Source organism: Meles meles, chromosome 21 (genome assembly GCF_922984935.1).
Source record: "Meles meles chromosome 21, mMelMel3.1 paternal haplotype, whole genome shotgun sequence".
NCBI classification, from domain to species: Eukaryota; Metazoa; Chordata; class Mammalia; order Carnivora; family Mustelidae; genus Meles; species Meles meles.
This window is the reverse complement of record NC_060086.1, coordinates 32,282,745-32,424,622: the sequence shown is the minus strand read 5'-3', so window position 1 is coordinate 32,424,622 and position 141,878 is coordinate 32,282,745. Positions and strand designations below refer to the sequence as shown.

Below are 141,878 nucleotides of genomic sequence, written 5' to 3'. Positions count from 1 at the left end.
GAACTGCTTTTCACCGTCAGGTCAGGAAGGTAAGCATTTCTTTCAAAAAATAATAACTGTTTTTGCGCACTTACTCAATATCTTACGACTAAACAACACTGAAAAATGCAGGTGTAATTTATTCTAAGCCTTTATTTATTCTAAGCCTTTATTCCAGTTCAACTGGAATCATTTTAAAGCTTCTCAAATGCTACTAAACTTTTAGCAGTTCATAAAACTTCTGATGTGGACTTTTTAATTTTTTTAAAAAAAGATGATTTATTTATCAGAGAGAGCACGAGTGTGAGCGGGGGGAGGGGCAGAGGGAGAGGGTGAGCGGGTATCTCAAGCAGGCTCCCCACTGAGTATGGACACCCCCCATCCCCAGGCAGGGCTTGATATCACCACTTTGAGATCATGACCTGAACCAAAATTAAGAGTCATACGCTCATACTAACTAAGCCACCCAGGTGCCCCTGGTCTTCTTTTAAGCCTTTTTTTTAAAAAATTATTTATTTGAGAGAGAAAGAGAGAGATCATGTGTGGGGGAGGGGCATAGGGAGAAGCAGACTCCCCACTGAGCAGGAAGCCAAATGTGGGACTTGATCCCAGGACCCTGGGATCTTGACCTGAGCTAAAGGCAGATGCTTAACCCACTGAGCCACCCAGGCGCCCTCTTCTTTTAAACCTTAAAAAATACTTTCTTGTATCAGAAAAGGTAACTTAAATTTTCTTCTCACGTCTGATGCGAACTTTAATTCTATTAGTCAAAGGACACACTGTTTACTCTTTGATCTGTGACAACTATTTTAAAATCTGTTTTGGGATCTTTCGGTGGGAATACGATGGTGAGCAAGATAGGCTGTTGGTCCCCGACTTCACAGAGGATTCAAGCCTATGATTTAAAGGACACACACGTGTGTGTGCAATCTAACAAAACAAAGAAACAGAACAGACTCTTAAATACAGAGAACAAACTGGTGTTGGCCAAAGGGGCGGTGAGGAGGTGGGCAGGTGTGTGTGTGTGTGTGTGTGTGTGTGTGTGTGTAGTTGCAGAACAGAGGTGATTAAGAGGTAGAAACCTCCAGTTACAAAACAAGTCACAGAAGTGAAAAATACAACATAGGGAATATGGTCAATATTGTCTTAACGTTGCGTGGTAACAGTTGGCAATTATACTTATGGAGGTGAGACCCGAGGAATGTATAGAATCGTTGAATCAAAATATTGTATACCTGAAGCCAGTATAAAATTGTATGTTAATTGTACTTCAATAACACAAAGACATAAAGGACATACTGTATAATACTTCAGACCCTAAAAGCCACTGGGCTGGAGAGGACCATAGGACAGTGTTTTCTAAGTTTCTGGCTGTTATTTCATTAGTGAAATCTCCCACAGACTTTCCTTAGGAAATCTACCTTCTTAACACTTTTTTTTTTTTTTTTTTTGGCCAGGCACTAATTCTATACCCCACTACTGCTGCTGTCTCCATTCTCGTTCTTAACGCTGAAATATTGCATAAATCTTAACTAACTGGTAACTTGATGACCGATGCTGTCTTCAGTCTACCTAATAGGGCACTCTAAAACTGTACATGTTATCATCCCCTTGCTTAGGGCCCTTCTGTGATTTCCTTCCTGCTCACAAAGTGCTACCCTCCATATCATGTCCTAAACTCTTTGACCACTGAAGCCGTCCTAGCCTCCTCTTTCCACTTGTGTGTCTCTGTCCCCAGATACACAGACACCCACATCAGCTACGCTGGTCCACCGGCAGCTTCTTTAATATGCCAGAGAATTTTCATCCTCCTTTGCTCACACAATGGCCTTGCCTAGCTGAAAGACCTGTTACCCATGCTGGCCCCACTTTCCCTAACTATTTAGACCCTAGAACTATGAAAATTAAGAAAGGGATAGCTCACTAAGGTGGGCTTGGGATGCTAGAAGGGGAGGCTGGTAGGGGGAGCCCTACCAGCCAGGGTCAGTTATAGGAAGACTTGTCAATTATAGATCCCTACCAGAAGAATCCTAAGAGGAAAGAGTTGTCAGTTATTGGCCCTACCAGGAAAGATGTAAATTGCATCTCCTACAAGAAATCAACCAGCCCTGCAACCCAGCCAGTGAGAGCCTGTCATGACCCTGAACCCTTGCTTCTCTCTAATGGATTTCGTTTGAAACAATGCCTCCCAATTTCCTTCTTTTCCTCCGTGAAATATATTCCTCTCTTTTGTTAGACTTCCGATGGTTTTGCCATAGCTTGCTTATCCTGGATGCAGTTCTCTGCTCTTCCTAGATAAACCCATCATAACTGTCAGTAACATAACGGACAGCCTCATTTTTAAGGTTAACATTACTTGGTGATCAGAAGTGGGATCCAGAGAAGACCCCCCAACAAATTCAGAAGCTGGTGAGCAAACAGGTACCTCTACCCTCAGACCCTACTGGACTCACTGCTTTCTCTCCAGCCCTGGAGATTGAAGGTAACTTTTCTCCTGGATTTCAAGCTCCATGCCTTTCTCCTGGATTTCAAGATCTATTTTAAGGCTTTGGGTTTTCTTGTTTGTTTGTTCTTACTTTGAGAGTGCCTGTTTGCCCCTTGGTCCAAGTCCTATTTGGAAGCGGACTGTTCCAACAGAACCATGCTGGCCTTTGTTCTGATTTCTTCTTGGAAGCAGGCTGTTCCTGTTGACATGGCTGTGTAGGGGTTTTTCTTTTTGCTTTAGAGAAAAATCTCTAAGAAATGGGATCCCCCCACACCCAACAAAACTCGGGCCTGTCCTTTATGTTTAAAAACTACGGTCCTTCCACAGACACATCTACAACTAAGGAGACTAACTGAACCAGAAGTAATTTAGAACTTCATTATGGAGAACTTTCGATCTCGCCATACTTGTTTTACTCAAAATTAAATTAGAAAGCCATGGCTCCTGAAAATTTCTTTTTTTGTTTTTCTTCTCTTTCCTTTTTTTAGGTTTTATTTATTTGTCAGAGAGACAGAGAGAGCACAAGTAGAGGGAACGGGCAGGGAGAGGGAGAAGCAGGATCCCCACTGAGCAAGGAGCCCAGTGTGGGACTTGTTTCTAGGACATGGGATCATGACCTGAGCCGAAGGCAGACGCTTAACTGACTGAGCCACCCAGGCATCCCCTGAAAAAATGTTTAAAAGGAAGAAAAAAAAAAGGGAAAAGAAAAAACCTGAGTGCAAAGTCTATCATCATTATTATTACTACTCCTATTATAATTTTTTTTCTTTTTTTTAAATTTTTTATTAATTTTTTAATTTTTTAATAAACATATAATGTATTATTAGCCCCAGGGGTACAGGTCTGTGAATCGCCAGGTTTGCACACTTCACAGCACTCACCATAGCACATACCCTCCTTACCCCACTTTCTTATTTCTAGAACCAAAGCAGCCACCTGGGGCTCAGACCCCAATTCCAGCACCATTTTCCTGGCAAAGCTACCTGTTCATCAGACTTTCTCTCTGCTCCCTCCTCATCTGAACCTATTAAAACCTACTTCTAAAGAAGCCTCAGTTTTCTTATGTTCCTTAGATAAGATGTTGGGGTTCAGCGCCGATGGCCAAGAAAGCATTCTTGAGACGTCTTCGTGCAACAAGGTGATTTTATTAAACCAGAGGGACAGGAACCATGGGGAGATAGAGCTGCTCTAGGGTTATGAGGAATGGACAATAGATATACTTTCAAGTTGGCAGGGGGTTAGGGAGAGTGTAAATCTAAGGAATTTTGGGAGAAGCAAGGTTTTCAGGACCTTGAAGGGGCAGCTATTGTTGGGAAAAGGTCATTTACCACTGTTTAGTAAACCCTCAGTCACCAGACCCTTCAGATGTCTATCACTGGGCCATGTGCTTGGAGGGTGATTGCTAACATAGATCTTGGGGGGGTAGAGATAAAGGAAGTTTCCAAAGGAATTTGTATATGTTAAAGTAGATCCACGGGGTCCAGAGGGATTGGGATAATGTTAAGCTAAATTGCCTTTTGTCCTTAGCAAAGGAGTAACATCAAGGCAGCTGACCACCCAGAGAAAGTGCGCTCTGTCTGTTTAAAGGACTTGTCCATGGACTGAAAGAAGGAAGGATATTTATTTTTTTTCCTTTGCCCTCACTTCCCACATCACCTGGACGACAGCCAAATCGCGGGTCTCAGTGAAAGTGTTTCACAAAGTGACTGAGGACCCCCATGAGTTTACAGAAGAATTTTAGCATAGTTACTTGTTCTTACTAACCTGCTTTCTCAAGATTTGTTTCTATTAGTTCACAGGCTGGGTGGTGGGGAGCAGGCCAAACATTGGATGAAACTAGCCCAGTGGGAACATCCTGAAGGGGACTGAGAGAAACAAACCCCTAACTTTTGGCAAGATGCTAGAGCACTTGCTGGAACTCTCCATCAGGCAATAAGACTGTCAGAACTTACTGACTGGTACAAAACTCAGGCTTTCCCACAAAAGCCCGATCAACCTGTTCCTGTCTATTATAATCAACTCCAAGTTGTCTTTTGGGTTTTTTTGTTGCTGTTGTTGTTGTTGTTGTTGTAAAATTTTTTTTAAGATTTTTATTTATTTACTTGACAGACAGAGATCACAAGTAGGCAGGGCGGGGTGAAGCAGACTCCCTACTGAGCGGAGAGCCCCTCGCGGGGCTCGATCCCAGGACCCTGAGACCGTGACCCGAGCCGAAGACAGAGGCTTTAACCCACTGAGCCACCCAGGTGTCCCCCCTTTTTAAGATTTATTTATTTATTTTCAAGAGAGCACAGCCCTGGGGCGCAGACGGCGCTGTGGGGGGGGGTCATGGCAGACTCCCCACAGAGCATAGAGTCTGAAGCAGGGCTCGATCTCACCGCTCTGAGGTCATGACCCGAGCCACAATCAAGAGACAGACACTCAACCGAATGAGCCACCCAGGCACCCCTCCAAACTGGCTTTTAAGAATATTCTGGTCTCCCTTTCGATGTTGAAGTCACCTTGTGAGTGGCTTTCAACTCTGTGTTTTTTAAAAAGCTGGATCTTTTTAGTTAAAAAGACCAGGTTGGGATGGAAAACCAGCCACTCCAGATTTAGGAAATTTGGCAAACCAGCTCGCTTGCATGCAAGATGAGTCATCTGAAAGAAAAACTTCTAAAATTCTCAGTTTTCAGACTCTACTCCCTGGAGGTCAAAGTAATCCACATCAATGATATTTCCACCAAAAATTCTGCTTTTAGGGAGACCAATAGCCAGAACTCTCTCAGAGTCCAAAGATACGTTCTCTCAAAGGATAATTTTGGAAAAACCGATAAGAGATATCTAATGTTTGGCCCCAGAGAGGGAGAAACAATATTGAAAATCTAAAAATGATTGGCTTGATAAAAAGACAGAATTCTGGTTTGGACCAAGTAACAATCTGGCCCTACCAGAAGTTCTAAAATTTCCACTAACATTTGAACATGCACTAAACCATTGGTCTACTAACATAGTAACTGTTCATGAACCAGTATTGGTGGGGAAGGGTGAATAAAGCCACAGAACGTGACTACCTTGCTTGTCTTACCTGTCCAAAGTATAGCCCAGGGAAATCTATTCACACAAATGGATTTCATACAGCTTCCCCATCTCCCAGATATAAATATGTTTGAGTCATGGTTTGCGTGTTTTATCACTGGACCAAACTTTTGTCTTGTAGACAAGCCAATGCTTCTGCTGTTGGAAAACATTTTCCCCACTTAATATCATAGTGATCAGGGAACCCATTTTACTGGTTAGCTGCTTCAACAAGAGTGTCCTCTTTGGCTGGTTTTTACAACACTTTCATTGTGCAAACCACAGGGGCTGTGGGCAGACTGTCCCAAGATGAGCCACTCTGGCATGAAGATTATCTTTTTTTCTTTTGAATAGGCTCCACACCCAATGTGGGGCTTGAACTCACGACCCTGAGATCAAAGGTAGTATGCTCTACCAACTGAGCCAGCCAGGCGCCCCGAGATTATCTTGAGCCGAAGGTACTGGAGACCCTGCGGGCTCAGAAGAAATATTGGCCACTCCCTTAACTACATAGAAAAATACAATTGGGGATCTTTCCCAGAATAAGGGTTATTATGAGAGATGACTTTTATCTGCATGACCCATCTGTAGGGCAGGGCAAACATCTAATTACCAAACATCTGCCCTTCTGATTGCCCTGGGAATTGCATTCCTTTCCCCTGAAGTCCTGGACCCTTATCCCCTTCTCCTTAGTTCAGGATGAACTATATGCCTATTCTGCCTGTTTCTGGAATTTCCATGTCTATGTGGAGTCTCTGTATATAAAACATCCAATTGAATTTTCTCCTGTTAATCTGTCTCATGTCAGTTTGATCCTTAATCCAGCTAGAAGGACCCCAAAAGGGACAGGAACTCTTGCTCTCAGGCAATACCATCCTCAGTCCTGAGGGTTATCACACACACTAACAGCACTAGTAAGACTCAGTAGGCAAGGGGAGCCTGGCTCCAAAGCATCTGCCTTCGGCTCAGGTCATGATCCCAGGGTCCTGGGATGGAGCCCCTCAATGGGCTCCTTGCTCAGCGGGGAGCCTGCTTCTTCCTCTGCCTGCCTCTCCCCCTGCTTGTGCTCTCTCTCTCTCTCTCTTTCTGACAAATAAGTAAAATTTTAAAAAATCAAAAGTAAATTTTTAGTAAAATTTTATAAAATTTTAAAAATTTTATTAAAATTTTTAATAAAATAAATAAAATTTTAAAAATTAAAAAAATAAAGCAGCAAACCCGGATTGGACCTGCACACCATCTGATGAGAACTTGCACACCATCTGAAGCCCTGCTTCATCAAATGAAGATTTCCCGGTGGAAGCTAGACGGCATCCAGATGGACAGCTTTCCTGAGATGCCCAGACCAGCCCAGATCCCTTTTTTTTTTTTAAAGATTTTTATTTATTCATTTGATAGAGACACAGCAGAAAGGGAATACAAGCAGAGGGAGTTGGAGAGGGAGAAGAAGGCTCCCCACTGAGCAGGGAGCTCGAAGCGGGGCTCGATCTCACGACCCCGGGACCACGACCTGAGCCGAAGGCAGACGCCTAACGACTGAGCCACCCAGGTGCCCCAAAGCCTGGATACCTTTTTCTCACTCTTGCCTCTCTTAGCTTTCCCGTGAAAAGACCATTTCCTTGTCCACATTTCCCAAATGCTTGTGCAGGGGGAAAACTTTTCTTTTGATCATGGCCTATTGGGAAGAACCGCATCATGATCCCACAATTTCACGTGTCTTTTCTGAAGGGTTTGAGGATTCAGAATTCATCCAAGTCCTTCCCTCATCGAAACTACTGAGTGCTGCTGGATTCTTATCCAAATTCATGGTCTCTGAATTTACAACTTTGCGGACTATATAATTCAGTAATATTTATTTTCAGGGGCACCTGGGTGGCTCAGTGGGTTAAAGCCTCTGCCTTCGGCTCAGGTCATGATCCCAGGGTCCTGGGATCGAGCCCCGCATCGGACTCCCTGCTCAGCAGGAAACCTGCTTCCTCTTCTCTCTCTCTGCCTGCCTCTCTGTCTACTTGTGATCTCTGTCAAATAAATAAATAAAATCTTAAAAAAAACTATTATAATAATATTTATTTTCAAAACAGTTTTTTTGAGATAACAACAATACTTTTAAAAAGTCTTTCAAGAGGGCGCCTGGGTAGCTCAGTTGGTTGGGTGACTGCCTTCAGCTTGGGTCATGATCCTGGAGTCCTGGGATCAGGTCCCGTATCGGGGGGGGGGGGGGGGCCCTACTCGGTAGGGGGTCTGCTTCTCCCTCTGACCCTCCCCCTTCTTGTGCTCTCTCTCTCTCTCTTATTCTCTCTCTCTCTCTCAAATAAATAAATAAATAAAATCTCAAAAAATATATATATTCCTTTGGGGGGAAAAAAGTCTTTGAAGATGTGCTGTTTTGCAAAAGTTCATCAGCGGTTGCTTCAAGTTCATACCTGCACTGTATCTTCTCAAAAGCACTCGGTTAATTCTTTCTGTGGGCTTTTGTAGTATTTACTATTCCATTTTCATGACTGCTTTAAGCAGGGACATCCAGGAGGCATCCATGAGTCTGGGTTTGCCTTCATAAGGATAAACCCCTCTTCCCTAGGTCAGAATGTGTCAATAAATATTTTTAGTTGGGTACCCTCCAGACATAGGGTCCTGGTTTAGAACCAACACACAGTTTGGAATTGTGTTACTTTTTTCAAGATTTTATTTATTTGTCAGAGAGAGAGCACAAGTGGGAGAGCGGCAGGCAGAAGGAGAAGCAAGGCTCCCCGCTGAGCAAGGAGCCCGATGTGCGACTCTATCCCAGGACCCTGGGCTCATGGCCTGACCCCAAGGCAGATGCTTAACCGACTGAGCCACCCAGGCGTCTGGTGGAATTCTGTAATTTTTGATTCTGTACTTATCTGTCACTCTTTTGTAAAGACAATTGTACCCAATAAGGTGATGCAGGCTCAATATTTCCAGACGATCTCCAGCACATGCAACCTTGAGAAGATACAGACTTGAGAAGGGGAGTGCATAAGACTTTTCCCTCCTCACTCTCCTTATTACTCGAATGTGGCCTTAAGTGGTTTCCAGCTGCTCTGCACTTTCCTTCCAAAGCGGGACATTACAATCAGGAAAGGTCCTTCCTGGCACTGAGGGACGAAAGCACTCTATACCAAAAAAATCCCTAACTCTCGATCAATGACGCTTTCAAGCAAAGACTCACAAGGTGGAATCAGGATCCTAGAAGGGGAGGCTGGTAGGGGGAACCCTACTATTCAGGGTCAGCTATGGAGAGAACTGTTAATTACAGATCCCTACCAGAAGTATCTCAACAGGAATCATTTCCAGCCCCCAAAAGGAGAAAGATGTGCATTGCATCTCCCACAAGAAATCAACCACCCCTGCAACTCAGCCAGTGAGAAACTATCATAACCCTGAACTCTTCTCTCCAGGGGAGGTTGTTTTTTTTTTTTAAGATTTTATTTATCTGAGAAAGAGAGAGCATGAGCAGGGGTTGGGACGGGGAGAAGTGAGCTCTCTGCTGAGCAGGGAGCCCAATACAGGACTCGATCCCAGGACCGCTGGGATCATGACCTGAGCTGAAGGCAGATGCTTAACAGACTGAGCCAACCAGGCACCCAGCAGGGGACTTTTGTTCAGAACAACCCCTCCCAACATGCTCCTTCTTCTCTACAAAATAATATTCCTCTCTTGTTTGTTGGACTCAGCTATGGTTTTGGTGTAGCTTGCTGCTCCTGGTTTGCAATTCTCTGCTCTTCCTGCATAAATCCATCTTTCACTGATAAAATAACTGGAAGTTTTTATTTTGAAGGTGAACAGAACAGAACAGAAGTGGAATTACAGAACAGAGCTGTAATTCCACTTCCTGGTACTGCGTTGACCACCCATTGTCCATTGCATAGCACATAGTATGTGTTCAAATGGTTCATTCTTGAAGCCCTATCTGCTGACTTCCGGTCCCCTACACTTTCACATATTGTGTACTGATTTGCCACCTAGTGGCTGTGTGACTTTGAACAAGTTGGTCCCCATTTCTCCATTTCTTCAACCATAGAACCCAGGTAATAATCAAACCTTCATAGTACTGTTGTGAAAATTAAAGGACTGTGCAAATAAAGAGGTTCGTGTGAACCGCCCTGACACAAAGAAAGCAGTTAGGTAAAGCTGTTAATATTATCATCAACTTTTCAGTAATAGCAGGAAATGTGTCTTAGTGGGTAAAGAGCTTACGTAAACTTCGAAGAACCCTGAAAGACTTTATGAAGTATCAGACTGACATATTTCATTAAAACCAAAGATGGTAGGGTGCCTCGGTGGCTCAGTCGGTTGGGCGACCAACCCTTGTTTCAGCTCAGGTCATGATGTCAGAGTCATGGGATGGAGCCCAGGATTGGGCTCTGAGCTTAGCACAGAAATTGCTTGAGATTCTCTCTCTCTTCCTCTCCCTCTGCCCCTCACCCTGCTCATGCTCTGTCTCTCTCTTTCAAAATAAATAAATAAATAAATACAGTGTGGAGATTCCTCAAGAAATTAAGAATAGAGCTTCCCTATGACCCTGCAATTGCACTGCTGGGTATTTACCCCAAAGATACAGATGTAATGAAAAGAAGAGCCATCTGTACCCCAATGTTTATAGCAGCAATGGCCACGGTCCCCAAACTGTGGAAAGAACCAAGATGCCCTTCAACTGATGGATGGATAAGGAAGATGTGTCCATATACACGATGGAGTATTATGCCTCCATCAGAAAGGATGAATACCCAACTTTTGTAGCAACATGGACGGGACTGGAAGAGATTATGCTGAGCAAAATAAGTCAAGCAGAGAGAGTCAAGTATCATATGGTCTCACTTAGTTGTGGAACATAACAAAGAACACAGAGGACATGGGGATATGGAGAGGAGAAGGGAGTTGAGGGAAACTGGAAGGGGAGATGAACCATGAGAGACTATGGACTCTGAAAAACAACCAGAGGGTTTTGAAGGGGCGGAGGGTGGGGGTGGGAGGTTGAGGAACCAGGTGGTGGGTAATAGGGAGGGCACGTACTGCATGGAGCACTGGGTGTGGTGCAAAAACAATGAACACTGTTGCGCTGAAAATAAATAAATAAAATAAATAAATAAATAAATAAAAATAAAAATGAGAGTTTGAGCTTCACATAGGGTCTTGCATTGAGAATACCTCTCACTAATGAGAACTTTATCCTAACACAAGTGGAAAATATGACTGTACCAAGCCTACACTAAAAATGGACAAACAGAGAAAGAAATTCCCTGGAGAATAGAATGCAGTGTTTTTCTGCTGGACAATTAACTCTTTCTTGAAGAAGCTACAGTAAGTGCAAGAGGATGTGGTTGTTCCAGTACATACAGGATGACCAGCGGTGAGTCCTCCACTTACAGAGTTCTATTGAGCCCCACGGGCTGAAGAATTGTAATTTCCTGGGCCTACATCAGAACGCCATAATTTTTAGATTCTGAAATTGCAAAGTTTTCCTGCCACTATTAACCAGTCCTATTGTTATTTTGTTTAAATAATAGCATATTTGTCCAAGAAAAGTAAATAATATAAACTAATATAGACTTTCTTTAAAACACCTATTTTATACATTCTGGTGTTAAAAATAGGTGTGTATTTATTTATCGTATTATAATTATTTTTTAAAGATTTTATTTATTTATTTGACACAGAGAGATCACAAGTAGGCGGGGGGGGGGGGGAACAGACTCCCTGCTGAGCAGAGAGCCCGATGTGGGGCTCGATTCCAGGACCCTGAGATCATAACCTGAGCCGAAGGCAGAGGCTTAACCCACTGAGCCACCCAGGCACCCTATATCTATTGTACTATGTTATGGGTTTTTTGGTCTGTTATAGCCATGACCTGCAATGGTTCTCTAAAGAAGTTGGTCACTTCAAACCAGGGATTGATTCAGATTTCGGAGAATCTATTTCACATATGGGTGAACATTTCCAAAAGACTGGTTTTGTAAAAAAAAAAAAAAAAAAAAAGGTTCTAGTGGCAAGTTGATTTACTTTTGTTGACTCTCTTCTTCTTCCAAGGAATCTTTGTCCTTATTTCCATGCATATATTTTTAGCAGTAGTTCAACAGAATCAATTATCTGTAAGTCAGAAAAAAAAATACAAAGATTGGAAGAATGTAAACAGAATTTGAGATCAGAAAGATTCAGTGTTTCATCATAATGTTTTCTAAAACAGGAATGTTTTAAGAAATATTCAAAGTGATAGTTTGCTATATGATGCTTAGTAGAGAGTCATACAATCAGAGAAATAAAAAAGGCAGAATATTTTGCCAGGGATTTTAGGTGTTGGGTTTTGTGAAAAAAAAAATATATATATATATATATATATATACCTCTTAGAGGATAACAAGAAAGCATTGGAAGTCTAAACCCTAGAATCTTTCCAGATTTAGATGAGTTTATGGTTTACGATAATGTTGATATAGCCAATGATACAAAAGAATCTGTGCTTTATTTATTTCAGTGAATTTAAAAGGAATTTATAATGCTAGTAGGAAATCTCTTTAGACCTGGGATACCACTGAGAATATAAGAAGGAAAACTCTCTTCCTTTTTTAAAAAATACTTATTTATGTATTATTTATTTATTTGAGATAGAGTAAACATGGTGGGAGGGCCAATGGGAGAGGGAGAAAGAAAATCCCAAGCAGACACCTCTCCACCACCATCAAGTGCAGAGCCTGATGCAGGGCTTGATCCCACCACCCTGAGATCATGACCCAAGCTGAAATTAGGAGTCAGCTGTTCAATGGACTGAGCCACTCAGGTGCCACTCTTCCTTATTTTTGAAACGGTTAAACAGGTGTAACCCATCATAGACAAAACTGTCAGATTGTAAGTTGTATCCACATTAAGAGTACTATCATAACAAGAAAGATATATTGACATGATCGAAGTGAAAGAAAAATTTTGATATGGTTAAGCTTAGCAAATTCTTGGGTTTGGTTTGGTTTTGTTTCATTTTTTTTGTAAGTTTTATTTATTTGAGTAATCTTTAAAAAAAAAGATTAAATTAAGCAAAATTCCTGACTCAATTTTAGAACATCCAAAGACAATGGTGATTTTTTAAAATATAGATTGTTGGTATTGAATGTTGTCTAAAAATCAGTGAAGATGAAATTTCAGCAGGACTTAAACTGGCAGAACATTTGAGAGCCAAATCAGTGGCTGCTTGCTATAAATCAGATCTATTCTTTGAAAATAATTTTTCACCAGTTAAAATCTGAAAACAGTTCAATATGCTAATATTTTAGGTATGCCTATTTCCCATAGTAATTGATAATTTAATCCAGTTCATACATTTCCAGTTTCTTTTTTTAAGATTTTATTTATTTATTTATTTTTAAAAGATTTTATTTATTTATTTGACAGACAGAGATCCCAAGCAGGCAGGGAAGCAGGCTCCCTGCTGAGCAGAGAGCCCGATGCGGGGCTCGATCCGAGGACCCTGGGATCATGACCTGAGCCGAAGGCAGAGGCTTTAACCCACTGAGCCACCCAGGCGCCCCTTATTTATTTATTTTAGAGAGAGAGTGACAGAGGGAGAGAGAGCATGAGAGAGGGGAAGGGCAGAGGGAGAAGCAGACTCCCCGTTGAGCAGGGAGCCCAATGCGGAACTTGGTCCTGGGACTCCAGGATCACGACCGGAGCTGAAGGCAGTCACTTAATCAACTGAGCCACCCAGACATCCTCCAGTTTCTTTTTTTAAAGATTTTATTTATTTATTTGACAGAGAGAGAGAGAGATCACAGGTAGGCAGAGAGGCAGGCAGAGGAGGAGGGAGAAGCAGGCTCCCCACTGAGCAGAGAGCCCAATGTAGAGCTTGATCCCAGGACCCTGAGATCATGACCTGAGCTGAAGGCAGATGCTTTAACCCACTGAGCCACCCAGGCATCCCTGTGTCTAGGTTTTTAGAACAGACATTAGAATAGTCCATCTGCTCACTGAATTTGTTAAATAAAGAAATGACTCCTTTAGAAAATATGTATTTATTTTAAGATTTTATTTATTTATTTGATAGAGAGCTAGAACAGGGAACACCAGCAGGGAGAGTAGGAGAAGGAGAATCAGGCTTCTCGAAGAGCAGGGAGCCTGATGCAGGGCTTGATCCTGGACCCTGGGATCATGACCTGAGCCGAAGGCAGATGCTTAACAACTGAGCCACCCAGGTGACCCTATAAAACATTTAAAAGTAGGGGCGTCGGTCCGCCTGGGTGGCTCAGTGGGTTAAAGCCTCTGCCTTCAGCTCAGGTCATGATCTCAGGGTCCTGGAATTGAGCCCCGCATCGGGCTCTCTGCTCCGCAGGGAGCCTGCTTCCTCCTCTCCCTCTGCCTGCCTCTCTGCCTAGTTGTGATTTCTCTCTGTCAAATAAATAAAATATTAAAAAAAAAAAAAAAGTAGGGGCGTCTGAGTGGCACAGTCGGTTAAGTGTCCGGCTCTTGGTTTCAGCTCAGGTTGTGATCTCAGGGTTGTGAGATCAAGCCCCCCATCAAGCTCTAGGCTCATTGTGGCGTCTGCTTGAAATTCTCTCTCCCTCTGCCCCTCCTGCTTGTGTTCTCATTTTCTCTCTCTCTAAAATAGATACATCAATCTTTTTAAAAAAGAAAAAAAAAGTCTTGCTTGTGAAATTATGGCAGAGCAAGGCACAAATGTGAGATAGTCATTTTGGGGGAAGGAAATGATGGCTTCTACTCATTTATACACCTGCCAAAGTTGCTCCATGATCATTTTTCTGGCCATGATTATCTGTATGTCAATATCATCTTTTTCCAGTTAAAAATTTCCTGAGTTCAAGGTGCTGAAACATCTTTTTCAGGACCTCAGTATTGTGATTGATATTGTAAAAAAAAAAAATACATAAAGCTTCCAAACCTTGATAAGATTGAATTAAGTGGGGTGCCTGGGTGGCTCAGTGGGTTAAAGCCTCTGCCTTCCACTCAGGTCATGATCCCAGGGTCCCCGGATGGAGCCCCGAATTGGGCTCTCTGCTCAGCAGGGGGCCTGCTTCCCTTCCTCTCTCTCTGCCTGCCTCTCTGCCTACTTGTGATCTCTGTCTGTCAAATAAATAAATAAAATCTTTAAAATATATATATATATAAATGTACTGACACAGATTTTCTTCCACCTCTGGAACTAGTATGACTTGGCTGGGCACTGGCTGTATGCCCTAATTATTTCCCTGAAAGGAACGTCCTGATATTTTGTGTCTTTATTTCCTGACTGAATGTGTTTCCCTTCTTTAAATTTGTAGCAGGATTTCTCCACAGAACAGGCCCAGGTCTGTAAAAAATAATATAGCATGCTAAGATTGGGAACTATCAGATCTCTCAATAAATGGGTACTTTGTAAAATAAACCTTGCTAAAATGTCTTACCAGAAAGGAAAAAATAAAGCCCTTCATAAGAAGCATCCAGAATATTAAAAAGGTTCAGTGCTTACTAACTGAAAAATAAGTCTCCAGACGAAGACTTGGCAAAGCTGTCAGGCCACAAGAACAAAGTTTTTTAACTCAGTATTTACAGGCCACCGAGTTGGTTCTGAAGTCAGGAGTCCGACGCATGTCCTAATATGACAAAAGTAACACAAAGATTTTGTGCTACCTTAAATGCATATGTCTATTAATAATTTCTCAACAATTTTTTCTCTCTTTTATATTGGTGTAGGTTTTTTTTAAAAAAAAGATTTTATTTATTTATTTGACAGAGAGAGAAATCACAAGTAGGCAGAGAGGCCGGCAGAGAGAGAGGAAGGGAAGCAGGTTCCCTGCTGAGCAGAGAGCCCAATGCAGGGCTCAGTCCCAGGACCCTGAGATCATGACCTGAGCTGAAGGCAAATGCTTTAACCCACTGATCCACCCAGGCTCTAGAGGGGTCTTTTGTTTGTGGGATTATCTTATTTCCCTCCAAAAATGGAGTTTTTCTTATGTCAGCATCCTATATATAGCAATATTTCTCAACAGATTTTTTTTTAAAAGAGAGGATGGTGGCGTTGGGGGGCAGAGAAAGAATCTTAAGCGTGTTCTGTGCCCAGCACTGAGCCCAACATGGGGCTCTACACACATCCCTAAGGTCATGACCGGAGCCAAAATCAAGAGTCGGATGCTAAACAGATTGAGCCACCCAGGCACCCCTCAACAGAAATTTTCTAATCAAGTATCCCTAATGCCAAAAAAAAAAGCAAACCCTGGGGTGCCTGGCCAGTTCAGTCAGTAAAGCATTTGACTTTTGATCTCAGGGTTGTGAGTTTGAGCCCCACCTTGGGTATAAAGATTACTTAAAAATAAAATCTTAAAAAAAAAATAAAAGAAGAAGATGGGACATCTGGATGGCTTAGTCTGTTAAGCATCTGCCTTCAACTCAGGTTATGATCCCAGAGTCCTGGGATGGAGTCCTGCATCTGGCTCCTTGCTCAGCGGGGAGCTGCTTCTTCCTCAACCTGCCACTCCCCCTGCTGTGTTCTCTCTCTGACAAATACAATCTTAAAAAAATTTTTTTAAGATTTTATTTATTTATTTATTTATTTTTTAAAAGATTTTATTTATTTATTTGACAGAGAGAGATCACAAGTAGGCAGAGAGGCAAGCAGAGAGAGTGAGAGGGAAGCAGGCTCCCTGCCGAGCAGAGAGCCCGATGCGGAACTCGATCCCAGGACCCTGAGATCATGACCTGAGCCGAAGGCAGTGGCCTAAACCACTGAGCCACCCAGGCGCCCCTATTTATTTATTTGATAGAGATTACAAGTAGGCAGAGAGGCAGGCAGAGAGAGAGGAGGAAGCAGGCTCCCTGTGGAGCAGAGAGCCCAATGCAGGGCTTGATTCCAGGACCCCAAGACCATGACCTGAGCCGAAGGCAGAGGCTTCAACCTACTGAGCCACCCAGGCGCCCCTAAAAAAATTTTTAAAAAGAGAAAAAAGCCCTTATCCTGGAGATACAGCACTAAGCTATGTCTCCTATTAAACGTACATGGACATTGTATTCTACCTTATAATATCTTGTGCTTATTTTTATATTCATGAAATTGTTAAAAATATAAATATACAAAAAAATAAATATGAATATTTCATATAAAGATTTCTCAAGTCATAGGGTGCCTGGGTGGCTCAATGGGTTAAGCCTCTGCCTTTGGCTCAGGTCATGATCTCAGGGTCCTGGGATTGAGCCCCACATTGAGTCTAATATTTCTGAATAGCCACAAGGAATGAATTTTTATCTTGGTTATTTAACTTGTTAAATACAATCTGCTTTCTCATTTTATATTCTATTCCATTATACCTGTTTATTTTCATATTTGTATTTTAAACTACTTGCTACCAAGGAAAATTGACTATAGGAAGATGGACCATGTTTTACCTTGTGACATCAGGTATCCTTAGCATATTTCTGGGGTACCTAGGTTCAGAAGTAGCTTTATTGGTTGACCAAGAAGTTCATGAAACATTGCTTCTTAAACTTTTAGAAACACTTACAAAGAAAAAAAAAACAGTTATAAAGAGAAGGTGCTGCTTTGTAATGTATTTTTTAAAGATTTTACTAATTTTATAAATTAATAGGGAGAGAGAGAGGGAGGATGGGAGGGAGAGAGCATGAGCCAGGGGGAGCAGCAGAGGGAGAGGGAGAAGCAGACTCCTTGCTGAGTAGGGATCCTGATTCGGGGCTTGATCCAGGAACCTGTGATCATGACCTGAGCCAAAGGCAGCTACCCAACGACAGCCACCCAGGCTCCCCTGTAATACATTTCAAAAACAAAGTACAGATGATATGAAAATGTTGGGGTTCCGAGTGAATAGTAAAGAAAGAATTCTTGAGACATCTCTGGTGCAAATAGGTGGTTTTATTAAAGCACAGGGTAGGACCAGTAGACAGAACGCTGCACTTGGCTTGTGAGGGGTGGCTGAGTATAGACTTTCAAGTTGGGAGGGGGTCAGGGGTATGTAAGTCTCTAAGGAATTTTGGAAGCAAGGTTTCCAGGACCTTGAAGGGGCAGCTATTGTTAGGAAAAGGTCATTTACTACTGTTTAGTAAACCCTCAGTCACCAGACCCTTCAGATGTCTATCACTGGGCCATGTGCTTGGAGGATGATTGCTAACATAGATCTGGGGGGGGGGGGGGTAGAGATAAAGGAAGTTTCCAAAGGAATTTGTATATGTTAAAGTAGACCCACGGGGTCCAGAGGGATTGGGATAATGTTAAGCTAAGATTGCCTTTTGTCCTTAACAAAGTAGTAACACTTAGGCAGTTGATTTCCTAGAGGAAAATCACTCTGCCTGTTTGAAGGACTGTCAGTGAGCTGTATGTTCTAGGGAAATTTAATTTTTTTCTTTTGTCTTTGCTCCCCACATCACAAATACTGGGTGTATGGAAGTAGAGAGGAACTGTCTATATCGTCTTCACAATTTTTCTGCACATCTAATCTATTCTAAAATTAAAAGGTTATTTTTTAAAATAATTATTTTAGGGAGAGAGAGAGACAGTATGAGAAGGGGGAGGGGCATAGGGAGAAAGTATCCTCAAGCTAACTCCCGGCTGAGCAGGGAGCCCCACTTGGGGCTTGATCTTATAACCCTGAGATCACAATCCAAGCTGAAATTAAGAGTCAGTGGTCCAAGCAACTGAGCCACCCAGGCCCCCCTAAAATTAAAAGGTTATTTAAAAAAAAAAAAAAAGAATTGAGGGCATCTGGTGGCTCAGTGGGTTAAGACTCTGCATTCAGCTTGGGTCAGATAGGGTCCTAGGATTGAGCCTCACATGGGGCTCTCTGCTCAGCAGGGAGCCTGCCTCCCCCCACCCCCAGCCTGCCTCTCTGCCTACTTGTGATCTCCCTCCGTCAAATAAATACATAAAATCTTAAATTAAAGGGGCGCCTGGGTGGCTCAGTGGGTTAAGCTACTGCCTTCGGCTCAGGTCATGGTCTCAGGGTCCTGGGATCGAGTCCCACATTGGGCTCTCTGCTCAGCAGGGAGCCTGCTTCTCTCTCTCTCTCTGCCTCTCTGCCTACTTGTGATCTCTGTCAAAAGTAAATAAAATCTTTTAAAAAAATCTTAAAAAAAAAATCTACCTTGAACAACTGGGGGACTGAAGGTCAGTGCTTGGCTATGACATTTTATTAACAGAACCCGAATGACACTAGGTCTTATACTAGTTTTAATATTCTCACACCCAATTCTCAAGCTTCAAATGAGCTCACTTTTAATCTATCGTAGTTTTCGGGCTCCAGTGGATCCTCCTATTTTTGACACAGTCTTCCTACCTTACTCTGTTGGGATTAGTGGGAAAAGCTGTTATTTAAGTACTCTCAAGGGTCTGGGCAAGCAGGTGATCAAAAGTGGTAACAATGAAGAGGAAGGACATGTAGAGTGGAAAAAGCCTCAAGAATTCACTTCTAGGTCTTTTATTAACTAGCACAAGAATGTCACTACCAGCAAACGGATAAGATGGGAAGGGAGATCTGACACGTGATCCTAATCTGGCCAATTCACCAAAACAAAGAAAACGCCGTGACCTCCTCAGAAGGGGGCAGCACCTGGGATCCACGCTGCTCTCCCACGTGGGGAAAGAGTTTCCAAAAAGAGGGCCCTTGGGGCACCTGGGTGGCTCAGTGGGTTAGGCCTCTGCCTTCAGCTCAGGTCATGATCTCAGGGTCCTCTGATCGAGCCCCGCATTGGGCTCTCTGCTCAGCAGGGAGCCTGCTTCCCCCTCTCTCTCTGCCTGCCTCTCTGCCTACTTGTGATCTCTCTCTCTGTCAAATAAATAAATAAAATATTTTTTTAAAAAAAAGTAAATTCCCACACTCGTGTCCCCACATGCCAGACTCCACGCTGGGGGAACACAAGAGTGACGCAGTGGGCAAAAACACTGCGCATGCGGGGAGAATTGGTGCGCGGGCGACGGGGAGTACTGCGCATGCGCTACTCTCTGGGGCGGGGCCTCGTTTTTCCCGCCCTCTCGCCCCGCCCCCCTGCGCGGCGGCGCACCCCCGGGCGTTGCCATGGCGACCCGGGGGCCACAGCCGGCCTGCAGCTGCACAGCCCGCTAGGTCTCTGAGGATCTGGCGGCGGTGGCGGCAGTGGCAGGTCATGGAGCTTTCAAGAAACAGCGTGGAGACCAGGAAGCCCACGGGTCTCGGGCGCTGCAGGCATTTCTTCTGGTTGGGCGTGGTCTTCGACACGGTGGGCGCGACCCTGCTGTTCACCGGGGTCTTCGCGTCTCTGCTCTTCTACGACCTGCTGCTCTACCTGGGTTCCATCATCATCTTCTTCAGCCTGCTCTGGTGGGTCTTCTGGTACACCGGCAACATCGAGCTGACGGCTGAGGAGTCCCTGAAGGAGCCCGTCCACGTGCCGTCCTCCACCGCGGTGAACGCGCTGAGCCAGCGCCTCTCTCACACCCTCTGCAATGTGTCCCGCAGCTTGACGCGGATCCGGCGGCGCTGCGCTCCCAGGACGTTCCTGCTTAGATCCGCTTCTCCGAGTATGCCCTGCCCGGCCCGGCCCGAAAACCCGCTGGAGCAGGAAGACCAAGGCAAAGACGAAACGGCGGGTGCCCAGGAGAGCGGCGACGCGCAAAACCTGGGCAGCGAGGACCTGGGCCCCAAACCTGAAGCTGTCGTGAGTTCAGAGGGAGTTCGCGCTCCAGGGCCTGATGCTGGGTCTCTGGGCGCCGAGGCTGGGCTGCCAGGGCCTGTGAAAGAATCGTTTTTCACTCATATGGCGACGCCTGAGTTCCCTCCGTCTCCTTCCGACCAGCCTCAGCCCCTAGCCGTCCTCTCCTCCAGGAGCCTGCCTGTCGTTCCCTCGGCCTCTACCCGCCAGCCTCTAGCTCTCTGTGTTTCCAGAAGCCAGCCTGTGGCCACTCTCGCCTCTGCAGGCCAGTCTGCTGCCTCCTTGGCTTCTACCAGCCCTCCTCTGCTGGGTGTTGCCTCTGAGAGTCAGCCTGCTGTCCCCTTGTCCTCGATGACACAGCCTACAGTGGTCCGTGCCTCTCAGAACCAGCCCTTTGTGCCTGTGGCCTCTTGGGACCACTTCTCGGTTTCTCTGGCCTCTCAGGTCCATAACTTGGTGCGAGTGCCCGCACAGAGCAACCTCCAGATCCTTTCGGCCTCTCAAAGTCACCCCCCGGTGTCTGCGGCTGCACAGAGCCACCTCCAAGTCCCACTGGCCTCCCAGAGCCAGCTGGAGAATATTCCCCTGGCCTCTCAAACTCCGTCTTCAGGGGCTCAGGCTCCCCAGTCGGAGGGTCTGGCCCCCCCTGGGTCTCTGATCCAGGTCCCAACGTCCCAATCTTTTCAGGCCCAACCTGTGAACCTTCGGGTCACCCTTGCTGTCCAGGACTTTCAGGCCTTCTATCACAAGCAGCAGACCCTCCAGAGCAACTCTTCGGTCCAAGAGATTTCTCCCAGCCAGTCTGCGCCTGTCCAAGAGTTTCAGAAGAAGCCAGTTGCACAGGCTTTTGAGACTCTGCCACCAGCGGGCCAGGAGCTAAGTCAGGAATTCCCTGCCACCGCGTCCTCAGCCCCTGAGTCCCAAGCTCCAGCTTCTCAGGCCCAGCAATCAGTGTCCCCTGAGAGCACAACTGCCCCTGCCTCAGAGATGAAAAGTAGCCCTCCCTAGTACAGAACCAGACCCCAGCCATAGGCCGCTCTGCCGAGTAAGTGCCGTGGGCAGAATCTTCACCTGTAGTATTCCTTGATTGTTTCTGGGTCTGGGTTCTGATGGTTTCCTCAGTCCCTTCTGCTGGAAAAAAACCAAGTGGTGGCAAATGGCCTGTTTCTTCGGGGATTAGATCTTTTCCACTTTGGTAGGTTTTTTTGCTTTTTTGTTTTTTAATTTTTTTATATCCACTTTGGTAGGTTTTTGAAACCTAGTAAGGTTAAGGTCTTACCTACTCTATCAGAGTGAGATTGCTTTCTTTTTATTTAGGCTTTGTAAGGGCAGGGTCATTAAGACATTCCATCAGGATCTGTGCGTGCAGTGGGGAAAGGGACTCAGCACTGCTTCTGATTTTCGGTGGTACAGGGACACAACACGAAATAGCAGTGAGCCCTTAAGTGGGTAAGTTATTGCCCTCTCAGTTCCTTTTTTTTTTTTTTGAAGATTTTATTTATTTGACAGACAGAGATCACAAGTAGGCAGAGAAGCAGGCAGAGAGAGAGGAGGAACCAGGCTCCCTGCTGAGCAGAGAACCCGATTAGGGGCTCAGTCCCAGGACCTGGGATCATGACCTGAGCTGAAGACAGAGGCTTTAACCCACTGAGCCACCCAGGCACCCCGTCGTCTAGGTTCTAGCAGCCTTCATGATTCTATCAAGGAGAGCATCCTTAGCGTGGACTTAGTGACCTCCAATAGCTCTCCAGCATTTTGGTAGGCAACAGCTGCACCAGCTAGGATGTAATACTACGTGTGTTCAAGTTATTTCAATGGATAACTTCTATTTATGCCGTCATACTGATTTTTCTATTTGCAGTAATGATCATTGCTTTTCAAAATGCATTTATGTAAAAAAAACACTGAAACAATTTAAAGGTAAAAAGTAAGTGTGTAGTGAAACTTGAATGATCCTTAACTTTGGAAACCATTTGGCTGTTTGTAAATCCCGTGAGCTTTCTACTAAATCGAAAGACCCTTGGTGCTAACCTGTTTAATGAACTCTACGGTTAAGGCCACTGGGGACCAGTTCCGCTGAACTCCCCAACTCCTTGTCAGTTAGAAAGGTAGAAAAGGTCATGTGAAGGTCGAAATTGGTGAGCCTGCTTCTCAGTCGGTTAAGTGCAGCCATAATAGTATTCACTGCTGAGTATCCATTTCCTTGTCTTTCTCTCTAATCCTATTCCATAAATTACCTACTCTGGAGGGGGAGTAGAGAGCAGAGCACTATTTGGAGGTTATGTTAATGCTCCTTGTTTAAATGCTACCAACATGTTATCCACAAGGTTATTTCCTATTGGTTGGTTTCATTTCAAGGGTAGGGAACAATTGAATATTCAGTGATGTCAAACTCTTAATTTCCTTATAATTTTCTCCAGCTCTCCTTCGGGAGAGTGTATATAGGTGTACACACACATATATATCCTATAGATAATCTATAGGGACAGAGCACTCTGGCTCTTTTGGTTTTGTACAGTTTGGACACTCAGATTTTAAAATGAAATAAATTCAGTGACTCACGTTTATTTTTATTAAAAAACAAAAAAACAAAAATAAAAAAACACTAACAAACCACAGTCATTCCAGAAGGAAAAGATTTAGTATGACTGAAAGAGATCATTAATTTTTTCCCATTAATCGTATCCTTTCATGTAATTTATATGGTTGAATTAAGTCTCAGGGTAATTCTTGAAGGGGGCTTAAGCACTTACTAGCTGCCAGAAATATTGGTAAACACGTATAGAGATGAAAGGATTAAGGATTCAGACCTTGGCATCCGAAGGCTTTGTTATAGACTTAGTCCTCTAACTCAAAGGAACAACTGTAAAGAGGAGAAAATTTTAGACAAGAAGGGAAAAGGGGTTTACCTAGTAATTCTTAGTGGAAGAATTATTTTTTGATAGGAAGAGCCATGCAGTACCCTTCAATTAATTATTTTACTGACCAGACATTTACTGAATTTCTGTTAAGTGCTAGTCAATCACATTATGCACTAGGGATTCAGAGTTAAGTGAGAGCCCTCTGCTGTCCACATGCTTACTATTTATCAAGGAAGAACAGATACAGAAATAATTAGCGCAGGGGTGCCTGGGTGCCTCACTTGATTGAAGGTCAGACTCTTGATTTCAGCTCAGGTCAAGATCTCAGAGTGGTGAGATCGAGCCCCGCATCAGTATTGGATTCTGAACTGAGTGTGGAGACTGCTTAGGATTCTTTCTCTCCCTCTCCCTCTTCCCCAACCACCACGACCACCAACCCCCCCGGTTTAAAAACAAATAAATAAATAATAAAATTTGGAGGGGGACAAAAAGAAAAGAAATGACTAATGCAATATGCTATAACTGAAGTCTAGTCCAAGCCTTTCAGAATGCAGGTGTGGGCCACATGAGGGATTTTTTGAGTTTGATCCCAAAGTAAGCATTCATTGGGCGAGGGAGATGGGAAGAACATGCCACGCAAAGGGAAAAGCATCAGTGGGAAGGCACAAAGCCATAGAAGTCCATGACTTGCTGGGGACGTACTTGGGAAAGGGTAATCTCGTGCTGTAGTCACGGGTTCTTGGGACTTGGAGGCTGAGGTAAGGGGAGAAGCTTTGAAGGCTTGTGAAGGAGGATGAGGTGTGTTAAAATCAAACCTGTGGTCTCTGTTGTAAGGAGATGGCAATAGGCCAATAATAAGATAATAATTGCCAAGGTCTCTCCCAGTGAGTTCTGAGTGGAAAATGGAACTCATAGAGACTAGCCGCAGTTTCTAACCCAAGTGTGGGCTCTGTGGGCATTCATCTCGGGAAGCACTTTCTGGTGTTTATTTACCTGTCGTAACTTTTTTTTTTCTGCTACTAAGATGACATCAGGTAGAGGGAACACCAAATGTTATGACACATTGCTCTATATTGACCGTAAGATACATATTACCGAAAACAAGTGTTCACACATTTTTTTTTAAAGATTTTATTTATTTGACAGACAGAGATCACAAGGAGGCAGAGAGGCAGGCAGAGAGAGAGAGGGGGAAGCAGGCTCCCTGCCGAGCAGAGATCCCAATGTGGGGCTCGATCCCAGAACCCTGAGATCATGACCTGAGCTAAAGGCAGAGGCTTTAACCCACTGAGCCACCCAGATGCCCCAACACATTTTATTCTATAAAGGCCCAGACAGTAAATATTTCATGCTCTGTGGGCCAAGAAGCACAATCAAGGATATTATGTGACTGTTTGTATAAGAAGAGAGAAGGCTACCCCAGTTTGCCTGGGTAGGCGGAAGAGTTAGTTACTTTGACCCCAGTCACAGCATCTGGAGGCCTTCGCCTAAGAGCAACTGACCTGGGACAGAGGGTGAGGGGCATGGCCTGGCCAGTCAGGCCTACAGCCAACCTGGTGCTTCACTCTGCCCCAGTGACACCCAGGCCTGAGGGTGGAATTCTCTGCTCTCAGAGAACCTGGCCCTGTCCTCTTGGTCTGCTGGCCTGAAGATGGGTGATTTCCAGAGTCTCTGACTCCCAGCTTCAGATTCCCCTGCGTGGTGCCTGGCATTTGCCAATAGTGGAGTCTAGAATGTGTAGGCGGTGGTGTTCAGGCCCTGAGCAGACCTCTAGCCAGACAGGCAGCCATTGGGAGCTCTGAGGTGAGCAGGAATGGAAGCTGACGCTCAGGTTGGTCTTGGAAGCTCTCAGGGCTAGGCCACCGCGACACAAAACCGCAGAGCGAGGAGGAGTTCTGGTATTTGGTGGGTAGAAGCCAGAGGGGCCGCACACAACACACGGTGCATTGGGCAGCCCAGCCCAACACAGAATTTTCCCACCCACAACACTGTTACTGTGAGGTTGAGGAACCCTGATCTAGAATAATTAAAAAAAAACTGCTCTCCAGTTCATGAGGTGCTTAAGGAAAGATCTTCTTGTTCTCAGAGGACTCCTTAGCTCTTCAACAGTCATGGTATCTTCTAGACCATGAAGATTTTATTCACCTTTGTTTTATTTATCTTTATATAAATATTTTTATTCACCTTTGTATTATATATCTTTATATCTTTATATTCTTATTTTGAATCAACACAGATGTGGTGGCATTTATTAATAACATACCATTTATTGGGGGTGTTTATAATAGACTACACACTGTACCAAGTAATTTACAGGCCTCGTCTCGTTTCTCATAACAATCAGGTAGGAACCATTATTGTGTCCACTTCAAGGAAGGTGGACTTGATATTGATTGAAAGGTGAAGGCATTTTCTCAGTGCCACACAGATAGCGGAGCTGGAATTAATGTGCAGTAGATGTATAATTTGTTAAAAGGTGTAGATAAGTTTTCCTTCCACGTTAAAGTTATTAATGAGCCTTTTTTTTTTTTGTAAGCCTGTCATTTGTAACACTCCAGACCAGTCTATGGGTGACTTCTCTATTGAAAACTTTACTCCCAGAGAGAGAATGAAAATCAAGAATTGTTCCACTCTGTTTATAAGTATGATCTCACATAAAAACTGCTTTTTTTTTCTTTCCAGAATCACCAAAGTTTCCACAGACTTAGGTTCCAACTTTATGAAAGCACAAATACATACCTTAACCTCGTTTTGGAAACCTCTGTGTGGGGTCCTGACCTGTCTCAGACCAGCAGGCTTCCGGCGCTGTTCCTGCCAAGTACGTTTGTGTCGGTGTTGGGGAGAGTTTTCCAGATTCACGTCACAAATTTCTTTATTGCCAGAATTTTAAGCCATAATAAACTATGCTATTCCAAATGAACTTTGTTTTAAAATAAGTTGGTTTTTAAAATAGACTCCTTGTGAAAGCATTCCAGCACTCCAAGTGGAAAAGAATGCCTAGCATACTCTGGGTAAAGGAAAAAAAGTACACTTCCCACAGAAACGGACACTGGAAAGTGTAAGTCTGTGTACTGAAGGGTACTTTGTGACCTCACTAACGAAGAGAAATCTTAACACAATCAGTGCATTGTAACATGCCACAATTTATATTTATATGCTTATTTTGATTGAAGGAACGAAAATGTCCCATTTTCTCAAGGATTTTAAAATCTGATTGGATTATATATTTTAATGATAAATAAAAGTCATTTGAGAGTATCCTCCTTTTACATTCTTTCTTTGTATCAGTAGATTATATATGCAAGAATGCTCTAATAGATGGGTAGTTTTCTCTTTTTTTAAAATTTTTAAATTTTTTAAATTCTTTTTTTTAGATGGATAGTTTTCTTTTTTAATTTCTAGTAATCGGCAAAAGCATTCTTTTTAAAGATTTTATTTATTTGACAGAGAGAAAGATCACAAGTAGGCAGAGAGGCAGGCAGAGAGAGAGAGAGGAGGAAGCAGGCTCCCGCTGAGCAGAGAGCCCGATGCAGGGCTCCATCCCAGGACCCTGGGACCATGATCTGAGCCGAAGGCAGAGACTTTAACCCACTGAGCCACCCAGGCGCCCTGGCAAAAGCATTTTTTAGATGGTACAGAACTTTTGATCAAAACTTCCAAAAATTTAAGCTGTTTTTATATTTCTTCCCCTTTTCTGTCCTATACTTCCATAGTCCTATATTTGTGATTTTAAAAAAATTAACTCAGGAAGACAATGCATTGCAGATACTTGGAACAAATAATACTGGAAGGACATTACACTAAGTGAAGTAAGCCAGTCACAGCAAGACAAATACTATATGGTTCCACTTATCTGACACTTCTCATATGACAGAGTTGAACTCACACGATGGGAAGTAGAGGGGCGGCTGCCAGGGGTTGGGCTGGGGGTAGGAACAGAAAGTTGTACAATAGGTAAAGCCTTTCAGATGAAAGGAGTTCTCGAGATTGGTTTCACAACAGTGTGAATGTACTTAACACTAGCAAACTGCACACTTAAAAATGGTTAAGATAATGGGGCACCTGGGTGGCTCAGTCGGTTAAGTGTCTGCCTTAGGCTTAGGTCATGATCCTGGGGTCCTAGGGTTGGGGGATCCCTGCCTTGGGCTCCCTGCTCAGCAGGGAGTCTGCTTCTCTCTCTCCCTCTGCCCCTACCCCCTGCTCGTGCTCTGTCTTGCGTTGTCTCTCTCTCAAATAAATTAATTATTAAATCTTTAAAAAAATGGTGAAGATGGTACATTTTGTGTATATTTTACCACAATAAAAAAAAAAAAAACGGATTAAACCGGCAGTGTATAAACCACCTGACATTTATAAATTTCTTTTTAAGGAATAGATATACACAACAGTTGAGTTTCTGGATATAAAATGTACCAGGTAAGCAGCTATTTAATACCTCAGGAACTAGAGTTAGGAACTTAGAGAAAAATCACTTTTAATGTACTACTGAACAAAGGACTAGATGAGTGTAAAGGGTATGGTAGAGAGGGTGTATGGGCCGGTGCACCCATGCTTACAAAACCCTACAGAAAGCCTTTACTAGGATTGGACTTGATTTTTTTAAATAAGATTTTATTTATTTATTTGACAGACAGAGATCTCAAGTAGGCGGAGAGGCAGGCGGGGGGGTGGGGGGAAGCAGGCTCCCTGCTGAGCAGAGAGCCCAATATGGGGCTCAATCCCAGGACCCTGAGATGATGACCTGAGCCAAAGGCAGAGGCTTTAACCCACTGAACCACCCAGGCGCCCCTGGACTTGATCTTTGATACATAGAGGCGGTCCTTAAGAACTGTGATTAGTGGACCTCAGGTGCTACCACAGTGCCTAGAAGCACCTTGAAAGAAAACTAGAAATGGCTTTTATTTATTTATTTATTTAAATTTTATTTATTTGTTTATATAAAGCTTTTATTTATTTATTTGAGAGAAAGAGAGAGAGCACAAGTTGGGGAGCGTGGCAGGGAGAGAGGGAGAAGCAGACTCTCCACTGAACAGGGAGCATGACCCGGACTGGATCCCAGGACCTGAGCCAAAGGCAGACGCTTAACTAACTTGAGCCACCCAGGCTTTTATTTTAAGCGGCTTTTATTTTAAAAACACTCAGTTTTCCTGGTTTATATTCCCTACACTAAAAGAAAAAGATTGTTTGTATATATGTATGTATGTATGTATATATGTATGTATGTATGTATGTATTTCATTTCTTTTAAAGATTTTATTTATTTATTTGACAGACAGAGATCACAAGTAGGCAGAGAGGCAGGCTCCCTGCTGAGCAGAGAGCCCGATGTGGGACTTGATCCCAGGACCCTGAGATCATGACCTGAGCTGAAGACAGAGGCTTAACCCACTGAGCCACCCAGGTGCCCCTGTATTTAATTTTTTAGAAAGACTTTATTTTTAAGTAACTTCTACACCCTATGTGGGGCTTGAACCCACAACCTGAGATCAAGAGTCACATGCTCCACCGAATTTGTCCATGAGACTTTCCTTTCCGTACATTTTAAAAGAATGTTCCGGGCACCGGGGTAGCTTGGTTGGTTGAGGGCTGGACCCTTGCCGTTGGCTCAGGTTATAAGTCTGCTTGTTTTTTTCTCCCTCTGGCCCTCCCCTTGTTCACACGCTTTCGCTCATGTGCTCTCTCTAAAATAAATGAACAGATCTTTTTAAAAATTTTAAAAATAGAAATGTTCTTATAGAATGAACCAATTTTTAAAATTTAAATCTTTGACTAGGTAAAATATTTCCATATTACAAAATTCAAAAAGCATAAAATGGCATATGAAGTTTCCCTGCATCCCGCAGCACAGTGCTACTGATAGACATTTAAAATGTTACTGGTTTTGAGGACACCTGAGTTGCTCAGTCCCTGAATGAATGACTCTTGATATTGGCCCAGGTCAGATCTCAGGGTCACGAGATCATGCCTGCATAGAACTCCATGCTGGGTGTGTAGCCTGCCTAAGATTTTCTCTCTTCCTATTTTGTTCTCCCCCTGCTTTTAAAAATGTTATTAGTTTTGGGGCACCTGGGTGGCTCAGTGGGTTAAAGCCTCTGCCTTCAGCTCAGGTCATGATCCCAGGGTCCTGGGATCGAGCCCCGCATTGGGCTCTCTGCTTGGCAGGGAGCCTGCTTCCTCCTCTCTCTCTCTCTCTCTGCCTGCCTCTCTCCCTATTTGTGATCTCTGTCAAATAAATAAATAAATAAAATCTTTAAAATAAATAAAAAATGTTATCAGTTTTTTTTTAAGATTTTATTTATTTATTTGACAGAGAGGGATCACAAGTAGGCAGAGAGGCAGGCAGAGCGAGAGAGAGATGGGAAGCAGGCTCCCTGCTGTGCAGAGAGCCTGATGTGGGACTCAATCCCAGAACCTTAAGATCATGACCTGAGCCGAAAGCAGAGACTTTAACCCACTGAGCCACCCAGGCACCCCAAAAATGTTATTAGTTTTTTGTAAATCCTTTCATTGAAAAAAAATATATATATAATATATATATTCACGTATGTATAAAGTGCTTGCATATTCCGGTATTTCTTAGCATACTTTTCAGCACCTTGCTTTTTTTTTACTTAACACACATCTTGAAGATCCTTCCCTTTTTGTGCAGTTAAAGACCTTGTCTTTTTATGAACACAGTATTCCAGTTAGTGGATTTTTCATAATTAATTTGTTTCCTACTCATGGACATTTTGGTTATTTCTAATCTAATGAATGGTTTTAAGTAATACAAAATTTGCACCTAATAAATAGATAGGGACCAATTTATCCTAGGGACTAATGATTTGACCATTAACTTTAAGAATTCCAAAGGCCATTTAGTCTTGTCCCTCGCCCCTCCTCCGTTGAAACAAGCACACAAATAAAAATCATAAAGAAAACAAGGGACCTGCTTCAGATCTCGTAGGTAGTTCATGGCAGAGTCTGGGCTAAATCTGACAGCCCTTGGCTTGAGTCTTCTTTCCAACAAATCTGTATATTAACATTTTACTGCATTGTTAATAGCCTCCTTTAAAAAATATATCATCTTAGTGGTTTGAACTTGAGTTCAGAAAGGATAATGAGGCATTTTACTTCCCTGTTCCCTCACCACCAGAACATTTTAATTTTTTAAGGACATGGTTCAAAAAGAAAAAGTGAAGGGCACCTGGGTGACTCCGTCTGTTAAGCATCCGATTTTTTTATTTCAGATCAGGTCCTGACCTCAGGGTTAGGAGATCAAGCCCCACATCAGGCTCCCTATGCTCTCTCTTCCTCAAATCTTTAAACAAGGCAAAGTGAAATTGTACTAAATAGTGCTAAAGGCTCTTTGTTGAAAAGTAAGTGTTCCTCCAACCCCTGACTCCACAGTCCTCCATGGCCCTTACCCTGAAACGATTGCTGTTACTAGTGTCTGGTGTCTGGAATACCTATTCAGTGACTCTGTGCAAAACCCTGCACACACACGTGTGTGTGTGTGCGTATGTCTGTGTAACAAACAGGACACGCTGGATCTTGTTCTGTGCCTTCCCTCTTTTGCCTTTTAAAGTTTCTCTAAAGTTGTTAATATGCAAGTTAAATCTGATTTTACCTGTTTCTAACTCCTTCAAGGCCGGAATCCTCTTTTATTTCTCCCACAAGACATATAAAATACACTGAAGTATTTTGGACTTGGTTTTATTCTTCTAATAATAATTAAGGTCATACCTGACATCATTCTGAGTAAGAATCAGAATCAATGTGTGTTCTGTTCAACACTACTCCAAGCATTGGATGTAATGTATAAGTCAGAACTCAGTTGTGAAAATCGCTAACTAGAGATAGTGATAGTGAAAACCAAAATAACAGAGTTCAAAGAGTCTCATTTTTACCTTTGGTCTTACCCAAGATTTCTAAAACTGGAGTTACTAAAAAGTGATTAAATCGATGTATTTTCTATTTAGTACCTACTAAGTGCTAGGTACCCCATGGGACACAAAGATGACTCTGTCTCTACAGAAGTCATTTCCTTTCTCTCTATTTGTGCTATTGTACAGCAAGAAATTAAGGGGCTAACTAACTAGTCTAGAACTAGATAAGCTCAAAGTAATTAGGCTTTGGCTGCAGTTTTAAAGTTTAAAGTTTTAAACTTTAAAGTTTTATAGTTCTAAACTTTTAAAGTTTAAAGTTTAAAAAACCATGGGAAACAGACTGTATTCTTTTTTTTTTTTAAAGATTTTATTTATTTATTTGACAGACAGAGATCAGAAGTAGGCAGAGAGGCAGGCAGAGAGAGAGAAGGAAGCAGGGTCCCCGCTGAGCAGAGAGCCCGATGCGGGGCTCGATCCCAGGACTCTGGGATCATGACCTGAGCCAAAGGCAGAGGCTTAACCCACTGAGCCACCCAGGCACCCCAACAGACTGTATTCTAAGTCACAAGATGCAAAATACACAAGATATTATTGCCGGACAATTTATGAATTATTTTCTTCTCTCCAACAATCATCTATCTCATAAGTAAGTCAGTTTTCACCTGGTTGTGACTCTATCAAGTATCTCAAAATATCTCATATTTACAGGAAACTAAGTGGGCAAATACTACTGTCATTTACTAAGAACCTATCCTCTTCTGCTCACTGTATCATACTTTGTGGTCTGTGCTTTATGTACTCCAATCTAATCCTTACACTAGCTCTGAAATAGCTTTAACAAAATACCTATCCCCTGGGTGCCTGCGTGGCTCAGTCCGTTATGTGCCTTTGACTCAGGTCATGGTCCCAGGAGGCTGGGACCGAGCGCTGCTTCAGGCTTTCTGTTCAGTGGGGAGCCTGCTTCTCCCTCTGCCTGCGGCTCCCCCTCCTTGTGCTCTCTCATTCTTCCTCTCAAATTAGTAAACAAAATCTTAAAAAAATAGTTATCTCCATTTTATAGATAAGGCAACTAGAGTTCTAAGAACATAAACCAGTTGCCCAGAGTAACAGAGTAATCAACAAAGTTGAAATTTTTATCCTGCTCTATTTGACTGTGGGTTCTACTAACAGGTAAAATTTAGCAAAACCGGGGTGCCTGGGGGCTCAGTGGGTTAAAGCCTCTGCCTTTGGCTCAGGTCATGATCCCAGGGTCCTGGGATCAAGCCCTGTATCGGGCTCTCTGCTCAGCAGGGACCCTGCTTCCTTCTCTCTCTCTGCCTGCCTCTCTGCCTGCTTGTGATCTCTGTCTGTTAAATAAATTTAAAAAATTTTTTAAAAATTTAGCAAAACCAATGCGACAATTTTAAATATAAAAACATTTAAAAATTAACCTTGTTACTGTGATAATTTACCCTTCCCCCATTTTGTATGAGATAATATAGTTCATTGCACTAAATAAACATGGAAGACTATATGCTTTTCATTTTTTTAAATTTTTAAAATTTTCAAACATTTTTAAAAAGAGGCTCCATGGGGCACCTGGGTGGCTCAGTGGGTTAAAGCCTCTGCCTTCCGCTCAGGTCATGATCCCAGGGTCCTGGGATCGAGCCCCACATCGGGCTCTCTGCTCAGCAGGAAGCCTGCTTTCTATCCTCTCTCTCTCTGCCTGCCTCTCTGCCTACTTGTGATCTCTGTCAAATAAATAAATAAAATCTTTAAAAAAATAAAAATAAAAAATAAAAATGGGCTCCATGCCCATTGTGGGGCTTGAAATCATGCCCCGGAGATCAAGAGTCACATGCTTTACTGACTGAGCTCTGCTACCCCAGACTATATATACTTTTTAGTCATCTGCACAAAAAAAAAAAAAAAAGAGAGAGAAAGAAAACTGCATTTTGACAAGTGCCAAAATTCATAAATTATATTAGAGTGTGCTTACAGACTGTATGTGGCATAACCACGGCTTCCCATACCATTGTCCACAAATCCAATGTGAATTGCCCAGCATCTCCCAGCATCAAGTGATCTCCCATCACTTGACTCTGCTGGGCAAAATGGCATGGGCAACATTTCTTAACAATGAACAAAGTGATGCCCTACTTTTGGGAAAGTAGAAGAGGGCGGTGATTAAGAGCTTCACTCATTATTTCAGCAGTAGTTTGGTGAAATAGAAGTCTGGTCAATCTACGAAAGAATACTTTTCTTGTTTTGTTTCTGAGTTGGGCTGAAAGGTGAGCTGCAAGTTTCACCCTGTGAGCTCGGTCAAGGCAATTGCTCTAGAGCCTAATGCCTTTTCTAGGCTGCCTTTCTTCTCCTTAATGTGTTTTTATATCATACAGTATATCTTTATCATGCTATTTTAATCAGTAGGGAAATGGATCATATAGCTAAATACAGTTCTAAAGGCTTTCTTTATCCTCTATTACAGAGGTAGATTTTTAGTTTATACACACACACACACACTAAAGATACACAGTTGAGATCTTGCATTAGTGAATGGAGTTTTTAGAAAGATAATTGATTCATGAACTAATTGTTGACTCTTTTGGAAAGGGGACGGGAGCACATGGGATACCTCCCATTGGTTTTGCTGTTTAGAAATTGTTGATATTTTCAACCATTCAGCCATTTGGAAACAAATTTTTTTTTTGGGTAAACATTTCTTGAGCATTAATAGCGACCCTCTCATCCACAGCAAGTATTCATTGGAAACCATTTGGTACAATATGACCTCACCTGTCTGGATTCAGTTAGAGAAGGGCATTTGACTCAAATTTAGTCAATGAGAAATTCTTTGTTGCCTTAATATATCCTTGTATCCTTAGAAACAAATTCTCCTGTTTGCTTAAGCTAGCTCGAGATAGTTTCTGTTACTTTCAAGCCAAGAAGCTTTAACCAACAGAATTACTCTAGGGATGGTTGTAAAATTCATCTCTCAGGGAAGACTGCTCTTTTGAAAAACAGTTTAATGGGTCTTCTGGGTATATGAAAGTAAAGCAAAGGTTCATTCTGGAATGAAGAAGCTCAGAACAATTATTAACAAGTGCAATGCACAGTGATAAAAAGGAATGACTACATTGTGAGCAAGGCTGTCTTTGCAGGCTGCTGTGTTAATGCTTGTTTGCCTTTCTGTGTTTTTGTTGTTGTTGTTGTTTTTGTTTTTGTTTTTTTGTCAGAGAGGTCTTTCCTTTCCTTTGTTTTTTTTAGTACATGTGCTGCCAAAGCAAGAACTCCCTTTTATTTTATTTTATTTTTATTAAATAATCTCTATACCTAATGTGGGCTTGAACTCAAGACCCTGAGATCAACCTACAGCCTGAGCCAGCCAGGTGTCCCCAGTCTTCACTTTCTTTGATTAGAGCTGGAGATAAAAAAGAGATGGGACTCCAGGGAAGGAAAGACTGGATAAAGAAAGCTTTTGTCCTGGCAAGATGAGTTGGCCCATGGAATAGGGTGACTGAGTAGAGGAGCTCCAATGAAGGGACATGACTAAAGATCTTCAACAGTGAATTATGCTATTTAGCTTTAAGATTTTCCTTGTATTATGTTGAAGCTTCCATTGAAAATTTTTTTAACATGGAATCTAGTCTTAACTGTGCTTTGGGAAAATAAGGAGCTGTGCTCAAGCTTAAGGGAAAGATATTGCTTGGAGTGTATATTGGCACAATCACTTTGGAAAACTCTTTCAACTGTGTCTTGAATCCCCTCCAAGCCAAAAAGTCTACCCTAGAAACATTTCTACACACATTATTCAGGAGACTATACAAGCATATTCATAGCAATATGTAGGGGTTAGGGGAGGAAAAAATAATCTAAATGTTGGTGATAAGAAAATGGATATAGGGGCACCTGGGTGGCTCAGTGGGTTAAAGCCTCTGCCTTCGGCTCAGGTCATGATCCCAGGGTCCTGGGATCGAGCCCCACATTGGGCTCTCTGCTCCGTGGGGAGCCTGCTTCCTCCTCTCTCTCTGCCTGCCTCTCTGCCTACTTGTGATTTCTCTCTGTCAAATAAATAAAATATAAAAAAAAAAAAAGAAAGAAAAGAAAATGGATATATAAATCATGGTATATTCATATAATGGAATGCTACATGGCAGAGAAACACAACAGGGATGGACTGAAATCAGAAGTATAATGCAGCAAGGAAATAATATTATCATGGAAAGATAAGCAAAAGTATATATATATAATAGTTTAAAATATATATGGTAATCACATACAGAAAAGTTGAAATGGTTTAAAAAGTTGAAATGGTTCAACAATACAGGTTAAAGTTCTGTTTCATAAATTGGGCCATACATTCACCGGTATTCATTTTATTATAATGTATAGCCTGCATTAACATATTTTTTGTGCATGCCAGACTTTTAAAATGATAGAATAAAATAATTGTCAAATTGTTTGACAGTGCAGAGCTAGATTTCTACTGGCAGTGTTTGAGAGTGCCGTTGAATGTGATTTAATTTTTTTTTTCCTTCTGCTTTGGGGATGGTGGGGATGAGATTCCAACTTCCAAGTCTGTCTTGGAGTATCTGTGAGTTAGGGTGCAATTTCTTCTACTCTCAGGACATTGATGATATCTCCCCAACATTCCGAAGGAACTCTAAACCAATGGCATAAGAAATGGTGGGACCGGATCGCCTGGGTGGCTCAGTGGGTTAAGCCTCTGCCTCCCGCTAAGGTCATGATCTCAGGGTCCTGGGATGGAGCCCCATATCAGGCTCTCTGCTCAGCGGGGAGTCTGCTTCTCCCTCCCTCTCTGCCTACTTGTGATCTCTCTCTGTCAAATTAATAAACAAAATCTTTAAAAACAGAAAGAAAGAAAGAAAAAAGAAATGCTGGGACTGTATGGAGGTGGCAGATAGTTACCGATTTTACACTGTTGCAAAGTAGAACAGTGCTTTATATCTAACAAGTTGGGGCGCCTGGGTGGCTCAGTGGGTTAAAGCCTCTGCCTTCAGCTCAGGTCATGATCTCAGGGTTCTGGGATGGAGCCCCGTATCCGGCTCTCTGCTCAGCAGGGAGCCTGCTTTCCTTCCTCTCTCTCTGCCTGCCTCTAGGCCTGCCTGTGATCTCTGTCTCTGTCAAATAAATAAATAAAATCTTTTTAAAAACGCCAAAACCAAGTTGCTGTCGTTAGTTTAATATTCTTTTGATGGTTCTATACAGTTTCCAAAGGTTGCAACATTTCCCATTTCTAGAAACCGAGGGGAGGGGCAATCCCTCTTTCCCTCTGCTTCCTTCCCACCCACCATGCCTTGGCACCTGCTGTTCCCCATGCTGGAAAACCTTTCGCTGCTTTGTTGATCTGGCCGGCCCCTGGACCTCCCTTAAAAATTTAAGTTCAAAGGCTAACGCCTCTTGCAAACTGTCTCCTCTCACTCATTGATTTCTCACGCCAGACCACCACAGCGCGGGGATTTCTGGGCAAATCGCTCCGTCAAACCTCATCCCCAAGATGAGTTTGGGTGTCTGCGAGAGTAGCGCCAAGGGTACAGAGCTCAGGATGCTCGGTGGAGCAGCCTAATTCGAATCCCTCGGCCGCCCCATCGCTGTGCGGGTTTGGGTTAATTAGAGCCTCAGTTTCTTTACTTTGACTAAGGGATGCTTTGACTCCGACAAGGTAATACTCGTGGAACCCGGCCACCGCTTAGCACCTCCCGGGGGGGTTCTCGCGCTTCCTTCACGACGCCTGGTGCCGCTCGGATACGCCAAAGATCCCTCCTCCGCCAGCGCGGTGGACGCTCCAAACGCCGCAACCCGCGGAAAGTCCTCCAGCTGCGAGGAGGGGCCCTGACGCAAAGCGGGGAGGGGCGCGAGCTTTGGCGGCGCTCTAGCCCGCCCGGATCGCCGCGCTCTCACTCGGGAATCCTGATTGGCTGAAGGCCGCCGCTTGCGCGTGCGTCTTCCGGGCCACAGGGCATGCCCTAGGAGCACGACTTCCGGTGCGAAGCGCAGTCGTCGCGCTTGTCCGGCCCAATGGCGGCCCCGCTGCTTCACACGCGGTTTCCCGGGAATGCGGCCGCCGCAGCCTCTGCAGTCAAGACGCTGGGCGCGTCGAGGACCGGGTGAGAGTCCGGGATGCTTCCTTCTGTGCCTCTGGGACCGAAGCCCAGGGACCGGGGTTAGGGCAGCGGATGTGAAAGGGCCTGGGGCAGAGCTGAGGGAATCGTGGGAGCAGCGGGTAGAGGGTCATCTCAGGTTCTCGGGAGTAAGACCAGGCCCATTAAGCGGGTAGTAAAGGTGGGAGAGGGGCTGGGAAAATGAATCCGTTCTCCGTTCCAGAGTCCCCATTTCTCCCCACGGGGCTGCCTCGTAGCGCCCCGGGCCGGGGGACTACCTTCTCCTTTACTCATCCCTCCCGCTTCTTCGTCCAGACGTGGACAGAGTTCGTTGAGCTCTTTGATTTATCAGGCGAACGTTGTCATTGATGGCAAATGAACTCGTAATTTTCTGTTGATGTTTGAAATTTGTCTCCACATACGCGTTTTTTAACAGTCTTCCTCAACTCTTTCTTTAAAAAAAAATATTTATTATCTGAGAGTTGGAGAGCGAGCTGGGGGAGGGCCCCGGGGAGAGAGAATCTCAAGCTGACTCCCCGCTGAGCTCTGCGCTGGAGGTGGGGCTCAATCTCTGGACCCTGAGATCAGGACCTCAGCCGAAATCAAGAGCCCCACGCTTAACCGACTGAGCCACCCAGGCGTCCCTGTCTTTCTTAACTTTGAAAGCACCTAATCCCCATAAAACATTTTGGGGTTTAACTTTTGGAGTCATTAGTAGGATGCTCTTTTCCCTCCCACTACTCCGCTCTGAGTAAAGGAAAAAACAAAACAAAACTTTGTGAAACACTTAGGAATTATATCCTTCATAGTATTTATTAAGTGCCTATATTTTCGTGGTTATACACTCAAAACAGTAGTCTATCAAAAGAGACATCTGCTCTCAACAGAGCTTAAAGAGGGAAAGACAGTGATCAGGGAAATAAATAAAAGAATAGCATGGTTTCAGGTAGAGGTAACCTGAAGAAATAAAAACAGGGTAATGGGGGAGTGAGGCGATGGATCCTTTCAATTTTGGCCCCTCTGACATTTGACCTTTAGCTTGAAGGAAGACAGGAACTCAGTGTGTCTAGATCTGGAGCATGAGTATTTCAGATAAAGGGCACAGTAATAGAAACGGGAATCAGCTTGGCAAGTTTGAAGAATAGCAAGGACAGTATGGTTGCAGCGTGTTAACTGGAGATGAGGTCGGAGAGGTAGGCAGGGGCCAGTTTAATGTAGGACCTTGAAGACAGTGACAAAGAGTTTGAAATTGTTTTTTTTTTTTAAAGATTTTATTTATTTATTTGACAGATCACAAGTAGGCAGAGAGGCAGGCAGAGAGAGAGGTGGGAAGCAGGCTTTCCACCGAGCAGAGAGCCCTATGTAGGGCTCAATCCCAGGACCTGAGATCATGACCTGAGCTGAAGGCAAAGGCTTAACCCACTGAGCCACCTAGGCGCCCCTTGAAATTATATTCTAAGTGAGGTGGAAACCTTCGGAGAATTTAACAGGAGAGTAGAGTAGCAGGATCTGTTTTAAGTTTTGGAAAGATCATTAGATCACTGAATGAAGACTTTGGGAGGTTAGAGTGGAAGCAAGGAGGCCAGCTAGGACTTTAGCAATAGTCCCATGGAATGATGTTGGCTCCATAAATATTGACTATTACAATGTTTATTATTCTCTGTCCTGCACTTAATAGTGTGATAATCTTGGTTCTACAGGCTTTCAGATATGCTTACATTAGAGAATGATTTCTTTAATTCTCCTCCAAGAAAAACTGTTCGGTTTGGTGGGACTGTGACAGAAGTCTTGCTGAAGTACAAAAAGGTAAGAGGCGATAATGTGAGGTTTGGTGTCCTGTCCCCTGCCCATTCCTGCTTGCTTGCTTGCTTGCTTTAAAAGATTATATTTATTTGACAGAGAGAGACACAGGAAGAGAGGGAACACAAGCAGGGGTAGTGGGAGAGGGAGAAGCAGGCCTCCTGCAGAGCAGGGAGCCTGATGCGGGGCTCCATTGCAGGACCCTGGGATCATGACCTGAGCTGAAGGCAGACATTTAATGACAGAGCCTCCCAGGTGCCCCTTCCCCCTACTTTATTGAGATGTAATTGATATGTTGAGGTTTGGTTCTTCTTCTTCTTCTTTTTTTTTTTTTTTAATTTTATTTATTTGACACAGAGAGAGAGATCACAAGTAGACAGAGCAGCAGGCAGAGAGACAGAGGGAAGCAGGCTCCCCGCTGAGCAGAGAGCCTGATGTGGGGCTCAATCCCAGGACCCTGGGACCATGACCTGAGCTGAAGGCAGAGGCTTAACCCACTGAGCCCCCCAGGCACCCCAGAGGTTTGGTTAATTTGTTACTGGTTAGGATACACTCAAGTCTTTATAAAACTAAAGACCAGTAGACGTAATAAAGTGAATTTGAGATGTCAGTCTTGAAGTCAGTTATTTAATAACAGCATTATTTTATCAGCTTAGAATTAGAGTAATAACCTCTTTGCTGAGGTTGTATATCTTCACATGCTTTACTTACAGAGTATCTTTTAAAAACTTGAGCAAGTGCTAGAATAAAAGTCATTAGATCAGAGCATTTTTCTTTCTTTACAAAAAAAAATTTTTTTTTTGAAGATTTTATTTATTTATTTGAGAGAGACAGAGTGAGTGAGAACACCAGAGCAGAGAGGGTCAGAGGGAGAAGCAGACTCCCCACTGAACTGGGAACCTATTGCTGTCTTGATCCTGGGACCCCGGAATCATGACCTGAGCTAAAGGCAGACTCTTACCTGACTGAGCCACCCAGGTGCCTAAGAGCATTTTATTTCTTAAGGAATTACCGACGCATTGTTTGGGACAATAAACCAGCTCTATCAGTAGTGGTTGGTTTTGTTTTTTGTTTTGATTTTGTTTTAGTTTAGAAGTGCTTCTACTGAATCTCAGTAATGGAGGGAAATTATGAATGTTCGCTTTTATACGTATAAGCATTTTATTTTATTTTTTTAAACATTTATTTTATTTTTAAGATTTTATTTATTTATTTGACAGAGATCACAAGTAGGCAGAGAGGCAGGCAGAGAGAGAGAGGAGGAAGCAGGCTCCCCGTTGAGCAGAGAGCCCGAAGTGGGGCTCGATACCAGGACCCTGGGATCATGACCTGAGCTGAAGGCAGAGGCTTTAAACCACTGAGCCACCCAGGTGCCCCGCGTATAAGCATTTTAGATCCGCATATGTGAATGGATGGTATCTTGCGTCATCAGTTGTTGTATTTATGTGTCAGTACACAAGTATACCTAATTGTGAACAACCTTTCAGTATTCATTTTTATTTTTTTCCAAGCCGCCTAGCTGTACTAACATGAGTTTTTAAATGTTTGGAGTTAACAATTTTACAGTCCACTGATGTGTGAAAGTTATGATGTTCCTTTTGTAATAGTTAAAAGTCCTGCCGTTCGTCTTTAACAGGAACTGAAGCAAGCAGAACTACTTTTTTTTTTTTTTTTACCCTGTTCTTGTTTAGGGTGAAACCAATGACTTCGAGTTGTTGAAGAACCAGCTGTCAGATCCAGACATAAAGGTAATTAATTTACATTTGATCGTTAGCAAAGTGGTTGCCACTTCGTACAGATTCAGTTTGCACTTTTGGTCCTGTTCCATCCTCTAGAACTTGCTCTCTCTGTATGATCCCTCACTGTAATGCAGCCCCTCTCACCCAGGGGCACTTTTGCCCCCAGGGCACATTCGGTGTTGAACTGGAGACGTTTTTGGTTGCCCGGTCTTGGGGAGGGGGGGCTGGCTACTAGCATCCAGTGAGGTGGGTGACGGGGGTGTGGCTGAAAGTCCAGCAGTGCACAGGGTGGCCCTCCACAACAGAGAATTCTCGAGTCCAGGGTGTCAGGAGTGCTCAGATTGAGAATCTGTGCTTTATCTTTCCTTTCTGGAACCTCTTTCCTCTATGCTCCATGCTGCTCTCCTGTCTCTTAACTGCGGAAACAAAAACACAAGTTGACTTGTCTTTCAGGCTAGTTCCCTTTTCAGTGTTTTTGGAAATGTTTCAAGAGATGTACCTTTTAAGATATGTACCTGTCATGTAGGCACAAGTCAGCGAATTTTGTTTCCCTTTTCTTCCCTTTATTTTCCAGTTTTGGAAAGAGTTGTCTCTTACCATGGCCCTAGTAGTCAGACTGCCTGGGATCAAATCCTTACATGGTTTTTTCCTAGTGTGTGATCTTGAGCAACTTGTTTAACCTCTCTCTCTGTTTTTGTCTTTGTAAAACCAGGAAAACAGTAGAGAGGGGTCTTTTAAATATAGAGGTTTTAGAGGATCCAGTGCATTAATATATGAGAAGCACTTAGAACAGCCCCTGACACAAAGGGCTTTGTAGTTGTTAGCTCTTGTTCCTGCTGACAGCCGGCACTTTCTCATTTCCCTGCATGTTGAAGTCGACTGTGAAGTCCTCTGCTGTGATTACTGGGACAGAGAATACCAGTCCTTTCTTACGTGCTGATTTCAGCGGACTCCCCCCCACCCCCCCAAAGCCTCATAGGAACTTGTAGCAATTGACACTGTTGGCTGCCCACTTCTTAAAACCTTTCCTTCAGTTTCTGGCATCTTCCTGTCTTCTTACCACTTACATTTACTCATTCCTGTGACTGGTTCTTACATTTGGTGTTGGCGAGGTTTCCAGACCTGACCCTTTCCTTCTTCCAAAGATTCTTCTTTCGTGATCTCCTTAGGCCCTCGTGGCTTTGGAATTCACTCATGTCCTGATAACTTCCAGGTTTGTATCTGTAGCTCAGAGTGCTCATGTGGGCTCCAGACTTGTTTGTTTTAAAGGTTTATTTGTTTATTTGAGAGAGAGAGAGAGAAAGAGTGAGCGGGCCCACAAGCAGGTTGGGATGGAGGGAGGGAATCTCCAGCAGACTCCTGCTGAGCACGGAGCCTGACATGAGGCTTGATCTCAGGACCCCGAGGTCATGACCTCAGCCAAAATCAAAAGTAGGATGCTTAACCGCCTGAGCCACCCATCCCCCCCTTCCCAGTTTGTTTCTTAACTGCCAGCCCACAAGTAATACAAGTGCCCCAAATTTACTGTTTTCTCTCTCCCAAATGCACTCCTCTACAGTCTTTATGGGCCTGATGGATTGCTGACCTAGTTCTTGAGCTAGGAAACTTGAGGTCTTTCTTGACTTTGTCTCCTCTCATTTCCATTGATTCACCAAGGCTTTTGGAGGAAGAAAAAATCTTTCAAGACTTCTTGCATTGTTGGTACTCCTTGATCTGGATTCTTCCCTTAACTCCTTTAGGTTATCTACGTTCCAGTTCTCCTCTAGCTCCCCTTACTGACCCTCCCCTCCCCCGCCAAATATTACCCTCCACAGTGCAGCCTAAATCTTCTCTAAAGCACATACGAAACATGTTACTTTCCTGAGGGAAACCTTCATGGCTTTTGCAGGAAGGCCTGCCTTAGCATGATCTGCTGCATTTCTTTCTGTGTTCAGTCTCACTACTGTATTCCATGAGTTTGCCACTTTCTTCATCTTTTTTCCTTTTTTTTTTAATTTTTAAAAAAGTGGTCTCTACACCCAGCATTGGGTGCCACTTCTTTTCACCTTTATCTCTTTGCCTGTGCCTTTTGTGGCTGCCAGACGGCCTCTGTATCCACTTTAGTTACTCCCTGTTGGAGCATGGGCTCTGGCATCATGGCCTCCTCTACTGGCTTTGTGACTGAGAGTAAATATACAGCACTTCGTGCCTCGTTGCCCCCAGCTCTAAAGTGGGAAGCAGTGGTAGCACCTACCTCATGGGATGGTTGTAAGGGTATGTTCAAATCTTAGAACAGTGGCTGGCATGGAAATTACTATATTAGTGTTTACTGTTATTATTACTTTATCTACAAAACTCCTGTTTGAGATCCAGCTGAAGTATCCTTTTTGGTTTTTTAAAAGATTGGTCCTCCTCTCTCTCTGCCTGCCTCTGCCTACTTGTGATCTCTCTGTCAAATAAATAAATAAAATCTTTAAAAAAAAAAATTAAAAAAAAAAAGGGGGGGGCGCCTGGGTGGCTCAGTGGATTAATCCGCTGCCTTCGGCTCAGGTCATGATCTCAGGGTCCTGGGATCGAGCCCCACATCAGGCTCTCTGCTCCGCGGGGAGCCTGCTTCCTCCTCTCTCTCTGCCTGCCTCTCTGCCTACTTGTGATCTCTCTCTCTGTCAAATAAATAAATAAAATCTTTAAAAAAAAAATTTAAAGATTGGATTTATTAGAGAGAGAGAACGAGCAGAGAGAGGGGCGAAAGGAGAGAGAGAAACAGACTTCCTGATGAGAAGGGAGCCTGATGCAAGGCTTGAGCTCAGGACCCTGGAATCATGACCCAAGCTGAAAGTAGACTCTTAACCGAGGTGCCCCTGAAGTGCCCACTTTAATGGAACTTTCCTTGGTTCGCTCTAAGCACATGGGTGTTCATTCACTCCATTCCTTACCCGTCCAGCACATCTTCCTAATTACAAATCTGGCTTTCAGGGACTTTGGTAACCGTTTATCTCTGCCCCTTTTTGATTCCCAGATTTGTCTGTTGACTTGCTTGCCATATACTCCAGCCGTAACGAACTACTTTCGGTTTTCTGAAGACATGCTTGTTGCTGTGTGAGGAATGTCGCCCCCAGAGAACACGCAGTCTCTTCGGAGACAGCCGAAGTGTCACTTCCTGTTTGAAGCCCTCCCTGACCCTTGCGTTCTTCCACTGGAACAAAGGACCATTTTCTTTGTGTTCTGTTGTTGTTTTTAGGATTTTATTTGTGTTTTTTTTTAAGTAATCTCTTCGCGCTCCAGTGTGGAGCTCAAACAACCCCAAGATCAGGAGTTGCATGCTTTGCCAACTTAGCCAGCCTGCTGCCCGCTGTAGTTTCTATCAGCCATTTTCATGGTATCTTGATGTACCAATAGTTGCATCATTTGTATCTCTTCTTAGTTCAGGGAGTGTTGCAAGTGATTTTTAGTACTAAAGCACCAGTCTGCAACTAGTTTACTTTAAAAGAAGGAGCAGTTCAAATACTAGCTTTATCATTTTGTTGCACCTTTTTTTTATAGTGCAAAAGGGATAGGATAGTGTTAACTCAATTTTTATTTGCACGTACCTTAGCTTGTCTTCTCTGCTTCAAGCCTCGGTGAGCTACCAGTAAAGTTACCTTTGCTGGTTGTGGACATGATGAAATTACTGTAATGCACATGAATTGTGATTTACTTGGTTTTACTGCCCGCTTACTTGGGGTTTCAGCAGGAGAGGGTCGGTCCTGTTGAAGTTTGTCGCTGCACATCGCAGACGGTCAGCAGTTGAATGAATGGGGGAGAAGGGGGTGGGCTCCTTCTCTTTGTGGAGCAGGGCATTGTGGGAAAGTGGACAGCGTAGGTTTTGACCGAGTCACACAGGTTTGAACCCGGTTCTTTATTAGCTTCTCAAACGGGCAGGTTGCTTATTAATTTCTCTTGGCCTCAGTTTCCTCATCTGTAAAGTGGGAACACCAGCAGTCCATTTTCAGCATTGTTAGGGTGGGTAAGAGATGCATTTGTGTGCTCTTGGCACCATGCCTGGCGCCTGCTGTGATCTCACCAAGTGGCGCCCCCATCAGTGGTTTGTAACCGCAGGCACAGCCCTGGCTGGTAGTCACTCACGTAGGTACGATATGGTCTGCAATAATCTCCCTAGAAGCACAGCACTGTCTATTAATTGTCTCTTGTGATCCTCTTTTGTTTGTTTACACGGTCCTTTCCCTCCTGAGCCTGAATCAGCATTAACCATTTCTTTCAAAATTGGGGGTTTATAGTTTGTCTTATGTATGTTGTGCATATGAATTCATACAAACAATATATTTTATATTTACCTAACCAATAACATACTTTATACATGGCTTGTTTTCTTTTAGCGGTTTTTCCCATGTTACTAGAAGTTATTAATGATGAACAGTTATCTTCTTGCCTAAAAAATGCAGGCTCCCATGCTGAGCAGGGAGCCCGATGCAGGGCTTGACCCCAGGACCCTGGGATTATGACCTGAGCGGAAGGCAGACGCTTAACCAACTGAGCCACCCAGGCGCCCTGACACTTTTTTTGAGAGAGAGTGAGTTGGGGGAGAGAACATGCACGAGCCAGGAGAGGGGGCAGGGAGAGAGAAATTCTTAAGCAAGCTCTATGCTCAGTGCAGAGCCTGACGTGGGACTTGATCTTAACAATACTGAAATCATGACCTGAGCCGAAATCAAGGGTCAGACGCTTAACCACCTGAACCACCCAGGTGCCCTATATGTAACAGATCTGAATATATACATACATATATATATATATATATATATATATATATATATTTTTTTTTTTTTTTAAACACTTATTTATTTGACAGAGAGAGAGGGGAAGCAGGCTCCCTGCTGAACAGAGAGCCGGATGTGGGGCTCGATCCCAGGACCCTGAGATCATGACCTGAGCCTAAGGCAGAAGCTTAACCCACTGAGCCACCCAGGCACCCCTGGATCTGAATATATTTAAGGCTAGTTATAGGTTGGCTTGAGAAAAAGTTACATGTATTGACATCTCTAATTATTAGCTTAGACTGAATGTTAACATGTTCACACATCAGCATGAATATAGAGAAAATTGAGGTAACTGTTGGTCCTTGTGGTGTGATAGCAAATTTGAATTTGCTATCATCATTCTGCAGTTTGAAAAATTCTCATGTGTCAACATTTGAGGTGTTTCCTCTTAGGGCAGACAGAAGCAGTCAGAATGAAATATTGCCTTTAATCTCTTTCCTGTGTGTCAGAGTTCCTGTGTTACTTTTTTTAAAACAGGGGAAGGTTTTGTATCGTCCTTCTGTTTCAATACAAACTAAGAAATTTTCGGTTCAATTTTGGCTTCAGTGCAAGTTTGTGACTTTTTTCTCCTAACTTAAATATTATTGGCAGGTGCTTGGTGCAAGATAGGTATCATCTTTTCAGTTATTTTAGAGGATTTTGTGATTTTGACAGGACTTTTCTTTGTTTGCCTTCAGGATGACCAGATCATTAACTGGCTGTTAGAATTCCGTTCTTCCGTCATGTCCTTGACTAAAGAATTTGAGCAGCTGATCAGTATTCTGTTGGTAAGTTGGCCACTTATGTCATTGACTAGTTTGTGATTTAGTACTTTGAAAACAGAACACATTGTATCAGTAAAATGTTTCTTTTCTGTTTCTCTCCCTCCCACTCCCTAGAGACTGCCGTGGTTGAATAGAAGTCAGACGGTGGTGGAGGAGTATTTGGCTTTTCTTGGTAATCTTGTATCCGCGCAGACTGTCTTCCTTAGACCGTGTCTCAGCATGATTGTTTCTCATTTTGTACCTCGTAAGTGGTGCTTTGCTTTCTTTGCTTTTTCATTTTTTAAAATACCTCTTTATTAAGATACTACCCTCTTAGAACCCTGTGGGGATTGTACCAACATGGAAAGTTCTGAGATGCATATTGGCAGCAGTTTTGGTACATGTCTGTTCCCTGTAAGGATTTCTGTGGATGCATCTAGATTTGTTCCTGTGATTTCTTTTTTTTTTTTAATGTTGTAATTTGCTTTAGTGAGATTCTCAGTAAGTGTTAAAAGTCAGAAATTTTTAGCTTTAACTGTAAAGTTACTTGACTTTTTTTTTCTTCTTTCGACTGCAAATTCAATCATTGTGCTAAGTTTGGACAATGGAAAAATCACTTTTTTGCATAGCTGTTGATTGTTTAGGTTGGTGACACAAAGAATGACATATTTTGTTTTTCCCCTCAAAAGCCCGAGTGGTCATTAAGGAAGGTGACGTCGATGTTTCAGATTCTGATGATGAAGATGATAGTAAGTATAAAAAGGACTAAAGCGAGGGATTCCTCCTGTGTCTGGGAGAATCATGCTGAAGGATAAAGTATAGAGCGACTCCAGGATTTATTCTAATGCTTCGACTGTAACAGAGGACCACCTTTGATAGACTCTTTTTTGTTCCATTCAGCATCACATTAATCAGTTGCCCTTAGCGCATTACTTACATCAGCAATCCACTTGGTCTTCATTGATGGTTGGTTCTGGAGAAATATCTTAAATTTAATATTTTGCTAATAAATGATTCAGTTTTGGTTAGCAGGTGTTTTTAGCTAAAAAAAAAAAAAGTAATTTTTTGGTTTTCAATTTTATCTTAACGCTCATACTCTCACTTTTCTCCTTATAGATCTTCCTGCCAATTTTGACACATGTCACAGAGCCTTGCAAATAATAGCGAGATATGTCCCCTCGTGAGTATACTTTTGCTACTTATTTTGATCATGGTCTTTAAGTCTCAAGAAAATGGTAATCAGTTAGTAGGGACTTACTGTGTTCATAACATCAAAACTCAAGTTGTATGGTACATGTTTTTTATCTTGTTGATAGAACATTCCACAAAATGGCATTTTAGGTCTCTCTTCATTGTCTGTATTTCAATTATTTAAAAATTAATTTAAGAATTAAGGACTTAATTTAAAATTAAATTCTTAAAGCTTGTGTGCATATTTTCCTCCAAATTTTGTATAGTGGTTGAAATTTTGTTTTTATCTTCAACAAGATGTGATATCCAAAAATTTTCAGTGAACAACCCATGTGTGTTGTGTCATTCCATATAAATAAAAATTGCAGTTCTAATTTTGTATGTTGATTATATTTTAAAAAAAATTTTTTTTCTAAGGATTTATTTTATTTCAGAGAGGGAGAGCCTCAGCAGGGGGAGGACAGAGGGCGAGGGAAAGAATCTCATACAGACGGTCCTCTGAGTGCAGAGCCTTACGTCAGGCTCCATCCTACAACCCTGAGATTGTGACCTGAGGTGAAATCAAGAGTCGGTTGCTTAACCAGCTGAGCCACCCAGGCACCCCATATTTGCATTTTTAAAAAGTTACAGTTCTAAAAAAAAGCTTGGGTTTCTTTTGGAAGGGTGGACTTCAAGTTCCCCCTGTAAGTTTATTATTTGCTAACTTAAAAAAAAATACTGAAGATGATACTTCTTTCTCCTTTTTAAAGTAAGATATGTGGGAAAGCACTACAGAGGGAAACATTTAGATTTTAAACTGAAGCTCTGTTGCTTTTGTAGGAAAAAGAATCCCCCTTTGATTTGCCATTGATATCAAAGTCAATAGGAGGCTGTTTCCCGCTAAGTTAATGTAGATCTTCACTGAAGCTATGTGTTTGTTTCAAATTCCGATTATTTGAAGTAGTTAGTGACCATTTGCCTCCTGCATCCATATTTGCTCTTAGAATGGAAATGTCACCTTCCAAAAAGTCCAGTTAACATGGATTGATCTTTAAATTTTTTAATTTTTTAATTTTTAATTTTTATTTTTTAAATAGGACACCGTGGTTTCTTATGCCAATACTGGTGGAAAAATTTCCATTTGTTCGAAAATCAGAAAGAACACTGGTAAGAAATCTTTTCATGGGGAAAATAATGGAAAAGTTATAATTTAGTTTTAGGTGATGTTACTTTTTTTTCTCAGCAGTTGTCTTCCAGATTAAACTCAAGACTAAGAATTTGACTCCGATTCCTTTCTTAGGAACTCACTGAGGATCCCCAGTCCCTTTTTCCCTTATGCAAGTCAGGGGAAGAGTCCATTTCAGAAATATCTGAATAGGCTTAGTGATAATATAGATAAAAATTACTAGAAGGTAATAGTTTATACATTACCAATTGTAAACAAGCCTTATTTGAACATGAAGGCAGAACTGTCTATGGATGAATTTTTCTTAAGTTTTGTGTAATATTTAGATGACCTGTGGTTTTTAATAATGACTAATGTATAGTGGTTTCCTACTAAGCATGCTTATTTTTCCTAAATAAGGTATTATATGTATTAAATACGGAGTTAATAAGTTTTGCTAATGTTTGTGATAGTCTATTTCAAGTGGCATATTATAATTGTATCTCTTATGACTATTGATGTAAAAGTCCTCAACAACCCACTAGAAAATGGCGTTTAGCAATATAAAGAGTTAATGTACTATGACCAAGTGAAATTTATGCTGGGAATGCATGGTTCATTTAATACCTGTTAAAATCTGTTAATAAAACACACCATGTCAGTAGAATAGATGATAGGAACCACATGATCATTTTCGTAGATTCACAAAAGCATTTGAGGAACACCAGAACCCTTTCATGACAAAAATAGAAGGCAGCTTTTTCAACAGGTCACATCCCACTCAATGGTGAATGAGTGAGAACTTTCCCCTAAGATAAGGAACAGAACAAGGATGTCTGCTTTTGCCTCTTCTGTTCAGTATTGTACTAGAGGTTCTGGCAAGGGCACGTAGGAAAAGGAAAAGACATCCAGATTGGAAAGGAAGAAGTAAAAAATGCCTGTATTTACAGATGACGTGATCCTACATTTAGAAAAATCCTGAGGAATTCTCAAAGCACTATTAGAACTCAGATGAGTTCAACCTGGTTATAGAATATAAGATCGGGGCACCTGGGTGGCTCAGTCAGTTAAAGCCTCTGCCTTCAGCTTGGGTCATGGTCCCAGGGTCTTGGGATTGAGCCTCGCATCAGGCTCTCTGCTCAGCGGGGAGCCTGCTTCCTTTCCTCTCTCTCTGCCTGCCTCTCTGCCTACTTGTGATCTCTGTCAAATAAATAAATAAAAATCTTAAAAAAAAAAAAAGAATACAAGATCAATATACAAAAGCCAGTAGTACAAGATAATTTAATGGGGCAAACAAGTCTTTTCCACAGATGGTTGTGGGACAAGCCGAAGTCTACGTGAAAGAATGAAGCAGGGCCCCCCTCACATGATAAACAAAAATGATCTCAGAGTGGATGAAAGACCTAACTGTAAGCTAAAAAAAGGGCTCTTGGTAAGAACACATAGATGAGCTTTTTTGTGAGCTGGGATTAGGCAGCAGTTTCCAGATAGGATGCCCAAAACACGAGAGCCACAGAAAACCAGACCAATTCGACTTCCTTACAGCTAGCCCACTCTGCTTCATGGACCCCTTCCAGAGAGTGAAAGCCCAAAACTAGGAGAACATACTTGCAAGTCGTATAGTGGAGAAGGAGTAATCTAGAATATATGAAGCACTCTTCAATATCTTGATAATAAAAAGGCAGATAACTCAAAAAATGGGCACACGATATGAGCAGGTATTTGTCCAGAATTGATAACGCTGATGGTCAATGCACAAAAGGAAAAAAGCTCAACATCGCTAGCCATCAGGGAAAGGCAAGACGAAACCATAACAAGGTCCCACTTCACACCCCCTGGGATGGCTGTACTTAGAGGGACAGACAGTAACAAGTGGTGGTGAGGATGTGGAGAAGCCAGAACCCTCCCTTGTTCCCTTGCTGGTGAGAGTGGGGAATGGTTGGTGCCCGAAGTGCTTCGGGAAGGCGTCTAGACTGTCCCTCAGAAAGGTTGAACAGAGAATTGCCGTAGGACTTAGCATTGCCACTGCTAGGTGTCTAACCAGCAGAAAATGTACGTCTACACAGCACTTTACAAGAATATTCAGAAGCAGGATTATCTCTGATAGCCAGAATATGGGAACAACCAAATATTCACGGGCCAGTACATCAACAAAATGTGTTGTATGTATGCGGTGAGTATTACTTGGCAATAAAGCAGAGTGGTTTACTTGCTACGAAGTGAGTGAATCTTGAAAACATGCTAACACCTCACATAGCAGAAGATCGTGCTTCTAGCATGTCTAGAATAGGCAGATCCTTGGAAAGTCGATCAGTGGTTCCTTAGGGCTTGGGAGGACGTACACTACCGAAAATGCCCTGTCCTTTTCAGGTGATAGAAGTGTTATAAATCAGTTGTAGGGACAGTTGCACAAACTCTGAATATACCGGATGCTGTTGAGTTGTACGCTGTAGATGAGTGATGCATATCTCAACAAACCTGTTTTTAAAAATGCTGTAGAGGTATACAGATTACAGATTTAATTAACGGTGTGCTGGGGGGCGCCTGGCTGGCTCATCGGTGGAGCGTGCAGCTCTTGAGCTCAGGGTTGTGAGTTTGAGCTCCACGTTGGGTGTAGAGATTACTGAAAAATAAATTTTTAATAAAATCACCCTCCTCAAACAAATTTAATTTACTGAGGGGTAATTAGATTAATTAGACTGAACATTGTGTTGATGGAGAAACCGTATAGTTTCTGTGTTGCTGAATAGTTTGTTTTTTTTTCTGTTTAATTGAAACTAAAGATTGTGTGATTAATGTTTTCTTAAGTCATTATGAAATATCCTCTGTTGAAACGTTTTGTCTTTTTATGTTTTAGGAATGTTATGTTCATAACTTACTAAGGATTAGTGTATATTTCCCAACCTTGAGGCATGAAATTCTGGAGCTTGTGATTGAGAAGCTACTCAAGTTGGATGTAAGTATTTGATAATCGGTTTTTCTCATTGATTTTCATTTATTAAATACGTAGTCATAGTACGTGAAACAGTAGTAGCAATGATGGAGAAGGATCCACATTTCTACCTTTGATTTCTTTGAATATTTCTGGAGCTTGGTGGATGTGCTGGGTTTTAGAGATGGTCCCATCTCTCCTGGTCAGGAAACAAGGCATTAGATGGCCACAGCCATGTGAAAGTACAGTCGTAGTAAATGCTGTGACTGGAACACACAGTCGTTCCGTGCTGGAAAACCCAATACCTTGCGAAGGGGTGAGGAAGGCATTCCTAAGGAAGCGATGTTGAATTCTTAGACCCTTTTTTAAAGAGGCCTACTGTGGGGTGCAGTGAGAATGAAGGAAAGTCATGGATGCTAGTGACGGGGGAGAAAGGGCAAACTGGTCCTTGAGACTGGGCTGGAAGTGGGGAAGTAGAGGGTAAGAGAGCGCTTGCTCCCTGGGGAGTAGAGTCGGTGTGAGCAGTAAGGAGACGTCAGGAGGAGGTTGGGAGAAGAAGAGTTCCTCTGTGGATGGATTGAGGGGCAGCCAGGCGCCAGATGGAAGATGGCTAGCAAGCAGTGGTAGCGGTGAGGAGGGGCCAGGGCGCACTGTGCTGTGGTGCTGGTGACGTGGGAGACAGGAAGTGTGGTGCCGAGGGGGAGGGAAGGCCAGGGCAGACACCTGCGGGGATCTGGAAGGAGGAAGGGTTTGGTCAGAGGTGTGAGCTACTACTGATGATTTTAAGGAGGCTGAACAGAGCCAAAGTCCTTGGAGTTGGTGACTAGGGAGTCTGTTGCCGTGTCCCTGGAGGGGGAAGCTGCGTTTCGGGGGGGGGCGGTGTGTGTGGTGGTCGAGTGGGGCTGTTGGAGGCCTTGGTGAGGGTGTCGGAGGGGATGGAGCTGGGCTGTTGGGAGGGCGTGAGGTCTGGGGACTGCGGGGCTGTGAGTGCTGGAGGAGAGCCCCGGTACCATGGCGAGGACCAGGCAGCAGTGCAGCAGGCCCGGGAAGAGCTGGAGGAAGGTGGGCAGGCTGGTGCGCGGCTCACTGGGCGGAAAGCTGTCTGGCCCACTGCGTGTGTCACCTGTAGAGTCTTCCCAGGGGTCGTACTGGGCAACGGTGGAGAGCACATTTAGAAAGAAGGTCGGTTGGAGAGAAAAAAAGCAAGATTTGAATGTTGTGTGAAACAAGGTGTCTGAACGACTGTATCCCAAAGTGACTATTGAGTTATTAAAATTGACTTGCATTTTGTCATTTTTCTGCTCAGCTGATGGATGATATGCTTCTTGTACAACATGTAAGAGTTGGGATGCATGTTGGGTTTGTGGAAGCTGATTTAGACCAGCACACTGCATTTCGTAATGATTTTATGGAAGTATGTAGTGAAGGGGGTTTGATTTGTAGTCTCAAATTCCTTGGTGACCCAGGCCAGTTTGTAGGTTTGCACCATAATCGTATATTGAGTCACGGTATCAGAAGGGGTGCTCATGTGGACTCCTTTAAAGTGTGTATGTCACGGGCGCCTGGGCGGCTCAGTCGGTGAAGCGTCTGCCTTCCCGGGGTCCTGGGATCGAGCCTCATGTCTTCTCCCTTTTCCTCTGCCTGCTGCTCTGCCTACTTGTGCGGTCTCTCTGTCAAATAAAGAAATAAAGTCTTTCTTTTTTTTTTTTTTTGTATGTATAGCAGATGAATTTCCAGTACCCAAATAAAGTACTTGTATTTTTTTTTTAAAGGAAGAGAAGGAGCAAGTTGCGGGGGGGCAGGGTGCAGAGGGAGGGAGAGAGACTCTCATGCAGGCTCCACATTGAGTAGAGACCAATGTGGGGCTCGATCTCACAACCCTGAGATCACACCCTGAGCCGAAACCAAGAGTTAGATGCTTAACCAACCGACTGAACCACGCAGGCACCCCAAAGTAATTGTATTTTTTATTTTAATTTATTTTATTTTTTAAGATACTGTTTGAGAGCATGAGAGAGAGCAAGCATGGGAACAGGGTAGGGGGATAAGGGGAGAGGGAGAGGGAGAAGCAGGTTCCCTGCTGAGTAGGGAGCCCTGTCCCAAGACCTGAGATCAGGACGTAAGCTGAAAGCAGACGCCCAACTGACTGAGCCGCCCGGGCACCCCTGAAGTAGTTGTATTTTCACTGCCATCATTTTTTCCTCTTTGTCATAATGCAGGTGAATGCATCCCGGCAGGATATTGAGGATGCTGAAGAAGCGGCCGTTCAGACTAGCAGTGGGCCAGACGCCACCGAAGGACTCTTCAGTATGGTCAGTGTCCCACAGGGTGGGTGGGGGTGGCTAACGGCCTCATCTTCTCCAAGGCTTTAGGTTAAAACAGTTGTTCAGCGAACTTGAAAGTGAGGTTGGAGTGAGTGGCTGCCGTCAGGTTGCTTACTGTCCAGTAGACTTCGTTTATTTCCAAGGCTTTGAATGTGGGAGTGGTGAAATAGGTTTCATTTTTGTTCTCAGTTTGTGTTTTCTGTTGTTTCTGTTTTTTTGTTTTTTGTTTTGTAAACCACATATTGTTTGTGAAGGAGTGATATGTAGGAAAGCATACAGGTGTGATTTCCCTATTTTATAAGTCTCAGGCCTTAACGCAGTACTTCTCTGCCTGGGGCCAGGCTTACTGGAGGAGGAGGGCTTGAGAGGGGCATTTAGGTCACTAGGGACAAAGGGCGTGAAGAAGCAGGAAAGGGCAGGGGAGGGAACTAAGCGAGAGTTCGCTCCCAGTGGGAGAACAGCTGCAGCATGATGACCCCAGCTCCCGTGTGGATCCCAGCTCGAAGCCGGGGAGACAGCCTCCTGTGACCCCTTGTCAGCTGGGCATTTCAGCTGGGGAGGGGAGGAAGGCGTGCAAGGGCTGTTCTCCAGAGAACCGGCGCTCCCAGCAGCTGGGGCACGGGTGCCCTGTCTTGGGAGAGGAGACCTGGCACCAGCAGGGCCCAGCACAGTGGGTCCCAGGAGCTCGGGGAAAGCTGCGGTGCTCACATGGCCTTGCTCCAGGCGGGCCTTGCCGGTGACTCTTCGGCTGGGCTCGGAATCTTTAGAATGCCACCAAGGGTCCCGGTCACACCTTTGGTGAGGAGCCTCTGCCCGGAGGGGGGAGCTGTGTCTTCTCTTCGTTTTATCTTTTAAAGGAAATAATCAGGGCTGAGAATTTTCCCTCTTACCTCTTTTACTCCAGTTTTTAATGTCAGTTTGTCCTTTATCTTCAAAGGATGAGGATGAAGACACTGAACATGATGCCAAGGCTGACCTGCAAGGGCTCGATCACATGGTGCATCCGGTAGCCGAGCGCCTGGACATCCTGCTGTCTTTGCTGCTGTCCTATCTCAAGGACGTCTGCTTTGTAGATGGTAATGACCCACCCTCGTCACAGTAGCCACATGTGACCGCGGCAGCGCCCCTAGCTGCATGCTGTGTGTTTCTCCTACGTGACCCAGTCCTCCTAGAGGTCCTGTACAAATCACCGTTTCAAGTATGAGGAAAGGAAGGCTTAGGGAGATCCCGTGACTGCCGGTGTGACACAGCTTGAGAATGGTGGGACCGGATTCGGGCTCAGCTGTATTTGTCTTCAAAGCCCGATGGTTTCACTGACCGTCGTAGTTGGGGATGATTCCTGGAGTTTGGTCAGTTTTAGGTGGAGATCAAAGCACACTCGAGTTGTTCAGGACGTGTGGGAGTAGCGCACGTCGATACAGGGTTGGTGTTAGGGATTGAGTTTGGGGGTGTAGTGCTGTGTTGTGTTGGAACGATCGGGGCACTTCTTGCCATTCTGGAACTTTGTGCATCTGGAGGCTTTGCCATGGAAACAGGTTTCTTCATTTGCATTGTGAAGATGAGAGAATGATAGTTGGCCACGCAGAATAATTTCTAGGACTGGAATCTGAGTTGACTGTATTATTATTTTAATTTTTTTGTTGTTATAGAGTTGAGAGAAAATTTGGAAACTAGGAAAGGATTTAAAAAGACAATTTAAATGTCTGCATTTGTACTATTCAGAGAACCATCATTAGTATTTTGATCTATGTTTTTCATGTTAGCATGTGGATATTTAGGAGTGTGCTTTTCAGTGGGTTTGGGGCTCGTGCTACACACAGTGATCATAATCTGCCCTTTTCCCCTGCTGTGAACATTTTCTCTGATCATTTGCTATCCTTCTAGGTTGCTGTTGATTGTGTGGATTTAACTGGTCTCTTATTTTTTTCTCCCTCCTCCCTCTTTTTTTTTTTTTTTAAGATTTTATTTATTTATTGGAAAGAGAGAGTGAGCAAGAGAGGTGAGGGGATAGAACAGAGGGAGGAGGAGAAGCAGCCTCCCCTCTGAGCAGGGAGCCTGATGGAGGGCTCGATCCCAGGATTCTAGGATCATGACCTAAACCGAAGGCAGACACTGCACTGACTGAGCCAGCCAGGTGCCGTCCCCCATTGTTTTTTTGCCATTATAAATGTGTAGTGAATATCCTGTGTGTGTCTGGTAGTGCACCTGTGATCAATTTCTAGCAGCGGAATTAGTGGATCAAAGGGTTCTGCTACATAAATAGTAAAATTGCCCTTTAGAAGGGCTTCCTATTTATGGCATCAGAGCGGTGTGTGAGGGGAGGGCCTGCTTCATTGTCGGTGCCGGATTAGTATAGTCATGAAGGAAAATCTGTGCAAAATAAAAATGGCATTTTGTTAAAATCATAGCTTAGTGGATGATGTTTCTTAATGGTATTTTATTTTTAGAAATTTGGTAAACGAAAGTGGCAGCTTAAAAATGATGTGTAAGGCTGAAATGCGAAATTGTCTCTTTAGGCAAGGTAGAAACCAACAGAACAAAGGATCTGTACCGAGATCTCATAACCATCTTCGACAAACTCCTGTTGCCCACCCACGCCTCCTGCCATGTACAGTTTTTCATGTTTTACCTCTGCAGTTTTAAACTGGTGAGTACTGTCAGCATGGTCTTACGTATTTTATTCTTGCCCGTGATTTTCCCTTAAAAACTGGGGGTGGCGGTGGGGGGAGTTGGGAGGGGACACAGGAGGTGAACTTTTCTTTTTCTTGAGCTCAGTTTTCTGGTCCTAGGCTAGGTGCTCCGAAAGTGGCATTCTGTGTTTGCTCCACTAGGCGGCGCCCTTCCCTCATTCCAGCCCTGGCTAAAATCCCCGCGGATCTTTAACTGTTTCTGTCCTCATTCTCAGTTGATCCTAACTAGCCCCAGACAACGCCTAAATCCAGAGTTTTAAAACTTTAGGCATTGGCTTTCTGTTTTGGGGGAAAAAAAAAAAGGAAATATGGATGACTGTTCCTTTGCCACTGTTTTGTAGCTTTCTAGAAGGGTCAGGAGAGTACTGGGCGTGCATAAGAAGGTTAAATTCTTTGCCCTAAAGTATGTATTAGTAGCTTTTGAAGAGAGCTATTTGGGAGAAGTTGGAGTTTGTGCCTTTTGTTTAAAAAAAAAAGCTTTAGTCTTTTTCCTGTGATGAGCATAATTAGTCGAACACTGTCCTTGAATCTGTGTCTGTGTTTCTGGGTAAGGTCAGTACGTGTGGCCAGAGACTGGGAGAGGACTTGGCACTGTGACGGGCCTGCTGCACGGTTCCCCCGCCAGTGTGGCTTGTCCCTGCTTTCCATTTCTGGCCAAATGGCGGGATCAGTTGCAGATTCCAGGGCCCTGTCACTGAGCCTATGAAATCTGTAGGGTTGCATCTAAATTTCAGCTCATTTGGGAAACTTTTTTAAGGCTGGGGAACGTCTTTAGTTTTTAATACTATTATCTCAGAATGCTGTAAGATTAAGAACCTTGAGAGCTGCGTATAGTCTTCATCTAGCGGTATGGTAGAGAGACTAGCACTGCCCCTATGGCTGAGTTACAGTCTTAGGGTTCCGACAGCCAGAGATTTCTTCAGTGTTAAAAAAGATTAGAGCAATACCTTCTCTTTTTATAGGGATTCGCAGAAGCATTTTTGGAACATCTCTGGAAAAAATTGCAGGATCCAAATAATCCTGCCATCATCAGGCAAGCTGCTGGAAATTATATTGGAAGCTTTTTGGCAAGAGCTAAATTTATTCCTCTTATGTAAGTAACCTAATTTTCCAAGTGCTTTTTCATGTCATGCTTTAAAAAGATTATAGCATTGTCTTAAGTCAGAGAAATACCTGCTCTAATTTTTGTCTGCCTTTAAAGTGAAAAAAAATCTATTCCCCCATTCTGTGTAAGATGTTTACATTTCCAAAAGGCAATTTAAGAATAAAATGTCTCCTTTACATATAAAGCCTCATATGGAAAGCTTCTGTCCTCTGTTTTGCATGGTTACACTTGAACATGAAGCCCCATTTGTCTTCATAGATACCGTACAGTGTTTGTATACTGTTTTGATTCTTTTTATAGGTTTGTCATTTTTCATTTGCATTCCGAATCAGTTGTATCTTAAAGCTGAAGAAAAAACTCTTTTAAAGGTAATAGAAAGATCTGTTTAGGAGGCCACTTCTGGGCATAATTCTTCCAGTGATGTATTTGGGCCAGTCCCTGACAACTGAAAGCCATCTGTCCACTCTACCCTACACCGTAGGCCACAGGACTCCATCAGAACCCCATAGGGAAGGGCGGAGTCAGTCACACAGTCTCTTCCTTGTAAGACATTGCTAAGCGTGCCCTTTTGTGTGGCCGTATTGCTCTGAGAGGGCAGGGAGGCCATCGGAGGAGTCCTTCAGAGTCCATAAGGAGACACAGTCCATCCCTCGGGGCCACGGGCAGCTTTAGGGGCCTGTTCTTGCTAGAAAGTTGCAAGTTCTACCTTAGAATTGAAAAGCTGTCTTCCTGCCCGCCTATCCTCTTCCTTCCTTTGTTTGCTGCTTCTCTGTTCCCACGGGTAATAGACGAAGAAGCCTGCAGACTGACTGTTCTTTGCATGTAGTGAGGCAGTTGTATGTTTTTACGTCACTCTTGGTTTTGTGTGAAGCAAGTGAAGTTGACTTGGGTTTTTCTTGTCCCTAGTACCGTAAAATCGTGCCTGGATCTTTTGCTTAACTGGCTGCACGGATACCTTAATAACCAGGACTCAGGAGCAAAGGCATTTTGTGATGTTGCTCTTCATGGACCATTTTATTCGGCCTGCCAAGCTGTGTTCTACACTTTTGTTTTTAGACACAAGCAGCTTTTAAGTGGAAACCTGAAAGAAGGTCAGTGATGTGGGATTGATGGGAGTGAGCTGGATTGTTCTGGAATACTGGCAGTCTTGAGAAGGGGGTTCGTTTCTTTTCTGAGAACTTGATGAAAACTGTGGGGTCAGAATACTGCCCGTGCACTTCAGCTTTGGCACAGAATTTCAAGCAGCCCTTAGACCCCTAATGCCGTAAAGGCCCCTGTTGAACAGAAAACGGATTGGCGGTGGGGTACCTCTGTTTTAGAGGGTGACATCTAGGCCGATTGTGAGCTGTGAGGGGGCTCTTCCTCAGGGGCGAGGCCCAGCTCAGTGCTTCCTGCTGGTCCTCGGGCCGGCCGGGGAGGGCGGGCGTCGTTACCCCCCTCCCAGGGGGACTCTAAGCAGACGCAGGATATTTATTGGCAGGATTAGATGAATATGATTCTGAAGCTTGGGGTCATAACAGTCAGGTTGCTTTGTCTAGGGACTTAACCGGTAACCTACCAGTTTGCAGTTTTGCTAATTTCTAAGAGTTGCATATAATTAAAATCTACCAGATGAAGTTTATCAGGTTAGTGTGATAAGAACAGTACCAGTTAAGTCTGTTTAAATGGTTTTTTTATTGGCATGAGTAACTCAAATGGTTTAATAGGCTGTTTCCTCTAAACCTCAAAATCTGGCATCCGGGGCTGGGTCTCCGGTTGTTGTGGGGCTGTCGTGGGCATGTTAGAGTGGTTAACACCCTCTGGCCACTACATGCTAGTAGCACCCCCGGGCCCTGCCCAGACTGTCTGTTGTGACAGCTGAAACTCTCCAGACACTGCCACAAGTCCTCTTGGGGGCACAGCGGTCTTGAGGGTTGAGAACCACAGCTCGGAACTGAAACTTGTATGTGTTACATTGTATTATTTACTCATATCCTGTTACTTCTCAAAAGGTTACAGCTAGTTGTATAAACTAGGAGTAGGACAAGGTTTTAGCCCAACTTAAGCAAAGTATCTGCTTTTTTGGGTATAAATAAATGGTAAGACTCTTGGTTAAAGAGCATGTTCTTGTAAGCCATGACAGTGCCTCATTTTTAGTTATTTTTATCAGGATATTGATCAAAGATGGGCCACCTGGCTGGCTCAGTCAGAAGACCGTGTGACTCTTGATCTCGGGGTTGTGAGTTTGAGCCCCACGTTGGGTGTAGAGATTACTTAAATAAATAAAACTTAAAGAAATACATTAAAGAATTATCTAAAAAAATTTGCTTAAACACAAGTTGGTTTGCTTGCAAGGTGTCTTTTACTAATAGAGGAGAGAATTCTGTGTATCTGTTCTAGGAGAGTGAGGTCTACTTGTACCTCCGTAGTTTCCTTGTAAGCCGAAAAACAGCGGTCACACACACGAGTAACCTCAGCTTCACTGGTAATTTCAGATGTGCAGCAGGTCGTGGGTCTTGCTGTTCGTTTGCTCTCGTCGGATCGGCATACGTGTCTGTCTGACGAAGTCGGGAAGGAGGAACACCAGATCGTAGTCACTACCTCTCGGGAGTAGAGACCGCACTTGTTGCCTTAGCTCCGTACTGACTTTGTGATTAACTGAGATCAGATCACACGGTTTTTTTTTTCTCTACAAACTCAGAATATCCTGTTCACAAATACCTGAATTCCAAATTGTCATCAAAGTTTATAGCCCACTAGGGATGTGCGCTTACTTCCGGGTCTTTGAACAAATACACTGTTTTCGGGGTGCCTGGGTGGCTCAGTGGGTTAAAGCCTCTGCCTTTCGCTCAGGTCATGATCCCAGGGTCCTGGGATCGAGCCCTGCGTCGGGCTCTCTGCTTGGCAGGGAGCCTGCTTCCTCCTCTCTCTCTCTCTGGCTGCCTCTCTCCCTACTTGTGATCTCTATCTGTCAAATAAATAAATAAAATCTTTAAAAAAAAAAATACACTGTTTTCGTTAGAAAAGTTGACTTAGTCACAAGTGGGTGTGGTTCGGCCTGGTGACATTCTGGGGGCTCTGCGTGTGTGACTGCGTGGCTCTCACTTACTTGAACCATTTCTGTAAGTGACTTGGTGGGAAATATTTCTGGTGTGTGAAGTACTCCGTGCTGCTTCAGGGTATTTCGACTGTTAAGTTTGTGCGTTTTAACAAATGTGTTGTTTTTAAATCAAAGGTTTGAGATACCTTCAAAGTCTGAATTTTGAACGTATAGTGATGAGTCAGCTAAATCCTCTGAAGATTTGTCTGCCTTCAGTAGTGAACTTTTTTGCTGCAATCACAAGGTAAGTTACTTACACTTTATGGGTGGGAATTATTTAAGAATAAGTTTATGTTAGTATCAGTATTGTACAGTTCCACTACATTTCTGTGAAATTAGTAAAATTAGTCACTATAAAACACATAAAAACCTGTAACCCCATCATTTTAGGAATTATTGCTGTTAAGCTTTTGTTTTTATGCTTCGATACTACCGGAAGTTGCTAGTGCTTTGTGTTCAGAGATGACAATTCAGCGGAGGCCTCAGTGCTTTGAAATGAGTAAGGCAACCAGTAAGCGGAGAGGTGCAGACCAAAGTTGTTTCTGTGGGTAATTAATACACAGAGACCGGCCGCGGGAGGGGTACGCAGCAGCCAGAGGTAGGCTGGCGGGCGACTGTCCCGTCAGGCCGTGTGCGGCGGGGGCTGGCTCCCTGCGCACCTGGAGGCACGTCACGCAGGATTCCCTGCGTCCTCCCAGTCCTGGTTGTAGTGCTAAGTCCTGTTTCAAACGGGGACAGTGGCGCACCGGGGAGACGGGCCGACCTGTGAGAAGGGGCTCCCCGGTGGCCAAGCCGGTGCACGAACGCAGGCGGTCTAGCATTATTCCCCGGGTGATTCTGCTTTGTGTACCCAGTGAGTTGGGGACTTCGAGCCCTTGATCCGGGTGTTCAGGGTAGGATCATAGCTTAGACTCTTCAACACGCAAGGGGCTGTTCTGTGAGAAGACGAAGATAATTCTTCATCCCTTAGTCCCTTAGACCACCTGCTGCTCTTACTCAATAATCTTATTTTTTCCTCTGCTGGGCTTGTAGTTCAAGGTGTTCTGTCTCCTGAGATCTCAGAAATGATAACAGAATCAAGGAAAGGAACAGACGACAAGCAGGAGCACGGCAGAGGGCGGTGTGAACAGTCCCAGCACAGTGCAGGGAGATAGGAGGCAGCGGATGACGAGCAGCAGAGGCAGGAGCTGCTAGAGTGTTCATGGCGGGGAGCAGGCTGTGCGAGAGGCTGCGGGTCTGGGGTCCGGAGTGAGGCCGAGAGCAAGAGCTGGGCCCGGAGGTCTGTGTCAAACTGATGCGGCGTCCTGTGGCTGCTGCTTTCGCTTCCCTAATGGGATGGGGATTCCTGTGGACCCATAACTTGCATTTGATTTGATCTGCTGAGTCTTGTTCTGTCCGTTTGTTTTTAATCGATCGTTTGTTGGGATTTAGGCCATTATTTTTTCAGAATTGGGGGCGGCAGCTTAGGGCCCTCATTACAGGCATGTCCGGTGGAGCCCTCACCTCAGTGGCCAGGTCTCTCCCTCAGCTACCACTGTCCTCGGAGCACCCCCTTTCCGCCAGCCTCCTCGTTCTCTTACAGATCACAGACGTCACTTAGACAGTTTACAGCGTCTTGCAGACCGTAAGAGTCCTCCCTCAAACACATCGATTTTTAGTGAGTTGTGCGTACCCTAAGCCTGCCGGCGGTGTAAAGCGGTGACCACGCCTTCCTGCTCCACGGCAGGTGCGCACCCAGCAGGCCTTTAAGCTGCACCCTAAAAGCCTCGCTTCCTTTTTCACGTGTTTTTTTTCTTGCACGTGTTCTGTGTGACAGCATCTTTGAGGTCAGCCTGGTTGTCACACAGACAGGCACCTGCATGCAGACTCACCCGCGAGGTTAACTCTTGGTCCGTGTCTCGGCTCTGTTCGGCAGGAAGTACCAGCTGGTCTTCTGCTACACCATCATCGAGAGGAACAATCGCCAGATGCTGCCGGTCATTCGAAACACGGCGGGCGGGGACTCGGTGCAGACCTGCACAAATCCGCTTGACACCTTCTTCCCCTTCGATCCTTGTGTGCTTAAGAGGTAGGACTCTTAGCCTGTGACCAGACGGGGGGCGGGGGCTACTGTATGTGGGACATATATTTGCTGGGGGTTTCTTTGTCGTAAGTGGTGTTCCCACTGTTTATCAGTGGCTCAGGGTCCCCTTCACATGTTTCGGGTCCCCAAGGCAGAGAAGGCCTTTTAGAGGCTGAGGGCTGTGCAGACCTATAGTTCCGGAAGACCCTGGATTGACACCAGACATTTCTCATTTATCTTTTGTTTTTCTGTAAACCAGTTGGTTTCAACCTGAAAGGGACTGGGCATAGAGGTGCCTGGATGGGGAGGGCACTGCCTTTCGTGGCTCAGAATTTTCTGCCAAGCGACTTGTTCCTTCCTCTAGAGAGCACCTTCCCCGCTGTTGCCAAGGATGAACGGCAGCTATGTAGTTTATCTGGGTGGGTGATGGTGAGAAACCTCCAGGCCAGTCTTGAACTTGGCGTTTGTATAAGGAAGCAGGACTTCTGCGTGCTGTGCAGTTTCTCGCTGGCAACACCACATTTAGGACTGTCTGGTCCCCCAAGTCACAGTTGACTGGAGCCACCACGTGGGTCTTTTTTCCCAGACTAATCTTCAATAGATTTACTGTAGGAATATTAAAAAGTGAAATTCCAGAGTAATATAATTTTGTTTTCATTTGGACATATTCTAACTCATTGTCGATCCTGGCAGAGTTGAGAAATAGTTTCACTTGAAAATGAAAATAAAAAGATGGAAAAAAGAAAATGAAAAGATGAGAAACAGTAGCTGAATACGCCTTCTGAGTCGATGAAGCTTTACAGACTGGGAACCCCGTTATGCACGGTCCTGACATCCAGTATTTTTTGGCACGACAGTCATTTGAGCCATAGTTTTTATTTTGGGAGCGGATCCTGTGAGAAAAGAGCCAGACAAATCTGACCTTTAGTGTGGCGTTGAACGTGATTTTGAAATTGACCTCTGTCCACAGGTCGAAGAAATTCATCGATCCTCTTTATCAGATCTGGGAAGACTTGAGCGCAGAAGAGCTTCAGGACTTGAAGAAACCCGTGAAACAGGTAAATCTGCGACTCAGCACCCTGGGACGCTCCGGCACGGTTACAGACCACAATCAAACGGTAAACAGCAACTTCACACTTAAAAAACACATTTTGTTCATTCCGCCTTTGCAAAAATCCAAACTCAGGTTATATGCTTCTTAAGAAAAGAATTTTTTCGTTTTTTGATGGATGTTTAAACTAGACACATGGTAAGTGGACTTTGGGAAGTAAAGGTTAATCAGCTCAGCAAATTCCCATCTTCGCCAAGTAACAATCTCAAATTTACTTCGTAAGTAGTCATTGGAAAGCTCTTTTTTTTGTTTGTTTTTAGCTTGGGTTGGGGAGGGGGGTCGTTCCTTCACTCGTTCGCACTGTGTTAGGTACAGGGGTGAGGACACTGAGCAAGAAAGACCTGTGCCACCTGCCCTCTGTGAGCTTAAAATCTGTTCCCAAACATCAGACCTAACGAGTAGTTACGACATGTGACGGACAGTTGTGTGGGTGGTCGGTAATGAAAAAGTGCACGTCAGGGGAAGCTTCCAGAATTAAGATACGTTTCTTTACTTTCCTCTTTCCAGAAGTGGCACGTTCCTGAGAGGAACTCTTGAAATTTCACACCGCCCTGGTGTTCTACTGACAATCTGTTCTTTCTACAGGAGGTGGTGGAAGATGAGGATGATGATTTTTTGAAAGGTGAAGCTGGGATCACTCCAAGCTCCTTTGACACGCATTTCCGAAGTCCCTCGAGCAGTGTGGGCTCCCCTCCCGTGTTATACCTGCCAGACCAGTCCCCTGTGATCGCAAGGATTTGTGATTGAGACGGGCATTCCGCCCTGTCATGCCCTTCAGTACCAGGGCTCACCCTGTTTGGACTAGAGTGAGGACATGCCTCCGGCATCTTACTTACAAAGTAGACCTACTCGACTATCTGAACGGACGTGGTTTTTTTTCTTTTGTACTCCCCTCCAGACGGAAAAGACTGGATATCATGTGCAATATTTTAGAATGGAGTTGATGATAAATGTCGAAGACTTGGCTGTTTAATGTATATTTTATTTCTGTTACAGCTTTCGGACATCATTGTGAAATTTCTAATACTGGGAATAGCCTGTTTTAACCAATTGCATTTTTCATACAGGTTTTGTCTGAGCCGTAGTCACAAGCCTGTGTTGATCTGATTTCTTTTCAGTGAAAAAATGCTCTATGTAGATGCTATTTAGTGTCTTTAAAATGATTTACTTTGGACACATTGTTGCCCCTCAGCGGGAACTGGATCTATGTGTTGGGATTTCAGTAGGGTGTAGGGGGGAACGGGAGGAAGGTGCGGAGGTGGCCAGAGCTGGTCCCTGAGGCTGGAGCTGGCAGGGAAGATTCCCCAGGGACTTTGGGGACCAGTGAAATCCTAGAGAGAAGAGACGGAGGATTTAGGGAAACAGACGCAGACAAATCATAAATCATAAAGAAATAGAGTTCGGGGTAAATGGAATTCCCATGCATGGAGAGTGGGGTTGGACTTTCATAAAACACAGCACCTGACATTTTACCCTGGGGTTCCCAGGAGCTATTAAAATGGAAACTACTCATTTGTAGTGCAATGTTACTTGGATTTTTTTTTTCTTTCTTTTTTTTGAACTAGAATCAGTTGGTCATTTTGAGAATTTCTCTGTGCTAACGGGGCGGAGAAAGGGGAGCTTGGGTCATCTGGTGGAATGGTTTCGCTAGCAACAAAAGACCAAGGTCACAGCTCCGGCTTCTGTCTCCTGGCTGCTCGTATCGTGGATTTCAGCTCAGTGAGATCTTCCTCTGGGGAGGCTCTTTTTGTACTTTTATAACTAAACACTGAGAGCAAGGAGCCGACGCAACCTCACTTTATGACGCGTGTGCGGCCACTGCTAGATACGTTCTGTAGCCTGTGCGTGTTCCGGCTCCGTTCCTTATTTGTGAACTTGTTTGTTACTTGTGAAAATGGACATCTCTAAACATATTTATTTTTCTGCCACTTTTCCTATTATTTAAAGGCAAGCGATATTTTCTTGATCACAAATATTTTGTAATGAAATACTTTCTCTTTCCTAGGGCTTTGTATGCTCTTGTATAATTATATTGATGGCAATGTAGAGTAAATATGTTTTTGGAAAACAAATTTTTATGGGTTTAAAAAGTTTTGGATATTGCAGATTTTCTTTTGGTGACTTGGTGGGAAGTGATTCGAGAACCTTTGGGTTCTCTGTTCCTTTTACTGCTGGCAAAATGGTGGGGTTTTTGTACCCTGGGTAAATGAGTGCATGAAAATGTGTCCCTATGAGGTAACGGTAAGTGGGCCTTTGTGGGTTGAGAAGTTTTAATGTAGTTAAGGCTATCTTATAAATAAATGTTTAATTTCAAAGGAGTTGGAGGGAAAAAAATATTGTGGAAATGAAACAATGGCATGGTTAATCTGGACCTTTGGTTTTTACTCCAGTAAAGGAGTCAAGGGTGGTACCCAATAAAGAGGCTTCTAACACTGAAGTCATGGTTTCTGTGCTTTTTACTGGTCTCTGGTAAAGCTTCGGGAGAGACTGCAGCTGAGCCCTTACTCCGTCAGAGGCAGAAGTCACGCCACAGTGGCTGCGGGTGCTGGGAGGCAAGGTACATGCTGGGGAGGAGAATGACTTCCAGGAGCAGCCAATGTGTCAGGGACTCCGTGAGCACGCCCAGCCGCCAGAGCCCCCCCCCCCGCCCCCCCAGGCCTGAACGGGTTGCAGCAAAACAAACACTTACTTGAAAAATGCACATGCTTTAAAGGAACATCTACTGGGGGGGGGGGGGGGGAAATTGGGAAATTCCCTTGGGAATTCTAGATAAAGGATTTTCTATTCCTCTTACTGAAAAGTAGGCCTTCGTTGGGGGTAGGAGTTCCAAGGTGTGTCCTGTTGTCTGTCTGCTATGGTCGGCTCTTCCTTAATGAGAAGTGGTGAATTAGTACAAGTGTGAAAGGGCCAGGGACTTCTCAAGTGTCACGGATAACAATTGGCGTTTCTCTAGCCAGCTGTGTGACCTTGAACAAGTCTGAGCTCCACTTGGAGCTATAAGGAGAACGTAACTATTAGCGACCATAGGGTTGTGAGGATTCAGTGAAAACGCATGGAAAGGCAGTAGCTGTTGGGCTGCCTGGCGAGAAGGTCGTCGTTAAGCAGGAGGTACGTCCATGGCAAGGTCTTTCCAAGGCAAGGGTAACGTTCATTCCGTCCACACTGGTTGCCTCCTTGGTACCAGCTGAGGAGGTCTCACCTGGAGAGGCGCGGCCAGCGTTTGCCACCTGCCAGGCATTGGTTCTTAGTTTTGGTCCTAGAATCCCCCTGGGAGCTTTGAAAAGCTAAGGCGGCGGAATTCAAATGCCATCCCAACAGTTTGCTCTGTGAGGTGGCTCTTCATCTCACCACTGTTTCATAAAGTTGCCTTCTGGTAACGGTAATGTGGAGTTGGGTCTGTTTAAGGAGCATTTCCAAATTTCATCACAGAGAGCCCCTCGCACCCAGATACCTGTTCACAGTAGGGACTGTGTGGTATCTTGTTGATCTTCATTCCCAGGGTTCTGAGCCCATCAGTGCGTGCCTCCTGGACGCCAAGCAGCAAGTGTTACTGAGGGTTTCTGCATGTGTGGGGCTAGCCAAGTTTCGGCTCTATTTTCGCAGCTCAACGTTTATTGTTGATTGAACGCAATCCTGTGGAGGAGCACAGCAGCTTCCGCAACTCAGATAACCTGCTCAAGGTCACGACAGGAGTAGTAGAGCCGTGATCTTGACTCGAGACGGTCAGATTCCGGAACCCACACTCCCGGCCAGGCTGGCTGACCCGCGAACCGAGCTAAGCACGGAACCAGGAGCTGAGGCCCCGCCATTCCCGGTCGTCCACGCTTTCGGGACTACATTTCCCAGCGCCCCCTGCGGAGGGAGCTGGTCGCGGACCGCCCCCTCCCGTTTGGACTACATCTCCCACAGGGCAGTGCGGCCCCGCCCTCGGTTTCCCCAGCAGCTCCGGGATGCACCGCCCCCTGCCCCGTGGGACTCCAGTTCCCGGCGGCGCCCGCGGGGGGCGGGGCGCGGCGGGGCGGCCCGGGGGCGGGGGCCGCGGGCGGCCCGGGGCTGGGGAGGCCGCCGCCTCCCTGGGCCTGCCGGGGCGGCCGCCTCCGCGATGCCGCTGCTCGTCGAAGGGCGGCGAGTGCGGCTGCCGCAGTCCGCCGGGGACCTCGTGCGAGCCCACCCGCCTCTGGAGGTGAGCGGGGCCCGGGCCTGGGGAGGGGGGCTTCGAGGCGGGCCCGAGGGACCCTGGCGGGCGGGCCCGACCCTCCTCGCCCCGCCGCCTCCAGCCGCGCTCGCGGAGGCAGAGTTTAAACTTGGCGCAGCCGAGCGGCGGGCGGCACGTCGGGAGCCCCGGCCGCCGGCAGCGACTCTCTGCCCTGGCTCGGGGCGTCTGTGCGGCTTTCCCCTCCCTGGGACGTTCCAGGGCATCCGCCGAGGCCGGGCGAGGAGCCGGCGGCCCAGAGAGGTTAGGCGACTTGCCCGAGGTCGCACAGCACGCCGGTCGGAGGGCGCCCGGGGACTCCCCGACCCGGGGCGGGCCGGTCGCCACCCCCAGCCCGGCTTGGCCGGTTGAGGCCAACCGGGCAGCGCTCCTGCGCGCCGGCAGTCGCGGGGGACCGCGCCCCGCGGGGAGCGGCTCCTCCCGGCGGGACTGCGGCCAGGGGCATCCGGCCGCTCCCCCGGGCTTCTCCCTGTCCCGCCCCCGAGGCTTAGGGCCCCCGGGTATTTTTACCCAGAAGAAAGGGCCCAGCTTTTCCCCCAGCTGAGCCTTGTTGAGGACCACGCCCTGATGGAAGGGTTAGGTTTTGTTTCGTCTTCCTGCTTTTGTCCTCACACAGTTCTCTCTGAACCCTCAGACCACCCTTAGGCAGAGAAAGGGGTTCTTAATGTAAAAAAGAAACGGGTCCAGATCCGGTTGAGGGGGAATCCGTCAGTTCGTGGACTGGAGTCAGTTCGTTCGTCCTGAGCTTCTGATGTCTGTTGGGCACCCTGCGCGCGCGTGTCCTACAATCAGGGCCCAATGCTTCACAGTCGAGTCGGGGGGCTGGTCTTTCATCACAGAACGCTCAGACGCCCTGGGCTGCTAAGTGCCCTACAGGAAGAATGCCCGTTTCCCCTCTGAGAGGTGAGGCACGGGAGCTTGCGAGCCCCGGGGCTCGCAGAAGGTCGTCTTGGGGTTTCCTGTTTTCTGCTGCACACTTTGGAATTATTTTGTCTGCAAACTTGTGTCGATCTCTCCCTTGAGCTGCACCTCCTCCCCGGCCGCCTCCGATCGTGGGCTTCCTGAACCGTGTGTGTCTGTTACTGCTCCGTGTCCTCCGAGCCTAGGGCAGTCTCTGGTCACGAATCTGCACTTTGTTCATTCATGGGTATAACAAGTATTTACAGAAGGACCCCTGAGAATGACCCGAAGCATGGGAGTTGCAGGGGAAAGGGGAAACTCCGTGATTCCCAGCCTGCAGGTCAACACAACAGCTGTGACGTTAGCCTGCACCTGCCGGGGTCTGAACGGACGCTGGGCCCTGTGCTAAGCGTTTTCCTTGGGCTGCATCGCTGTTGCCTCGTTAACTAATGAAGTCAGAGTAGGACTCACCAAGGGGAAAATATTTCAGCTGCCTGCAGAATTTAGGTGACACACTATTTTTATGTTTCTCTGAGAATTTCTGTGATCAAAGGTCAGAAAGGTGAGAGTCCCAAGCGGCAGGCTCGGTGGGGAGTCGGGCCGGCCTTTGTAGGGGGCGGGGGCAGCGCGCGTTCCAGGAAACTGGGGGTGCTCACCTGCCTTTGCAGCAGTCTTAGGGAAGAAGGATGGACGCAGGGGAGAGATCGGAGCAGGGGGAGGAGGGTGAGGGCATTGTAGCTGGGCGTGTCTAGCTAAGCTGTGTGGGCAGGAAGGGAAGCGCCCAGAGGGCCGGTGGACTGGCCTGGGCAGAGGGTGTGAGCGGAGAGAGTAGAAGACAGAGAGACCCAGGGAGGTGGGCGGCCTCGGGTCAGAGGGGTTTCGGTGGATCTTTCAAAGAATAAGCAGTGGGGGGAGAGAAAAGCTTTCATTAGGTTTTCTGTAATGAGTAGCCTGTCCCCTTGGTAAGAACTAACATACTAATGTCAAGAGGACCACAACCACTCCGGACGTTTTGGTACCCGTCTCGACAGAGGGTTTTCTTTATATACGAGTGATGTCCTTCTGAAAGTGAGCGCAAACTACATATTCTGGTCGGTGACGTGTCGTGTTCGCGGAATGAGGTGGCCCGTGCCGCGGTGGCCGTTAGAAGCCCGTCCCTAGCCAGGCCCGGCACAGAGCAGCTGCCGCCCCCGTTCCTGGAGCGTCGGGGACTGGGCCCCATCTGCCGAAGCAGGTGCTCTCGCTAGGCCTGTTTGAGAGATGAGCCCATTTCAGAGATGAGCCCTTGGAGGCACAGACAGGTGGAGTGAGTTGCCCAGAGTCCCGCGTCCTGGAAGTGGCGAAGCTGGCGTGGGGACCCTGGTGGCCTGTTTTTGGCTTTAACGTGGCTCTGCTCAGTGTGGACCCCAACTCTCCCCACTACTTGGGGCTATTTACGTGCCATTACCGCGTGGGACAATGTAAAGCTCAGTTCCTCAGTCACACTGGCCGTGTTTCAGGTGCTCGACAGCTGGGTGTGGCTGGGGGCTGCTCTGTGAAGCAGTGCGGGTCTAGGTCATGGTCCGCACCCCAGAACATTCCTTCCGGCGATGCTCTCTTCGAGCCTTTGCTCTTACCCAGTCCCCCACTGGGGCTCCGTAACCAGTCCCCCCCAGCACCTTGCCCGTAGGATTCCATGACATGAACGCACCGTAACTTAGTTCCTGCCTCTCCGCACGCAGGATGTTTCTAAACCTCCTGCGTTACCGACATTCACAGAGCTCAGTCTTCATCAGCCCCTGTGATGATTCCCACCCGTGAAATTGGGGACTCGAAAGGTTTCCGAGCAGAAAAGGGGTGTGAGAGAGCCACGTTTAGAACCGACGCAGGGACGCCGGCCGCCATCGGGGAGGGTAGTGTGGGTGGCAAGGGGGACCTCGGGGTCAGGGAAACAGGCGGGCATGGGGACAGCCCCCTAGTTAATCCTCACGTGGGCTAAGGAGCAGACGGCATCATTCCCTTTTGCAGGGCAGGAGAATTTGCAGGAAGAATGGACAGACTCCAGGAGTAGGGTAAGGGGACACTTGGTCATTCTGTGACTGGCCAGGACCGCGGTCAGCAAACTGTAGCCCACGGCCCGATGCTGTCTCTGCACAGCCCGTGAGCCATGAGTGGCTTTTACATTTTTAAATGGTGGCGGGGGGGGGGGGGTGGTTGGAAATCCAAAGAGGCGTATTTCGTGACATGTGAAATGATAAGTTAATTCAGATGCAGTGTTGTCCATCAGTAGAATCTTCTGGGTTCACGGCCCCTGCCTGGTTGTTTACGTGTTGTCTCTGCCGCTCTCAGGCTGCACGGCAGAGCCTGGTGGTTGCAAGACGAGACCGCATCGGCAGAGCCCAAAATAGTTCCTCTCGGGCCCTTTTCAGAGAAAAGTTTGCTGAGCCCTGGCTTCAGCGAGCAGCACGAAGGCAGAGGAGCTGGGAAACGAGAACCTGCCGGACCGTGGGCTCCGTAGGGATCTGAGTGTCCAGAGAACGTCAGAGGTCGAGAGGACGGGGCTCCTTTATTTCGGGATGGGATGGGAGTTCACAAAGGAGCTCTCGGTATTTTTCCACAGTGGGGACGTGTGGCTGAACTTTTTATTTCTTAAAATTGGGAAACCAACATGTTCTTTTCACTTTGTGGCATCATCTCTTCTTCTTCTTCTTTTTTTTTTTCTTTTTAAGGATTTTATTTATTTGACACACCGAGAGACAAGTAGGCAGGGTGGTGGCAGGCAGGGGCAGAGGGAGAAGCAGGCTCCCCGCTAAGAAAGGAGCCCGATGTGGGACTCGATCCCAGGACTCTGGGATAGAGATCTGAGCCGAAGGCAGAGATTTAATGACTGAGTCTCCCAGGGGCCTTGGCATCGTCTCTTCTGATAATGAGTTTATGCTCCTGTCTGTCGGGGAAAGAGGAGCCTGCGGGGGAGAGGTGGGCTGGGACGATGTGATCTCTGGTCTCGGCTTTGCTTTCGGGCGGGGTCCCCTCGTGAAAGTGGCCTTCACCCTCCTTCCCCCGGCCCCGAAAGAATAAAGCCAGAGTATGTGTTCAAGGAATAACGGAGAGGAAACGCTGGTTCTCCCGGCTCTTGCTCTCCCTGAAGGTGAGAAGGCACCCTGGGTGTCAGGATGGCAAGTCCCTCTCGGGTCCCTCTCAGCCCAACTGACACAGCAGGTTCTGGGCTCCTTCTGGTTGGTTCCAGGGAGGGGCTGCTGTCATGCTCCCGGCTGCCTTGCTTCCACTTAATGCAAGTTTGCCGAAAGAGAACAAGGTGTGACTAATCAAGCTGATCGTGGTTAGTTAGTGAGTTAATTTGTTTTTACATCTTGTATTTTACGAAGTCAGCAAGCACCAACGCGAGTGAGCCCCAGCCAGGAGACAGGCGTGTGAGTCCCGGAGGCGCTGCTCCAGGCCCCACGCTGCACTCACCCCTGTCTGCCCGCTGGGATGGGAATTTGTTCTCTCTCTTGCTTGTTGCGAGTGAGAAGGAAGTAAGGACACAGCCCGCGTATCCTACAATGATCGCACTTGTATATCCATCTGATGTCTTTGAAAAACTTCCATTTTCATTAAAGAATTGAACCGCCTGTGGGGTTTTTTATTATTATTATTTTTTTAAAGATTTTATTCATTTTGCAGAGAGAGAGAAGAAACACAAGCAGGAGGAGTGGGAGGGGGAGAAGCAGGCTTCCCACTGACCAGGGAGCCCGACATGGGGCTCGAGCCCAGGACCCTGGGATCATGACCTGAGCTGAAGGCAGATGCTTAATGACTGCGCCACCCCGGTGCCCCTAATTATTACTTTTTAAATGTTTTTTTAGGCTAGAGTCTAAGAGTTTTGAAACCCTAACTGCAGCGTAGCTGCCATTCCGGGGGCTGGGTTCCCTTCAGGCGCGCCATCCGGGATCCTGCACGCACGGGTCCGTGGAAGAATTCAGGCTCATGTTCAAGGAGAGGAAGTCCTGACACCTGATGGTACCCCGGCCTTTCCATGGGGTGGGTGGCTTCTGGCCGCTCATTTCCGGTTTTCTGCGCTGGTAGGGACCCCACTGGAGAGCCTCTGCAGAACTGAGCTTCCCGTGTGTAGCGGCCCCTAAGCCCTGCCGTAAAACCGGCACCCTTAAGAGCTTTTGTGTTTCAGGTTTGTTTTTTTTTTTTTTTTTTTTTTTTTGACACTTTCGCATCTTGTCCATGTACATCACCGAGTCATCTTCCTCTGTAGTCCCCGGGGTTGCTGGCTGCCCGGCCGTCGTGTGCCGCGCGGGGAGGTGCGTGTTTGGGGTGCATACTCAGTGCGGGGGTCCCACAGTGGGAGGGCCAGACAGGGGACGGGGACAGTCCTAGCCTCCTTCCCACAAGGGTGTGGCTGCAGAGCTGGCCGGGGCGCTCGCCCGGACACTCCGCTTCCCTGCCCAGTGGCAGAACCGGGCAGAGTCTCTTGCTCCCGAGTTAGGTCTCATATTGTAGGTTCATCAAAGCCCAGAAGCGCACCGTTCCTCCGCCTCGTCCCCCGCGACAGCTGCCACTGCCCCGTGAGCCTAGCCGGTCCGCCCCGCAGTGCTCACGCGCCGAGCCCTGCAGCCCTCGCTGGGTACCCTACTGATTGCCATCACGATTTTATTTTATTTTTTTTTCTTAATTAAACAGGAAAGAGCCAGACTTCTCAGAGGTCAGTCTGTTCAACAAGTGGGACCCCAGGGCCTTCTGTATGTTCAGCAAAGAGAGCTGGCAGTGACCTCCCCAAAGGATGGTAGGTTAGGAAGCAGTGAATTGGGCGTTACCCCACAAGGCTACTGGATATTTTATTTTTTTTCTTTTTCAAACAGGCTCCATCTCCATTCTGGGTTCTGATGATGCCACCACTTGTCACATTGTGGTCCTGAGGCACACAGGTAGGGCGAGAGACGCGAAGGGAACCGATGCTGAAAGCGGCCACCTGCGTGGGGCCGTCAGAGCCCGTGCCCGAATGTCCCGGGGTCCCCTCCGAAGCCCAGCCCCGCTCCCCTTCTCTCGAGTCTGCACGGCGTCTCTCGGGGCCCCGTTCAGGAGGCTCGGCGGGCAGCGCAGGTGTTTGTTCCTCCTCCGTCCGGGCTTCCCGGAGCGACGCGGTCCGGAGACACCGGGGCAGGTGCGCTGTACGTCCCGGGTTCTCAGTGGGAATAACCCGAGTCATTCCTCCCTTCTCTCCAGGTAACGGGGCCACCTGCTTGACCCACTGCGATGGGACCGACACCAGAGCGGAGGTCCCCTTGATCATGAGCTCCATAAAGTCCTTCTCCGACCACGCCCAGTGTGGAAGGTGAGCTCCAGGCCCGTCCGCCTGCGCTGTCGGGAGCTGTGCGCCGTGGTGTGGAGGGGCCGGCCGAGGCGGCCGTGCGGGAGGTCACGGCCACGGCCGGCTCCCTCCAGGGGAGCACAGCTGGCACAGCGCCGGGCTCTCGTCGGTGGTCGTGGGGTGACAGGTATAGGCTGACGGTCCCGAAGGTCCGACTTGGAACCTCCAGCCGTCTCCTCGCTCGTGTGCTTTTAGAGGTTCACCTGTCGGACGTTGCTCTGTTAGACCCCGGGCGCCGTCTCCCTGGGTTCAGTCATATTCATTCATTCGTTCATTTGTTCGTTCGCTCTCCCGGCAGCCACTTGGCGGGGACTTGCTCTCAGCCAGACCCCGTTCCAGGTCCCCAGGCTGCAGCCGCAACCACGGTAGACAGAAGCCGGCCCGGGGAGCTCACGTGCTAAGGCAGGGGGGCCGCAGGAAGCCCCACGGGATGGTGAGCGCTGGGAAGGGCTGGAGGCCGCCCAGGCAGGGAAGCTCGGCCTGAGTTTCCTTCGTGGCATCGAGGCCGGGCCGGCTTCAGGGGCCCGTGAGCCATGCGGGCAGTGCCTGATTTCTCTGGGCCCCAGGCCCTGCCGGCGGGAGGCATCCTTATGCGGTTCTGGAACCAACGTGGGCGCACTGGCAGGGGTGCGGCAGGGTACCCAGGCAGGAGAACCCGGAGCCCCCGGGCCAGCCCCATGGCCATCACGGCTGCTCTCAATGGCTCACGTTTGTTGGGGCCGCTTGATGCTTGTCTTTGTGCTGGCAGCGTGGCCAGTTTAGGTTCCTTCCTCAGGAAGGTTTTGTTGGTCCTGGAAAGCGCTGTCCCTTGCTGTCCTGGGCTGCGGACAGATGGGCAGACCAGGGCGGGGAACACGGGGTCCAGCAGGGGAGCTGGGCATTTCCAGCCACAGGGCTTCTTGGGGCTCTGCTGTGCTCGTGTGCGTGGGGACCCCGAGGAAGTGGTGGCATGGACACCATACCACACCCCGAGGGAGTGGCATGGTGTCCCCAGCTTGGAAAAGCTGGGGTACTGGGTACACGTGGCTTGAGGAACAGATCCCGTTTCCTTCTGGAAATGGAGGTGATATTCCCTCCTTCCGGGTGAGGTGGACGGGACATTGTGTGGTGAGGGGGGCCCCCATCTCCCGGCAGCGGCCGTCGCCTCCCCTTCCCAGCCCCACACCCTCTCAGGCTGAGACGCGTTAAGAGGTTTCTGGAAGCACTCGGTGCTGGGTGGGTGACAGTGTGAGGCAGTCCTGTCCCTGCAGAGCGGGGCGTCTCCCATGCAGACGCAGCTCCCCTCGGCCATCAGGGCCCCTGGGCGGGGCCCCCAGAGGCTCGCACAGCCCTGGCAGCCGCACCCGTTTCCCCCAGTGCCGCCCAGACGTGTCCTCCCTGCGCCACGGCCCGGACGCGGCCCGGAGGAAGCACTGCTGTAGAGCGAGGCTTCGTGGACGCGGAGAGCTGAGATCCCAGGCACACCCAGGGTCCCCGTGGCTGTCATGCGGGCCTCTGACCACCGTCCCGTCTCTTTGCCAGGCTGGAGGTGCACCTCGTGGGAGGCTTCAGTGACGACAGGCAGTTGTCACAAAAACTTACTCATCAGCTTCTTAGTAAGTGCCCCGCCTTCTCCCCAACTCTAATCATAGTCTGCACCCACTGTAGCTTGGGTAAAGTCCTCATTCGTGCTACACCTCCCGAGGCGGGGGGGTCCCCGCAGCTTGGAGCCCCGGGCATGGCCCTGCCGGGACTCGTGCAGAACAGAGCTAAGTTTTCAGGGGCGGAGGGGCCGGGGCCGAGATTTCCCGGGCACCGCAGTCGGCACCGTGCGAAGTAGTCGGGACTGAACTGTGTGAAGACAGAACCCCGCTCTGGGCAGGAACGTCCATCTTAATCTGCAGAATATTAAAACCAACGATGCCACTGTAGTCCTACTAAAGTCGCATGAAAAAAAGCCCCGCTCTGTCCCCGTGCTCACATGCAGGGGACTAGACGCTGCTACAAGCTGTGGGCAAAGCGACCTGGCCCCGGGGCTTCTGTCTGAAGGTTTCACGTCCTTGGACCCAGTAATTCCCACCTGGGACTCTAAGAAAATCATCTGCGTTGTGCATAGAGCTTTAGGGTTAAAGATGGGCAGTAAGAACATTCTTTACGTTAGGAAGCAGTTAAATGTCCACGAGTAAATAGTTAAGGAGTCACTAAGCAAGACTGAGGATTATGTGGAAGATGGATGCAGTCGGGACACACAGTAGGGACACACAGTTGCTCCCAGTCCCTCACCCCCCGATGTGGGCTCAGCAGGGCACAGGCGGTAAGGAAATGCACGCGCTGGGATTGTGGCCGTTAATAACCCACGTACTCCTTACCCTTGCCTGTATTTTCCTTTTATTTACTTTTTACAGTGATAAACCTATTTACGACTATTGATCAGGACAGAATTTACTTAATAGTAAAGAGCTTACGAGTCAGCAGCCACTGCCCTCACCAGGGAGAGAAGAGGGGATGGCCCAGTCGGTTTCCTCTGGGCCCGAGGCTGGGAACGGGCCTGTCACTTGGCAGGTGGGGTACCGTGGCGTCAGCCCACGGGAATCTGGCCTCTGCAGACGGGCCAGGGTGTGGCCGAAGGTTGGACAGGCATGGCTCGGTGGCTGCTGTCCCTCTGGCCCTGTCCCACCTCGCTCGGCCTGTGGGCTGCTAACTGAGAACTCTCGTTGTAGGTGAATTTGACAGACAAGAGGAGGACATTCACTTAGTGACGTTATGTGTGACAGGTGAGTTTCAAGACTGGGGCCGTCCCCCTAAAGTAAGACTCTGCACGAGCACCTCAGTCATGGGAGCTAGTCCGGCAGCGCTTGGCTGACGCGTGCCCCACTGGTGTCTTCTGCGGCCACGACCGCCCCCAGCGCTGCCTCCTGACCCTGACCCTCACCTTCAGCGCCACTCCCCTCTCCTTCCTGGGGCTTTTCAGAGGCTTCCCCAGCTCCTGGGAAGGAGCAGCAGCCACCATGCGCGGCAGTCGGCTGAGGGTGTGGAGGGCCAGGAGGATCCAGCTCGGGGACTTGGCAGGGACACAGGAAAACAGTCCCTTGCATGTTCTGCTTTTTTTCCTCCTCTCGTGGTGTGGGCTCCTTCCTGGCTTTGATTATGGAACATGAAAGCAACTGTTGAGTATTTCTTAGACATTAAATCTTGGAACTTTTTTTTTGTTGTTAGAATTAAATGACCGGGAAGAAAATGAAAACCACTTTCCAATCATTTATGGCATCGGTAAGTAGCATGTTTCACCGAGGGTGAGAGGCCAGTCCCGTGCTGATGGGACCACGTGGTGAGCCCGCTGGGGCACTGTTTAGGTTCCTGTCCTGGCTCCTCTGTGGGCCCAGTCGGGGGGTCCCGGGCAAGGAGCGTGCCTTCTCTGACCTCTGTCTACGAAACCGAGAACGTCCACACCCTGAGGCCATGAAGGACAAACAAGGGAGCCGGTGGGAGGCAGACCCGGTGGCAACGGTAACGGGGCTCCGAGCGGCTGGGGCCTTTGCATCTCCTTACCCATAAGCAACCTCGTAAGGTCTGGTTGTGAACAAAGTTCCTCCTAAGGAAGGTGTAAAGCTCTCCCGGCTCCAGAGAAGCCAGAATACAAACACCGGATCTGGCCATGATCCCAGGCCACCCTTGTGCCCCGGGCCAAGCAGGGGGGTTGGCCACGTGCCCGCCGGGAGGAATGGCAGGCTGCTGGGGGTGCCGCGCAGCTACCCCAGGTTTGGGAGCAGAGTCTCCCCTTGGCTGGCCCAGGCCCCAGTGGTGCGCGCGGCGGGCTTGGGTGGAAGGCCACGGTGTCCCTCTCCATGAAGGGGGACGCTGGAGACTCCTCACAGCGGAAATGGAACAAGGGGACTCTCCTCTCTCGGGGAGACTCTGCACTTTGTTACATGTGGTAGAAATGTAAGATCACGCGAACTGTTTGCGTCTTAAGTCAAAGAAAATGTTGTTTGTCCCCTGCAGCTGTCAACATTAAGACCGCGGAGATTTACCGAGCATCCTTCCCAGACCGGGGTCCGGAGGAGGCGCTGCGGGCTGCCCGGGCTTTAACAGGAGGACCAGTGAGTGTGAAATCATCTTTGTGTTAAGGGGTTTGGGGAAAAAAGGGCATCGTACTCCAAAGCCTCAAGTTTTATAGACCTTAGAAGTGAACACTTTATAGGAGTTTCTTTAAAGCTACAAACGATCAGGGGTCACCTCTCTCCCCTCCACACACAACACGGAAGAGTAAGGAATGGTTTTAGGTTGTAGGCGCTCGGCCTCGAAGGAGTAGAGGGAGGTAACGTGCGCGCCCAGCATCCAGTGCAGAGAGAACGAACCCCTTTCTTCTGGTGCGACCTTTGCCTACACACGACTCACGAGGAAAGGAGAGCCAGGCAGGGGGGAGAGGTCTCTGCCTCTGCACTGCGGCAGCCCGCACACGTGGGGACCAAGTCCTTGAAGGGCGATCTGCCGCAACAGGTGGATGTACCCACAAGAATCATCAGATTAGTTTTCACAAGTCTGATCGCCAGGGATGCTTTTTAATACTAATACCTTTATTTTGAAGGAAAAGGAACCACCCAAGCCTTACATGTCATTTAAAAATGCCTGAAGGGGGTGCCTGGGTGGCTCAGTGGGTTAAAGCCTCTGCCTTTGGCTCAGGTCATGATCTCAGGGTCCTGGGATCGAGCCCCGCATTGGACTCTCTGCTCAGCAGGGAGCCTGCGTCCTCCTCTCTCTCTCTCTGCCTGCCTCTCTGCCTACTTGTGATCTCTGTCAAATAAATATATCTTTAAAAAAAAATAAAAATAGAAATGCCTGAAGGGTTCTCGGGCCCCTTCCCGGGGTGAGACCAGCCTGCGCAGTCACAGCCCGCGAAGGGGCATGTGTGCTGACGAGGTGTGGACGTCCTCCTGGGACGCGTGTGGGTTCAGAGCGCGCTCTGGCCAGCCCGCGTGTAGCTGGAAGACGACTCCTGCTCTGTCCGGCGGCACAATGGCCTGGACTCCGCTAACACCGGCACCCAGTCCAGTCTCAGAGCCCAAGCCCGACGGCTGCCGGTTAGAAGCCCCACCCTGGCAGCTGGAGGGTTCGGGGACCCGATGGCCTGCAGACGCGCACCTGCACGCGGTGCGCTCTTGCTACCTTCGATCGGGCGGCGGGCGGCCTGCGCTACCTGCTTCTGCGTGGCCAGATCCGCAGTTGCTCCCCGCAGTGCCGTGGGCCGCCGCGGGCCAAGTGCCTGTCCCTCTGGTCCTCAGGTTTTCACCCCAAGTGGGAAAAACGCGGTCTCCCTAGAGGACTCTTGTCGGGACTGAAGGAGATACCGCTTGTTACTCACCCAGTGCCGGAGCAGCTTCTGTGAGACATTCTCGAGAAGCTTGTCCTCCGGGTAAACGCGGGGCTGCGGGCCTACCCTGGGCTGGCTTTACGGGCGGGCTCTGAGAAGCGGGGAGCACGCCTCACGTTCTGCCCTTGAAATGGTCGTTTTAGATGATTAGTATCTACGACGCAGAGACCGAACAGCTGCGTCTGGGACCGTACTCCTGGGTGCCGTTCCCGCACGTGGACTTCTGGCTGCAGCAAGACGACAAGCAGATACTAGAGGTGAACGTTTACGGGTGGGGTAAATCTTAAATCTCTGCATGCTGGTTTCTTCATCTGTAAGGGAAAAAAGTGCTTAGAGCAGAGCTGCTCGGCTCTCAGTAGGCAGTAGTTATTTCTAGGGTGCCGTCGGCAGACCCCATTGAACTTCTAGATCAGCGGGAAGTCAGGTCCCAGCCAGGCATCCGCATGGGTCGGGAGGAGTATGCAGCCAACCTCCTTGCCCCGTTAGCGCGGGGCCCCTCCTGTCTGGTGACTCTGCAGTGGCTGGATGCTGGGTGACCTGAATGTCCAGGTCCGGGTTTAAGAACATGAGATACTGCGACGGCTCTATCAGGAAAGGTAACAGCCAAGTTGTTCCTCTCTCTCACACGCAGAATCTTATCTTTCCAGAACCTTTCCACTTCGCCTCTGGCTGAGCCGCCCCACTTTGTGGAACATATTAGGTCTACCTTGATGTTTTTAAAAAAACACCCATCTCCCACCAGCGCACTGTTTCCTGGAAACAAGGCTCTGCTCTACAAAAAGAATGAAGGTGGCTTGTGGGAAAAGATCTCTTCTCCCGGAACCTGAACACGGGATCACCAAAGAAAGCAACTTGCTGGCCTGACGGACCACCGTGGGGCCCACGAAGAACGTGCATCAGAGTCTCCATCCGCCGAGTCCTCAGTCTCCCTCCTTACTGTCCTTCAGATGACTTTCAAAATAAAATCTTATTTTGGCAAAGGCATTTCTTACAGGGTTTACTTTCTGCTTCTCGGAAGCTGACCTCCAGCCTCTCCTTTTTGCTAACAAGGGCACCAGAGGAGCCGCCTGCCTCGTGACTCCACAAGCAGCCATCTCAGATGCGCGGTGAGTGCTTCTCATTCTGCTACGTCAGGGAGTAAAGGCAAAACAGTAAGTCTGTTTAAAAAACAGTATTTAAAATGCACTAAAATTCTCTGAAAATTGATGCATCTCACAGAGGGGTTTTTTGGCCCCCAAAATGTTTTAGAAGCGTCATTTTCAAAGCTGGTAGCATACTTCTAGATGAATGCTAGGTTCAGAATCTGGTTAGTCTGCTCTGCAGAATAATCAAAATAATCTCCTAGGAGATTGCATTTAATGAGAGCTACACAAAGCCACTGAGAAGTCTGGTCTGTCAGGTGTAAGGTCATTAAAATGCCCCAACTGTGATATATGCCAGTCATACCTGTAGAGAGACCTTTATGCTTCTGAAAAGGCAGGCACGAGGTCTGATCAATTACTGTGTAGAAACTGAACTCACTGGTAACAATTTCAAGAACCTTTATTGAAACCAACATTCAAATAGTGTCTTAAGGGTGAAATTCTGTTTCAGCAAAACCAATTTAACAATTCCAAATATATATAAAAACGTTTAAAAATTAATCTTGTTAAAGGTGATAATTTCCCCTTTCCCCATTTTATCTGCTATACTTCATTGCACCAAATAAACAGGGAAGACTTTAATCATCTGCACCCAAAAAAAAAAAAAATTGCATGTTGACAAGTGCCAAATGTCAGAGATCACATCCAATCAGAGTCTAATTATAGGCTTAATAAGGTGTAACTAAGGCTTCCAACAGGACAGTCCACAAACCCAGTGTGAATCCCCACTACCTTGAGGCGGCCGTAGCTTGACTTGGCTGGACTAAAGGCACAGGGGCCATTACCTAGGATAAATGAAGAGACGCGGTAATTCCGGAGAAGTAGAAACGGGCAGTAATTAAGGGCTTGCTTCTAGTTATTTCCGCAGTGGTCTGGCTTGACCAGCCCGAGCGAGAGGACGTCACTGGTTCTTGTTTGAGTTGGGCCCAAAGAGGTGAGTTGCTAGTGGGGAGAAGCCACAAAAGCTCCCATGTCAACCGGGTCAAAGATCTACTTGTTCTAGAATTGGAACTTGAGCATCTCTATCAGGTTTTCAGATATTAAACGTAGAAATGAGCACAGCCTGCACCTGTGTGCCAATTTAAAAGCTTTACCCATATTTAAAAATATACATATATATGGTCAAGAGTTTTACAGTTACTCTTCATAGATAGTCCTTTAATGAGTTTACAAATAGTACATAAAGGGAGAAATGACCTGCGGTGGGGGGTAAGGGGGCCGCCACACCCCCAGGGAAGCAGCAGCGGGCACGGGAGGCCCGGGTTCGGGCTCGCTCTCCATCCCACTGAATCCCTGTCTCCTTCGAGCCAAATCCACACCCGCCGAGCACTGCAGCCCAACCAAACCGAGTGCCCGCCCCGCCTGCTGTCCCCCTGGGCGGTGGCGAGCCCAGAGCGCTCTAACGAAAGCAGCCTCAAGGGAGAGTTAGACGTAACCGCATACAGCGTCTTACACTTGGGTCTAGAAAGGTGAGCGCTAGTGTTCCAAGGGGCGGGCACTTGATCTCTAAGTGTTCTTCGTGAATCAAAGTGTTTACGTAACGGGGGAGACCGGTGCGAACTACAGCGGGGCAGACAAACGACAGGAGTTGCTCCACAGACCCATGGAATGAGACAATCAACTGCCCTTCTAAAAAGTCTGGCTTTCAGGCACGGGCATGTGCAAAAAATGCCAGTTCCACACAAACAACGATCATTTCTCTCGCATTAGCACGTAGCACGGGTCCCATTGTCAGCAGAACTTCTTCCCTGAAACAGTACTACAGTCTCCAAGCACAACACTGACTTTTATCTTAAGCTCTCCGGTTCTTCTACCTGCGGACGGTCGTCTTCCGGGTGCTGGGCCCCGCTCCAGTGGGCACCCGTGTGCTCGGCGTCCTGCGGGGCGCGAGTGCTGGGAGGGGGCTCGGGGCTGCCAGGCTCCGGGGCATCGGGCTCGGGCGCGCCGCTCAGAGGCTCTGCCTTCTCCAGGTCCTCGCTGTGGCTGACCGAGCTGGTCTCGCTCAGAGCATCGGAACTTCTCAAGGACCTCCTGAAAGGCTTCTGGCCTAGAGAAAGAGCCATGGACCGTGCTGAAAGCTTCTGGCGTGCTCCCTGAGAAGCCCTGCGATCCCCAGCTCGGACGCCCCGGAGGGAGGAGGGGAGAAACAAAAACGGGCAGGAAGCCGGCGCCGCTCAGGCCGGTCAACACCAGATTAGACACGATGCCAGCTCTCGGGACCCTGATGCCCCATGAAGCGCTACAGAGAAATTTCTCCAAGTTAAAGCTCCAGGCAACTGCCAAGGTTAAAATGACAGCGAGTCTTAAGAGAAACAGGACTTCGGGCGAAAGCACCAAGAAAACAGAAGGACGCAGGTACTACCGAGCAGAAAAAGACCCAGGACGTGAAGGTCTGTGTTCCCCAGAGGAACCGCCAGTTCTCAGGGTTCGTATGCCCCCGAAGACATCCCGTACCTGGAAGTCTCTGCTTTGTGCGCGTGCCCGAGGGGGTCTGCGGGGGTGTGACGCCCGTGCCTTGTACCTTGTAGACATAGGTGTGTTCTGTGGACTCCAGGGAGCCTGCCGAGGAGAGAGAGCAGTAAGCGCATGCCACCCGGGGAGCTGACCCGGGCAGCCTCGTTCCCCGAGAAGCTTCCTCCGGCCCTTCAGCCTCACTCAGACTAGCGGAGCCTTTGGGCCTCCTGAAACGCACTGGGAACTGGAGAAAGCCCCACAGGAGGGAGGGGTCCCCACCCTAAACCTCCCCGGGGATCCTGCACCCCTGGGATGGTCCTCGGCCAGCAGAGTGACACGAGCATGCCTGGCGGTCCACATGCGCGTGGGCAAGGTGCTTTGGCCACAAGGAACAGACGCCTTGCTGATGGCCGAGGCCTGGCGTGTCAATCAGATTATGGTCCGAGGACACGGCCAGCGCCGTCATTTCCTAGGGAGGGACCTCAGGCTGAGGGCATTGTTCCCCCAGCAGAACAGGAAAGGAAGAGAGCGACAGCGGGACATCCTTCCCGGCAACTGCTACTACTTGCTGGCTGCTAGCTGTGAAGTAAGCTGGCCCGCGCTCCGGACTACGGCCTTCCGTCTCCCGAGAAGCTGGGGCCAAGCGCGCACAGATTGCGGGAAGCACTCAGCTAAGCGCCAAGCAAAGGACGCTGCGTGGAGGACGTGACGGGCCAGGGAAGCACGTTCCCATGGGATGGTGGGGGGCGGGGCGGGGGTCTGCTCTGTTGCCGCGGCCAGCGGGGCCAGAGAGGAAGACGACACCGTAGTGTCCCCGGGGCAGATACGTCCAGGCTTCTGGGACCGGTTCCTGGCACAGACCCAGCACTGAGCACGGGCTGTGGGTGCACCGGGCTCCTCCACTCGAGTGGGGCGTCCCAGGAACCGGGTCAAAACTCGCAAAATCAATGAGACCTGGGATGATGTTGGTCAGTCCTACCTGCTGTTAAGTTAAAGGTTCTTCCCTTCTGTGAAGCTTGTACCGGAGAAAACCAGTTGAGCACGGAGCCCACGACGGGGATCTGCCGCAGCACCCCCTGCAAAACACACCCGCTGCTGCTCATGGCCATCCCGCCGGCGGCCCCGGTGCGGCGGCAGCTGGGAGGGCTGTCTCAGCCTCACCTCTTCCAGAAGCCGCTCCTCGTTTGCCTTCTGCAGCTGAACCTGGGCTTCCTGGATCCCTTTTCGAACCACTTCCGTCATATTTTCTAGAAGCTGTGTTAGGACCAAGAAAGACTTTAGAGAGAGAAAGAAAGAGTATATGTGTGTGTGCAGACGTGCGCACAAGTGTGGGGAGGAGCAGAGGGAGAGAGAAACCCAAGCAGACTTTGTGTTTAGCCCAGAGCCCAATGTGGGCCTCGATCCCATGACCCTGAGATCATGACCTGAGTCATGACCAAAATCAAGAGTGAGACACCCAGCCAACTGAGCCACCCAGCCTGGAGAAGGTAAGACACACCTGGGTGACCAGCCTCATCTGTCAGGGAAGGGACAAGAGAAACGTGATCTGTGTCCCCCCACCATAAAACAGACACGCGACTCAGCACTCACGGAACAGAACTGGAAGTGACAGAGTGAGTCTAGAAAAACCTTTAGGAAGTCTGCCCGAGACTGAAGACAGCCGGCTCCTCAGCTCACAGGCAGCCTCCTCTCCCCTCCCTAGCAGAAGCGGGCCCCGCACATGCCTTGGTTTCCTCAGAGCTATCTTGCTTTAGTTCCTTTTCTCTGCTTCTGGGGGATTTCTACTGACTCAAGTACCTGGTCTGCAGAACATCCGTGAGGTCTACAGTCTGGTCTCCTTAACAGTTGGCCAAAGAAGGTCTATTACTGGCAGGAAGTTCTGCTGTGAGAAACATGTGCCTCACGCGGCCCCAGGACCAGCTACGCTCAGGAAGTCTCCCCTCACCCTGTCAGGCAGGGGTGCCTATGTCTTCCCGAACACTCTGCTACCCCTAACTTCTCCCCCACGGCATTTACTGCCTCGCCTGGCTTTGCGGTTCTCAGCCTCCCAGTCGCGAGCCCAACCAGAGCAGGGACTGTATCCAGTCCCCATGGGCTTCTGGGTTCCCGGCGCAAGGCTTAGCTCAGAGGAAGCCTTCACACGCTTTTCAGGAACAAACAGGTACTTCTGAGGGGAGCGGCTTCCTTTGGGACCTCCGCTAGCTGCCTGGAGAAAACCCAGAAAAGGAATGAGACGCAGATTAGTCTTACAGACCCGTGAGTTCTCCTCAATTTCTCGGGCTGTGACCGCAATGGTCTCTACCAGTTCCGAAATGTCCACATCGTCACTCGCCATGCCAACGTAGATGCAGCTCTTCATGCTTTTGTACTCCGGGCCTGCGGGAAGAAACAAGCGACCGACTCGGTTCCCCAGTCCTGGGTCACAAGGCTGCCCGGGGCCCAGTTTCCTGTACGACGGCACGACCAGGCACAAAGGAGCCTCTGTCCCCAGGCGAGGAAAGTGCTAACAGGGACTTGGGACGTCCGGACAGGCTGTGGGAGCAGGAGGGAGCCAGCCCACCCTAGAGAGAACTAATCCAGCATTTCCTCCCAGGAAACAGAGCCCAAAGTCCCTTCACCAGTCCGAAAATGGCCTTCCGAAGTTCAGAGTTGACTTATAAAAATAGTAGTTACCCATTTTAAATGTAAGGTCGGATTCCAGTTCATTTAACTTTTTCAGGAGTGCAGCATGGATTTTTTCCCCTTCTGGATCTAATTTCAAACTGCTCTTGTCATCGTTAGCATGTTCATACCTACAAGACGATCAAGTAACAGTATTTCAGTCTAAAAGATCAGACGCCTCTTCGCACACAGGACTGCAAGTGGTCTAAGCTACTGGCTATTTCCAGGAAGGTGAGACACATGGGCTGAGGAGCCTCGGAGCGTCTCAGGCTCAGACACTGTCAAGAACATGGCAAGGAAGGCCAAGTCTCCAGTCTTAAGAGAGGCCAGGTCTGGAAGCCTCATTTGTAGCAGAAGCAGGGAGCGTCCCCTCCTCCCGGAAGGGATAACCATGTGCACCAAGCGACGGAGGGCAGAGGCCTGTGCTCGGCCGGTGAGCTGGTCCCTGGTCTTAGTGATCTGTGGCTCCCTGTACCCCGTGGGAGTAACCATCTGCTGTACACGTCTAAGTGCCCAGCCCCAGTCACCTGCGAGCTGGCACAGAAGATACAGCGATCACTATTTCACTGAGGGCAAGGGCGGCCACGCCACCGCTGCGCTGGGCTTTTCTAAGCGTCCGAAGGGTCTCACTGAATTTCCAAGAGATGTGTACGCTGGGCCCATACAGAGCCGGTCCACAAAATGACACACCCGCGGTCTCTGTACGGCTGAGCGGCACAAACACGTACCTGACAACCCCTATTCCAGGCCAGTTCGGGTCATCGACGTGCAGGAGACCTGCCGCCGCCATCACCTCCTGCTTGAACTCCTCCCGCAGCTGCAGCGTGCAGGTCAGGACCGGCAGCTTGCTCTGGACGCAGGCCGCGAGCTGATCCACGTCCTCTCCCCGGGTGCCTAAAACTGAAACCGTCCCCAGAGAGCTCAAGAAACGTGTAAGAACATGGTGAAAAACAGAGGGCAGGGCTCCCCGCTCACTGTTCTGGAATTCGGCAGCTACGGGGACATCTGGTTAGCAGGAGCTGAAGCAGTAGAAAGGAAAAAAAAGGCTACTAAGCCCCTATGGAGAGATCGGGCGTTGGAAACGGACACAGCCCGCTCCTGCAAGTGTGGGCACCGTGCTCTCTTACACAGAAGACAGAATGAGCCCCGGTGCCACACAGTGACCCTCGGACAGAGAAATCAGAGTCTTCTCACGAAGCCCAAGTCACGAACATCGTAGACATGCTAAAAAGGCCAAGGCAAGCACATGGCTGTCGCCGCACACGAGCATCATGGGGAGGGAGGGATTCTGGCGGGGGTGTGCGGGGAGGCAGGAGGGCAGGCTGACAACAGCTCCCAGGACAGCCCGCCCCCCCCACGGCTGCAGGACCCGACATCACGACCCCCGCGTGCGACTCAGACCGGGCAAGGGATCCCACTGAGCCTCCGTACGTGCTGCCCCGCCGTCCTCAGCTCGCTCTGCTGGGTTCACAGACTAAGCCTCTGGGGCTCAGGCCCCACACAGCAGGTGCAGAAATCACTGCCAGACAAAGCCACCAGCCGTCTTCATGGCGGGCTTTTCTTTGCAGGACAAATGCCTCCATCCCCCTACTCTGAGGCTTTAGATCAAGTATCTTTCCAAAAATGTTAAAAATATCTGATAAAGAAAAAAATCAAAGATTTTCAGAAAATCTTTCAAATCATCTCAGAAAACAGCATCATCAGTTTTTAATGCACCTGTCAGTGGAGTTCTCAGTCCCAGGACAGGAGGCAGCCCCACCTCCGGCCCCCCTAGGGCAGGTGGCATCTAGCAGCGGGGAGCGGGTCTGGACAGGAGGTCCTTTGCTGAGGCGCCCACACGTGTGAAACGGCCAAGACGGGCGTGCACCCAGGATGGTCCACCGTGGGAGCCCATTACTTACAGCCGTCCCACTTTCTAAGACACCTAAGACAGTGGCCCTCAACCTCCGCGGCTCTGTGCAAACCGCCTGGGGAGCTCTGAGGGACACAGCCGTGGCCTGTGCCCCGCAGACCCACATCTCGGCAGACGGGGGGGCCCTGGGGTCCGCAGCTCCACGGCGCAGACTGAGCACCACGCAGGAGACAGCGAAGGGCCCCAAGACACCAAAACACAGGGAGACTCGAGTGGAGAAGGCTATTTCTGAGAAGTTAAGTCTGCAAAACTCATCTACCTATGTGTAGCGTAAAACAAAGAAAAAGCCCCGTTGAAGGCAGAGCGGAGTATCCCACAGAACAGCAAACGAAGCCACAGCCCGGACAGGCGCGCACAGCTCCCCGCCGCTCCCAGAACCAGCGCGGGCAACCCAGAGACCCGTTACCTGCCGCGGTCATCAAAGGGCTGAACCGGATGCACACGCCCTCCACTTCCAGGTCCATGACCGTGAGGCCGCCCGTGGGCACCAGCTGTTTGAGCTGCTCTCCCAGCTGCAGGGACAAGGGCACAGTGAGGAGGCTCCCCCAGGGAGGGACCCGCCAGTCTCCGCACCTACCCTCACCCACTCAACCCCAGGCATGGAGGCTCCCTGGGGCAAAGCCCCCGGAATCTTTTGATTCTCTTTGATTACTTGTGGCCACTTCATTTAAACGGACTAAAAGTTCTATATTTTTTGTTGCTAAAAAATACAACTTCAGTATAGAAAAATCTAGGAAATACAGGCAAACCAAAAGAATAAAATAAAAATTACCCACAGCATACCACTGAGAAGCGCCCACTGCTCACGTCTGACAGACCCGTCCCGGCTGTCTGTTTTTTTCTGTTGCCGTAAAACACGACATTCTACGTACTGGGCAGTAACCTGCAGCTTTTCATGTAAGCTACGATGACCATTTCCTTTCTGTCATAAACACCCAGCGACATGGTTTCTAATGGCTGTTCTGCCTGTCGTCGTACGAATGGGTCCTGACTCATCAAAGCCCCCAGGTGGGACCTGACCCATGTTACACCGCATGGCTGTGGTGGACACCCTGACACTGTGTAGGACATTCTTTACACACAAATCCGCGAAGCGCAATTTCAGTACCGAATGGCAGCAGGAGCACAATGTTCTCGGTCTGTGCTGTCAGATGGCCAGGTACTGGGGTGGGGTCTGGCTCACGAGCTCACGAGCCCTCTGACACCACGACAGACGCTCACAAGGCCCAAGCGGCCGCCCCACAGTCCCTGTTTGGCATGTGGTTTCGAGCCGTCCTCAGCGGCCGGGAAATGGTCAGCCGAGGGAATCACGCTGGAAGGCCCCGCCCGAAGTTACCCGGCACGGGGACTGGTGATCCGAGGAAGAGCCCTGGAGGGAAGCCCTGTGCCTCCACAGGAGCGTCCCTCCGGGGTCTGACTTCCCCGACGTGAGGTGGGTCCCCACCTGGGCTGGAGAAGAAAGGGCACAGGACCGTGGTTCTTACCCAGCGATTCAGGGCGTCACAGGAGTGTCCTTCCCGGCCGACTGCTGAAGGTGCCATGCTGGGCACGGAGACGGCTTTGGGCACCGGATCTGACGCCAGAACACAGGGGATTCACTTTCTAGAAACACAGCTCTATATGCACCCCTCAAACCCTATTTCACTGAGCTCCCAACATGAGCCCAGGAGAGAAGTCGCAAACATTACAGAAACTAAAATGTGTTGCTCGTGATAAATGAGTAAACAAAACACGGTCATCTTCAATAAGGAAGGAGATTTTCTCACAAGCTCAACAGGGATGGCCCCTGAGGACATTCCACTAAGTGAAACAAGCGGGTTACAAATCTCATGCTGTAGGACTCCAGTGACAGGAGGTTCCCACAAGAGTCAGACTCGGAAGGCGGATGGTGGTCGCGAGGGGCTGGGAGGGAGGACGGAAATGGGGAGCTAGTGTGTGATGAGTATGGAGTTCCAGTTTTTAAGACGGAAATGTTCTGGAGGGCTGCTGGACAACAACGTGCGTACATTTAACCCTACTGGATGGTACACGTAAGATGGTAAACTTTTCTTTTTACCGTAATTAAAGTTTTTTGAAAATGTGTATCAGGGGGTTTTAAGCTTCCACATTTTTTTCCTCATGAAAAATATAATGCTTGAATATAGTTTCACAAATAGAATTCTTAATTTCATTTAAGAAGTTTTTCTTTCAGGGCGACTGGGTGGCTCAGTCGGTTAAGTGTCCACCTTTGGCTTGGGTCATGTTCCCAGGAGACCCTGGGATCAAGTCCCACATCAGGCTCCTTGCTCAGTGGGGAACCTTCTCCCTCTGCCTGCTGCTCCCTCTGCCCGCTGCTCCCCCTGCTTGTTCTCTTTCTCAATCTCCCTCTTTCTCTCTCTCTCTGACAAATAAATAAAATTAATCTTAAAAAATGGAAGAAAGAAAGAAGTCCTTCTTTCAAGGAACCTTGAGAGGAAATGAAAGTCTAACACTTTAAGTCACCAACTAGTCTTATCAACCACTGTGCGAGGTAAATCAGAAAACCCCAGAGAACCCAGAGTGGGCCTCACAACAAAAATTAGATAATTTTTGTTAAATGGTCTGGGTGTCTGCTCATACCAGGTGCTGTGCTGGGCACGTGGGATATAAGGCAGACAAGGCTTCTGTCATCCTGCTGTTTCTATTCTATTGAAAAACACCATAAAGAAAAAAATGAAATCACCGTATTCTGTTGCTGGTGTGAAGGAAGAAGGTAGGGACTCTGACATAGTCACTTAAGACAGGACAGACACAGAAGGCCTCTTTGAGGAGGTTGGACATTCTGGAGACCTGAATGAAGACAGGGAGCCAGCAAGAAGACTGAAGGGCAATGTGCTTGAAGCAAAGGGAACAGCAATTGCAAAGGTCTTGCTCTCGGACAGAACAGAATGATCTAGAAACTCAAGACCAGTCTGACTAAAGCGCAGCGATCAAGACGAGAGGTGGCCTAAAGGAGATAGCAAAGGGTAGAGCCTACAGGCCTCACAAGGTACAGAGCTTGGACTTAATTCGAGAGAAACAGTAAGATACTGAAGGGTCTGGGCAGTGACCAGGCACCACCACGGGTCTGCCACATGCATCACCACCCACTCTGCACGCAGAGAATGGTCTGGAATGAGGTGTGCGCAGTACACAGAAGTGAGAGAGCAGTTCAGCGGGTACTGTGGCTGTCCGGGAGACACATAACTGTGCTTTGCGCTAGGGTGGTGGCGCTTGGGCAGCCTTTAACTGGAGCCTCATGTTATTCCCAATCTCAACTGCCCATGTCTTTAATGCATGTTTACCCTGTACTTAAAGTACTTAATAAAGTACTTAAATAAACTACGATAAGCACAAAAAACCCAAAAGAGTTTGCGGCCTACTTCAGATACTCACACTCACGGTATGTAAGTGTGTACCCAGATCTCTACTCTCGAGGGACTCTCACCATTCATTCTAGCGCTAGTCTAAGGAATAGCATTTGGAAACCGCTGCTCTGATCATAGGAAACGATCAGTAAAAAAGCTAAGGCATTTATGCCTGGAGTTTTTGTGAGGTGGTTTTTTGTTGGTGGTGGTGTTGTCGTTTTCCCAGAGTGAGTGACTGCAAACACGGGCAAGAGCGCGGTGGGGGTGGGGAGGGACAGAAGGAGAGGGAATCTTAAGCAGGCTCTACACCCAAGGTGGAGATCATGACCTGAGCCAAAATCAGGTGCCCCTGAAAATTATTAACATTTTCTGAAACAATGACTGAATATTTTAGCAGTCAAAATATTTTGGACTATCTACATACGTTGTAATGGTTTAAAATTTGAAGCCCTTAAACACAAATACAAAAATAACACTTTTTAGAATCACTTACCTGAGCCTGGTAATTCCTGGAAAAACCTGAACACCACAACTGGAGAACTGAGCTCATCTTCCACCTGAAAAATCAATCTGCTATTACCAAGTAACATTAAATCCCAACACCTGCAAAATAAAACCGTGGGTTTGAACAACAGGCTACAGATAGCATGTTTTCTTAATCAACATGTAAAACTCAAAGGTTAATTTCAGTTGCTACAGAAACAACAATCAAGGGTTTAGTAAGATTCTTAGAAATAATTCTCAGCCGGCTCCGAGAAGGCACTCCTCCACTGTGACGTCTGGGCACTGGCGCGCTGGAATGAAAGCAGGAAGAAACTGCGCCACTCCTGAACCTAAGCCTGCCATTAAAGGTCAAAGGAGGCAAGGAAAAAGTACAGCCAGAATCAGTGTTGGGAGAGCTTTCAAGAATCCAGAAATTAACGCTAACTCAAGCAGGACTGACTATAACTTTTTTCCTTTCTTTTTTTTTTTAAGATTTTAGAAAGCAGGGCAAGGGGGTTGGAAGAATGGGCTCCATGCCCAGTGTGGAGCCCAACATGGGGCTCGATCTCATGACTCCTGAGATCTTGAGCTGAGTGAAACCAAGAGCTGGACACTTAACGGACTGAGCAGGCACCCAGGTGCCCCTGATTGCAACTTTTTATATTCACAGACAAAATATTCTCACATTGTTAACACTCCCAGAACAGGATGTAAGTCTTGCTGGCAAGAAGATAAACATAGTCTAGAGCTGAAGCTTCGTATCTTCTTGATGACTGAAGGGGTCCTTATATTCGGGACGGGTCAGACGACTAACTTCATTAATGGATTTCATTACAGACAAAAACATTCACTGCATTACGATAAGCCAGCACGAAGTTCATGCCCACCATTGCACACACACACAGCTGGCCATCAACTCCATCAGAGGCTCAGGATACAAAGGAACAGCAACACCCTTGACAGAGTATGGCACACAGGGACAGAGGATCTCTGAGCATTCAACAATTCTAGTTATAAAACCTATTTCCTGGGGCCCCTGGGAGGCTCAGTTGGTTAAGCCTCTGCCTTCGGCTCAGGTCATGATCTCAGGGTCCTGCGATCGAGCCCCGCATCCGGCTCTCTGCTCAGTGGAGAGCCTGCTTCCCCCTCCTTCTCTATGCCTACCTGTGATCTCTGTCTGTCAAATAAATAAATAAAATCTTTAAAAACAAACAAACAAAAACCCTATTTCCTATTTTCCAGGGTGCCTGGGTGGCTTAGTCAGTTAAGCATCTGCCTTTGGCTCAGGCCTTGATCTCAGGGTCCAGGGACTATGCCCCACATCAGGCTCCCTGCTCAGTGGCAAGCTTGCTTCTCCCTCTCCCTCTGCCCCTCCCTCTGCTCGTGCTTTCTCAAATAAATAAAATCTTTAAAAATAACAACCAAAAAAACCCCCAAACCTATCTTCCAAGGCTCTCCATGGTAGAAATGCTAACATGCAAAGCCAGGAAGGAGCTGGCCCAAGGTCTTCTCCACTAACCTCTCAAAGGACCACACGGATGTGACTGAGATCAAGCAGAGTGTGTATCCAACCTACCAACCGACCGGGCTGGTTCCTGCGCTCACTCACCCATCATCTCCTCTGCCTGTCACGTAAATACATCTAGTAATACTTCCAAAGCTGGAGGAACTGAATGTCTAAATAGAATGGAGCAAATCCAAGACAGAAACAGACACAAAAGCAGCAAATTTCTACAGCCATTCCCCATCCTCACTTAGGATAAGGCAGGACGATTCGAGTATGGAGACTTCTATATATAGTTTAATACAGTCCTCGGTTTCTTGTTTCTTTGAGCTCGGTGGTCTCAAATGTCAGTGCATGAGAAATACTGTCCAGGGTTACATGCACAGAATTCTGGTTCTAGCACATGGCAGACTGAAATGCTGGATTCAATATCCTGATAACCCAAAAAAACCTTTAAACCACGGTTAGGCTCACAAGAACAGTGAACCCAGGAAGAAGAGAAAGCAAAGGACATTGTCGGCCGAGCCGGGGCTGGAGGAGGGGGAGCAGACACGGGAAGGTGGCTTTCATATCTAGTGTCTTCAGGCCCATGTGCGGATGGCGCTCAAGAACCCTCGAAGGACGGTCCTGAGAGGAAAAACTCCGCCTGCTGGTCAGCATGAGAGCTTCCCACTGCCTGAGGCTCTGTTTGCAAAGGGAGAGAAAATTCTCTTACGAGAGACCAAAGCGTCAGTGCACACCACATTGGGCTTGATGTCCTATGTGGCAGAGGAGTCCTAAAGCTGTGGACCTGACAGGACATGGACCTGGACCAGTCACACACGCAAAAATGTCTAGCTCACAATGACAAGTTACCACACACACACACACACACACACACACACACACACACGGAGCAGAAGTCAGCAGACACGATCCAGGGGTGACCCAAGATCAAGCAACAATCAGAAACAGACGATAACCACCATGCTTACAGAGAAATGGAGACCAGGAACAATTAAAAAAAAAAAAATGACCAAAAGCACCAACTTGAACAAGAACTAAAAAGAAGATGTTGGAAGGAAGAAAGTCACTGAAACACAAAGCGAATGACTGACGCAGATGAGAGGCCGCTCAGGAGCAAAGAAAGGCCTAGAGAAACTCACGAGGCAGCAGCAAAGAGGCAGCGATGGGACGTGTCAGAGGGACGGACGGAACACAGAGCGACAAGGTCCAGTATGCTGCCAACTCAAGGTCCAGCGGTAAGACTGGAGAAAGAGGTCATAGTTGAAAAAATAAACTTGACAGAATCGATTAGGGAAAAAAGGAATCCTCACGTTTAATAAGTGCAAGTCCCAAGCAGGAGTTCTAGAAAATCCTCATTTAGACCCACCACGGTCAAAGTAGCAGAACCCAAGGGCGGAGACGATCTTAACAGCCAGCAGGAAAGTCAGCTGCACACAGGGGCCCTGTGAGGTTTCAGGGGTAAGGGGGAAACATTAGCTTCCCCCTAAATGCCGAGCTTAGAGCGCAGCCCACGCACCCAGCAGAGCCAGTCAATGGCCACAGCGCCGCTGCTGAGAAGATGGGCTCTGCCCTGCGGAATGAGCAGCCGCCCCAGGTATCCGGGCGGCGAGACGGGGGCCCGGGTTGCTGAGCGGGGAACCGTGGTTATGCTGCGGGACCCGGCGGCTCCTGAAGGGTCAGCCATCTGCCCGGGGGAGGAGGCCCGCGGGGCCTTGGAGAAGGAGCTACGGTGCTGCAGACACCGCTCGTCTTCGACACGCTGGGTCCAAGTCCTGGCTCAGCCACCTACTATGATGGGACTTGGGACAGGAAGCCACAGTGAAGAGAGAAGTGGCGTCGCTCCGCCACAGGCACGTCCGGTGAGGGCTCAATGCCTGGGATTCTACGGCAGCGCCGCCCAAAGACTGTGAAGAGCAAAACCATCCAGTGATGACTGGTAGTTCGTGAGGCCTTACATTCTTCATCCCGCTTTGTCTCACATTACCTGATCTGCTCTTCGTAACCAGTCACTGAAGCAGGACAAACAGTAAGTTCTCCTGAAAACTGACTGGGAACCGAACAGCCCCCTGGTTAAGAACATGGGCCTTAAACGGTGTGAATCCCGGCTCCACCATGTCCTAGCTGTGTGGCCTGAGCAAGTCACTGAACTGCTGTGCCTGCTTCCTCACCAGGAAAGAGGGGACAGCCATTGTGACCAACTCACAGAGTAGTTTTATTTATTCACTCTTAAATACCTACTCCCGGCCAAATACTAAACTTGGCACAGTATGAAAAAGCCAAAAGACAAAAGTCGCTGCCTTTTCAAAGCTTTTACAAAGCAAAACAAGGAACACACACACAATGAAGGACACACCCAGGGGACAGAGTGACAGACAGTGGCAGGGCTGGTTTACATAGGACAGTCAAGCAAGGCCTCTCTGAAGACATGACATTTGTTTTTTTTTTTGTTTTTTTTTTTTTAAGATTTATTTATTTGAGAGGGGTGGGGAGGGGGACAGAGCACGAGCAGGGCAGAAGGAGGGAGACAGAGAATCCTTGAGCAGACTCCCTGCTGAATGTAGAGCCCGACTTGGGGTTCAGTCCTAGGATCCGGAGATCATGACCCGAGCGGAAATCAGAAGTTGGACGCTCAACCAACTGAGCCACCTAGGCGCCCCTGAAGACATGGTATTTGAACTCAGATCTGAAGGGTAAGAAACGAGTCAAGAAAAGAAGGGAAAGGGACAGCGTTTCCAGCTAGAATGAAAAGACTACAGTGAGGGGTAAATGAACGAACCCCCAGGCTCAGCGCCGGACACAGCGCACAGCGCGCATCTGACTCCCAGCAGCTGGGAGGAGGACGGTTACCGCAGCTGCAGTGCTGCAGGGCGCTGGCCAGCGGCTATACATCTCCGGAGAAAAGCATCCACTGGATGGAGGGCTGGGGCAGGGTTCCAGGGCCTCACACAGAGGCCCCAAGCCCACTGGTGATTAGCCAGCACCAGCACAATCTCAGCCTGGAGGAGGAGGAGGAAGAGGGGACCTGAGGAGCCCAAGTGGGCTCAGCGAGGGAGGGAAAGAAAGTCCACTGGCCCCGCACTGCTGTGACTCCTGCCATCTTGCTCCTGCGAGTCCATAGTCTGGGCTTCTCTGTTTACTAAAGGAGTCCAACCAACATACCTTCACTGACAACTGAGCTCACGGGCTTAGGCAGTTAAGAGTGACTCAATGTCACAGGGCCTCAGCGCTACGGCTGAAATTAGAACCCAAGTCTCCTGACTTACGTGCATCTCTCTGCTTCTCCAATGGGCCACTGCCCTCCTTCCAAGCTAGAACTTGGGTCATCTCAGGTCAACTGAGTTCCAAGCTCCTAATTCTGAAGCCAACACAGAGCAGCCCCCATCAGGCACTTAACGCAAATTGTGTATTAAATGGAAATCTACTCTATTAACTTGAACCCCAAACTAACTCAAGTATTAATTTTCACTTAACTGTGTCCTGCAGCACTGAGTGACCCTGTTTTAAATTAGAATCTGACCTATATCTTCCGAAATTCTAAAATACAATGAAGCGAAACATGCAAACATTCAAGCCTGAACTGATACTTGGCTATTAGCCCTGGTAAATCCTCACCTCCTCGTCGGGTAAGTACCCCTAGACAGCACTCTCTGATAGAGTCTGGCATCTTGTAGGGAGATACCAGGGGAAGAGCAAGGTCACGTGCTTATCTCTTCCTTACTCCCCACTCGGTGCAAATGAAAACTCTGGTGTCAGAAGGTTTCTGAAAATTCGTCAAAATGCTGTGAGAGACAAAATCACTTTTCATATCAGGAAGATGGGTGTTTTAAAATCGCTGGCGGTGAAGTCAATCGTGTTTGTGAGATCTTTGCGCATTTCTAAATTTTAACAGAATAAGACTACAAATGATTATATGAAAAGCACCAGGGGGTTCAGCAAATGGTAAAAATTTCTAGGGTTTGTGCTTTCTATAGACTTAAAGTCATCATGATTCTCTTCCAGAGAATGCAGTTTTATTAGAATTGTCACAATGATCATTCAAACTTGAACCTGAGCTATCAACTTCAAAAACAGATCAAATTATATACTGTACCAGGATTTTGATGTGGTTCACTTTCTTCAAACTTTCTTGTAACCGCTGACTCTGCAAAAGACAAAAAACAGCTAATAATCACTATAATTTCATTACATTATATGTATTTAATAATTACTTATTATAATTTCAGTAGATAAACTTTTTTTTTTTTTTAAGATTTTACTTATTTACTCGATACAGAGAGAAAGATCACAAGCAGGCAGAGAGGTACCCAGAGAGAGAGGAGGAAGCAGGCTCCCCATGGAGCAGAGAGCCCGATGCAGGGCTCGATCCCAGGACCCTGAGATCACGACTTGAGCCAAAGGCAGAGGCTTAACCCACTGAGCCACCCAGGAGCCCCAAACAAAACATATTAAGAACTGGTTTTCAGGAGGGTCTTTGCAGGCCTGCAAATAAGGATCTCAGGCAGATAAAGCCATCTGTCAGTTAATGGCTCCTGAGTTAGGCTGCCAATTCTTGCTTTTCAACAACTGCAAACGTTCCCCCATGTTTCAGTTCAAAGTTACATATAGTGCTTCCAGAAAAGCTTTTTCTATAAGACACAAGTAATTTTGTCATATTAGCAACATAAGTCATTCATTCTTTCAAAACCTACTCAGTACATGGCAACAAGTGCAAAAATGAACACCTGTATCAAACTGAAAAGCTTCTGTGCAGCAAAGGAAACCAACACCAAAATGAAAAGTCAGCCTACCGAATGGGAGAAGATACTTGCAACTAAATTATTTAATAAGGAGTTAATGTCCAAAATATTTACAAGTCCTACAACTCAAGGGGAAAAAAACCAAAATCTGATTAAACAATGGGAAGATCTGAATAGAGATTTTTCCAAAGAAGACACCCAGATGGCCAACAGGTACACGAAAAGATGCTCATCATCATCAAGGAAATGCAAGTCAAAACCGCAACGAGATGTCACCCCGAGTCAGAATGGCCAGTAAAAACGAGAAAAGACACAACAAAGGTGGGCAAGAATGTGGAGAAAATGGCAAATCCCGGAGCGCTGCTGCTGCAACGCAAACTGGCACAGCCCCTGTGGAAAGCCGTACGGAGGTTCCCCCAAAATTGAAAAACAGAACCACCCTGTGATTCAGCAATTCCACTTCTGGATATTTATCCAGACAAAGCGAAAACCTCCAATTTGAAAAGAAAACTACACCCCCACGTTCACTGCAGCATTGTTTACAACAGCCAAGATACAGAAACAACCTGAGTGTCCGTCCATGCATGTGTGAATAAAGAAAAGGCAGTGCAGAATATACACACACAACGGAGTTTTATTCACCCTAAAAAAGAATGAAATCTTGCCATTTGTGACATGAATGGACCTTCTGGACAATATGCTAAGTGAAATAACTGAGACAGAGAAAGACAAATACTGTATGATATCACTGATTCGGGGCATCGAAAACAAAACAAAAAACCCCACAAGCTCATAAATACAGAGAACAGACTGGTGGCTGCCAGAGGCAGGGGGTGGGAGGTGGGAAAGATGGGTAAAGGTGGTTCAAAGATACAAATTTCCAGTTGTAACGTAAGTCAGTCACAGGGATGTCATGTTCAGCGTGGTAAGGACGGTTCTGAACTATACTGCTTATCTGCAAATTGCTGAGAGTAAATCCTGAAAGTCCTCATCACAACAGAAGATAATTCTGTAACAATGAATAGTGACTCGTGTTAACTGGACTTGTAACTGTGGCGATCGCTTCCCAGTATACACAAACACCGGTTCGCTATGCTGTTCATTATGCTGTCCACCGGAGACTGATAAAACGTTACATGCCAGTTAGAGCTCAAACCCCGCCACGAAGCTACTGAGTGCAAAGGCACACAAGACACAGACAGGACACTGGGGAGGAAGAGCCAAGGTAAGGGAGGAAACGCTGTTCAGAGAACGGGTCTACAAGACGCACACCTGAGTTCAAAATCTCACCTACAGGACAAGGCCCAAGTCCATCTGCCACTTATAGCTATGACCTTGGACACCTTGTTCAGCCTCTCTGTGCTTCGGGTCCATCGATGAGAAAACCAGGAGGGTAGCTACCTGACAGGGTTGTTCTGCAGGAGCCTGGAAACAGCCTCTAGAACACCACGTGCATCGCCTGTGCGAAGACCCCCTCCTCATTGCACTGCTATCTCCGTCCCGGGCCTTGTTACTGATGTGGGATCAACGAGCGGCTACTTCACGGCGTTGGGTTCATTCATTCCGCAGTTATTCACTGAGCATCAGACCCTGGAAAACCCCTCACGAAAACTACCCAGTACGCCGTCAACCGTGGCCCTCATGTCTAGGGACGTTCGAATGAGACCGCGCACACGCAATCTGCGCGCAGAGTAAATGCTCTGGAGCTGCTTTCCAGGAGGAGGGTGAGGACGGTGATGACGATGATGATGGGAGGAAGCGGAGGAGGAGGATACCCGTAGAGGCATGACCGTACAGATAACCACATGTGCTGCGCGTCCCCGCAGTCTCACGCACACTCGGGAGCAGCGGGGAGTCAGCGACAGGCCATCAGAGGCGCTCGGTGGTCCTGGGACCAGCTACAGCGCTTGCCTGTAGGAAGACAGAGCCGCAGTGACCTCAAGGGCTTGGGAGCGACGTCTCATTATTTTCCTGTGCTCTGCAAGCCAGAGGGAATTGAGGAGCCCTCCCCTGTCGCCCAGACCTTCCCTGCAGTGCCCGAGTTACCACGGCAATAAAGGCCTCTCCCTTCTGAACAACCAAACCTCAAGACGTGAGCCGACAGTCCAGTGACAACATTTTTTCCAAAATGCGCTCCTGTAAACCTAATGAACAGAAACCTCAAAATCATCTCATGTAAAAATCAAACTACTTCACTTACAGTGTTTCTGCTGCATCAGAAAGGAGGGTTAGAATGAACGATCCTGCCCTGACTGATGCAAAGACAGCTGCTACAGGGACACAAAGACACTAGTTTCCCCCAAACATAAAAGTGACATGTGAGGAAGTACCGATCCCACAGAACACATTTAAAACAAAGATTTCTTTTTAAATCCGTCTGCATGGGCTCAAACACTACTGTAAGAGCCTCACAGGTCTGAGCTCATTCAGTCCCACAATCTCTTATTACATCACCCGTCTACCAGGTAAGCAAACAGGCGACATCAAGCTTCCAGACTCAGCTCTCAAACGGCATAAACGTGACTTTCTTTGCTATCTAAACTAGAGCGTAATTACATCTTCACAATGAGAACACCTCATACGAAAGGAAAATTACAGAACTGTCCCTAGAGCCTTGCCATTTGGGAGCCCAAACCAGCTGGTATTAAAAATATGCAGCCCAGAGGCACCTGGATGGCTCAGTAGGTTAAAGCCTCTGCCTTCAGCTCAGGTCATGATCCCAGGATCCTGGGATCAAGCCCCACATCAGGCTCTCTGCTCAGCAGGGAGCCCACTCCCCCTCCCCCCCATCTACTTGTGATCTCTGTCTGTCAAATAAATAAATAAAATCTTTAAAAAAAAAGATACGCAGCCCATCTATCATCAACCCCTAGCAGCCATATTTCCTTCCCCTCAAGAGACAGCCAGTCAGGGGCATCATTTACCACCCTCCCCCACCACCCCCTTTTGCTTCCTCCTCCAATCCTTGGCTCTCATTTTGTGACTTCTTCTCTCATCCTGTGTTCAATGAGCATTCATCTGAACTCATTTCTGTGGACCCAACTGCTGGGACACCCCTGCAGTCCCTCCCAGAACTTTGCACAGGAAATGTACGCATGCTCTCTGGTTGCTTAGGAGAAGCCAAATCCAGGCAACAAGGTCATGGATGGCGGGTGAGGCAATGAGGCAGTTTTCTGTCACTGCTTTTGCCACAGTATTGGTGGCTCATTTAAACTTGAGGTTTTTACTCACCAGCTGGCAGGCGTGCTTAATCCTCTCCACAATCCCATCAAGCCCCAAGTACTGTAAAGACAACCACAGCGGCAGGGCACGGAGTTTGTCCGCTGGCTTGTTTGATGTAAGACCGGCAACTAAAGTCTAAAGAAGCCAATACGGTTTTAGTGATCAAAGTCAATGAAGACACAGCAGATTAGTCACCATTTTCCTCTGCACTTAGTGTGTGTCAGATGCTACAGCAGGCACCTGGCTGGCCTTATTCGTCTGATCATCTAAAGGCCCCATGAGGGGAGTATTCTAGACAACCCAGGTCAGAGAAGTTGCTTTCAAGGGTTCACAGCTCAGATGTAGCAAAGCCAGGATGAGAATCCAGATGGGTCCCATCCCAGAGCCAAAGCTGTTCTGAGTGTCCTCAAACAGGGGGACCATTATCAACTGAGCAAGACATTAACCGCTTTAGTAAGAATCACTCAAAGCTTATTTTGCATTTGCCTATCACTGAGGGATCGACTATTAAGAACCGCTTCTTAGGAAAAATATGCTACAATCTTCTAGACAATGGGGATCGAGAGCTTTAACTACTTTTAATAGGTCACTTCTGGGAACCTTTTCTAAGGATATAATTTGAAGTACAGAAAGATGCTCATTATTTTAGTAACAAAAATTTGAAAACATCCTCAAAGTTGACAAATGGAGAATGATTAAATTGAGGTAGAAGAGAATATTACATAGTCACAAAATGTCATAAAACGTTCTTCATACACATGGGGGCCTATGAGAATAAATAGAAAAAACACACACAGTACTGTTTCATTTATGTTAGAAACATTTTTTTGATTAAAAAAAAAAAAGTCACAGAGCTGGCATTAAGAAAATTTTTCACTTTTTCCATGTTTTGCTCCCAGACTCCAGAGTGATTATTAGCCACTTCCCAGTCCCTCTCAGTGAGAGTGAGCTTACCAAGGCTGGATCGTCGTGTTTATAAAGGGTGACTGCAGGGACAGCCGGCAAACCCAGCCATGGACCTGGAGTCAATGTCATGCTGTCACATTTGGCTGCAGCCTACCAAAGAGAAAACAACTTTTTGCTACAGACTATCAGAATCCATTAAACCCAACACCCTCTTCCATTCATTAAAAAACATGAAAAGCCATCAGGGATTGTTGTTGTTGTCTTTAAGTAGGCTCCATGCCCAGCACAGAGCCCCACACAAGGCTTGAACCCACAACCCTGAGATCAAGATGAGAGCCAAAATCCAGAGTTGGATGCTTAACCAACTGAGCCACCCAGGCGCCTTGGGGATTAAGTGATTTTAAATCCTTCTTAAAAACACAATATTTAGGGGCGCCTGGGTGGCTCAGTGTAATTTAAGCCGCTGCCTTCGGCTCAAGTCATGATCTCAGGGTCCTGGGATCGAGCCCCGCATCGGGTTCTCTGCTCCGCAGGGAGCCTGCTTCCTCCTCTCTCTCTCTCTGCCTGCCTCTCTGCCTACTTGTGATCTCTCTCTCTGTCAAATAAATAAATAAAATCTTTAAAAAAAAAAAAACCACAATATTTATTAAATCAGTCACATACCAGCACTGATGAGGAGACATAACCTAGAGCCAAGGTTGCCAGATTCACACTGGAAAAAAAAAACCAAATTATTTATTGCTGCTTATTCACTGAGTTTATACTTTAAAAAAAAAAGGCTGTGCTGTTTCAAACTGACATTAAAATGTCTTTCGGTGGGGTTATAAGTCTATCACCAGAAAATGCAGAATATACAAATTTCAGCAAAACCTTGGAAATGCACTTTAATCAAATGTGTTTCAGGGGGTGTCACCTACTGATGCAACGTAATGGCTGTCTTCTTTTGTCTCTTTCAAACCTATTATTTTCCAGTCATCAGTGCTTTCCCAGAGTGACAAAATAACCCAGCCCATATGGTGGGCCCGGGATGGATTCCTGTAGCTGCCCATTATCCTCCCCTAAGCCATTCTGGGAAACCACCCCCACTTCCTCCATCAGACCACAGCTCTGGGTGGAGACACTGCCACCTGCTCCGTGGGTGAGCATATCACCTACATGATGGAAGTGGTACCTTTCCCTGGCCACAGCGAGGGACTCAGTAGGAGAGTTTTGCTGGGACTTCTGACCCTCGGGACAAAAACCTGGAGAGCAAGCTGTGGCCACTGCAACTACTTTGCACCGACATTGTGAAGTCTCTATAGGAGGCACCACGAAGGACATGAGGCCCAGTGACTGGGGCAGAGGGTGGGGGGAGGCAGATGCCGAGCTCTGGCTGATGCTGTGCCTAAAATAATCCTAACACCATCTTTTTAGTTATGTAAGCCAATAAAATCTCTTCTCGCTCACGCCACTCCGGGTTGTCACCTTTACTACCAAACCCAAAGAGCCCTTAGAGATAAACGTTAACAACAAAGTTAAGAGCCTGGACGCCCGCTCGTGATGAGCACTGCGCACAGGCCCACCAGAGAGCCAACCTTGCCCTCCACTCACCCCTCCACGTGAAGCCATATGCCATACTGCTCACAGAGTTCTTTCAAACGTCCAATCTTGTCCGTGTGCCCTACTGCCGCAGTTCCTAGGACGGAATACACAAAAAAGGATACTAAAAGGAACAAATACTTTCTGAGTCTTTACAGCATGATAGAAGCTTTTAAATACATTATCTCTCAGAAGGAAGTAACATTATATCCGTCTTATTGAGATTAGCTATGTGAACCGGCTTAAAATCAACTTTCACAAGGTGGTTATTCAAATTCTGACGTGTGCATAGACTCCATTTTATGTATCTATAGAAGCAAGCTTGTTAATACTGTTACTTAAAACCTCTTTATTAAAGCTTTTTTTTTCTTCCTATCTACTTGATGTTCTTTCAGGAGAAAGATATTCAAATCTCTCACTAAGGTAGTGGGTTTGTACATTTTTACTTGTATTTCATCCATTTTTCCCGAGGTTTTCCTTTATCTATTTCAGTTATGCTCATCAGCATTCGTAACTGCTGTATCTCAGTGGATTACATGTGTTGTAATTAGTGTGGAGTCTACCTTATCTCACACTAACACGCCTACAGTACTTTCGTTCTGCCACTATGTGCCCAAGATACCGGTTTTCACACTTGCTTTTTGTCACTCTCTGGGTTATTTTTATGTAGGTGTGTCTATTATAAATGTAAATAAATTTGCGGGTTTTTTTTTTTTAACTCAATACGAGAGGTTCTTTGTTTTAATATAGAACATGCACTCTAAAGTCAGCCTAAACATACTGAGTGATTTACCCTGTCCCCTTATTAAGTCCGTTTACACTGCAAGCTGGATAGGTGGGTCCCTCTTCCCAGAGCGTGAGTAAAACAGGACTCAGTGCATTCTTCTGACTGTCCCAAACTTCCAGTTACCAGAATCCCACCTTATTAGGTTGCAAACCCTCACCAACCGCCTCAACAAACACAACCACTGCAAGTGGTTCTTTTGCAGGATTTAGGTCTATAAACCATTTCTAACTGATTTTTGTATACAGAGTGAGGTAAGGCCTAAGGTTCAGTTTTTTTTTTCCCATATGCGTATCTCCTTGTCCCAAGATCACTGGTGGAAAAGACCTACCTTTCTTCCTTTGAAATACTTTGGCATCTCTGTAACACGTCAAGTGACCCTGTACAAGTGAGTCTATTTCTAAACTCTATTGTCTTCAATTAATCCCACACTGTTCTGATTATCTGTGGCTTTATACTAAGTCTAAAAGCCAGAGATAGCCTGAGTCTTTGAATTTTGTTCTTTTTCAAAATTATTTTGGCTATCCTCAAATCCTCTGTATTTCCACATAAATTTTAGACTTGGCTTATCAACTTCTGGAAGAAATTGAAGCCTGCTGAAATTTTGATAGGGACTGATCTGTAGAATCTACAGACTAATTTGGGCAAGTTAAGACTTCATAATATTGAGTCTTTCCACAGATGCGTATGCTGTATCATTCTTGAATTGCTCTCAGCAACATTTATAGATTTCGGTGTACAAATCTTGCATATATTAAATTTTTCCATAAAGTTTTCGTTTTTTTGATGCTATTACGAATGGTATTTTTAATTGAATTTCAATGGTTTGTTGCTGGTATACAGAAATCCTGCAACCCTGATCAATTTGCTTATTTTTAGAAATTTGCAGAAAATCTGCAGAAAAGCCAATGGCTTTTCTGTAGTTTCCTTACAACTTTCTGTCTATATAATCATGCCATCTGCAAGTAAAGACAGCTTTCTAGTACGTGTATCACGTCATTATTTTTCTTGCCTTACGCACTGTCTAGAGCTTCAAGTACAATGCTAAATACGATGAGGGAAGCCGAGCAGAAAGGGGTGGTTGAACTGCCATGTTCAAGGTGGACATTTAAGTATGACATTTTAAAATTCAATTTAGAGGGGCGCCTGGGTGGCTCAGAGGGTTAAGCCTCTGCCTTTGGCTCGGGTCCTGGTCTCAGGGTCCTGGGATGGAGCCCCGCATTGGGCTCTCTGCTCAGCAGGGAGACTGCTTCCCCCTTTCTCTCTGCCTGCCTCTCTGTCTGCTTGTGATCTCCCCTCTCTCTGTTGTCAAATAAATAAAAATAAATAAAATCATAAAATTCAATTTAGAAAGGAAGCACGCGAAAGAGAAGTACTTACAACCTAAATGAGAACAGACACACACCCAACAAACTAACTCCCCAAACAAACCCACAATTAAAGGGAATCAAAGGAGCCAAGTGTAGTACTAGAATTCTCACCACGGTGCTGATACAAACTACCTTAACCATGTGGCACACAAACATTACTTCAGACTTTTTGTTTTTAAGGCTAAGTACCTAGTCTTTCTCTCATATCTGCAATGGCAGATTCAGCTCATAATACCCACCAGCATTTGCTACAAGCAACAGGGGCAGTTTTCCTCGTTCTATATCATCTTTAATCAGTTTCTCCAGGAAGGCAACATCCTAGATAAAAAGGCAAACCACAAAAACATGAAGCAACTTGCATAAAAAGCTATACAATAAAAAATTCTAACTTTCAAAAGAAGCAGATGACTCTCAAAATAAATCATGCAAATCAGTTCTTATCCTTTTTTTTTTTTTTCAAAGTAGGCTCCACACTATGACCCTGAGATCAAGACCTAAGCTGAGATCAAAAGTCAGATGCTTAACCAACTGAATTACCCAGGCTCAACTCTTATTCTTGACCATTTTTCTATTTTCGCTGATCACAGAGACAAAAATCAAATATTTAACTTAAAGACTAAGTACAGAAATCACTTAAATGAGATCAAAGTTAAAAACTACATATATAGGGGCGCCTGGGTGGCTCAGTGGGTTAAAGCCTCTGCCTTCGGCTCAGGTCATGATCCCAGGGTCCTGGGATCGAGCCCCGCATCGGGGTCTCTGCTCAGCAGGGAGCCTGCTTCCTCCTCTCTCTCTCTGCCTGCCTCTCTGCCTACTTGAAATCTCTGTCAAATAAATAAATAAAATCTTTAAAAAAAAATAAAAACTGCATATATACAGGACAAATATTTCCCTAACTTTAAATACTTATGAGAATATATTCTCTCAATCCCCCAAAATAGCCAAAAATTTATTTCCAATATTACTCATTGATGGATCCAAGCCAGAAGATCAAACTACCTTGGAAAAAGAAACAGGGAACCCTAAAATCTATCCCTTTTGTTTCTGGCTTCAGTATGGAAAGGCTTAAGGCTTGAATGTCTAAAAATCAGCAGAATAGGGGGCAGGAGGGAAAAAAAACCAAGATGAAATCAGAGAGGGAAACAAACCGTAAGAGACTCTTAATCACAGGAAACAAACTGAAGGTTGCTAAAGGGGAAGTGGAGTGAGGGATGCGGTAACTGGGTGATGGGCATTAAGGAGGGCATGTGATGTAATGAGCACTGAATGTTATGTAAGACTGATGAATCACTGAACTCCACCCCTGAAACTAATAATACACTATGTTAATTAATTGAATTTAAATTTAAAAATTTTTTAAATTAAGAAAAAAAAGCAGGGGCGCCTGGGTGGCTCAGTGGGTTAAAGCCTCTGCTTTCGGCTCAGGTCATGATCCCGGGGTCCTGGGATCGAGCCCCGCATCGGGCTCTCTGCTCAGCAGGGAGCCTGCTTCCTCCTCTCTCTCTCTCTGCCTCTCTGCCTGCTTGTGATCTCTGTCTGTCAAATAAATAAATAAATAAATAATCTTTTAAAAAAAAAAAAAAAAGAAAAGAAAAAAAAGCAGAATCCAACTCCAACCCCACATTACAATAAAGAACCTCATTTTCAAAATCTGCCATTTACAAATCCAGACAACAATGATAACCTTTCAAAGGATGAGCTTTAGAAGAAATTCTGGTGCTTAATTGGACTCCCAGGTTACTACTTAGAGCAGGTGATACATAATGACAAGATTCCTTAACAGGCAGGTGTTCCTGATCTATCTACCACCCAGCCTTCATGGACATTCAACCCCAGAAGCATGTACTATGTAGTGGGAAGATATAAGTGATAAATGAACAGGCCAGTAATCATCTGGAGGCCAGCAAACAGAATTCAGCTGAAAGGAAGACACGGTTTCAAAACCAATTCCGTATTATTTTACAAACCAAAAAGAGAACTCACCATCTGATGCTGGGATCCAAACATAGTGTTACATGGCACACGACACAAGCAGGGGAAGGGCAACCCGAGCTACAAGAAGAAACACACCATTTCGTAAGAAGGAGCTTTGCCACCATTCACTTGCGCCCCCTAGAGAATGTGGCTCTAAGAAACTCAAAATTACCCTTTTTAAACAATATCTCTTCTTAGGAACTCTTAATATTATGAACAAATGCTGAAGTACGTCTAGAGAGTCAAATTTTAAAAAAGGGTGAATTTCCAGGAGCAGAAATTCTTTTTTTTTTTTTTTACGGTTTTATGTATTTATTTTAGAGAGTGCACACTGTGAGAGAGCACAAGCAGGGGAAGGGAAGAGGGAGGAGAGAAGCAGGCTCCTGGCTGAGCCAGGACCCCGATGTGGGGCTCTATCCCAGGACCCTGGGATCATGACCTCAGCTGAAGGCAGATGCTTAACAAGCTGAGCTATCCAGGCGCCAAGATTCTTGTAAGAAGATACAGACAATGTAATATTCTGTGTCAACAAAATGAATAACTATCAACTTGTGTTCTAAATGGGTAACTATCTTTGTTATATTCCAGAATATACCAAAAAATAAAAACACATCCAAACCAAGAAACAACCAAGCTCTAAGCATTTTGGGATTTAATTTAGGATCCTTCCTCCAAGCATTAGTGACAACACCAGCAAAAGGCATCCAAAGAACAGGATCTCATTTATGGATCCACCCACCCCTAAAAAAGCAATAAATATGGATTAGCAGATGTACATTTCTTAAAAGAAACGAAGTCAGTGTTATGAATGGAGATAGTAATTGTCAAATAAATTTTATATTCTTTATTTTTAGCTTCCCAATCCTTGAGGAGTTTATAGTTTTAGAAATTTTTAAACAGTGGCAACATGTTGTCCTGTGTAACTAAGACTTGGTAGTACCATTTTGAGACCAAAAATTTAATGAGCACACTTTCTCCCCCTTAGTGGATTTTCTTTTTAAATTATGAAAATGAAGCCCAAGTCAAACACACAATAAAAAATATAGAAGTTTAAAGTGAATATCCCCTCCGACCCCATAAGCCATCAAGCCACTACTATTAACAAATTAGTATAAAACCTTCTAAATATTTTCTAAGTATTTATAAAAATATTTTTTGATATGAAAAACATACACATGTACACTTTCTTTCTTTAAAGCTAGCTCTGTGCCCAATGTGGGCTTGCACTCATGACCCCGAGATCAAGAGTCACATGTTCCACTGACTGAGCCAGCCAGGCACCCCACACATAAACACTTTAAAAAACATGAATATGACCACTGTATATATACTATTCTGCCATCTGCCTGACTTAACAAAATACCTTTATACAGTTTTTTTTTTTTTTCAAGTAAGCTCTATACCCAGTGTGGGGCTTAAACTCATGACCCCAAGACTAAGAGTTTTGCACGGTCTTGTGACGGTACACTGGTGCCCCCATACAGCTTTTGAAGATTGGACTGCTGTTCCTAAGCATTGGGAATGTCCCAATTCCAACTGCAATTGCTGTCCCAATTGTCCCAACTGTCTTGCTGACCCACAACAACTGTGGGTCCGTAAGAACCTGGCCTGTAGCAGTTAGGAAGTTATGTGTCCCAGGTTTCTGTAAGGATGTTATAAATCTGCTCTTTCTGTACACATTCAGAAGAGGACAGAAGGGGTGCCTGGTGGCTCAGCTGGTTAAGTATCTGAACCTTGGTTTCAGCTTGGCTCATGATCTCAAGTTTGTGAGATCAAGCCCCATGTTGGGCTCTGCACTCAGTGCAGAGTCTGTTGTCCCTCTCCCTCTGCTCCTCTCCCTGCTCTTGCCTATAAGCAAATAAAATCTGGAAGGAAAAAAAAAATGACATTATTTCTTGCCACCAATGACCACAGCTCATATCAACTTAAGTCCCTGAGTTTCCCCCCATGCATCTCCCCAGGACTCCTCCATCTTACAAAAGACAAACCCTCTAATTCTATGGGCTCTGTGTTAAAATAATCTTGGCCAAGAGGCTGAACACTTTTTTGTAGCCCCGCTAATCGGGCTATATGTACCATGAAATTAAAAAATGATAATGCTCTTTGATCTAGCAATTCTAGACAGACTCTGAAAATCTATTTAAACAATATAATATGGAAAATATTTCCTTAATACAGAAGTTTTGTACACAAAGATGTCCATAATAATCCTACGGAAAAAGCATTACCTGAAAATGGTCAGATACAATAAAAGAAGGTGAACACTTTAATTGCCCAAAAGGGAAAGAGTATTTAAAATACCATACAGTCACTTGAAGGAATATTATGAAGATATTAAAGATAAACTGTAGTTGGAAGAACTGTTCCAACAGCCTATGTCCCAGTTATAACACTAAATGAAAAAAGCCAGACATAACCATGTAAAAACACATAACCGTGTAAAAACTCTGCAGAAAAACACGTTGACTGTGGTTGCCTTTGCAACTAAACACACACACACACCCCACCACCACCACCACACACCCGGGAGGTTCAGTCGGGTTAGCGTCCACCTCTTGATTTCAGCTCCGGTCATGATCTCAGGGTCGTGAGACTGAGCCCCACGTCCGGCTCCACACTGAGTATGGAGCCGACTTAAGATTCTCTCTCTCCCTCTTCCCTTACCCATTGCTTGCATGTGCGTGTGCTCTCTCTCAAATATATATATCTATTTTCTTCACACACAGACACATATATATATCTGAAAATTCATTAATATACTTTAATATATTTGCTGACAATGATAAAACAAGCATATATGTTTCTTTCCTTTTGAAACTGGAGCTAAAGAAATGGGTGTATCACATACTATAAAGTTTCAGGACAGAACAAAACACAATTGCTTTAAAATATCCACCGTATACCACCTACCTGATTACAAAGGTACTGGCCCAGGCCAGGCCTAGCAGCAGCGCTAAGATATATGACAGGTTTTTTATTATATAACACATTGAAACCATCCACTACGAAGTCTTCATAACGAGAATGAATAGCAAGCCTGCAGATCTTTGCAAGTCCTTCTCTTTCTTCTTCATGGAAATAGGCGCAGCCATTTTCATACCTGTTAAGAGACAGCCATATATCAATATGGTCTTATCGTTGGGTAACTCTGATTTTACAATCCAAGTCTTATAATCCTGGAAATAATTCCTTTTTAGCCTAGAAACTGTCACCTAGAACGGTCAGAGGGAGATAGGGGTCACCCGCATCACAGATGGCTGACCACACCCTACCGCTGGAGGCTGTAAGGAACAGAGAAAGGGCGCCTGGCTGGCTCAGTCGGTTGAGCCTCCAACTCTTGATTTCGGCTCAGGTCATGATCTCAGGGTCCTGAGACTGAGCCCTCAGAGGAGCCACCTGCTCAAGCAAGGAGTCTGCTTGTCACCCTCTCCCTCTGCTCCTCCCTCTGCTCACTCACTCTTTCAAATACATAAATCTTTGTTTATGCCTCAGAACAGAGGCAAGGATCCTTCATCTGTACTGAACTCCACAGAGAGCAGCGACTACGAAGAACAGTAGAGAAGAGGAATCTCTCTGCTGTAAAAAGGCTGAAATCATGGTTTTGGCTTATTCCACAAAAGGCCAGCATAAATAACACACTCAAGCTTCTTAGCAGTTTTAGCCCTAAAACGTCCAAAGTAAATAAAATTGTCAAAAATGCTAGGCAATCCAATTTTTGCTTTTGCTATTATCTGTCTGGGGCCAATTCCTCTTCTCAGTCTGCTTTCTAGAAAAGGAGACAGAATTTCAATTATAGGTGGTAGACTATTACTAGAATAGAAGAAAATTTCTTCTTTGCAATACAGTTACCAATACAGTTGATATTCTCTTCAAGCCGAGCTCTTTCCCAACATCTGAAAGTGTGTCTCTCACATTACATCTCACAGGGTTAGGCAAATATCTCTTTTCTTTATAAGTAACAGCATAAACACAAAAATACCACTGGTCCTGTGTCTTCTATTGACCCCTCACCTGCTATAATTCCTTAATAATGCCAACATTATCAGAGCATAAAGCGAATTTCCATTTCATAACACACACCCAAATTCCTTATGGCAGCATTTCCCTTCTACTAAAGCCCAAGCTAGTATTTTGATGAAAAATACTTGAAGCATTTTCCTACTCTATCTTCTATCAACATATGCCAAGCAGGAACCCTAAAAATAACTAACTCTGACATTATCCAAACTATATGTGCATATGTTCTCAGCTCTTGACATATGCTCATTCTTTCGCTCATTTAATCCTCGTAACAATACCATGACATAAATATTAATGTTATCCCCATTTAATAATTAGAGGGGGAAACTGAGACATTCAGAGATTGAGAAACACTTCAAGAGGAAAGGGAAAAAGCAGACATGAACTTAAATAGCATAGCTCCAAAAAAAAATCTGTACCCAATGCATGTGTGTCCTTACCTGAAAATTCTGCATAGCCATAATGTAGTGTCTGAAAGTATCCTGGTCGTAAGTTTTCTAAGCTTCTCTTTGTCCAGGGTTGAAATATAAGCTCCCAGACTATGCCCCAGCAAAGCTATATGACCTTGTTCTCCAATATTCTGGATTCTATTAATCAAAATGAATTATATTAAGAGAGTACTTATTTAAAATTTTTATTTTTTAATTTAAAAAATTTATTTATTTAAAATATGAATAAAGCAGTAAAACAAAACCTAGAGACACAGAGTTTTCACAGAAATCTGTCAGACTTGAAATCCACTTAACGGCCTAGAAGTCAAATATTCAGATAAATTTAGGAAATTCATGTATATAAAGTACTGATAATCTGGGGAACAAAAAGATTTTAAAAATTCAACTCCTAAGAGATATATGTCCTTTTTATTGAATATCTACTAAATATACAAACTGTGAGTAATTTTCTGTCCCCATTTTTTTTTAATTAAATGTCAGCTGTAAGAACTACAGAGCATAGTGCTGAGATACACCAGGCAGAAAATTTTCTCAAAGAATCATTAGATGAAGATCAATTCCCCCCCACACACACTGTCTGTGGGCTGTTTATAACAATACAGCAAATTCAAGGAGAACCACATAGCATTTTATGCATAATTAAAATGGAAGGACTAATTTCCCTTATAAAAAGTATGAATCGATAAGAATAAGACCAAAAAATTGGACAGGATACTGAGCAAAGGATATATTTCATAAAAAAGGAAATATAAATGGGCCTTAAAATACATAAAAAGAAACCTAACCTGACTCATAAGAAAAATGTGAACTAAAATTATCCCAACATATCACTGCTCACCTTGCGGATTGGCAACCGTCCTTAGGTCTGCTAAGAGCCTCGTAGGCAAGGTGTGGGCAGAGAGATAATCTCATGCACTGCGGTGGGGCTACAAACTGGCATAATTCCACAGGAAATTTGGCAGTATCTATCAAAATTACAAATATACAAACTGGCCTAGAAATACCACTTTAGGACTTTGGTCCCCAGAAGCCCTCGTCTGTATGATAAATGACACATGTACAGTTACTGGCAGCCGCAATGCTTGCGACAGTAAACGTGAACAGGAGACCAGTTAAATAAAATATGGTTCATTCATCAAAAGGAAAACTAAACAGCTCTTACAGCCAAAAGCTCTTTGTATACTGATAATAATGAACTCCAAGACATAAATGAAAACAGCAACGTGCAGAACAACATACAGTATTTACAGACTGGAGGGAACGGAGACTTTGCTTGTGTACACACACACAAACGGTATCTCTGAAGATACACGAGAACAAGCGTGGAGGGGGAGGGGAAGAATATGAAGGAAATTCCCCTTTTCATCCAGGGCCTCTGTAATTTTGGAATTCACATCAATTTTGGGTTCAGGTAACACACGCCATCGTATCCTTGACCGAAAAATGCCGTTTTTATTGTTTGAAATTTGAAAAAGGAGAATGCCATTACTTATCTCCCCCCAAATTAAATTTGAAACAACTAACCATGAAACTAAATAAGTAGCTAAGTTAGATGAATAAAAATAAATGGATGATTCACAGACAGCGGGGCCTGCCACCAACAGATTCAGCTGCGGCAGTTCTCAGCGGTCCGAAGCGGAAGCATGAAGCAGAAGCCAGCCGCGGCAGAAAGCCCACAGCAGTGTTCACTGGTCTCTGTGCCAGCCCCTCTCTAAGACTTGATGCCAGGGAAACGACAGGATTGAGTCTGAGTGAGCGCCTTCCTTTTGTGAAGTATGTTCCCTAAAATATATTAAATGTCTCTCCGAAAGGGAAGAAATGACCACTGTTTTAATATCACACGTAACTCTGAATGACACATAGCTCTGTTTTGGCAACTTGTAAGAATGTAATCACTGTTTACAGGGAAAAAAAAAAAAAAAAGAATGCAATCACTATCAAAATCAAGAACGCATAGACTTTCAAACAGAAGCTGCCAACCGTCCCACGTTACCGGGCACTCTGGGGCTCGTCGTCTTCATCTCCGTGCATCAGGTTCTGAACTAACTGGAGGAGGCTCACCATGTCTTGTCCACTGCAGAACGAGAAGAGAGCTGACGGGCGGGCGGAAAGCGCACACATCCCTCACCACTCTACTTCCCTCACTTGAACCAGCTCTGGAGAGTTACTCTTTTTAAACTGAGCATAAGAATGTGCTTGAGATACACTAGACATCTTTGAAAAACAAACCTCAACTGAACCGAACTTGCAATATAACCATGTCATTATTATATCTTCCACCCAAACAGGAGATCGATCTCTGAAATTTCACCAGTATCACATCAGCATTATTTCTCTACCTATTCATCTGAGTCCAAGGAGAACATTTAATAAGCATGTTAAAGAACCAATATAGCCTTTTTAAGATGCTGGAAGGTCACAGCGGGACTAAGACCACTCCGAGGCCACTGGTATGGCTAGTTTCCCTCCACGGAGGAGTCTTGCCTAGGCTGTTCTGACAGGCTTAAACATGTAACGCAAGCATCGTTTCTTACCCCCACTCGCCCAGGCAGGGGAACTGGAGATCTGCTTGGAGTGCAAACAGTTTTACTTCTATCCAAGATATGATATGAAATGCTTATTACAGGAGGGGTTGAAAACTTATGAGAAGAATGTGAATGGCTACGGTAGTAAGCAATGACAAGGTGACCTGTAGTAACTGTAATGTAAAAATAGTATCACTCCATTAATGAGAATATGACTGACAAAAAGGTTCTCTTTTGAAAAAGCAGCACAGACAAAACAATGCCCTACTTCCCCTTCTCCCCAAGGTGCTGACCTTCATGTGAGAGGGGCTCTGGCCCTTGGACACTGTGGAGAGAGTGGGGGCTAGGCACGTGACCTTGAGCAAGCTGCTGAAACTCCCTCAGCCCCACTACAGAACTGTGAGGACACAATCAGTGCATGGAACACGTTTATTGCCGTGCCTGGCAAACACGATCTCCCATGTTGGTGTCAGCATTATTAAGCGTGACTGCTCCCGCTCTGTGGCTTTAACGCCCTCCTATTCTGAGAATTCGAGAAGTGCCTGCTACTGCCTCTTGTAGGGAAATTTCTGTGGGATCAGTAGAACCCTTTCATTCCCTTCCAGAGGTGTGCGAAGAGGGGAGCGACAGGACTTGGTTTGTGCTCTCAGCTGCAGAACTTACTTCACATCCAAGGGCTTTAGATCAGCACAGTCAGGCTACAGGCAGGAAGCCTATCTTAAAATGCTAGTATCTGGGTGTGTTAGATAGGATACTGTTGACACAAGTGGTCCTTCCTCCACGCGTCTCTTTTGCAACCTTGTATATATTCACATACAGGTCAAAGGACAACTGAAGGGAGTTGTACTGTTTACCTATGTGCAGTTTCCTGGTTATAAAAAAAAAAAAAAAAAAGCTTGAGGGAAGCTGGGCTGGGACTTTAATTCCAGACTGAATCTTAACATCCGGTGAATATCTTAGGTACACAGCTACTTATTTTCTGATCTTTGCCTACTAGCTTCAACCATACACACTGGACAGCCTGGCTTAGTTGCCCCCCCCAAAAAAAAAATCACCCTGCCTACAAAAGATTGAAGCTGACATTTTCATTTTACTGTATTATAAAAATGATACATCTTATCAAATTAACGTATCTCTCACCATAAAGCCCAGTCTACTGAATAGAGGACGGGTTTCAAGGATGAACTAAGTATGACAGTCAAGTTACAGAATTTTAAGTTTGTGCATCACTTTTGAGTCCTGAAGTTCTTAAATTCTGAATGGGAAATTAAATTAAATCCTGAATGGGCAAGGGTGAGAAGCAGGCAGATTCAGCATTATCACAACTAGCCAACGGCATTCTGGTTTTCTGATATGACACGGTACAGGACTCTCAATTTGCTCTGTGCTTATCACAACTAAAATTATCCATCAACTATAGTCTGGAAATCTCGATTTAAAGAAAACACATACCCAACTAAAATATGTATCTTCACTGTGACCTACCTGCCTTGGAGTGGCCCCGGAATATCTCCTGATGATTTCTTTCCATTTTCCTCCTCTGTTCTTCTAATTTAAAGGAAATAAAAAATGATTTGTTCTATCTTATCAAATTTCTAAGATTTGAACATGTAAACATGTGATGATGTTGCCTTTAACCTCTTAGTAACTGACATGGGATTTGAAATACATTTACCACATCTCTTGCTCTATTCCTATTGCCCTAGCCCCCAGTTTGGGGTACAGTTTGAAGTTCAGGAAAGGAACATGAAACGAATAACACTTTAACCCATTTTTTAGTTAGCTGATGCTCTGTATGACCTAAACATAGAGCAAGGAGCACTTATAGAATTCAAATCAATCTGTGAAGTAAATGAAATTCTTAATAGGCAGAACTGAAAATTAGTAAGTCCTGCCCCACAATTTCAAAATCTTTTAATTACAAAGTACCTTCTATGCAAAACAAACACCGTCTTTAAAGTCAGATGAAGCTAAGCTAAGTGTGACATTGTGAAACCAAGAGGTGTTTTTACCAGCAGGAAACCAGTGCCACCAGCTTCACAACAGGCTGAACACGTTTAATAGGGTCACTTCTGTTCCAGGCTCACCTCTGACTGTCCTCTAGCATCTTCATGGCCTCTTTCAAGTTTTTTCCCATCTCAGCTAATGTAGGGTCTGCTATCTGGGCAACAAATCAAAAAAGGTTAAATTGCAATAATCCTGTATTACTTCTGCAACATAATACATCCAGAAAAATTAAACTCAAGTCCATTTTCTTCTGGGGTTATTATAAAACACATGGATCTATTATAAAACACACGAATTTATTATAAAGTACTTGTTTTACAAGTTCTCTGTTTTTGTTAAAATTGTTTAAAAGATTTTATTTATTTTAGGGACAGGGACAGAGTGCATACGTGCAAATGGGGTGAGGGGCAGAGAGTCAGAGCATCCCAAACAGCCTCCTCTCTGAGTACTGAGCCCAACCTGGGGCTCAAGCTCATGACCCGAGATCACGACCTAAGCCCCGAGATCACGACCTAAGCCGGAACCAACAGTCAGATGCCTAACCAACTGATCCACCCAGGTGCCCCTAAAATACATTTGATTTTAAAATTCCAAAGTACAAACAGGTAAAAAAACAAAACAAAAGAACCGCCATTCCTACTCCCCAGGGGAAGCCACTCAGGTGTGACGTGTATCTTTCTAAACTCACACGCCACCCCTATGAAGTCCTGCAACTTGCTTTTTTCTACTTTATAGTGAACATGGTTCCATGTCAGTATCTATCCACTTCATTTGTAGTGGTGACTATACCTGACTCATGGCTATTTCATCATTTAACCAGTCCTGAATTAATGTTAGATGATTCCAGTTTTGCACTCCTAGAAGCCAAGTTCAGAGACGTATGCATAGTATCCTATTTGTTTGATCGCTGTAGTAGGCTGAAAAATGGCCTCTCCAAACAAATTCACGTAATACCCTGGAACATGTGATTGTTACCTTATATGGGAAAGTCCTTGCGGATGTGATTAAGTTAAAGATCTAGAGATGGACTGTCCAGGTTGAGCTCTAAATGCAGTCACATGCACCCAGCTAAGAGAGAAGTAGAAGGAGACTACACACACACACACACACACACACACACACACACACACACAAGAGAAGACTATGTGAAGACAGAGCAGAGGTAGATTTGAAGGTTTGGTCTCAAAAACTGGAATGATGGGGCCAGGGACCAAGGAATGAGTACTGGCAGGCAACATCAGCTGGCCCAAGAAAGGAAGGAACTCTCCCTTCGAACCTCTGGAAGGGAGTTCAGTCCTGCCCACACCTGACTTCAGCCCACTGATACAGATTTTAAACTTCTAGCCTTCAGAACCGTGGGAAAACACATTTCTGTTGTCCTAAGGCACCCCGTTTGTGCTCATTTGTCATAGTAGCCACAGGAAACTAATATCCTCATAAATCTGGAAGTGATTCCGAGGCGCCTGGGTGGCTCAGTGGGTTAGAGCCTCTGCCTTTGGCTCAGGTCATCGTCTTGGGGTCCTGGGATCGAGTCCCACATTGGGCTCTCTGTTCTCCCTGCTGAGCAGAGAGCCTGCTTCCCTCTCTCTCTCTGCCTCCCTCTCTGCCTACTTGTGATCTCTGTCAAATAAATAAATAAAATCTTTTTAAAAAAAATCTGAAAGTGATTCCAAAAATTCTGGAAGCTTCCACAGCTGGTCACAGTGAGTGCCTCCAGAGAAGGGAACTGGAAGGACAGGCATCAGATCAGAGGGAGTCTTTTCAGCTCAAGTCTTTTTGTTCTTTCCTGGTTTTAGTACCAAGTGAATTTTTACTTCCGTTCAAAAGATAACTAAGACAATATTTTTTAAAATCTTGCAAAATTAAACACACAAACTCATTTCCCTTTCTTACTTCTTAATCTCCCTAGCAATCTTAAGGCAAACCAGTTGTCTTGAATCTCCACACAAGCTGGGTTACAAAGAGTTACGGAGGCTTTCTTTTCTTCCCCTCTTACTCTTCAAGTGTATTTCAAGTGTATTGATGCTTTATTCTCTTCAGACTGCCTACTGTACCTAATCATAACTTACATGGAGTAAGTGTACAATAGGTTGTTTTACAGTTAGTATTGCCATATCTCCTCAAAATTGTTTTGTTTTGGGGCACCTGGGTGGCTCAGTCGTTAAGCATATGCCTTTAGCTCAGGTCACGATCCCAGCATGCTGGGATCGAGCCCACTGCCATGGGGCTCCCTGCTCAGCGGGAAGCCTGCTTCTCCCTCTCCCACTCCCCCTGCTTGTGTTCCCTCTCTATGTCTCTGTCAAACAAATAAATAAAATCTAAAAAAAAAAAAAGTTTTATTTTGTTCTGTTTAAGAGAGGGAGAGAGAGGGCGCCTGGGTGGCTCAGTGGGTTAAGCCGCTGCCTTCAGCTCAGGTCATGATCTCAGGGTCCTGGGATCGAGTCCCACATCTGGCTCTCTGCTCGGCAGGGAACCTGCTTCCCTCTCTCTCTCTCTGTCTGCCTCTCTGCCTACTTGTGATCTCTCTCTCGCTGTCAAATAAATAAATAAAAAATCTTAAAAAAAAAAAAAAAGAGAGGGCGAGAGAGACTCTTAAGCAGGCTTCATGCACAGTGCAGAGCCTGACGTGGGGCTCAACCTCACAACCCAGAGATCTGAGCCAAAATCAAAAGTTGTACACTTGCGGGGCGCCTGGGTGGCTCAGTGGGTTAAAGCCTCTGCCTTCAGCTCAGGTCATGATCTCAGAGTCCTGGGATCGAGTCCCGCATTGGGCTCTCTGTTCGGCGGGGAGCCTGCTTCCCCCTCTTTCTCTGCCTGTCTCTCTGCCTACTTGTGATCTGTCAAACAAACAAACAAACAAATAAATAAATAAATAAAGTTGTACACTTGCTTAAGTGACAGAGACACCGAGGCACCTCCTCCTCAAAACTTTTTAAGAAATGCTACTCAGTTTATCCATGTAAGTTCAGAAAAATGTTAACTTTAGGGATCTAGCCCAAGGATTTTCCATTTGTGTTCTTCTGAGTCTTAAGGCTTCTAGGAAGAACTTTGGGGAAGTGGGGATGGACAGGCAGTTGGGGCTTTTAGCTCCCTGCCCCCCACTAAGGAGATCAGATCTGTTTTATAACAAGAGTTTTAACTTTCACTTGTAGAAGAAATCACTGACAAGAAGAAGAAAAAAGTAAAGTATAGCATGTAAACTTCTGGTGTACCATTTGAGAAGTGAAGAAAGGAAGATTCAGAGAGGTAGAGTGACTGGCCTAAGGTTACAGAGCGAATGGGCGACAGAGCAGTGCCAGAGCCCTGGTTTCCTGACTCCTGTTTCTGACCTTTCTGGTACATCACACGGACCCCAAAACAGATGACAAAATAGCCGCATAGCCACGTCCAATATGATTTTACACAGGATAGAAAAATCATTTTAAAACTGGTGTTTGCAAAAAAAAAAAATTCACAATTTTAATGTAACCATGAAATGGGTTACAGAACAATCTCAAATGGTCTCTGTGTTCTAGGTTAATGATTGTGAGTAGGATGAGGAACAGATAATGGTCAAGAGAATGCATCTGAACTCCTCCGTCTACTGGTCATGTTCCTCATTACCCTTACTCTCTGTGACCCTCCAGGGTGTTCCCAATCATCTGGCCAAATGAAAAGATAAACAGCTCTGTTTGATCAACCACACATCCCCGTTTCATGCTTGTAACACTTGCCCTGTCTGAAATGTCCTTCTGCCTTTTATCTTTCCAGCTATTAAATCACAATTCTATACTTCCAAGAAACTTTGATGGATAAAACCACTTCACTCTCTTGTATTCTCTTTAAAGATAGCAATACTGTTTTTGCTTAACCATAGACTCTGGATCTGGTGCCTGACAAAAAGAACTGTATTTATGGGAACAGAAACACGTGTATATGGAACAGAACATGTGAAACCGGGGCCATTCTCATATGCAACTGCCATTTATCCTTATGATTCCTTGACATCCTTTACTGTGGATTGCCTTAGAGATGATCTTTCCAGTATATTCTCTCCAATAAGATTATAAGCTTCCTGAAGGCAGTGATTCAGACTCTACTCATTTTGACTGTTTTTGTAGGATTAGGGGCCTCAAGTCGGCTTGATTCTTGGACTGTCATGTTACATCTGAAACCCCTTCGGGAGGCAGAGCATGACGGGCATCAACACACCGGCTCTAAGTGCAACACAGCTAGCGTTTTCCTATAGGACTGGAACATGGTTTTCAGTTGAGAGTAGAAGAAAGAGCTGACTTAGTTTAGAACTTGCTTCTTATGAACAGTACTTATGTTTAAACACGAGAATTCACATGTGATGACAAGACACACTGCGAAAGGCAGGAGGGAAACGCAGCTTCGCGTTCTCCGGTGTGAGTCTCTCTGTACAGAGCCCATGCTCACTGAGAGGAATGGCTTACATTTAAATTGTTCTGGCTCCTCCTCTCATGGAGGAAGCGAAGTCGAGGGTGGAGCCGGTGGCAGAAAGTGGGTGGCTAGGGGAAATGACATTATAGTTAACGTTCAGTAAACTAAATCCGAGTGTCATGGGGCTCCAATACCACACACCCTCAAGGGCTTGTAAACTGGAGAAATCCAAAATATAAAGAGTTACCCAGCTGCAGGATAATAAGACGATCCGTCAAGGCATGCTCTAAGAAAAATGTGTATTTGTTAATTGGTTCCTTCAAACTAAAAACCATGCCTCCTCAGGCTTCTAGTGAGGGCAGCTGTGATTATCTAATTCATATTTTTTTTAAAGATTTTATTTATTTATTTGACAGAGAGAGATCACAAGCAGGCAGAGAGGCAGGCAGAGAGAGAGAGAGGGAAGCAGGCTCCCTGCTGAGCAGAGAGCCCGATGTGGGACTCGATCCCAGGACCCTGAGATCACGACCTGAGCCGAAGGCAGCGGCTTAACCCACTGAGCCACCCAGGCGCCCCCTCTAATTCATATTTCTTATCCTCAGTTCCTGTTACAGTGCCAGACAAGGCAGTTGCTAATAAACAACAGAAGGGCAATAGCCAGACACAAACCTAAATGCGTGAATGATTAAGTTTTGTATCATGGGATGTCTGGGTGGCACAGTCAGTTACGAGTCTGCCATCGGCTCAGGTCACGATCCCAGAGTCCTGGGATCAAGCCCCACATGGGGCTCCTAGCTCAGCAGGAGCTTCTCCCCATCTGTGGTGCCCCTGTTTGTGCTCTCTTTCTCTGACAAATACAATCTTTACATACAGACATACATACATACGTGTAGACTGCTTGTTTTAAAAAAAAGGTATCTATTATTCAGTATTTAGATTAAGATTGTTTTAGGTTCTTGAGGGGGAAAAGAATAGTATTCTGTGCTAGGTTCCTAGGAAGAATGTCCTATCACATATATATATATTTTTTATTCCTTAGCACCAAGCTCAGGATGTAGCACAAAAAAGGGTTCAATGAGATCTGTGATCCTGTTAATCACTAACAGTTACTGGACTGCTTCCTATATTCCAGGCAGTATGCCAACTAATACTTTTATATGTATTATTTCCTGACTAATCCAAAGGCAGTTAGTATGCTTTAGGACGGGAACTTATTTTTTTAATTTAAATTCAATTAATTAACTTAGCGTATTATTAGTTTCAGAGGTAGAGTTCAGTGATTCATCAGTCTTATATGTCACCCAGTGCTCATTACATCAAGGACCCTCCTCACTGTCCATCACCCAGTTACCCCACTGCCCCACCCCCCTCTACTCCAGCAACCCGCAGTTTGTTTCCTAAAATTAAGAGTTTCTTTTTTTTTTTTTTTTAAGATTTTATTTATTTATTTGACAGAGATCACAAGCAGGCAGAGAGGCAGACAGAGAGAGAGAAGGAAGCAGGCTCCCTGCCAAGCAGAGAGCCCGTTGCGGGGCTCGAACCCAGGATCCTGGGATCATGACATGAGCTGAAGGCAGAGGCTTTAACCCACTGAGCCACCCAGGCGCCCCAGATTAAGAGTTTCTTATGGTTTATCTCCCTCTCTTACTTCATCTTTGTTTTATTTTTCCCTCCCCTCCCCTACAATCCTCTGTTTTGTTTCTTAGATTCCACATATGAATGGGATCATATAATTATCTTTCTCTGACTGACTTATTTTGCTTAGCATTATATCCTCTTGTCCCATCCACATTGTTGCAAGTGGCAAGATTTCATTTTTTGATGGTTGAGTCATATTCATTATGCATATATCCCACATTTCCTTTATTCATCCATCTGTGGATGGACATCTAGGCTCTGTCCAGTTTGGCTCTTGTGGGCATTGCTGCTGTAAACACTGGGGTGTTAAGGCCAGAATTTAAAACAAAGCCTGTACTACCCTAACCACTAGTGCTCTTAACCACTAGGCAATGCTGCTTTCCAATTTTATAAAATAAGTAAACAAAGCAACTCACACTTTGAAAAAACCCTGTACTCAAAAGTCTTAATTAGAGCTAAGGCCTTCCTCTAAGCTTTTTAAAAGTAGGCTCCACGCCCAGCATGGAGCCCAAGGCAGAACTTGAACTCATAACCCAGAGATCAAGACCTGAGCTGAGATCAGGAGTCAGGTGCTTAACCGACTCAACCACCCAAGTGTCCCCAGACCTCGTGTTAAGATGATCCTTCCTTGATTAATGCTTTCAGCTAGATAAAGTGTATCGGAAGGCTCTCCCTAGTGGGAAAATTTCACACTGTCAACTAGATGACTAGATGACCAAAAACTTACCTCCAAACCAGGGCATTTTCAAGAGTGAAGGAAGCATATTAATAATTAAGCCACAACAATAGGTATAAACTGGGAGCGTCCTGGGCCAACCAGGATGTAGTTACCCTGGCCTTGACTAAAACGGTTATTCCACAGCTCCTGCCCTTGTTCCGTCTGGCGGAGCCCATGGAAATGGCTATGGTCACGGCTGTCTGAGTTACAAGGTAAAATCAAAGACAATGTATAATTTGCAAATAGTGCACCTGAAGTCCCAGTATTGCAAAGACTTCTTTTCCTACCTATAAATACATCTGAATCCATTTTCCCTCATTGAAATCTTGAACAAAGTGACCTGACTAAAAATCTGGGGCCTACCAGGAACAACTTCAGGAAAAAAGGTCCCTCTGTTAACGAAAAGGTCAACAAATTCCAACCAATCCTTTAGAGGCCAGGGGCCTTTAGCTGTTTCCTTTCCATTGTCTTTCCTACCAACCTTAAGCAAGCCAATCCAGGCTGTAAAGTATGTGAGTGTGGGGGGTTTTCAGATGCTTTTCTAGGAAAGGGAGCAGGAGGTCAACTCAGACTTTTGAGCTGGACACCCATGGCCTCTGCTCACCCAGGTCTCTAAGGCTTGAAGAGGCTTGCAGCAGTCAGACTTAAAACAGTGCAACAAAGCATTTACAAAGTGTGTGTACCTAATCACAAAATCACTACATGCTCATTACTGACGATTCAGAGACAGCTATTAGACTGTTAGTTGTTAGGTTGTAAATTCATAAATTATATTTCAGTTACGGCTGATTCTGCTGTGTAATGAAGTGGATTCAGTATTTTTGCTTCAATTATATCTAACAAAACACGTGGTATGCCTTAATGCAATTTCAAGGCTAAAGACGAGCCATTCAGTTGTTTGTACGATAATTGTCACAGAACTGCAACAGCTCATTTTGTAAAACAAGCTCTACCATTTGTTATTTTACAAACATTTAAGAGCCTTTTTTTTTTTTAGATTTTATTTATTCATTTGACAGACAGAGATCACAACTAGGCAGAGCAGCAAGCAGAGAAAGAGAGAGGTAGGGAAGCAGGCTCCCCGCTGAGCAGAGAGCCTGATGGAGGGCTCTATCCCAGGACCCTGGGATCATGACCTGAGCCGAAGGCAGAGGCTTAACCCGCTGAGCCACCCAAGAGCCATTTTTATACTAGTTGATCTTCATCACTTTCAGTCAGTGTGGAAGAGTAAAATATCCTGCCACTATCAGAAGAAATATTACACTTGTAATGTTAAAACATCATGAATTAAAGTTCTCAATTTAAATGTTGGAGGAAAAAAGTCAAGAGTCAAATGCAAGGCAAAACAGTAAAAGAAGTCATGGAGTAATTCTCAAGTTTTCCAAAAGCTAGTAGGAAGTTCTAAATTTATCTGGAGTAGGGCAGCAGGGATTAGCGGGAAAAAAAATCACTTACTTTTGCTCTAGGCTAGAAACGTATCAATTCAGTATAAAGTAATGCTGGCACTATTCCTACCCTTATTTGGAAATACATCCTATTTGTTTTGTTCTATTTCATTTGTTGAAAAAGGTTTTATTTGTCAGAGAGAGAGAGGGAGAGAGAGTGAAAGCACAAGCAGAGGGACTGGCAGGCAGAGAGGGAGAAGCAGGCTCCCACTGAGCAAGGAGCCCGATGCGGGGCTCGATCCCAGGACCCTGGGATCATGACTGGAGCCGAAGGCAGGTGCTTAACTGACTGAGCCATGCAGGCATCCCAAGTTCTTTTTCATTTTTAAAAACCTGCTGACCATGACCTGCTAAGTTGATTTGACATCCCATATACAGGATGTAACCTGTGGTATGGATGTTGGGAGTTATTACCAAGCAGATAAATAATCATTTGTTAATAAAGTTTATTGACCAAGAAGTTATTTATAAGAACCTTTCAAAAGTGGAAACTGCAGTAGAAAAAGAATTTTAGGGCATAAAATTCGACAACAACTGCTCTACAGTCAATTTTAGAATGTTCTCACAGCTTCCAAGCACGCTTAATCAAGCTCTTGTATACATTTCCTCGGTGGAACCAATATGACAACAAAAATCATATACTTACTTTCAAATGAATTAGGAGAAAAAAATAACACCTCAAAACCTGAATTCTTAGACACTACTGTTTAGCAAAATCTAAGTTTAAAAAGGGGGGCAGGTGACAGAACAGAAAGCGTATGTGGGACCCACTGTTAAGAGGCGCAAGGGAACTTTTAGGGGAGATGCGAATGTTCCGTATTTTGATCATGCTCGTGATTATATGTCTGTATATAACCGCCAAAATGCAACCTGGATCATCGAAGTGGGTATTCTTATTACACATAAATTGTCCCTCAATTTTAAAAAGGTGAGTGAACCGATTTAAAGTCAATTTAGAAGAAACATTAAGCAAATAATAGTGTAAATGGCATACTGATGTGGCAAAATTCAAAAATGGTATATGAATAACGGCTATTTAGGAAATACAGAGCTAACCCTTTAAAGAGAGGCAGACCCCAGAAGAGAGGGGAAAAGGAAGCCTAAAATGTAATCTTAAAATCTAAAAAGCACAACATTCATCAACAGAAGTGTTTTTCATTGGCCGAATGTTCATAATTGGGGAGTTCCAGGACTATTACCAAAGAAGAACTGAGGCATGTGAGAATGCCAGCTGCTCATACCGGACAGAAGACTGTGGTGTCATCAAACGCTAGTTGACAACATATGCATCAGACATGTTAAAAGAAAAAATCACCACCTCGGAGTCTGAGTGGCTCAGTCAGTGAAGCATCTGCCTTCAGCTCGAGTCATGATCCTGGGGTCTAACCCCACATCGGGCCCCCTGCTCAATGGGGAGTCTGCTTCTCCCTCTCCCTCCCACCCTACTCGTGCTCTCGCTCTCTCAAATAAACAAACAAAAATCTTTTTAAAAGAATCACCCCCTTTCTTCAATCAAAGCAATCAGAAAAACTCTAAAATCCTGCTTGTTTTTTGTTTTTTACGATTTTATTTATTTTATTTGGAAGCAAGAGAGTGAGAAAGGAAGCATGAGCAAGGAAAGGGGCAGAGAAGCAGATGCCCCAATGATCAGGGAGCCCAACTCGGGACTTGATCCTGGGACTCGATCCCAGGACTCAATCCCAGGACTCCAGGATCATGACCTAAGCCAGAGGCAGCCACTTAACTGACCAAGCCACGAGGGCGCCCCCAAATCCTGTGTTTCTAACATACTAACTACTGTGGCCTTCTACATCTTTCTAAACAAGGTGAATCCTGGAGAGTGATAATCATGCAACTATCATCAACTTTCTTAAAATCATTTCTTTTCCTCCCCAGTGAAGACACGGTGTCTGCTATCCAGCGCTAGCTCAACAAGCACCCCCAACACTACGCATCTCTGAGCAGCACCAAGCCGCCGTTCCAAGAACACAGCTGTTCCTTTCGGGTCAAGGACAAGAGAAAATTTTTGACAGGGATTCTCTGGGAAGTTGATATAGTGCCTTGCAAACCTGGCTTGCTGTCTTGGCATCTCAATTTCTCCATTTGTAAATACTTTTGCCTGATTTCAACAGAATAGTTTTTTTCACTAAGAACTAGGCACTATTGGGTGGGTTAAGCCTCTGCCTTTGGCTTGGGTCACGATCTCAGGGTCCTGGGATCGAGTCCCACGTCGGGCTTTCTGCTCGACGGGGAGCATGCTTTCCCCTCTCTCTCTGCCTGCCTCTCTGCCTACTTGTGATCTCTCCCTGTCAAATAAATAAATAAAATCTTAAAAAAAAAAAAAAAAAAGAACTAGGCACTACTGTCTGTGTCTTCTAAGAAGTGGATACTCTTGGAAAACCTTTTTAACTATCACGGACTCTATGCTTGAGTGTGTCTGTGAGAACATGAAGACATACTGTAATCACCGGCTCATTAAGGAGCTTAAGATTTCTAGTTGAAGGATATTCAAATATTCCATCGGGCCTTAGGAACTAATCTTACCAATTCATCAAGAGGAGAGGCAAAACAGAACATATGGGGAAGAAAAGGGTCAAAAATAGCAGGGAAGTAAGAATCTGGTAGAGATAAGGAGGCAGCAGTTAGTAACATCAGATCAAACCTGCCACGGAAGCATGCAGAGGGTTTAAAAAAGGCATTCAGATCACTCACCTTAAGATATGTGTTGGGAATGCTAGGGATTCAAGTCTAAGTTTCAACAACGTATTCCTCGAGACCACTCCTCTGAAGAATCAATTCATTCAGGCTTTACATGTATCATGAATAAATGCTTCCCAACAACACCACAGATGGAAAAGTACCACACACCAGGCAAGCTCTATTTCTAAGACGTTTACTAGTTCATCTGGAATCACACACTCATTCTGGAACACACCAAAAAACTGCCTACAAAAAAGCATGCTAGAGTCACTTGAAAATAGAAGTCTTTCACTGAGATGCGCTTCTTATAGGGAGTACTTCCTAGGACTTGGTGGGGATAAAATCAGAAAGATAAAGACACCCATTATCCTCACCATTATCACTCTGTCCCTTACTGAATGGGAACTCTGTAGAGCTAACGCCGCTAGCCACGTCTCTCTGAGGAAAGGAACCCACCGATTCTGAAGCCTTTGTATGGTATCTATGCATCTTCAGACCTTCAAGGCTGAACTGTGTGAAAGTGCCTACATTCAACTGTTTTTAATGCACAAAACCCACACAACCTCATAGGATTCCACCTAATACAATGTACAGTCTAGTAAGTAATTCAGTCCCACCAGGGTCCTGAGATCACTGTAGCTAAATGTTCCATGTCACGGAGTCACATTTTATTTTATTTTTTAAGTAAACTCCCCACCCAGTAGGGAGCCCAACACAGGGCTTGAACTCATGACCCTGAGATCCTAAAATCGAGACCTGAGCTGAAATCGAGTCCGACACTCAACCCAACTGAGCCACCCCAAGGAGTTACATTTTTTTTTTTTTAAGATTTTATTTATTTGACAGACAGATCACAAGCAGGCAGAGAGGCAGGCAGAGAGAGAGAGAGAGAGGAGGAAGCAGGCTGTCCGCAGAGCGGAGAGCCCGATGTGGGGCTCGATCCCAGAAGCCTGGGATCATGACCTGAGCCGAAGGCAGAGGCTTTAACCCACTGAGCCACCAGGCGTCCCCAAGGAGTTACATTTTAAAGTGAAGGCTTTATCTTGCTGTTTCTGCTTTTCCACATATAGGAAGAAGGTTTTATTGGAAGAGTGTACTCCTCCCTCAGTTCTTTTAAACTCAGAATGCATTTTCTACAGAAATAAAAAGTGGACAGGGTCCCAGGCTAGACCACAAAGACTATGTAACTTTAAGGCAACTAAATATTTAGCATTTAATAAAGCAAAAAACAACCGCAATAACAGAAGTCAAACAAAAAAATAAAAATTAATGAATATTTTTGTTTTGAATACTGCTTGGGAAAATAGATATAAGCCAGATTTTGGACATTTTCAAAGTGACTGGAAACATATTTTTTAAATACCTGATTTAAACTCCAAAATGTGAAACGGGTTTCCTTTCCCTTATGATCTACCGGCAATTAATATGCGGCACAGCTGTACTGTAAAGTAAGCATTGACTTATTTTATTTACATTTTTTAGAAACTAGAAAAGACATGGTTCTGAGAGTCTACCTGAAGAATCTCTTCTACAAAGATCTTTCCTGGACGCTCAATTCCACGCGTTCCCCTTTTTATCCTTAATACCTTTCATCCCACCATGCTATAGCGGGATTTGTCGAAAGAGGTATGCCCCTACCAGAACATTACCTCCTGCAAGGATCAGGTCTTATTCACTTCGCGTTTCTCTCAGCACTGTGCTCTGACCAGAGCCGGGCTTCAAGAAAAATTAGAACCCAAAGCAGGCCACTGCTTTAGATGAAAACAGCTGACATTAAACACAGGCAACTCCCCTCTATAATTTTAACTCATAATCCTAGATCTGCTGGCACACACAATGGACTGGGGACCATGAACGGCTCGGCCACTGACTGCCTCTGCAATCGTGAATAAATCAAAAATCCCCAAGGCCATAAATTTTTAGGATCAGGAACTTCGTACCATATGTTCCTGGACACCCAGCATTTGATAATCATTTACCACTTTGGCTGCCAAGCACCTGTATGCAAAACCCTTACATGATGATGATATAGGGATCAGCTCTAAATAAATGTTAAAATTATAGGCCATCATCTCCCATCCCCTTTTCTTGTTAAGATCTACAAAGTCAGACCACAGAAAATCGTTCTTTCCTTTTTTTTTTTTTTTTTTTTTTTTTTCATTTGAAAATGGTTATTTCAAACAGGGCTAACAGGTATTCCTTTCGTGAGCTTTTAAAATACAAAACAGGAATAGAAATTCTGGTAGTCTTTATCAGTAATAATCAGGAACGTTCCAGTCACGCTCCCATTGCTCCTTATAAACTTACTATCAGTAAGATGAAACAATTTTCCAAAAACAGGTCCAAAGGGGGTGGGGGAGAAATTTTGCTTAGAAGGAGTACAGGAAAAAATAATGGGTTGGGTTACAATTATTTTGATCTGAAGCAGGGTCAAAGTTGCCTCTTGTAGAGACAAAAAGTAAATATACAACAAATAAATGAGCCCCACTCTCTAGTACTGCCCAAGAGAATCGTCTGTGGTCATGGAAATGTTCTCTGTCCGCACTGTCCGGTCATGCAGCCACAAGCCACACCGTCACTCTAGAGCACTTGAAAAGTGCCAACTGAGAAACTGCATTTTAGATTTTAATCTTAACTAATCTAAATTTAAGAAGCCAAATGGGGCTAGTGGCCCCCCTACTGAACAGTGCAGCTTCAGATTCTCTAAGTCCGTGGGTCTCAACCAGCGGCAGTCTCCCCACCCCCCAGGGAACAACTTCTTCATTAGCCGACTCTGGTTCTCACACTACGAGAAATGCTGCTGATAGAGACCAGGGATGCGGTTCAACATTCTACAATGCACAGGCCAGCTTCTCCCCACAGGCATTATCCAGCCCAGAATGCCAGCAGAGCTGAGTTTAAGTTTACTCAAGGCTGGAATTAAAGTAAATGCAAATAAACTGCAATACGCTTTGTCCAAACATAATACCCAGGAAGAACGAGCTTTTTTAAGGAACAGGAAAACGTCTGGGCTGTTGTACAAGTTTAAAGGAGCAGGTTTTTTACTGAAAAGTGTATGCAGGTGTGTTAACTTAAGATCTAAAGCATCAGAATAGTTATTTCCTGTGGCATTTTAAACGTGATTATTAACCTAAGTAAACACTGTGAGACTATGCGACAGGGCCTTGCCCCTTAATGAGTAGGACACAGAGTACTGGGGGGCTGAGCCCCCTACTACTACTCTTCCAGTCTGAATGCCTTGCCCCTTCAATTGACTTCTTGAGACCTCACTAATTTCAGATACAGCGGAGAGTGCTGGGAAAAAGAGCAGTCAGGACAAGAAAACGGCTCTGTCATGGCAGGTCTCGCATCTACATATTATCTAAAGAAAAGGCAAGCGTACAGAATTATTTGGACCAAAGGAAATGTACTGACTGATTGTACTAGATGAGGATGGACTACTATATTCAGAGAGAGCTATTACTTGAAATTAGAGGATGGGAATCAAATAACATTGTGGTTTCTGTAGCCAGTGTAAATTATGCAAGGATCCGTTTAAATGGGATCATTCAGGACTGCTCAAATAGTTTTGTATTAGCAATGTACAATTTAGCAGAACAGCCTATCCCTCAAAGAAACAGGATTAGCAACACAATTCAATGTTTTTACTTTGATTCAAACTGTTTTTCAGAACATGAAACCCTCAATGTTCACATAGCAATTCTTCTTCTTTTCTGCCCACTTAGCACCAACCGAAATCACTCATTAGATGTGAACAGGGAATATAAAAATAAGACACAGTCTTAGTCCTCAAGCACTTGCATTCAGAATTTCCACACTGGCCTAAGGCAGAAACTTCCAGCCCACACATTCTTAATTCCTCAAAGATCACTGCCATTTTTGTGAATGCTCCAGCCGTAGGCACTCTGGAATCTCATCGCACTCCAGATCCTCGTTTGGAGAGTTTACAATCCTTTGGCATCAATTAACATTTATAGGGAGAAACCAGTATAATCGACTAATTAAACGCCAGAAAAGTAGTATTTAAAGTGGGATTCCAACCCACTATTTTTGCAGATTTGCCTGTAAGAAACTATTCTTAGAGGAAAGGTCACGCCAGTTCTTTAGGTTTCGAACTGAAAAGACGCAACGCCCATCCTGTCTTATGAAACTGGACAGGAAACAACACAGAAGAGGCAATTTTAGTATCATTTTATGCTCAACTACTGGCGTAACACAGGTGACCCAGACCAGGGGTTCTCAGCCTCAGCACAACACTAGGTGCCAGCAGCACCGCCAACCGCCCCCCCCCCCCGCCACCCCCCAAGCTGTGACAACCAAAATGTCTCCAAACGAGCTGCCAAATGTCCCCTAGGGAACAAAACTGCAACCGTGGTTGAGAATCACTGACCTAGCCTGTAACTCCAAAGTACCACAAGGTAGGGGTGCCTGGGTGGCTTAGATGCTAAGCATTTGCCTTTGGCTTTGAGGAGAACCTGCTTCTCTCTCTCCCTCTCCCTCTGCCTGCAGCTGCCCTGCTTGTGCTTGCTCTCTCTCTGTCAAATACATTAAAAAAAAAAAAAAAAAGTACCACAAGGTAGACACTGTGTACTAATCAAAAGCCTGGAAAGACTTTATTCCTAGCCAGCAAAACACATAAGGTTAAAAACATAATCTTTTTCTATTGACTGCCTTCCACCCAATTTATAAGAAACCTTCCACGTAATTTATGAGGTGTAAGCTATACATCCGGCTGAACTGGTACAATTACTCCCTTCAACTTTCCAGTGACAAGAGAACCAATCTACAGCAGATGCCACACGGGGGGGGGGGGGGGGGGGGTATCCGCACCATGACAAAGTGTGACATTTCTGCCAGTTCAAAACCAAAATAAGGCAGCAGTGCTCCCGAATTCTGCATGCACAAAAGAACAGGGTCTGCACGAGCAGACTCACAAGCTCGAAGACGAGGAACTTGGAGGGAAGACAGGTATCCAAGCACTGGTTCTCATCTGTGAGCCCTAAATCAGGGACAATTAGAATCCATCCCCCTTGCCAGAGTACTGAGCCAGGTACATCCCGCGGCTGCTCCCCCAGGGCAAACCAGAGGAAAGCGAGGCTATCTGGGCACTTCGGATTCCCACACACCCGCCACCGGAAAGGGACAGTAACCCCCAAAACGCAACTCACCACCTACAGAAGACCCACCCCTTCTTGACCTCGGGGCCAGGGGAGGAGTGGGCTCTTCACAGGTGTTCACAAACTACAGCGTCAGAATCATGTGCGGGAACTTGTTAACAGGCAGATCCCCGTCCCGCCCCCACTGAGGGTCCGACCCCGCGGCCGAAAATCTGGCTGTTTACCAACGGCCCCAGGGGCTCGCTAGTCATGCTGAAGTTGGAAACCCACTGCTTCAACACTGTTTTCCCCGACTTGGAGACCACAGAAAACCTACAGGCTTGAAGTTGGCTCCGAAACCACCGGAGCTTCTGTCCACGCTCTTCTGGGGCCGCAAGTGGCTAGCTGTCACCCGAAAGAGGGAACCGAGCTCGGGCAGGCCCCAAGGTCGGCCCCGCGGCTCCCGCGCCGGACTCGGGGCAGAACCGGCCCGGCCTCTCTCGGCCCACGGGGACCCAAGGGGCTCCCGGCTCCATGACGTGACCAGGCCTCAGCCGCGAGCGCCCAGCCGGACGCCCTCGCGGCCAGGCCTCCTCAGGCAGGGCCAGTTAGCCCCTGGGCCCCTCCCCGGTCACAATGGCAGCTCGCGACCGGGAAACAGTCGCCCCGGAGCCAGGAGACCCCGGGCCGCAACGCCGCCACCTACCCCCTACTCCCAGCCCGAGTACGGACCTTCTCCAGGGACGCGTCCATGGCTGAGGCGGCCGGCGGAGCCCGATGGAGGCTCCACGGTCCGAGCGCTACTTCCGCCTCCCGCGGCCCGCCGCGGTATCCACGCTGGCAGCGCTGACGTCCCCCGCGGCCGCGGCCGGCGGGGCGGAGACGAGGAGGAGCTGCCTGGCGTTGCCGCGGGGTGGGAAATCTGCGGGGCTCCGGGAGGAGGGGAGGAGGGGAGGAGGGGAGGCGGGGAGGCGGGGAGGCGGGGCGGGCCCCTCGGGGTGGGCGGGGCCCTCTGGGCTTCCGTACCTGGCCATCACGCCGGCCAGCCCTAACGTTCCCAGGTGAGGGGGGGAGGCACTGTGGAGTCGCTCCCAACACTCAGAAGCCCATTGCAGGCGTCGGGGTAGACATATCATAACCGCCAGTGATCACTCCTGCGCTAAGAGTCTGGAAATGCTAGTGACGCACCTGTACTTCCGGGCCTAGGCTTCCAAGTTGTCCCCACTGTCAACATCCCTCAGGAATGGAACAGGCCATGCACCACGGAAGGGCGGGGCTGGCGAGCGCCCCCGCGCCTGCGCAGGATCGGCCGTTGACTAGGCACCCCAGGAGTTTGCGGGGCTTCAGGTGTAAGGGTCTCCAGTGACGCGTGCTCATAAAAGGGGCTGGTGCGATCTGGGGTATTTGTCTCAGATCTTCCCGCAGGATCCAAGACGGAAAAGACTTTGAGACAGCTGGTCCAGCTTCCTCCATTATGTGGAGTCGTAATTATGACTTGTCAGGTGATAATAATAATACAAATAATAATAGTCCACTGCACCTGTTCCACTTTATAGTGCAACGACCCTGTGAGGGAGAGGTCGTTATTCATTTCCCAGGGCCAGTCTAGGTGGGATCCAGCCCCAAGCACCCTCACTGCGGCGCCTGTGCAGTACGCATCCTGCCTCCATAATCGCTCCCCTTCTTGCCGTACAAGCATGTGTTTCTCACGAATGCGAGAGGGCATGCATTTGCTTATTCCTTTAATGAGGAAGACTGCAACAGACTTGTCTCCCACGTTTGCAGCCAGTAAAGCACTTCACCAAAGACCGATGACGTTACAACCACAAAACCATCCCCTTTCTCGCCTCTTGTGTGCGCGTCTCTGCCGAAATCTGCGCAAATGACTGGGTCACATTTTTCAGTGTAGTAATTACATGTTTTGTGCTACCTAACTTGTGTTTGGTAAATTGCCCAGTTTGTTAATAAAATTGTTTTCTACCGAAAGAAGCCTTGTGTGTCAGAGCAAAGCAAATCACTTTTTCCAATTTATTATGAAAATGTTTAGGGACCCTTGGGTGGCTCTGTCGGTTAAGCATCTGCCTTCTGCTTGGGTCATGATCCCAGGGTCCTGGGATGGAGCCCCACATCTGGCTCGCTCAGCAGGGAGCCTGCTTCTCCCTCTGGCTGTTGCTCCCCCTGCTTGTGCTCACTCACTCACTCTCTGACAAATAAATAAAAAAAAAAAAAAAATTTTAAAAAAGGAAAGAAAACAGTCACACATTTAAGAAAAAAATGAGAGAATTGTGCAGTGAACAGCCACGTGCCCACTTTCTAGATTCTACAATGAGCATTTCCCTATATTTGCTTGATTTCATAAGCATCTAATCTATTCATCAGTATGTCTTCTGTTTTGATACACTTCAAAGTTGCGGACAAGATATTTCACCCCTGAACATCTCATCATGGATATCATTAAAAATTATATCATTAAAATTTCGTAATTTCTAAAGCCACGTCCAAGTGTCTTTGCATTACATTACAAAGTAGATTGTACAAAACAGAAACTAGAGAGATGAAACTAACATTTTCTATTCTGAAAGTAAACTTTAAAACATGAAAATTATTCCCCCCATGAAAAATGGGAATAACTGGTTTAATATTTACCCAAATAATACTGCCTTCGGCAGCACATACACTAGTATTTACCCAAATATATTTGTCGGCTGCCACCTTGGACAGTTTCAAAGTTTTAAGTGTGATTTTTTTTAAAAGATTTTATTTATTTTATTTGACAGAGAGTGCTCACGAGTAGACAGAGAAGCAGGCAGAGAGAGAGGGGGAAGCAGGCTCCTTGCTGAGCAGAGAGCCCGATTCAGGGCTTGATCCCAGGACCCTGAGGTCACGACCTGAGCCGAAGGCAGAGGCTCTACCCACTGAGTCACCCAGGCACCCTTTAAGTGTGATATTTAAAGGCATGAAGAGTGTTCACTTTTATTTCTAGAAGAAATAAAACTAAGTAACAAAAATCAGGAGGTGGAGAGGATAGGAGAGCTGGTGCAAATGGCAATAGATTTCCCATTTTATAGAGTAAGGAAACAGTAGATTCTTTCTAAATTAAGTAACAGATTCAAAGATTTTTTTATTTACAAAACAGAAGGCGAAATCTATGGAATGGGAGTAGGGGTTTAGAGAAGAGGGAAAAGAAATTGGCAATATCCCATTTTATATTCTTCTGCACTATCTGAATTTTTAACCATTAGTATTTCTCTTATGAATTTAAAAAAAAGTTAAGTAAATTACCTGTAAAAAATAGATTTCAATCATTTTTTAGACCTTACCCGGAAATTTTCTACAGAAGTCTGCAATTCCTAAAGGCAACTTGAGGTGGCAACGCTGAGACCTTGCTTCCTTAGCTTCGACAAGTTCATGAACACAGTCTGAAAAACAAAACAAAAACAACAAAAACAAAAACAGGTTTTATTGTTAAAATATAGGAAACAGCTTAACAGAAATGAATTGTCCTTGACTAACACCCTATAATCACCATCTCCTCCCTGAGAGGAAACTTCTCAGACACCCCGTAAGTCCTCTGGGAGCCCCTGCCCAAAACAAATCTGGCTCCCCCCACCCCAAGAAAAAATAACCACTTTCTGACCTTTACCGCAATCATGTCCTTACAATTCCCTTGCAGTTTTATCACCCAAATGTGCATCCATAAACACTATAAAAATATATCCATAAAAATATATCCATAGTTTCTTAACATAGTCTCTTTATATTTTGTCATATATTTATTATATATGTCATATATATTCATATACATATATGATATATATAGTCACTTTTAATCCATAGGTTTTCCTATATCTTTTTTCTTCCCTTTACATTTGATTTGTTGAAGACATCAGGGTTACTATTCTAGAATTTTCCTTAGCCTGGATTTTCCTCTGTTCTCTGTATTTCCTGCAAATTGGTAGATGGATCCAAGGCGTAATCAGGTTCAGGTCTGAAGTTCTGGGGACCTACTCAGAGACAGCTGTTGTTCTCTTCATCAACAGGTTTGTAGGGCGCCTGGGTGGCTCAGTTGTTTAAGCAACGGCCGTTGGCTCAGGTCATGATCCTAGAGTCCCAGGATTGAGTCCCGCATCGGGTTCCCTGCTAAGCAGGGAGTCTGCTTCTCCCTTTGACCCTCCCCCCTCTCAAGCTTGCACACTCGCTCTCTCTCTCTTTCAAAAATTAAAAAAAAAAAAATGAGGCATGTGCTACCTGGCTTTCTCTTTTTGTGTTGTTAGCAGGCGCTAACATTCTTTACTTTACATTAATTCTGACCTCAACGGGAAAAGCTGTGAATTTTCTCATGCCACCCACATTTTCATATCCAAGGAAGTTTGCCAAGATATGATTCTTATCACCCTTTCGTGGTTGTTTGACATAATTTTAGACTTGTAGGAAAGTTGCAAAAGGAGTACAAAGAATTCTCTTAAACTCTTCACCCAAATTCCCCAAATGTTAACATGTCTCTGCATTCTTTTACGTTCTCTTTAAATGAATACATGAATACAAATACACACGTTTTTTTCCCTGATTCATTTCCTAGTCGGTTGCAGATGATGTCCTTTCATCTCGAAATAACTTAATGATATCGCTCTATTCATATTTGGGCAATTTTCCCAGTAAAGTCCTTAATAGAAAGTCTGGAATAGGGGCGCCTGGGTGGCTCCGTTGGTTAACCGTCTGCCTTCGGCTCAGGTCATGATCTTGGGGTCCTGGGATCAGTCCCACATCAGGTTCCTTGCTCAGTGGGGAACCTGCCTCTCCCCTGCTTGTGCTCTCTCTGTCAAATAAATAAATACAATCTTTTTTTTTTAATTTATAAAAAATAAAGCATTAGGAAAAAGTCTGGAATAGTGTGCCCTTGAGTAGTTCTTTCGTCTCCGTGTGACGACAGGTAGGAGCACAGGACAAATATTTTGTAGAATGTCCATCAATGGGGGTTTCCAACTATTTTTAAGAAAATCCTAATGTTGCTATTTAGAATGCTTTGTGATTTTCCTCCATAAACACCTTGTATGGGCCAGAGCCCCACCTGATAGAAAAGTAGACGAATTTCTTATTATTCACAAATCTCAGATAATAAATAACCATGTTTTCCTCCCAAGAAGCCTACAAAAAATTATAAAAGCATTCTTTCAACTGTAGACTTATAAAGCAAAGTTATAAACAGTGGATTTCGCAGGGGCCAGCTTTTCCCTGATTCATAGTAGAACACACCCTACGAGCTCAGATCCTTGACCCAAATCAATCTGGGCTCTTCAAACCAAAAATCTACTCGGGCCAGTTGCTTAACATCATGCCGTTTTTGTCTCCTCATCTGAAAATTCCAGTTATGCTCCTCTTTTAGTGCTCTTCAAGCATCCTTGTGGTTTTTACATCAAAAAACAAGCAAACATCCACATCCTCTTTCAGTTACGTTTACGGTCCCAATTTTCCTCACAGACATACCACCAACTCATTTCAATCTGTCTTCATTCCACCTAAACATCATCCCCATCATTTATACACAATGTGTCCGCCACCTTAGATCCAGACAATGGCCTCCTTTTGGAAACTGAGACTCCCCTTGTCTCCTAGGATCAAATCTCTCGGTTGTGCTCTCTGCCTGCCTCTTCTGCATCCTTCTTCCTCTCTTCGACATTTCATCGCTGGATTTCCTCTTTTCTCCCTCTGCCTTGTGTCCTCCGCTCTTTCCCTCAACATCTACACCAGTATTGTTTTCAAACTGACAGTCAACTCGTTGATGAGTTGTGAAATCAATTTAGTGGGTCGTGACTAGCAATTTTTGAAAAACTGAAATGGAATAGAAAACATCACGGCGCATTATAGGGAGGAGGGATAATTAGGAAACGATCCAAATGTCCATCAAAAGGCAAGAAAGGAAAATACTTCTTGCCTACCCATGCGATATGCCTATCCAGCCATAAAAAGGAACAAACCACTGACACGTGGAACATCATAAAAGCCAGGATTTTCTGTAAATGTCCTGGTCGCACGTGGTAGCTATTTCAGGCTTTGGGGACCATTCGGCTTGTCACAACTTTGCAGAGCATAAAGGTACTCATAGACAACATGGGAACAAATGGGCCAACGGCATGTCTCAATAAAACTTTATTTATGGACACGATTTTGAATTCCATACCATTTTCACACCATGAAATATTCTTCTTCTGTTCACTGCCCCCCACCCAGACATTTTAAAAATATAAAGTCATTCTTAGTGCTTGTAACTTTTTTTTTTTAACACTCCTCAGAATTTTATGTAAATAGTCAGTGGGCCAGATTTGGTCCATAGGCATTAGTTTGCGGACTCCTTCTCTAGATGAACCTCAGAAACTTGATGCTGGCTGAAAGAAGCCAAATACAAATGAAGACATACACTGTGTAATTCTAATTACATGACATGCTAGGCAGTACAGACTCACCTGTAATGACAGAAGGGTCTGGGGCCAGGGATGGAGGGGAATTAACTGCACATGGGTGATAGGGAATTTTTGGAGGTGATAGAAATTTATTTATTTTTTTAGATTTTATTTATTTATTTGATACAGAAGGACACAATGAGAGAGGAAACACAAGCAGGAGGAGTGGGAGAGGAAGAAGCAGGCTTCCCGCTGAGCAGGGAGCCCAATGTGGGGCTTGATCCCAGGATCCCAGGATCATGACCCGAACCGAAGGCAGACGCCCAACGACTGAGCCATCCAGGCATCCAAGAAATTTTATTTTAAATTGTGGTGGTATACAGAGGTATACGCCTTTGTAGAACTCATTGAACTGTATGTGTAATATGGATATTTTTATTATATGTAAAACCTACTTCAATAAAGTTGGTTAAAAATTATCAGAGTGTATCACATGCAATCAGGGTCACCATGTTTCTGAAACTTGTAATCCCGTTATGTACATTCATAGTTGGGCGTCAAACTCATTCTCTTCCGCCCACAACAAAGAGCTCCTGGACATTCTCCATTCCCGTAGAGGCACCATCACCCACCAGGTGGTTTCTCCTCCCCCAACCTCTTCCAGTCCTCTTAAATATTTCTCATAGCTGTCCACATCTCCATCCCCACACCCGGACCGTGCCATACCAAAGCAAACTCTGTAGCCCCACCATCCTGAACACACCCACCAGAGTAGTCTGTTAAACAGGAAAATTGGATCCTCTGCTTAGAAGCCTTCGGTTGTCCATGGCGTGAAGCATGCCTCCTTCACATGGTCCACAAATATGGTGGGGCCTCTTTCTACCTCCTTGGATCTCAGCTCTCATTTCTCCCTCCTCCCCCTCCTCCTTCCTCTCTTCCTTTTCCTTTTTTAGAGTTTATTTATTTGAGACAATAAGAGAAAGAGAGAGAGAAGGAGCAGGGAGAGTGGCAAACGGAGAGAGAGAAGCAGGCTCCCCATTGAACAGAAAGCCCGATGCGGGGCTCCATCCCAGGACCCTGGGATAATGATCTGAGCCGAAGGCAGATGCTTAACCAACTAAACCACCCTGGTGCCCCTCCTTTGTGCTTCTAATACAGCAAGCTCTTTCCTGAGAAGTGGTTTTCTTTAACCGGATTGTTCTTTCCTTCCTTCCCCTTGTTAAACTTCTAACCTCTTCGGTAGAAGTTTAAGTATCATGTTTTCAGGGAAATATCCCAAGTGTTCATATAGGCGGTTGTACTCCTTCCGTGTACTTATTAGCACAATTGTAATTATCTACTTAATGTCTGTCTCCCTTGATAGACTGTAAATGCTATTTCTGCAGAGACAGAGTCTGTCTGTAATATTATTTTGTCTCCAGTAACTAGCAGGTAGACTCTAAAAATGGCTGTAGAATGAATGGATGGATGGATAATGAATCTACACCCTGGCACAATGGAAAGATTTTCTTTCCAGACATATCCAGTGTTTCCAATCTGGTTTTAATGAGTATTACATATTAAAGACATTCCATGGGCCAAGCAAGCAATTTTACATCCCAAGTCTCCTCCATAGCCCAGTGTCTGGAACATAGTGAGAGTTCAATGCATGTATGAATTTATTTGTTTATTGAATGAATGAATGAATTTACTGAATGCATTAATTCAACAAATACATTCTCAGAGTCCACTGTATGCCAGGCAGTGTTCTAAGAATCAGGAATACAATCATTGAAACAGTCTCTGCATTTGCGGATCTTACATTCCATTGGAATGGAGAGATAATAAACAGCTCCGTAATATTAAGTAACTGAAGGGCACCTGGATGGCTCAGTGGTTAAGCCTCTGCCTTCAGCTCAGGTCATGATCCCAGGGTCCTGGGATCTAGCCCCACGTCTGGCTCCTTGCTCACCCAGAAGCCTGCTTATCCCTCTCCCACTCCCCTTGCTTGTGTTCTTTCTCTCACTGTGTCTCTATCAAGTTAATAAATAAAATCTTAAGAAAAAATATATTAAATAGTTGTAAGTGCCATCAGGAAAACAGAGCAGGATAAGAGAACAGAGAGTAAATTATGAATGAATCCATCCCTCGGGCTATAAATTCTGTTCTGAAACATGGAGAATATTTGTTCACTGATAATTAGCTGGAAATAAAAGAAAATAAGCCAAACCAGCCACTACCATGGGCAGTTTATCATGACTTTTCAAGACCTTGAGGAAGGCATTCCCATTGATTTTTCTATTACTCGAAGGACCTTTCTTCGATGTTTGAGCAGTTCTTGCCATTCACAGACCTATTATCTTCCAAATATCACGTGAGCAGTGTTCGGCATGAGGTCTTGGAAAATCTGAAGCAGGTGTGTTAATACTGATGCAGCCATAAGGCAAAAAAAAATTTTAACTGACATTTTAAGCTACATTTCAACTTATGTTTAAGACTCTTTCCTCCCTAAAGTAAAACTTTGGATGATACTGAATATTTTATTTGACACGGTAAAAGGGTAAAACAGTGTAAAAAAGATAAATTCTACCTTTCGTTTGTTTCAGACTTATTTATGTTTTATGAAATAATTCAGCCTTCTCTGAAACTTTGTGTCCCAAAGGATAATGAACAAAAACATTAACATATAGTAACTAAAAAGGAAAAAATGTGCAAATGGTCAATAAACACACAGAAAATCAACATTACTACTGATCAAAAATGCAAAAATCAAGTGAGATAGCATTTTAGCTTATCAAAGTAACAAAGTTTTTTTTTGTTTTTAATAATAATATCTACTGTTGGGGCACCTGGCTCAGTGGGTTAAAGCCTCTGCCTTCAGCTCAGATCATGATCCCAGGGTC

At 45.8% G+C, this 141,878-nt stretch overlaps 4 protein-coding genes and 1 non-coding gene across 11 annotated transcripts; 3 read left to right on the top strand and 2 right to left on the bottom strand.

Annotated features, from left to right (window-relative positions):
• Positions 1-19,563: 19,563 nt before the first annotated feature.
• LOC123933960 (fibrous sheath CABYR-binding protein-like) lies at positions 19,564-26,169 on the top strand. Its single transcript, XM_045993760.1, has 2 exons — positions 19,564-21,194; positions 25,693-26,169. Exon 1 carries the CDS (start codon positions 19,625-19,627, stop codon positions 21,155-21,157), a length of 1,533 nt encoding a protein of 510 aa, XP_045849716.1. The 5' UTR covers positions 19,564-19,624; the 3' UTR covers positions 21,158-21,194; positions 25,693-26,169.
• A 10,706-nt stretch (positions 26,170-36,875) lies between these two features.
• On the top strand, positions 36,876-66,132 carry RRN3 (RRN3 homolog, RNA polymerase I transcription factor). 2 transcript variants are annotated; one of them, XM_045993882.1, is made up of 18 exons: positions 36,876-36,985; positions 38,680-38,785; positions 40,471-40,527; positions 45,992-46,081; positions 46,193-46,322; positions 46,747-46,806; positions 47,174-47,237; positions 48,325-48,394; positions 51,250-51,348; positions 53,544-53,636; positions 54,586-54,724; positions 56,165-56,295; positions 57,301-57,431; positions 58,350-58,534; positions 60,658-60,766; positions 62,438-62,590; positions 63,555-63,642; positions 64,281-66,132. In XM_045993882.1, the coding sequence occupies exons 1-18, from the start codon at positions 36,897-36,899 to the stop codon at positions 64,440-64,442; spliced, it is 1,956 nt and encodes a 651-aa protein (XP_045849838.1). In that variant the 5' UTR covers positions 36,876-36,896; the 3' UTR covers positions 64,443-66,132. The 2 variants fall into 2 exon arrangements, with proteins under 2 accessions (XP_045849838.1, XP_045849837.1); XM_045993881.1 differs by having other exon boundaries at positions 63,555-63,702.
• Positions 66,133-67,705: 1,573 nt separating this feature from the next.
• On the top strand, positions 67,706-80,501 carry NTAN1 (N-terminal asparagine amidase). Of its 2 annotated transcripts, XM_045992446.1 has the most exons (10): positions 67,706-67,878; positions 73,480-73,582; positions 73,659-73,724; positions 74,023-74,131; positions 75,689-75,762; positions 76,867-76,920; positions 77,363-77,416; positions 78,149-78,246; positions 79,661-79,774; positions 80,165-80,501. In XM_045992446.1, the coding sequence occupies exons 1-10, from the start codon at positions 67,798-67,800 to the stop codon at positions 80,342-80,344; spliced, it is 933 nt and encodes a 310-aa protein (XP_045848402.1). In that variant the 5' UTR covers positions 67,706-67,797; the 3' UTR covers positions 80,345-80,501. The 2 variants fall into 2 exon arrangements, with proteins under 2 accessions (XP_045848402.1, XP_045848403.1); XM_045992447.1 differs by lacking the exon at positions 73,480-73,582 and having other exon boundaries at positions 67,747-67,878.
• A 540-nt stretch (positions 80,502-81,041) lies between these two features.
• On the bottom strand, positions 81,042-133,525 carry PDXDC1 (pyridoxal dependent decarboxylase domain containing 1). Of its 5 annotated transcripts, none has more exons than XM_045992440.1 (24): positions 133,331-133,525; positions 116,699-116,772; positions 116,097-116,159; positions 114,080-114,160; positions 112,075-112,221; positions 110,525-110,714; positions 107,624-107,692; positions 105,880-105,958; positions 103,499-103,583; positions 102,572-102,620; positions 101,957-102,058; positions 101,012-101,137; positions 97,135-97,185; positions 91,545-91,608; positions 89,171-89,259; positions 88,093-88,198; positions 86,503-86,674; positions 85,787-85,905; positions 85,368-85,489; positions 84,275-84,367; positions 84,093-84,189; positions 83,114-83,218; positions 82,474-82,706; positions 81,042-81,444 (listed from the first exon to the last, which is right to left on the bottom strand). In XM_045992440.1, exons 1-24 carry the CDS (start codon positions 133,349-133,351, stop codon positions 81,388-81,390), a joined length of 2,394 nt encoding a protein of 797 aa, XP_045848396.1. In that variant the 5' UTR covers positions 133,352-133,525; the 3' UTR covers positions 81,042-81,387. The 5 variants fall into 5 exon arrangements, with proteins under 5 accessions (XP_045848396.1, XP_045848397.1, XP_045848399.1 ...); XM_045992441.1 differs by having other exon boundaries at positions 116,097-116,156; XM_045992443.1 differs by lacking the exon at positions 133,331-133,525 and adding an exon at positions 115,466-115,479 and having other exon boundaries at positions 116,699-116,769.
• On the bottom strand, positions 113,455-113,524 carry LOC123934277. Its single transcript, XR_006816760.1, has one exon. It is a non-coding gene; the product is annotated as a small nucleolar RNA SNORD45 (small nucleolar RNA).
• Positions 133,526-141,878: the final 8,353 nt, after the last annotated feature.

Excerpts from the sequence above, each read along its gene's own strand:
- LOC123933960 (XM_045993760.1), top strand. The coding sequence starts at position 19,625 with ATGGAGCTTTCAAGAAACAGCGTGGAGACCAGGAAGCCCACGGGTCTC.
- RRN3 (XM_045993881.1), top strand. The coding sequence starts at position 36,897 with ATGGCGGCCCCGCTGCTTCACACGCGGTTTCCCGGGAATGCGGCCGCC. Across the intron at positions 38,786-40,470 it reads TCTTGCTGAAGTACAAAAAG|GGTGAAACCAATGACTTCGA; the intron begins GTAAGAGGCGAT and ends GTTCTTGTTTAG. Across the intron at positions 46,323-46,746 it reads TGTTTCTCATTTTGTACCTC|CCCGAGTGGTCATTAAGGAA; the intron begins GTAAGTGGTGCT and ends TCCCCTCAAAAG.
- NTAN1 (XM_045992446.1), top strand. The coding sequence starts at position 67,798 with ATGCCGCTGCTCGTCGAAGGGCGGCGAGTGCGGCTGCCGCAGTCCGCC. Across the intron at positions 73,583-73,658 it reads AGTGACCTCCCCAAAGGATG|GCTCCATCTCCATTCTGGGT; the intron begins GTAGGTTAGGAA and ends TTTTTCAAACAG. Across the intron at positions 73,725-74,022 it reads TGTGGTCCTGAGGCACACAG|GTAACGGGGCCACCTGCTTG; the intron begins GTAGGGCGAGAG and ends CCTTCTCTCCAG.
- PDXDC1 (XM_045992440.1), bottom strand. The coding sequence starts at position 133,351 with ATGGACGCGTCCCTGGAGAAG. Across the intron at positions 110,715-112,074 it reads TGGCTATGCAGAATTTTCAG|GTATGAAAATGGCTGCGCCT; the intron begins GTAAGGACACAC and ends GTCTCTTAACAG. Across the intron at positions 85,490-85,786 it reads CGACCTTACATTTAAAATGG|GCCCGGAGTACAAAAGCATG; the intron begins GTAACTACTATT and ends TTCTTCCCGCAG.